The sequence below is a fragment of the Pezoporus occidentalis genome, unplaced genomic scaffold, assembly GCF_034315485.1.
Source record: "Pezoporus occidentalis ecotype Australia unplaced genomic scaffold, CSIRO_AGI_Poc_V1 ctg5, whole genome shotgun sequence".
NCBI lineage: Eukaryota > Metazoa > Chordata > Aves > Psittaciformes > Psittacidae > Pezoporus > Pezoporus occidentalis.
In genome coordinates, this window is record NW_026915835.1 from 4,936,170 (window position 1) to 5,080,348 (window position 144,179).

General features: G+C 39.0%; 1 protein-coding gene across 3 annotated transcripts; it reads left to right on the forward strand.

Annotated features, from left to right (window-relative positions):
• Positions 1-11,288: 11,288 nt before the first annotated feature.
• On the forward strand, positions 11,289-114,050 carry TDRD3 (tudor domain containing 3). Of its 3 annotated transcripts, XM_062636863.1 has the most exons (14): positions 11,294-11,574; positions 58,105-58,189; positions 60,879-60,944; positions 69,235-69,395; positions 71,508-71,649; positions 77,006-77,077; positions 77,613-77,762; positions 78,481-78,621; positions 80,926-81,082; positions 81,435-81,560; positions 91,181-92,019; positions 94,007-94,132; positions 108,692-108,828; positions 113,805-114,050. In XM_062636863.1, the coding sequence occupies exons 1-13, from the start codon at positions 11,534-11,536 to the stop codon at positions 108,809-108,811; spliced, it is 2,226 nt and encodes a 741-aa protein (XP_062492847.1). In that variant the 5' UTR covers positions 11,294-11,533; the 3' UTR covers positions 108,812-108,828; positions 113,805-114,050. The 3 variants fall into 3 exon arrangements, with proteins under 3 accessions (XP_062492849.1, XP_062492847.1, XP_062492848.1); XM_062636864.1 differs by lacking the exon at positions 11,294-11,574 and having other exon boundaries at positions 60,883-60,944; XM_062636865.1 differs by lacking the exons at positions 69,235-69,395; positions 71,508-71,649 and having other exon boundaries at positions 11,289-11,574.
• The last annotated feature ends 30,129 nt before the right edge of the window (positions 114,051-144,179 follow it).

Consider the following 144,179-nt stretch of genomic DNA (forward strand, 5'->3'; position numbering starts at 1 on the left):
CCTCACAAGCGTGTTGAGGTCCCTCCAGCCTATCAACCGAACCACACAGCTTGGTGTCATCGGCAAACTTGCTGAGGGTGCACTCAATCCCACTGTCCATGTCAGCGATGAAGATGTTAAACAAGACCGGTCCCAACACCAATCCCTTAGGGGCACCACTCATTACTGGTCTCCAGCCGGACATGGAGCCATTGACCACAACCCTTTGTGTGCGGCCATCCAGCCAGTTCTTTATCCACCGAGTAGTCCATCCATCAAATTGATGGCGCTCCAATTTAGAGACAAGGATGTCGTGTGGGACAGGGTCGAACGCTTTGCAGAGGTCCAGGTAGATGCCATCAACTGCTTACAGAACTGTTTGTCAGTTCTGTAGCCCCATCATAGAAGGCCACCAAATTGGTCAGGCAGGATTTCCCCTTAGTGAATCCATGCTGGCTGTCACCAAGCACCTTGTTGATTTTCATGTGCCTTAGCATGCCTTCCAGGAGAATCTGCTCCAAGATTTTGCCAGGCACAGAGGTGAGACTGACTGGTCTGTAATTCCCTGGGTCATCCATTTTCCCCTTCTTGAAAATGGGGGTTATATTTCCCTTTTTCCAGTCTTTGGGAACTTCACCTGACTGCCATGATTTCTCAAATATGATGGCCAGCGGCTTCGTAACTTCATTTGCCAGCTCCTTCAGGACCCACGGATGGATCTCATCAGGACCCATGGACTTGTGCAAGTTCAGATTTTTAAGACGATCTCAAACCAGTTCTTCTCCTACAGTGGGCCCGAGGTCTTCATTCTCACGGTCCCTGCATCTGCCTTCCAAGACTTGGGTGGTTTGGTCAGAGCCTTTGCCAGTGTAGACCGAGGCAAAGAATTCGTTCAGATCCTCAGCCTTCTCCAAATCCTGTGTAGCCAGTTCTTCCAAGGGCTTCCTGAGGGGGCCTACATTCTTCCTAGTCTGTTTTTTATTTGCTATGTACTTGTAGAATCCCTTCCTGTTATCTTTAATACCTCTAGCTAAGTTTAATTCTAACTGGGCCTTAGCTTTCCTAACCTGGTACCTAGCTTCCTGGACAACATCCCTGTACTCTTCCCAGGCCACCTGTCCTTGCTTCCACTTATTGTAAGCCTCTTTTTTCATTTGAATTTTCCTCAGGAGCTCCTTATCCATCCAAGGAGGTCTCCTGGCCCTCCTGCTGCACTTCCTTTTGGTTGGGATGCAACACTCCTGAGCTTGTAGCAGGTGATCCTTGAATATCAACAGTCTTCGGCCCCCCTGCCCTCTAGGGCTATATCCCATGGAACCTTCCGAAGCAGGTTCCTGAAGAGGCCAAAGTCTGCTCTTTTGAAGTCCAGGGCAGTGAGCTTGCTGCACACTCTTCTCACTGTCCTGAGGATCTCAAATTCGAGAATCTCATGATCGCTGCATCCAAGGCTGCCCTGGAGCATCACATTTCCAACCACCCCTTCCCTGTTGGTGAGCACGAGGTCAAGCACGGCACCTCTCCTTGTCGGCTCCTCTATTACCTGCAGAAGGAAGTTGTCTTCTACACAATCGAGGAACATCCTGGATTGCTTGTGCCAGGCCGTACCGTCCTTCCAACAGATGTCAGGGTGGTTGAAGTCACCCATGAGAACAAGGGCCTGCGAGCGTGAGGCTTTTCCTATCTGTCTATGGAGTGCTTCATCCGCAGGTTCTCCTTGATCAGGTGGTCTGTAACAGATCCCCACAGTAATGTCTCCCATAGCTATATTCCCTTTAACCCTGACCCACAAACTCTCTGTGGACTGCTCACCTCTCCCCAGACAGAGTTCCATACTCTCCAGCCTATCCCTAACATAAAGGGCAACTCCCCCTCCCTGCCTGCCAGGCCTGTCTTTTCTAAAGAGCCTGTAACCTTCCATTCCAACACTCCAGTCATAGGAGACATCCCACCATGTTTCTGTGATGCCTATTATATCATATCCCTGTAAATGGTTCAATGGTTCATTGTCAATGGTTCTGTAATTTGCCAGACTGCACTGTGTTTTCTGGAGATTATTCATGTCCCCCAGGCTGTCAGCTGCTGGATTCTGCATGGAGTACTTGCTGAATTACCATGTATATTTGCTTCTGAACTGAATCAGGAATGTTTTTCTTTCTGTTGGCTGTGGAAAAGTGAACCTGTGCTTCCATGCTCTATAAATAAATTGCAGCTTTTAAAACAACTGTGGAAACAGAAGCCAGCTTGAGGATTTAGGGCTATGCAGCTTTTTTGGTCTCTGGAGGTCTTCCCTTTGCTTTTACGGCCCACTGCTGTATGGACTCCATTTGAAATATTTTAGGCACTCAGAATAAATATCCAAGCCAAGGAAGTTCAAAGTGTATACTTGTGAACAATGAGAAATTGCTCAGGGCTCTAGCATTTCTGCTTCTTTTCATTCTTCATCTTTGAGAACATCAGAATTTAAACTAAAAGTTAGCTGAATCATAGAGTTGGAAAGAGAATATTTTGCTTTTAATAACTTAAAATATGTAAGGCTGCTTTAAGGATGATTCTCCAATTTTGTAATTCCCTTCATAATTCTGTAGTTAACTTGGTATATAGGGCCCAATTCTCTATTGAAACATTAAAAACCTACTATGAAGATCAAGATGATTCTTTCACGTTCTTTTGGTTTCTTGTGTTTTGATAGCAGGCAGGAAACAAGGAGCACTGAGGACAGAATAATAACGTAAATCAACAGTCAGAAAAAATACATAAATAAAAGCAGAATCAGAAAAGAAACAAACTGAATCATTCATAAGTGAAGGTCAGCAAGTAGCATGGCCAGTTATTGCACTTGATTGTCAGAAGTGTTGATTTTGATGCTTATTGAAAGTTCTTAAAGAATTAATTTATTTTTCCCAGCTGCACTGGTTTGGGCCTGCAGACTATGGGGGAAAAGCAGTAGCAGGCAAAAGCTGCCACGTCTGAATAGGGAAGATGCATGACAGAGTTTATTTTCACTGCCAGGAAATAACACAGAAACATTCCTGCCTGTTTAGTGTGTATTCAATCATGGATAGCAAGTCAACTGCTTAGCTGGAGCCTGGCATAGATTTCCAATAACTTGCTTTTCCTCAAGCACAGACATACGACAGCACTTGAGGAAAACCACAGAGTGAATCTTCTGTAATTCAAAAATAATCTTTTTAGATTTCCATGAGAAAACAATATTTATTTATTCGATTTATTTTTCTCACACCTTGCAATTAAGTGCTGACACAGATTGCTGAATCATTTATGCCTGAAATTGTTCATATGGGGATGATGTCTTCTGGTATTGTGGATATACAAAATTAAAACTTTATGGCTTTTAACAGTAATAATAGCAAACTCAATATACAGAGTTACTACACAGCCATGCATATTGCTACATAATAGGTAGTCCCTGGTTTTGTGCACAGCTGTGCTCTCCAATCTAATCCATGTTTATAGTTAAGGTCATATTCTGTTTGCGTATTATGCAGGTGTCTATGCTGTATTGTTCTGATGGGTTGATCTAAAAGCTTCCATCATTTGCAGTGTTTTGGGTGTTGCTGCTCTACCCCAGAGGAAAGGGCTTAGCTTTAACATGGACATCTGTGGGGTGGGACAGGCAACTCTGAGGTGTTCCATCCGTGCCCACACTGCAGGTACTTTTTGTCAGCCTCAGAGCTACGTGACACTGTGTGAGGCACTCTCTTGCACAACACCTACTCCAAAAGGTCTTCAGCACACCTGGGAAGGCACTACCAGTGCTTTCCCTAACTCATCTCTCATCTTCTTATGCATATGTCATGATTTCACCATGCAGCCCTTCATGAGCAGTTCAGCCCAGCAATGTTCATTAGTATCATGGAGACAAACTAGTGACAAATTCAACTTGAAAGGCAGGGGAAGAATGAGGGAAGCAGAAGTCTGCAGAGAGGATCAGGCATTCCCTACCTGTTCTTCTATATAAGGGCACTGTTGCTGTCTTGTACATTAAGTGATTGTATGTATAGCAGATGGCCTTCAGCAGTGTCTCCACTGTTACCAAGTTTTGTTCATTTACATCATGTATATTGATTTCAGACATGAATTGACTGCCAATGGGACACTAATTTCTTGTTGTAACAGACCACACTCATAGCTCTGGGGCAGGAGCTGTCAGCGGCAAGCCCTGACTGCCCTAAAACAGAAGGAAGCCAGGAGGTCAGGGCAACAGCAAGGCAGGTAGGGCAATGATCCCCCCAGGCAGGCACAATCCCACAATACCTGAGTGGGTACCATGCTGGTGAGCCAATATTCAAGATTACTAGACATATCTGCAGCAATGAAGCAGGTGCAAGGTCAAGCCTGCAAGTCACATCAGTGGTTCAAGCACAGGCAAGACACATAGCCAGGCACAGGCACACCTCAGGCAAGTCTCAAGGGTGGAGGCCTGAGCTTCAACACACCTCCCAAGCAAAGGACTGGAAATCTCCATGAAGCTTCCTGCAGCTGCTTCTCATACAGCTCTTTTCCCAGCAGCCTGATCCAAGACTGCAGCTGCACGATATCAGAGCTGGAATGGAGCATGGGCAGCCAAACCCCAAGGAGGGAGGAAGAGACTGCAGAGCCTCTTAGTGCACTCAGAGCCCTGACAACAGCATGCTTATTTCCATCCAGTCCAGAAGGTATCAGTCTCTTAAAAGTAATCTTGCTAGAGACAAGACACAGCTGTTCAGGGCTGGGATGTTTACTGCAGCCCAGTGGAAGTCTGCAAAGCCATATGCTGCTTGATCCTCTGCTCCCTGGCTATTTACCAATTCAGTGTCCAGAGGACCAGTAGGTTGAGCTGTGCCAGTATGACTGACAAACACAAGCCCTTCTGCTGGCCCTGGAGGGGCCCCCTCCAGCATCATAATTAAAAGGCATTACGTTCTCCTGTACTTAGTGATCCCTCGTACATTAGTGATCATTGCAGTGGTTCATTCATGCTTTCAGAGATGAACTGTTCACATTTTGATAAGCTGTCATGCACCCACATGGCAATAGCATCATGCCATATATAAATGCCCCCATCCTGACAACCATAGTGCCTTTGTAATTGTCTTGATAGCAGTGATGCCATCTCTGTGACTGACACAATGCCAGCATGGATACCTTCAAGATTACCATGGCCTGCTATACACTTAGTTATTTGCAGGAGAAAGTGGAGAGTGTGGTCAAACTGAAGGGTTCTAGAAGTGGACAAGCAGGTGAAAAAAATCAATCAGAGCAGCCTGCCAAAAATGTTAGCCTTGGCCAGATTGGTACTAATATGGTGGTATTATGTGTAAGACTTCATTATTCTTAACAATTTCCAAGCTTCAAAATGTGCCTCTTCTTTGTGTTTTCCATTCATCCTGCTCTTTTCCAAGCCTCTCTCCTTCCTCTCCCCAAGTAAAAAATCACTACTTCTGTAATTTTCACTTCTTCACCCTAGGAAAAGTCAATTCCTTCTCCAGTGGCTATAATGGATGAGAGCCACTTGATTACATCAAGTCAGAACAGGTCAGGCTTCATCCTGCACCCCCAGTAAACACCTTCCCAGTGTGAAATAACCAGCCATCTTTGCTCTTTGTCTACAATTAGGGAAGTCCATAATAGAAGAAGAATAAGGAGGAAGAGTACTGACTACTGTCCTTCCCCGTCTGATAAAACAGAGAAAACATTCACAATATTTGGTTGAAGTGAGACAATACATGCAGTAAAGCTGATCTTTCTGACTGCAGCCAGATCAGATCAGAACCTGGTCCATTACAGGGTGCAAAGAGATAGACACTTCTGTTGAAACCACAGCACACTCCTACACATGCAGTGACCAGAAGGCAAGGTGCAGTTTCTTTCTGCTACAGATCCAGAGTAAAGATCACCTACTTTTGCATTCAGTAAGAGGACCTGATATCTGTATTCAGTTAATGCAATGAAGAAAGCATATTCTACTGAAATTAAAAAAAAATGGAGACCCAAGCAGTATTCTTGTCCCTGTGGGACCTCCCATTGAATCAATGGGAATTTCTGCTCTTGCCCATTTCTGGTAGGTGCCATGAAGTTTCAGCTCTCCAGTTCTGTGAGCCCACTGCTGAACTAAGATGATTGAGGTTGGAGTTGGCAGGAGGCCAAGGCGACAAGGATGAATCAAACCACAGGTGGAACCTGTAGGGCCGCTACTAAAAACTGGCTTTTGCTGTCTTGCCCTGAGAGCTAGTTCTGTCTGTTCACTGCCTCACCAGTGCCCTAACAAAGGTGCTCAGCAGATCAAATATTTTAGGTACTTACAGAGCATTGTGGAAATAAACTTTCTGCCATAGATTGAGTTGTCCCAGGTCGCACTGGCTACAATCAAGGGGAACTGCTTTTCAGGCACAACTTTACAGGCCTACCATTACCTGGCACTCCAGAGGAGGGGCTGCCTCCCTCAGTCTCTGGACAACGTGGTGTTGTGGATTTTGTGAAGAAGTCTAGTTCTTCTTTGCTAAAATAAACAACAGGAGCTAGTTGCTGCCTAAATTTGATTTCTTGGCCTCTTGCATTTCTAACAAATAAAGCAGAAAATACAGGATATGCAAGCAAAATGGTTAACTAGTAATACTTTAAACTTTTTTTGGTTAATAATCTGAATGTAACAGAAAAACAAGTTGTACTACATAATTAAATACATCTTAGAAGCAGAGCACAGCACGGGAGTCCTTACTACTTACCTTGGTCTGAACTTACATTATTGCATATTACTGTTGCATACTTGCACTTAGCATGCATAGGATGACATATTAAGCAATTTTTCCCATTTACCCCCTCTACTTTTTTAAATAGCCATGTCATACATTGAACATATATATGATGTCTAAACAGTAAATTTAATAGATCTAAAACTTAATTAAACAATCATATTGATTTAAGAAGATCTTATTAAAACGCAAATAGCTCCATGCATAGCACTTTGAGGATATAAAGTACTAGATACATGTTATTTCTTTGAAGAAGAACATCAATACAGATAATTCTCCAGTTTTCCTTGAAAGCTGAAATCCTTTGTAAAAGATCTTTCAGAGTAAGCTGTTAAGTCTCATGCCCTGGTTTTGGATGATTCAGATTACCATTAAGCCCCTTTCTGCTTAAAACACTCAGAAACCTATTTTCAGGGACAAATTGTTGATAAACGATTGTGTTGCTCATCAGACCTGCTCACACATTAATACAGCAGCAGAACCGTCTTGTTTCCAGGGCTGGAACACATCCTCCTTCTAGCAGATTAGTTAGCTGCTTCAGTGAGTTTAGCTGGCCAAGTTCATGGTCAATTTTCTTGCCAGTGAGACCTATTGTGAAGAAGCTAAAAGTGAGATCCTGCCTCTCTGTCGTGGTTTAAACCCAGTCAGGTAACTCGTTCGCTCACTTCCCCCCCTTTCTTGCCCTCCCCCTGCTCCCGGAGGGACGGAGAGGAGAATCGAAAAGAATGCAACTCCCACGGGTTGAGATAAGAACAGTTTAGTAACTAAGGTATAACACAGATCACTACTGCTACCACCAACGACAATAATGATAAAGGAAATAACAAGGGAAGAGAATACAACACCTCAGCACCAGCCGACCGATAACTTGCCCCCCCTCAGCCCGACCAAGCATCGACCCATATCTCCTCCAACCCAGCAGTCTCCCAGCCCTTCCGGCTCACTCCCAGTTACATCCTGGGCATGACGTGCTGTGGTATGGAATACCTCTTTGGTCAGTTTGGGTCAGGTGTCCTGTCTCTGCTTCCTCCTGGCTTCCCCTCCTCCCTGGCAGAGCATGAGGCTCACAAAGTCCTTGGCCAAACCAAAACATCCTTGTTATCAGCTCTGTTCCCGAGCTGAAAGTCAAAACACTGCACTGCACCAGCTACCAAGAAGGGGAAAAATGACTGCTACTGCTGAACCCAGGACACTCTCCCATGGGAGCTACATTTAATCAGTGGCTGTAACACCAGCCCTCACCTGAGTTATAACATAGCCATGTCACAGCTATGTCTGTGCTTGGGCTTGTACCTTCTCCATTCTCACCTGGACTCAGACATGGCTTTCCAGCTCAGGTTGGACTTGTTCTGTCCCACTGGCTGTGCTGGGTCATCACTGGGCTGTGTCTGACTCTAGCCACTATCTCTGGCCCTGATCTTGACCTAGACATGCCACCCCATATCCTGGCTCCTTATGGTGAGGTTACTGCTCCTGCCTGGCAGGTTGCTGTGCCTCACTCCTAGCTTGCCTTCGCCTGAGATGCAGCTGGCCCTCGCTGCTCCACAACACTTCTCTGTGCCATTTGTAGAATAACTGGGTGAGGCATTTCTTAAAACTTAACATAGCTTATTCACATAAGTAGCATTTTTAAACAGGACTGTCAACAAGTCATGCATGGAGATGCCTTTGTGCAAACTAAATAACTAAAACGTTTATTTTTTTAAATTATTATTTTTTAAGTTTTTTGTACCAGTATTGACATCTCACAAAGGTACTACAAAAAGTGATTTTGTATCACAAGTTATCCTGAAGCTATATACGAAACTTAGGAGTGCTAGTTCCTCACAGACCCTTTTTTTTTAACTTCATACTTCCTGTGGCTTACACTTTGAAACAGATGCATGGAAAGAGAAATAGGAATGAGCCTTTCAACTTCAGTGAAGTATATTAAATTAGACTATGATTAGTCCACATGAATTTTGTGAACAGGGATGCACTGTTTTATCCTGACTAACATGTTTTTTTTTCAGAGAAAGCTATGGAGGCACAGAGCCCCTTCAAAGCATGCTGGTGTATAGGCTCAGCCCCTGCCTAAACTCAGGTACTCTGATGCTCATTAGCATCAGCCATGTTGTTCATTCTAAAGGCAATGAAGATATACTCTAAGAATGTTTTATCATTACAGAGGTACAGAAGGTCTTATCTGTCCAATCTGTGGGTTTCTGACTGCCTTGTAGGCATTGTATCATGTCCTGGTTTGCAATGGAACTATTTATTTAACTCACTGCAGCACAGCTAACAGCAGCTAGAAACAGCAAAAATTGGGCTGTGCCCTCTGTGAGCAGAGAAACATGTACTAATGGGAACTTCTCACGTACAGAAGGATGTGGTGTGTGTATAAATACATATATCAGCTTGCATATATTGAATTTGTTACAACAGATGCCCGCAGACCTTTAAAAAGGACAGCACTGAGTACTACATTTTCTTTATAGATGGTGCTTTGTGCCATGAGGTGCAACAGCTAGCCATATGCTGGTGTAAATTGCTGGTATAATTGCCTGGTGATTTTGATGAAGATTTAAGTAAGCAAAAGCTTCCATGTCTTAAATTAATACGATGTACTGCATAAAGTCCATCATTTGCATTATCTTCTCCTAGGTCACACTTCATCCCTTGCTAATTGGTTCTATGGGCAGCCCCTTTCAAGTTACAATAATGTTTACAACCTTTTCTCGATCAGCTAAAGTGCAGCCAGGTCAGACTCCAAATGCAAAGTGTTTTTATTCCCATTTATTTTGCATAGTAAGTGTCTGAACTGGCACTACACTTCTACCTATCTGCTGGTGCTTCTCCATGTCAGCAACTGCTACTGTTGTTAAATGTGCAACAAGAGGTGGGACTTGGCAACATTTCAGTGCGGCTGTTTTGCTTAACTTTATGGCATTCCTCAGCACTAATTTAAGAGTTTCTTTGGTACAAGACATTCAGTAGGTCTATTTCAGGGCTCTTATGTTAGTTAGTTCTCCTTGATGTTATTTCTTTGGTAGTTCATATTCATAGGGAGCCTTGTCATGATATGGGACTCCACAACCTTTGAAAATCCAAACAAGTGATATGGTCATTCAGTCCATAAACTATATGGCTAGCAGGGTTGGCTCAGTTTACTGATAGTTCTTGCAATTGCAAGATTATAGATAGTTCTTGCAATTGCTTTTCATGAGCTTGCATTAAAAAAATGCACTGTTGCACTTTCCCTATTAATAATGCTGCCTCTGCTATTTTTTATTTTTTAATAACCAGCACAAGGATTAAATTCCCCTGAGTGGTAACTCATTGTGCATGTGTCTGTCTTCTACTTTAAGTGGAAATTCATTATTTTAGGACTAGAGTACACTCTTTCTGTTAAGACTCTATATCAGAAAATCTTCAAGGGTATGTGTAATGTTAGACACTGCTCAGATTAACCTGAACAATACGGGATTTGTTTCCTTCTTCTCTCTTAAGCTTTTTATAATTATTGCTTTAAAAAAAAGATACATAAATTCTTGAAAAGCAGCAGCTACACAGGACACCATATGCACTGGTGACAAAGCCTTCCTTCTAGAGTATACAATCTATAGATACAAAAGAGAATAGTGTTGACCACCACAGCTTGTCGTGTGCAAGGCTCCCAAGTGATTTCTACTTGGTATAGCAAAGAGCAGTTTTTCAAGGAGGGGTCAAAAGAAACCCACCCCCAAACCTGCACACTGTGACTTGACTATGCTGCACAGAACCTGATCCATGAAAAGTGTGTCTTTAATAGACAAATGTAGCACGTAGCTGGGTTTTGAAACCTCTGTGTAGTAAAAGAGTCAACATTAGTGGGTTAAAGAAATAGCCAGATGTGACTCACTAATGCTAATAGTGTCTTCTGGAAGGCAGCTGCCCTCACCTGCAGAGCCTTGCACACCAAGTCTCAGGAAGGCATTTTCTTAACTCCTGACCTGCTTACAGTCACCTCCTGGCAGTTTTCCCAAACGCAGGAAGAAAGAGAAAAGAGAAAGGAAAGCACTCTCACCCTACCATACCTGAACCTGAGGTAACTATACACTTAAAGAACCAGTAACAAACAGTGCTATTCTGAACTGTATTAAAAAGGTAGATCACAAATATTCACATCAGTGACTTGCATTTGGGGGGCAAAGCATTAAACAGAGAAAAGACTTTGAAGAGATAGAGGAAAAGTTTTTTTACATCTCATCACCCTAAAGGCTATAAACACATCCCCCCCCCCCCCCCCCCCCAGCCCATTTTGAGAGCACGGAGAAGACTCTTCCTACAGGACATCATCAACAGTAATATTATATATAGATGAAACGCCTTTAAAACAAACTTCCTGCTGCTACATGGAGAAAAGCCGCCAGAGGCTTTTCCGAGGTCGGTATGAGGCGCTCCGCAGCCGGACTGAGCAGCCCCAGCCTGAGGGAACATAGCCCAGGCTGCATCTCCTCTGCCCTCACCCCTTCCCTTTCTCGCCATGGCGCTACCACCTTCCCCGACCGCCTCCACTGTTCTCGTAATAGCCGGTCGCGGGCTTTGTTCGTCTCTGCCTGCGCCGCCTCCGCCCCTTCCTCCCTTCTCTCCCTCCTTCCCCCCCCCCTCCTCCCCGGATCTCTAGTCGGGCCGAGTGCCTAGAGAGGGCCTGAGGGGCGGGGGAACCAGCGAGCCCCGCTTCCCTCCTCCGAGCGCCGGGGCTCCCCGCAGCGCCCGGCGGCCCCGCGTTCGCCTGACCCCGCGTCCCTGAGCTGTGCGGGTGAGCGGCAGCGGGAGGCGCCATGGCTGACAAGGCGAGGGCGGCGCTCTGCGAGGCGGGCTGGTAAGTGCTGGCGTCCTCGGCTGCACCGCGGCCTGCCTTGCTCCGGGGCCGCGCCGCCAGGTCCCGGGGAGCGGGCCACGGCCGGCCGCAAGCGCATCTCTGCGGGCAACTCTCAGTAGCGGTTCGGGGTTTGTGGGTTCTCTAGTTTCTGAAGTGTGCAGCGGTAAGGGAACATCCTCGTCCGAGTCCCGGCGTGCAGCCGGTCGAGGCGCTTACGGGAAGGGGGTGCCGCCCCGCTGCGCGCTTGAAGCGAAAACGGCTTGTGCTCGTCGCTGGAGTTAGCTCTCGACCTCTCTTGACTGCCCTGTGGAGGGGGTGACCCCGGCTCCTCACCCGGGGCAGGCTGTCCACCGGCAGAGCTATGGGCCTCCCCAGGAGCTGCGGGGTTGGTGGTCCTGAGGGGACTGGCGGAGGCTGCGCTGCGGCCTGCCTGGTTGCCTTCTCTTCTTTCTGCTTCCCTCCGTTCCTGGCTGCCTTCCTCCGGGGCCTGCCTCGGCTAAGTGCCGGTGATAGCAGATGCCAGGAGGCCTGGTATGTGCTGATACTGTTATTACTTTTAATTGCGCCGTAACTCCCTTTCAGAAAGTGAGATAAGATGGAGAAAGTGGAGTTAAAGCAAGGGGAAACACACATGTGAGGCTTGAACCCAGGTATATGTGTTTTCGGTACGGTACCAATCATTGGGCGCAGCCTGTCTGTTTTGGAACGATGTGTTTCAGTAAGTTGTGCTGTTCAGGTATGTAGGGCAACCTCTCATTTGTTAGCCTAGAGGTGTTTTGGCACTGTTGGAGGTTGACTTCTTTTTCTGTTATTGGCGCTTGGGTAGTCATGCGTTATTTCTTTAACTGCTTAGAAATTTTTCACCAAAACAATAGGTCAGTGCTAACTATTAAAACCCAAAATGACTTACTTTGACTGTACTTGAGGAACAACTGCTCAAGTGCCGAGAAGCTTCATTACTTCCAGTGGCATTTTGGGGATATTTCTGTTCTGCTGTTTAACTGAGTGGTTCTCCCGGACTGTGATTTGATGTATGCCTGAGTTGGAAAAGATTAGAACTGAAGTCACATGGTTTAGAGTAGGATGGTTCAGTTGGAAGGGACCTACACTCATCATCAGTCCATCTGCCTGATCACTCCAGGGCTGACCAAAAAAGCTAAAAAAGAAAAAAACACCCCCAGAGCAGTTAGTGCATGTTACTAAGGGCATTTTCCAAATTACTCTTAAACACTGGCATGACACATTGGCCACCTCTCTAGGAAGCCTATTCCAGTGTTTGACCACCCTCTTGGTAAAGAAATGCTTCCTAAAGTCCAGTCTGAACCTCCCCTGATGCAGCTCTGAACCATTCCCATGTGTCCTGTCCCTGGATCCCAGAGAGAAGGAAGAGGTCTGCACTTCCCTCTCCGTTCTTCTTCCTCAGAAAGTTGCAGAGAGCAATGAAATCACCCCTTAGCCTTTTCTCTAAGCTAGACAAACCTGAAGGCTTTAGCTGCTCCTCCATAGGATATGCCTTCCAGCCCTTTCATCAGCTTTGTTGCCCTCCTCTGAACGCTTTTGAGTACCTTCATCCTATGATTTCTGGCTGTTGCTGAATTGAAAGGATTATAATTTTATGCTAATTTTCATAGCATCAGCTTATTTAAAGGGAACTTCTGCCTGTAACTTGAAATTCATCCCCTTCCTCTTCCATACTTAAGCCTTTCTGAAAAAGAGAAACCTTTCCATAAAAGTGATTTTTATTTTCATAGTTTTCTTCTCTCGCTTTCTATTGCATATCCAAAGTTTTATCACATGGTTTTCAATTCTTAGTTGCTGTACTTCTTTTTCAGTTGAATTTGTGCCATTGGTAAACAGCTTTCAGGTTTTGGTAGTAGAAATATGAGGCACCTATGAAATGATCTGTTATTCTGCAGTGTTTGCCTCTCTCCTTGGGGGCATATACTCTTAAATAGCTATAAACTCGTTAGGCTTGCAGTACTGCAGGGTGTGAGCCAAAGACAAAGACTGAAAGATGATCGGCCAAGTAATGGGCTGATTATCAGGTCAACTGGAATTTATGCCTTGACCTAGTTGTGTTGGGAAGGGTAGTGTGAAAGAGGGGGAAATGAATGGGTATATGTTTGAGGACTGTGAGGTGGAGAGGAAAGAGATTTGTTTCAGAAATCTTGTTTAAGTGTTCATGCACTTAAAAAAGGATAACGACCTAGACATCGATGCTTTTAACTTTTGCTGTTGGTCTTATGACTTTTCTCATATTATTATTAGATCTTAAAGTTATTTAATACATGTATGAGTAAGCCTTCAGTGGTATTTAATGTAGTATATTTCTCACTATACTTGACTACACTGGTGGTTAAATAATGTTCTGTACCAACTTGGTTGTCACTGTTGCTGTCACCTCATGTCAAAATGGTAGGTTTTCTAGTACAAAGATGAAGCTGAGTTTATATGTTAAAATCTGATCCCACTTAAACTGCAGAAACACTGTTTGGCCTTTCAAACCAAGTAAGAAACCATTTTTCTTCCGTAGTAGTAAATCTACAAGCTTATAAGGTACTGCCTCTACTGACTGAATTTTACTATAGCTTTCCTAAATCTTTAAAGATAAGAGAGTTAGTATATACACTCATTTCTGCAATTGTTGTTTTTTTTTTATGATTCTGAATTCAAAACAAAGTTATTTTTCAAGTAAAGCAGTAACACGGTGTAGTTAATGTAGAATGGTAGCTAGATTTTGCGAGAGAGTCATCAGTTGTAAAATTGCCTAGAAGTTTATAATGTTTGCCTTTTAAACTAATTTCCGTATATCAATTATGTTTTTACCAGCTTTTGAAAGATGAAGTGGCTCTACTTAGTAAATGTAACAGTGGTAGCTAAAGCTGAGAATGTGGGTTTTTCTGAGTGGTGTTTCATGATACAAGGAAGAAATTCTTTACTGTAGAGGTTGTGAGACACTGGAACAGTTTGCCCAGAGAAGCTGTGGTCACCCCATCCCTGGCAGCATTCAAGGGCAGGTTGGACAGAACCTTGGGCAACATGGTCTAGTGGAAGATGTCCCTGCCTGTGGCAGAGGGGCTGAAACTAGATGAGATTTAAGGTCCACTCCAACCCAAATAATTCTATGCTTCTGTGTAAATGAGTAAAAGACTCGTGTAGTTTGTGTGCAGAACTGAAGTTTTTCTGAAGAAATGTCCTTGCACCTCTCTTTAAAAGTGTGCATTTTTTGGGTTTAGTTCTTTTTATTAAGCACTGCACAGTAATTTGGAATGAGAGATTGACTTGAGATAAAGTGTCTTTGTATTATACTGCAGTGAAAAAGATATTCTGTCTTGGAGCAGAAGTTCTGTGTTAATTTCTTATTTAATTACCAGATGCTCATGAGGAGGGAGGCTAAGGGGCAGAGAGAGTTACCTTTTAGTGTTGTTATAATTACTTTCATTAATTTTGGAACCATTGTTCCCATTAAAATATAGACCTTAATAGAGGCTGAGTTGTTGATTTGAGTTTTCTAACTAGAAGTGAAGTCCAGAAGGACTGCAGAATATATCTTCCTTGTGTAAACAGTGAGAATGGCACAATGCTTCTCACTCATTTGCAGCAGAATTATTTGTTTAGTGTTTTGGAAGTCAAGTCGCATTTCACAAGAGAATATGACAAGCATGACCTCTTCAGTGTTATAGTTCTTTGCTGAACTTGGGAATTACCTGGAAATGTCTATGTATTGTCAGAAGTTAACAACATAGTGTGTCCTACAGCAGGTTTAGCCTGTGGTCCTGCAGATCTTGGGTCTGGTTGATTTCTGAATGTGGGAAAGGAAGATGTGCAAACTGGATAACTAAAAAATCTATTAGTACAACTAAATGTGCATGCGAGTTCCTTGCAAGTAGTGCAGATTTATTTTTTTTTTTAATGCAGTGTATAATGCCATAAAACATCTATAGAAAAAAAATACATAATCTTGTAAAACTTCACATATTTGGCAAATCATGTAAACGATGTTCCAAGTATGAGAACTTATTCCCAGAGATGAAGAGGAATTGAAATTTGGCTTGTTGCTTGGAAACAGAAGAATATTGCTAGTAATCCATGAGAAAACCCTTAAATCTGTGCAATTTTGTTTTTATATACTTTGTAAGTGAAAAATAGATGGCTGGTACATACCAAACTTTTAAACTGAATTTTGGGTGTTTCAGCAAGTAATGTGCTACATACTGGGTAACTTTAGTTTGAAGATTGGTCTTTTCAGACTTGCTTTCTTGTAGGACTAAACATGTGATGTGATCCAAGCAAGAGCAGGTGCCTGCCTGGGAACACAAGGAAGTGCCCACAGGGGTGAATCTATCACCTCTAAGAGTGCATCAAGCACTACTTTGGCAAAGTAGTCAGCTCCAGGATCCTGCAAGATGATCTGCATGTTCTTTTGATGTTCCCCTGAAGTGTCTTTGGAAAACTCAGCTGAAATTGGTTCCTGCATAGGGAGGAAGCCCAGGCTGGATACAAGATGTTCCTTAGACACAGGGAAAACACAGTGATTCACAGGAGGGATGCATCTGTTTTGAGATTCTTGACGCTCCTTTTGTGGTGGTTGTCATTTCGTGAAGTTCGGTTGGTACCCTGAAATCTCAAAGTGCCAGTGCAAACCAAAATGTTGCATCATTACATTCCTTGTTTATTAAGGTGTATCCCGTACTGGCTGCTCTGATTGGTTTGCACTCTTGCTGGATCATCAATAACTGGTAGTTAGAATCTTGAGTTCTTTATGTCATTTTTCACTCTGGAGAGGTAGAAAAGTTTCAGCATTTTACCTTTTGTTAAGAAAAACTGTTCCAAAAACCTAATACAGACACCATTTTATCTATTTATTTTTTATGTTTAAGAAGGTGAAAGGTGTTAAAAATGACTGGTATCAGATGGAATTGTCTCAGCCTTTGCAAGAAATAGATATAGGGCTACAATTTATAATTAAAAAGGTGCAAGGAAGGATAGCTAAAACAGGGTGATGGAAGGAGGTAGGGGGCTAACATGTTTGCAGAACAGAAAGCTGAGGAGGGAGAACTTAGTGAGGTTTATGTAATCTTCAGGCAGTATATAAGATGAAAGTAGAACTCTTATTACTCACCAAATCCTGCAAGATTATTGCTCACTGAATGCTACAACACTAAAATTATACAGCACTTACCAAAGCTAGTAGCAGACTGGTTTGAAAATGGGTGAAATATTTGACCAACGACCAAACCCAAAGCTTATTTGCCAAGGACAAAAGATTATCCTGTGGACTGGTACAGTTGATTAAAAGATGAGAAACTAGACAAATAAATGATTTTTTTTCATGATGGAAAAATATTACCAGTAGATTTCTGCTGGGATCCAGGAGTTCATTGTGTTAAATAATAGTCTTAAGGAATGATAATGTTGTGGCACCATAGCGGTTTGTTGATACGGACTTGTTGTAGAGAGTCCAGAAGGGAGCCACAAAAATGGATCAGAGGGATGGAACATCTCTCCTATAAGGAAAGGCTGAGAGAGTTGTGGTTATTCAGCCTTGAGAAGAGAAGACACCAGGTAAACCTTATTGCAGCCTGTCAGTACTTAAAAGGGGCCTGTAAGAAAGATGGAGAAAGACTTTTTATTTTTACCATGGTTTGCTGTGATAGTAAAACGGGTGGTGGTTTTAAACTAAAAGTGGGGAGATTCAGGCTGTGAATTCTTCACATTCAGGATGTGAAGAAGACGTTTCTTACAATGAGGGTTGTAAAACACTGCCACAGGTTGCTCACAGAGGTGGTGGATGCACATCCCTGGAGACATTCAAGGCCAGGCTGGATGTGGTTCTGGGCAAGTTGGTCTCGTTGAAGATGTCCCTGTTCCTTGCAGGGGGTAGGACCAGATGACCTTTTGTTGTGGTTTAAACCCAGTCAGGCAACTCATTCACTCACTCCCCCCCTTGTTTCCCTCCCCCTACTCCCGGAGGGACGGAGAGGAGAATCGAAAAGAATGCAACTCCCACCGGTTGAGATAAGAACAGTTTAGTAACTAAGGTATAACATAAATCACTGCTGCTACCACCAATAATAATAATGATAAAGGAAATAACAAGGGAAGAGAGTACAACACCTCACCACCAGCCGACCGATAACTCGCCCCACCCCACCAGACCAAGCACCCACCGATACCTCCTCCAGCCCTGCCATCCTAGGCCTTCTGGGTAACTCCCAGTTACATCCTGGGCATGACGTGCTGTGGTATGGAATACCTCTTTGGTCAGTTTGGGTCAGGTGTCCTGTCTCTGCTTCCTCCTGGCTTCCCCTCCTCCCTGGCAGAGCATGAGGCTCACAAAGTCCTTGGCCAGACCAAAACATCATTGTTATCAGCTCTGTTCCCAGGCCGAAAGTCAAAACACAGCACTGCACCAGCTACCAAGGAGAAAAATGACTATTGCTGAACCCAGGACATCTTTGAAGGTCCTTTCCAACCCAAACTGTTCTATGCTTCTGTTATACAGGGATGGGTAGAATCCAAACTGATTCGGTAGTTGCAGTAAAATCTTAGGATAGTGTTGCCCAGTGCTTTCACATGCAAATGTAATTCAGTTTTGGTGAATGTCAAGTGATGGTCATGCAGGGGAAAATAATGCTAACCTGTCTACACAGTGATGAGGTCTAAATTTGCTAATGTTACTTACTCGGAGAAGGGGTCGGAAAGTTGGGAAATATTCACAAAGAATAAAATAATTGCTAGGGAATTATGTGTATCAGTGGTGTGTCCAAATCATTAACAGTGTGCATTAATGTAATCACCCCAGCACAGCAAGGGTTTCATAATGAAAAAGTAGATGAGCGATGTGGAAGATTCTCTGTGTTGGGAAGATGACGATCTTTAGTCTGGAAGACAGAACAATAGGAAGAGAGGTGACAGAGGTCTATAAAATCTGTAGATCATACAGAAATGATGAATAGAAAGCAAGAGTAGCTATTTTTCTTAACACAAGAATTCGGCCACCCAGTGAAATAAACCTGCTACCTGATGAAAACTGAAGTAGCTTTACAAGCAATGTGTAATTAAATTGTGGAACTTAATTGTTGCATGGTACTGTGGAGCAGAATAATATAAGTGGGTTAAAACTGCAATTAGGTGAAGTCGGGTAGGGATGGATGCACTGAATACTGAACTTTATAGTCGAGTTGGACTACCAGCTCTGAAATGGCTGAAGGCTAGGTAGTATTCCAGACACTTCTGGATATATGCTGTTTTACCTGAATACGTTGTTGGCCTGAATCATCTGCTTCTGGCCACCTTAAAAGAAGGACATTGTGTTAAATAGACCCAGATAGCATAAGTAAAAGCACCATTTATGTTCTTATTTATACATTAAGTATCTTCACACTGCAGTTCTGCCAAAGAAAGGATTTCTTCTCTTGATTACAGATGGGGGAAGAGGGAGTGGGAATTTGGAGAGAAATGCACAGGTCTATTGGAAACAGGTCAGAGAAAAGACAAGTGTGACAGTGCCCTATGCACTCAGCCTCAGTTGTGATTTCCACTGCTTTACTGCAACTCAGCCTTCAGGTTTCCATTAGTAGCTGGGAGAGACTCTCCTCTTGTTATGCCTATCTCAGATTGATTTATGCATTATCTTTGAGGAGACAGACTTCACCTGCTGGTTTCTCAGAATAATATGGTAGGAAGCTGAAGTACTAGTACTGGTTGTCCTTGATTTATAGAATTGTTGTAACTTAAGATGATGCTACTGTGAACCCTTTACTCAACATCAGAAAGAAAAGAGGGAAGGAAAAAGGCTTAGTTTACTTGTAACAAACCTAAAGGTGAAAGTCCTTTAAATTGTTACAGATCTTTTTTTAACACCCACCTTTTCAGTGGCCTTACTTTTATTGATATAATATGTCTTGTGTTGATTTTCTCCAATCAGTGAGTTCTGTAGGAGTGTGTAGGCTTTCCATAGCTACTCTCATTTTTTGAGTCCTTAGAAATTTGGAATGTGTTGAGTCTTGTTTCAGAAGTTACTTACTTTTTGAGATGCAAATACTGATTAGGACAAGTGTCACTTAATGGGTTTGACTCAATGATGTAGTAGTTTTCCTCTTTTTTCCTCTTGTTTGCATGCTCTTTGACTCTCCTGCTCTTTGAGACTGTGCACATTATCTTTGAGATGGAGATGTCTGCTGAGTTTCAGAATATTTTCTATCAATTTGCTATTGGAAAACTAACAGATATCATCGCCTAAAGAAAGTGATTGGGTAGAGTTTTGAACACTATTGTGACTGACTGTTTTGTGCTGATTTACTTCTTCCCTCCCACAAATTTTGCTTCTGAGTATAGGTAAGCGTATCATGTAAGAAATTGATTTTGGTAGAGAATTGAGAGGACTTGGGCAGGATCGAATAGCAACATGCTTGATTATTATTTGCCTTTTCCAACAAACCCATATGAACTTCACAATGAAACAGTTGGTTAATAAAAGCAATAGTGTGTTCAAGAAATCTACGATTTCCTGATGGTCAGTATCTCTTACAATTTGAGCAAAAGTTAAAGGGGATGTCTTCTAAACTTGTGTGTTCTTTGAGATCTAAATTAGTAATCAGAAAGACTGTACATTCTAGACAGTGGAAATCTGAGGCATTTGGAGTAGATGTTGGATATAGATGAATCGGCTTGCAGGAGAAAGCCCTTTGCAAATATTTTGCATTCTGGAATCATGTTATGAGACTCTGAGACAGATGGGTTTTTTATTCTCTCTTCAAGTCCCTGTGTGCTCATACTCCCCAGACCCTCAATACCTGGGCAGCAAGCTGGTGGGAGGGTAGCTGGTGATTTTGGAGTGAGGTTTGTTTGTCATTCATACCTGTAACTGATACTCAGTAGGTTTTTACCTGTGCATAATTTACAGAAGTGTTACTGTTGGATAAAATACAGCTTAATGTAAACAATACATGTAGAAGCTGTCCTGAAGCTTCACTTCAGCGGAAATACACTTAGAAATGTTGAATTTTAAATATCTTATTCACTGGCTAATTTTTTATAGTTTGCTTATTCTGTGATAGTCATAACAACATAATTAAAAGAAATTTAAGACTGATTCTCCAAGATGTGCATATTGTTCTTGTTTTCAGGAGAACATTTTCTACTTCTAGAGCAAAAAAGAGGATATTTAATTCCAATAACAGTGAGTCTAATACAGCTGACAGAAAGAAGGAAAGGCTCTCTGGGGGATGAATGGATATGTGAATGTTTTTAATCACATTTTATGTACTTAATATAATGCATAGTTGTGAGGTGCCAGAATTTAAGAAGACTGGACAACTCTAGGACTCATACAGCCTTTGAGCTGTTTCACCCATTTAAGGAACTGGTTTAAGTAATTGAAGAACAATGGGTGAAGAACAATGTTGAGCCCTTCACTTTGAGAAATATAGAATAGGTATTAGAAGTGGGTGCATTGACATTAACTGACAGCAAGCAGAGACTTACTCTTTAGTTAGGAAACAGACTGCCGAAGTTGCTGCTTTGTGACAGAGCACTGCCTAGGGAGACTGTTCAAGACAGGCTTTTTCTTTCCTGTTGCTTGTCTCATAATGCTCCAGGAATAGCTAGGAGCTTCTTGTGCTGTGTCATGTATGAAAAGGAGCCGTTGAGTAAAGCCAGAGGAGAAAAAGCCATGGTATGTTCAGACAGCTACAAGATACTCTCAGTGGCATGTAGCTGTGTCTTTGGCATGGCCCTAGCCTTACAATATTCGTTTTCGCTTTAACGCTTTAGGGTGCCTGCCAGTGTTTTCCTGGAGAAATGTGAGTGAGAAACAGTACTCACAGCCTGTATCTGAGTAAGAATAATAATGAATTTCATTGGATGAAGAAAGAAAACTCTCAAAATACTTTTGTATTTCGAATTGCTGTGGCCTCTTATATGTCATGGAGTAACAAATCTTCTCAAGGAGCAAAGCACGCAAGAGCTCTTGTCAGGTGTTTCCTGACTGCAGGGGCTGTTTCTAGCATCTGCTGTATTAGAGCAGTGCTGCTTGCTGAAAGCTTATCTTATCAAAGCTTAGACTTAGTGAGGTTATCTTGGGCACATCTCTGTGTTACCTTGAAAAGTTTGACATTTTTGCATCACTGCTGTAACTGCTAGATAACACTGTGTATTTATCACTAGATCTCTTCTGTTAAGTAGTTGTAAAGACTGATGTTAACATTTTACAATCTGTTAAAGTTTCACTCTGTTTTGGTGTTTTTTTTTTTTTTTGTATAATATAGTATATTACCTCAACATTTAAATACCCGTATAGATGAGGAAGGATTGCAGGAGCTGGGCTTGTTTAGTCTAGAGAAGACTGATAGTGGATCTCATTAATGCATATAAATATCTCAAAGGCGGGTGCCAGACTCTTTTTGGTGGTGCCCAGTGACAGGACAAGGAGCAATATCCATAAACTAAAACACAAGAAGTTTCACCTCAACCTGAGGAAGAACTTCTTTACATTGAGGGTGACAGAGCACTGGATCAGGCTGCTCAGGGGGCTTGTGGAGTCTCCCACTCTGGAAACATTCAACTAACTTTGAAAAAGTGTATGTTCTAGTAAGACATTGCTGCTATGGCTACAAGCAGTATAACAAAAAATACAACCGGTTAGGAAGAGTATGCCCCTGGTTCCATGTTCAAACTGTACTTATGGATACCTAGCTTGGTTTTGTGGTGGTTTGGCTGATCACCTTCATGTGTTTTTTTTACAGACCTATGCTTGTATGTAGGTCAGTGGTTGAATCAGACTTCCGTAGCTCATGTGCAGCTGATTGTCCTGATTTCAGCTGGAATAGAGTTAGTTTTCTTACCTAGTAGCTGGTATAGTGCTGTGGTTTGGATTTAGGATGAGAATAATGGTGGTAACCTGGATGTTTTAGTAGTTGCTAATCAGTGTTTACACCAAGGCAAGGACTTGTCAGCTTCTCGCACCACCCCACCAGTGAGTAGGCAGTGAGGTGCAAGAAGCTCAGAGAACACAGGCAGGCAGCTGACCTCAACTGACCAAAGGTTTATTCCATGCCATATGGCATCATGCTCAGCATATAAACTACGGGGAAGGCTGCCCTTGGACTGTTCTTCGGGAATTGGGTGGGCATTGATCTATGGGTGATGAGCAATTGCATTCTGCATCACTTGGTTTGTATGTTCAAATTCTTTTATTATTACCATGTGGTTACCTTCACTTCCTTTTCTGTTTTATTAAACTATCTTCTGTGGCTTATCTTAAGCTACAATTTTTACTCTCTTCTCTCCCATCACACTGGGAAGGAAGGTTGGGGGGGAGCAAGTGAGTGGCTGTTGTGTTACCTGCTGGGTTAAACCATGATGGGCCTTTTTGGCACCCATCATGGGGCATGAAGGGTTGACATATCAAATGCGACCAGAGTGAGTTAAACCAAATTTATTATAAACATTCATTGTATTAATTTAATAGTTGCTAGTCACAATGTTGATTTATTTGCTCTCAGAGTTGTTGTGCTTGTACTTAGGGTTGTAGCACCTACCTTGCTGTTTATGTTCTCTGTTGTGTTGTTTGTCGCCTCTGACGGCTGGGTTAAGGTTATAATTTTGTCGTACTTTGTAACACTGGCGTATGGTAAAGTTGCTTGTCGTGAGACTAGTCTGGTATTTGTGCTCGCCGTTGCAGTCATCTCCGTACTTCGGGAGCCATCTATCGGGAACTAGTAATAATTACACCTTTTACGTTTTTTCCTACGAGAGGCAATTAGAGACGTCTTCCTACATCTTCCCCCTCTCCTCCAGGCTAATTACTATTGCTCTTGTTTATTTTGAATATCCTTGGGAAGTTGAAACCAACATGTTCCTATTGCTATGTCTCCTGAATGCATTTCAAGTCTTGCTTAGGGTTAAGCAATTATTTAAGAATACTATCCAGAAATCTGCCCTTAAGCTGGATAGTTATAAGTGCCAGGATGTGTGGGATAGTATGGGCAAATGCCTAGGACAACTGGCACCTCCAGTGATTTGTAACAAATGCAGAATCTGGAAAAACTAGTTAAATATTTGGAAAAAGCATGCTGTTGTCCTGGCAGTTTGAGAGACACAAGTCACTGCAATGTGCTGGGGCCTGGCTCATGCTCAACATTACTCAGTACCCTCAAGAAGAGAAGGTCTCTGGATCCGATGACAAAACTACTGCTATTCCCACCCCAGCAACAGGCATTGCATCTGAACCAAAGAACTCAGTCAAGCCATTATCAGTCGCCCCTATGCACAAGAAGATATGTTGGAAACTTGTTTAGTAAGGGATGAAGGAGCATCTAAGAGAGAGCAGGAGGAAGAAGAGGAAGAGGCAGACTACTACTAGGAACAGAGGCAGCTGCTGACTGGGGAGGAGGCAGAATTCCTAAATGAGGTGGTAACCACGTGATCCCTATCCCTGACTGAGCTGCAAGATGTGCAAAAAGATTTTGCCATCATCCAGGTGAGCACATTGTCACTTCTCTGTGCCAGTGTTGGGATAATGGAGCCAGTAGCCTGAAATTAGATGGTAGGGAAGCCAAATCAATGGGACCCCTTTTTAGGGAAGGGGTCACTGACAAAGGTGATTGGAAAAGGGGTACAAGCCCTCAGCCACTAGAGGCAACTCCTGTCGGGCATGAAGGGGAAAGTATCCCTTTCAAGGAAGATGTTGTATGTCATCTGGGCAGGTGGACCACCTACCTCCAGCCAGGTGGAGAAGAGGGACAACTTGCATTACTGAGCTGTATGGATTAGATGGCCTGGCATGTCACAGCCACAGGAGTGTAAGGCTCTAGTAGACACCAGTGTACAGTGTACCCTGATGCCATTAAGCTATCAAGGGGCAGAACCCTTTTTTATTTCTGGAGTGACAGGAGGATCCCACAGCTGTAGAGCTTTTCAAATTAATTGTGAATGTCTTAGTTTACTGTGTGTTCTTTTACGTGGCAAGGGTGTGCATGCTTTAATGCTGCTTGTTTTGAGTGCTTTTTTGTAAATATGCTGTAAATCTAGTTTTAAAGGTTTGTAGAAATGGCTGTGTCTTAGCATAAGATAGAATAAAAAGAAGCCTGCCACTTCTGCAGGGTTGAAAATAACTTTTCTAAATGGAAAAATATGCTGTGCGATGTTAAAATTATGCAATAATAGTAATAGGGACATGTGTATTAAGCACAGTTTAGTATTTTGATCACAGCTATTAAAAAATATTTTTTGCTTGTCATTTTCAGTTATGCATTTTTTTGTTTCAATAGCAAGTACTCATCTTTCATCCTTGTCTTCTGAGCAGGTTGTAACTTATTTTTTTTTGTTTGTTTTTGTCAGTTTTGGTATGTAGGAGGGAAGTATGTTCATGGGGTGTCTTCAAAAGTTGGCATTATTTTAGCTGAAAGACTCAAACCAATTCTGTAAGAACAGTGCTCACCAGCTATTCTTGGCAACTTTGTGTTGGTGATAAAATCCTGTTTTAAATATTTCAACTAAAGCTGAAGGCATTTACTTAACATCGTGCTTTGTGAGTCAGCAAGCACTGGGGATGTTAAGCTTATTTCTGAAATTAATTCGAAGTGTCTTGAAGCAGTACTGGTGCAGCTCTTTGACACTGATATGGAAGACATGCTTTAATAACAGAAGACCAGTTAATAATGTTTCCAAGTTTCATTTTGTAGTTTTATGGTTCATTGCTGTTTCTGTGTGGTAAGACAGATTTTACAGTTTGAGTTGAGAAATACTGAGAAATAGTTCCCTTCATGAGTACAGCTGATAAGCTAAATAAGGTGATTAAAAATTGTCTGATTATACTTGATCTACTAAAGATACCATCTTTTGTTACTTATATATGTGAATACTACATATTACATTTTCCAGTCTCAATAAACTGACCTTTAAGTATCTGTACAGGAAAAAAAAATGCACATAATGTTCCTTTGAGTACACGTTTTGGGGAGTTAATTCTTACAAAGATGCCAGGTTTTGCTTTGGTTTTGAGATACTCAAGATATAATTAAAGAAAAAAGTTTTCCTGGACAACTTCTAGAGGGGCCATCCTAGTCCCAGCCCTTGCTGAAAGAAGGCCTGACTTTGAAGTTAGGAGGCCTTGCCTAGTTGAACTTTGAATATCACCAAGGTGGCCTGCTCTGGTGCTTAGCCATTCTTTAACTTTTAATCTCCCTTACGTGCAGTTGAGATTTCCCACGTTTCAGCCTGTGCCTCTTGCCCTTTATTGTTTTAGTCCATGCCTCTCTGAATTGGCTTTGTCTTCTTAAACCACCTTCAGATAGTGGAGACAAGTGGAGGGGAATGAGTTCCCCCTTTGGCCTTCTCTTCAGGCTGAACAAACTTGACAAAATGATGCTCTCAGTGTCTCCTGTGACATGGGCTCCTGCTGCCGAAGCATCTTAGTAGCCTGTCTTCAGTTTCTGGGTCTTTTTTCATAAAACAGACCCCTGAAACTGGACATGATATTTTAGACATGTTTTTGAGCTGGGAGGAGGGGAAGAACTACATCTCCTGATTTGCTGGCTACAGTCTTGCTGATGCAGCCTAGTGTGTTCTACACCTTTGCCATGAGCCCTCGAAGCTGCTTTTTCTGTCCAGCTGCTTCCCAACCTCAGTGGTTACAAGGGGTATGAATCAGTGCTTATCTTTGAGCTTTGTGATGGTCCTTTTGGCCAAGGAACTGCTATGGTGGTGCTTCTTACCCAGTTCAGTACTTATTAGCATGTCATCTCCTGCACTCACCTTCCCCAAAAGAAAAATTGAAAATAGGTTCTATTTTCCATCATGAAAAGTTGTGCATCTGTTTTAAACTGTAAAATGGTTATGTTAATACAGTTTTGATGTGCTTATGCTAGCACAAGCTATGCTGATGTGTGGTGAAAAAATTGTAATGTACTAATGTACTACTTGGTTATAGAAAATGTGATATATAGGAAGTACTTAATAAGAACCATTATTAGAATGCCTTTTTTAGTCTGGCAGCTACTTAAACTTCTGATTTCTCAAATTTATGAACTGGAGACTAACATGAATGATGAAAGATCTTTTCATTTTATGTGGAAGTGGTATTTTGAGTTAACTTTCTATACATCCAAGAAACTTAAATTGTTCTGTTCCCCAGCCACATCTTTCCTTGTTCATTCTCTACAGTGAATGATCTTGTGCTTTCTTTGCTGTGTTGATCAAAGTTTCTGTCCCAGTACTGTGCCTTTAATCAAGTCCAATAACTGATGTCTGTGGAGAAGACAGAGAGTGTGACAATATGCAGAGGTGATGTTTCGGAGTGTTTCCCCAGTTTTTAAATATTGAGTTATTGGGGGGGTGTGTGTGTGTGTGTGTGGTTTTGTCTGTTTGTTTTGTTTTTTTTTTTTTCCCCAGCAATTTTTTCATCTGGACATTTTCTTTTAGTTTCTGGATCTATGCAGTATTTTTTTTGAACCTATGTAAAATTTTAGCAGCCACAGAGCACTGAATAACAACTTTATATGCTGTGTGAAGCACCCTTTTCCTAAGTTTGCTGAGATTCCCACTTGCTAATTTTCAGACAGCGAGTAATCAGTCCCTTCTTATGTCTTTAATGTCACTTGCAACCATATCCCTTCTTCAGTCTTTGTCACGGTGAATAAGCCTATTCTTTATAGTTAATCTTAATGCTTGCTCAGCTTTGTTACTGTCAAAAAAAAGAGAGGCAGACAGAAGGCCCAGGGAGGGACAGTTTAAGAAAAGAATTGATCTGATGAGGACAAGCAAAAAAGAGAAAAATGAAGAGAGATACCTTGTAGGTATGTATCATTCCGTCTCTGTCATTACTCAGTACCGAATGACTGAGAAAAGGTGATGTAATGGCGATACGATATTATTCAACTTTCCCCCTGCAAGTTAACAGATTATTAAGCTAAATATAATGCATGATAAATTACATGTGAGTGTAACAGTGTGAACAGTCTTTTGCAGTTACAGGAGGTACAGCTTGGCTTGCATAGGCTTATGTGAGACTTAGTGACTGGGTGTGGGTATGTTCCTATGTTGTTAAGCATGCAGAATAAAAAAGTTTAGCTTGGTGATGTACCTGGTCTGCTACTTCTAACTGATGACACTCTTCATCTCACTGCTCAGCTGAGAGGTGGCTATTTCTTGAGATGTCTTACTTCAGGGGGTTCTTGTCCACCTGCATCCATTGGAGTCCTGACTCTATCACATACTGTGAATTCTTTGTTTCTGCATAATGAAGATGTCTATTTCAGTGTGTATTTTTCTAGCTTAATATTAAATGTTGTGGTACGCATTTGAGCCCACTGTTACTTAATGGGAATATCAGGACATAAACTTGCATTAAAGTAGCTTGCGTTAAAGAAAGTCTGCTTTTCAGTCATAGCATTGAATGATTACGTGACTCTGATGAAATGAAAAACAACCCAAAAGTAAGCTTTTGGTAGCTATGGAAATATGAAAATGTGGCTGTCTTCAAGCTTGTGCCCTCAGCTCCTAAAGTGAACTCATCCTAAACTTTCTGCTTTGACTCCTGTGACTACCTGTTGCAGTGCCTGTGGTGCTCTCTAATGCCTGTGTACTACCATGCCTTCATTCCCTTCTTGTGGTCTGTCCTACCGCAGAACACATTTGGCTTCTTCTCACATCTCTCTCCATTTGGCAAGTACCAGCATGTGTTATGGCTGGTTTGGAGCTAGGCGAGTGCCTCAATTGACCAGTTGATTGCTGCTGCTCAAAATGGATGAAAGCCAAGTTCTGTTTCCCTTTTCCACAATGCAACTGCTAATTTGTATGTCTTGCTTCTAGCCAGCAGCCCATTTCTGTGAAACTTGTATAACTCAGTGTCTTTGAGACCTCTGTTTCTCTGTCAAATTTGGCTGAAATTGGCCTGCATGATTAGAATTCATTGGTGTGACAGGGCTGCCAGACAGACTGCATAATGTATAATCATTGCTTTCTAAGGGTAATTGAATTCAACTGCATTTAAGAAACTTCTGGTTTTGTCTGCTGAAACAAAAATGAAGAAATCTGACTTTGTATGAAATGATTTATTTAACCTGTGAAGTGTTTGCGTTTTCCAAGTACTGAATACAAAAAAGAGGCAGGAGAAAGATGGCAAAAGTGCCTGTCTTCTCACGCTTACTTAGCTCAGCAATGAGATTGTTTCAGCATAGGTGTCCTGGGTTCAGCAGTAGCAGTCATTTTTCTCCTCCTTGGTAGCTGGTGCAGTGCAGTGTTTTGACTTTCATCTCGGGAACAGAGCTGATAACAATGATGTTTTGGTTTGGCCAAGGATGTTGTGAGCCTCATGCTCGGCCAGGGAGGAGGGGCAGCCGGGAGGAAGCAGAGACAGGACACCTGACCCAAACTGACCAAAGAGTTATTCCATACCACAGTATGTCATGCCCAGGATGTAACTGGGAGTTAGCTGGAAGGGCTGGTAGACTGCGGGGTTGGAGGAAGTATCAGTCGGTGCTTGGTCGGGCTGGGGGTGTGAGTTATCGGTTGGCTGGTGGTGAGATGTTGTATTCTCTTCCCTTGTTATTTCCTTTATCATTGTTATTATTGGTGGTAGCAGTAGTGATCTGTGTTATACCTTAGTTACTAAACTGTTCTTATCTCAACCTGTGGGAGTTGCATTCTTTTCGATTCTCTTCTCAGTCCCTCTGGGAGTAGGGGGAGGGCAAGAAGAGGTGGGGGAGTGAGTGGGGGAGTGAGTGAAGGAGCTCTGCCTGGTTTTGAACCACGACAGTAAGTGAAATGGATACCAGCTTGGGCCCTGGGGACTTGAACCATGCATTCTGCCTCCTCCGTGAGAGCGCTTTGTCTGTAAATCCCTAATATACACATGGTGAAAGTCTCTTCTTTGATGTCATTCCATGTTTTATAAATAACCAAACTTCCTTTAGAGTTGCCTCAGCATCTTGAGCAAATTGCTTCTTAGGCTCAGTGAGTCAGTCAGTCTAGTTTGGTGTTTTTTTTTTTTCTTTCCTTTGTGTGTATTTTAACATTTGGAAAATACTTCAATGGAGGAGTTGACAAAGGCTCAGATACCTAGCACTGAAACTGCAGAGAGATGCTAATGTTCATGCAGTGCTGTGATTTGAATTCTTACTTTTGTACACGATGTTATTTGTTGTCCAATTTCCCACTGCAGTTATTCTTTGCTAGTAAAATGTGCAGCTGCAGTAAAGTGCTTTTAATCCCTTCATGTCTTTAGAAGCAGAAACTAAGCTCATAATTCCACTTCAGGTTGGAAGTGACCATTTCTTGAAAGGCTTGTGAGGTAGATACAATTTCAGCAGGTTCAGAAAAGATTTCATCAGAAGTTGTCCAAAACAAAAAGGGCTGAGGAGGATGTTCTTCTCTTATAATTTAGTTTATAGGGTTTATATTAGTTACGGATGGATGATTATCCTACAAAGCATAAGCGAATAATTTTTGAAGGACATTGACTTCATAGAAAATTGAAGTTTCAGCACATCTTATCTTGATTTGAGGCAGTGTCTTCAAAATAAGGAAGATGATGGTCCTAGGCATTGCTTTGCAGATTTTACTTTTTCATCACATTATGAGGCACCATGACTTGTCCTAACTTGAGTTAGTAATGTGGTTCTCTTCTCCCTGGGAATCGGAATGCAGAACTTAACTTCTCTGTTTATCCTGATGCATTAGTTTTGTTCACTACCATCTCCTCCTTTAACCTGTCAGAGATCAAGAACAAGTGCGCACTGAGGTGTTTAGCTTTTAATACTTCAGGCAGAAGTAGGCTGGAATTTCCCTGTCTGAAAATTGTAAGGACAAAGAACCTGAAGAATCAAGATGAGGAGCAGGTATTAATGACAGAATTCTGATGACAGAATTGCAGGACAGTCAAATTTCAAATGACATACGGATATATGATTACATATGTGAAGCTTGGCAAAACACATATTAAAGGGTTTGTACTGGTTGTGGAAGAATAAGATGATGCCTAGCTCAGAAAGAATCTGTGAGGAAAAAGGGAGTTCTCTGATGAAATTTGTATGGACAAAGCAACTTTATGGGTTCAGCACTGTGAGTCATGGCTGTTTGACCAGTCTTCCCAAACCCCAAATTTTCTGCTGTCAAATCACTAACCTCTCAGTAGTAAATAGTGTAATAGTCTTGCCAAGTGCAGGCAGTGACTCTTGATCTTTCAAAGAGTTGTCAGTAATGTCAAAGAGGTGGGGGCAGTCATGTTTGTGGAGAGGGATATGAAAATGGTCTCCCGAGGAGTATATATATTTTTTATTTTTGACTAGACATTGGCTGGATTCTTAAATATGTAGAGACAAAATAAATAGTTGATTGTAAGGGGTAAGCATAGTCTGAGTATATGGCAAGACAGAAGCCTTTACTGAGTTGTTTAGGTAGGCATTTACAGCTTGTCAGTGGAATACAGAGAGGGGAAAAGGGTATGCCTTCTATTTAATCTCTTGGTTGACTATATAAAAAAAAAATCCTGTATTCAGTGTGAATTAAAGATGTATCAAATATTTCTATATCTTTAAGGTTGTGAGGAAATTTTGTAGCATGTATATATCCGGCATCATGACATAAGTAAAAACATGGAATTTTAGGATAATTTATGCTGGAAGGGACCTTTAAAGTTCACATAGTCCAGCCCCCCTGCAATAAGCTGGGCCATTTTCACCTAGATGTGGTTGTGCAGAGCCCCATCCAACCTTATCTTGAACATTTCCAGGGATGGGGCTCCCACCACCTCTCTGGGCAACTTGTGCCAGTACTGTACCATCCTCATAGTAGAAAATGTCTTCCTTCTTTCTAGTTTTGAGTCTACCCGCTTTTAGTTTTAAAGCATTCCCCTTTGCTCTGTTGCAACAGGCCCTGCTAAAAAGGCTGTCCCCGTCTTTCTTGAAAGCTCTTTTTAACTACTGAAAGGCTGCTGTAAGGTCTCCCTGGAGCCTTCTCTTCTCCAGGCTGAACAAACCCAACTCAGCCTGTCACCTTCTAGGCCATTTCTGTGCCCCTCCTCTGGACCTGCTCCAGCTGGTCTAGCCGGTCTATGTTTTTCCTGTACTGAGGACTCCAGAGCTGAATGCAGTACTGCAGGTACTTACCAGAGCAGAGGGGCAGAATCGCTCACCTCAACCTGCTGGTCACGCTTTTTTTGATGCAGCCCAGTGTACAGTTGGCTTTCTGGGCTGTGAGCGCACACTGCTGGGTCATGTCCAGTTTTTCATTCACCAGTAGCACCAAGTCCTTCTCCATGGGGCTGCCTTCAATCGCTTCTGTCCCTCACCTGTACTGACAAGGAGGTTGCCCTGACCCATGTGCGGGACCTTGCATACGGTTCACACTGGCCCACTCGTCCAGGCCTTTCCCAACGGCATCCCTTCCCTTAGGTGTGTCAACCACACCACTTAGCTTTGTATTGCCAGAATAGAAAAATGGCAAGCCAAATGTCAGTTGCTTTGTCTGAGCATACTTAGAGCAGTACTCTTTACCTGCCTCCCCATAGATGTTATTGAGTCTCTATGTAACACTTTGACGATGATCTGCTTATTTCTGGACAGTGATTGAGAGAAGACTGCTTTGCATCATATGCAGAAGGCTGAGAAGTGAAAGGGTAGGAGGAAAAGCTGTATGAGGAGAGCTGGAGTTGGGATTTTTCAGAAGTGTGGAGCTTATGACTATTGCACGTTCACTGCTTACTTCTAAATTTGTATGAAAATGCTAATTACTCAGCCAAAAAAAAAAAGTGTGATTGCTTCAAGGAGGGCATTCAGAGGTAATGCTTGTCCATGTGATGTTTTTAACTAAAATCTAGCTGCACTTAATTCATACTGTAAAAGGAAGGTAATGTCATCTCACCAGTAAAGCCTTTGAAAGCAGTCTGAGTTATTTCATATTGTTCCCTTGGATTCTCTGGTGACAATATCCTACCAATAACAACAACCACCAAAAAATCTTAAGGGTAGCATAATTTTGTATTTATTGTGGACTGCAAATAGTAGTTATTGAAAATGAATGTGCATGTTACGGTGTTGCCTGTGCCTGGAGTGTATAAATACACATAAAAAGACTGTTTATGAAACCTCAGTCTGACTTCTAATGTTTATGTTTTCTCTCTCTTCTGGTATTGTTTTTGAAACCTTCATGTGTCTTTAATATAATTTTTGTGTAGTAATATCTAGGTTTTGAAAGAAACTTGTAGATTTTCAGTATAGCCCATTGGATAAGTTATTTTTCTATTCCTGAATTATATGAAAGTACAGTTGTAAAATCAACTGGAGAAAGAGGAATTTTCTTGTGCACATACGATGAAACAGAGTAGCGATTGTAAGAATTTGCATTATCACTGTTGTTAGCTGGCTGCATAGTGCTTATGGCAAATCTCAGTTACACAAAGTAGAAATTTAGGTTGGTGTCTCTTAGTGAAAAAATAGCGCTTTTTTTTTTCTGACAAGACGCATTAGTGGACATTCAGAGATATTACAGTTACGTGCATTATTTGCTTGTCATAGGTTTTCTTTAATGTTGGGCCAGTCATTTACGACTGGAGTATGCAAGCAGTTTATGTCTGTAGCTGTGCTGCTGGCAAAGAGTTGCAGAGCTCTGTGTGCTTGGAGATGGTGATTTCCAGAAAGGATGTCATTCAGTCATCTCGACTTTCACTGTCTGCCTTCTGCATGCTTCTGGAATCTATTGCAGCCATCAGTGCTGTAGGTGTAAAAGTAACATAGGGTTTGAAATAGCAGTTTCCCTGAAATCATCCAGATCAGTCTGGATTATTTTTGGTGAGCCAGCAAGTTCAGTCATTGGTGGAGGATGGTAAAATGATTTGTTAGCTTCTTGGGCAAGTCTTCTACAAGTCTGACTGTGTAGTAGCTGCTTCTGTCTTTTTATTGGAGAACAGAGTAGGAAGCACATATATAGTTGCTTCTAAGATGGACTTGTATAGTCAGGAAATGGGAAAATTTCTTGGGATTCTCAGAAGACTTTGATTTTATGTGTATATAGATACACATTTTTATATATATATATACACACACACACACTTCTAATTGTTATTTCTCAGGAAAGAATTTTCCCTAGCATTATGATTCTGCATATTTTGCAGAGACTTTATCTCTTCTGGGATACTTAAAGCCTATTTTAGAGTTGCATTCGATATTGGGTGTATCTTAACCTGTGCTTCAGAAAGTACAGCTCTTGTCTTGATGCCTGTTGTCAAGAATTTGTAATCCAGTAGTTATGCTCCAGCAGTAGCAACAAGTTTAATTCTCTGTCCAAATTTAGTTGTCTGAAATGTAGATGCTTCTGTTGAGCTGATTGCTGTTAAGTCTCCATTAAATTTACAGAAATAATCACTTCCAGAAGGCCGTTCATCTCTTTCTAAGCTAGGAGCCCAAGATAAGAAAGACAGATCACTGTGGTGAATACAAATGGAGCAGTCACTTGTTCAGATTTAAATACCTAGCTTAAACTGTGCAGTGAGGGTCACTGAATCTCATCAGAACTGTTCAGTTGGCACCTGTTCAGTTGTAGATTGCTTTTACCTGTGTCTAGCTGTGTAGATTTTGCATATCTATGTATATAAAAATACACACACACACACACACACACACACATATGCTGGGCCATGTCCAAAGAAGAACAGTGAAACTGATGAAGGGTCCAGAGCACAAGTCGTATGAGGAGCAGCTGAGGAACTGGGGTTGTTGAGTCTGTTGAAAAGGAGGCTCAGGGGAGACCTTACCACTCTCTACAACTACCCGAAAGGAGGCTGTAGTGAGGTGGGTGTTGGTCTCTTTTCCCAGCTAACAAACAATAGGACAGCAGATAATGGTCTCAAGTTGTTCTAGGAGAGGTTTAGATTGGATACTAGGAAAAATTTCTTCATCAAAAGGGTTGACAAGCACTGGAACAGGCTGCCCAGGACAGTGCTGTAGTGACCATCCTTGGAGGTATTTAAAAGAATATGTGTAGATATGTCACTTAGGAGCATGGTTTAGTGGTGGACTTGGCAGTGTTAAGTTAATGGCTGGGCTTGGTCTTAAAGGTCTTTTCCAACCTAAATGTTTGCATATAAATGTTACCGTCTTAATTTTAAGTAGGCCCTTATTATGTGCCTTTGAGGCTCTGGAGGTTTGAATGAGTGGTGTGTGCTTCATCTTTTGGTTCTGGAGGCCCAGTTCAGGGGATCTGTGATGATTCATAAAATGTCCCTCTACAACTGAGTTTTTTTTAAAGGAGTATTTGTTTTCTGGGTTATTTAGCCATAGTTATGATGGATGTGTAATACAGTCCAGTGGTTTTTATGTTTTTACTTTTTTTTTTTCCATGGTAGACAATATTAATTGGTTTTGCTTTTTAATTATGTTTCTAATTATAGCAACAGATGTAATAAATCACTTTATATAAAATAAATGTGCTTTTTCGTGTGCTTTTTTTTCATGCGCTTTTTCCTTGGACATAAGAGGAAGATAACAGAGGAAGGAGTGTGGTTTTGTGTGTGTGATCTTTGCAGTATTTCTGAACATGAGGTATAACAACTGTGTTGCATCAAATGTTGAATTGTTGATTGAAAGACTCCAAATTTGCTCATGAAAATATCCACTTTTTGTCTCTGAATGCATCCTACCACAAATTCAATTTTCCTGTCAGTGCTTTTGTGAGGTAGAGGAATGTTGCTATCGCTCTTCTATGGATGGCAGCTGTGGCAGAGGCTTTGCTTTCTGATTGTAAGTGGAGAGGGCAGTGTGCCCATGTGAGCTGAGTGCCAAGTCCTGTAGGCACAAGAGCTCAGTTATGTTACCTGACAGGCAGGTGTCTAATGCTGGCTGAGCCTAAGGGCTGGCAGGTAGGACGCACAATGTACAGGAATCCGGCCTGCATCTGAGCTGGAATCTGATGGTGTCTCAGTGCTACTAGGTATCTTAATAGAGAGCTCTTTAAATTGACCACATGGAGATTTCAAGATCTATGTTACTGCAATACCTCAACTTTTGGCATATTCTTGTAATGTTTTGATGCTACAGTTGCCTGGGGAATATAAAATCTTCAGTCTGAGCTGAAATATTTCACATGAATTCTTCATACCATTAGCTGGTAAATAAATTTATTTTCAGCATAGGCTTTTTAATTTGGTAAAAACCATGCAGCATGCCCTGTTGAAGTTCTTGTTTGTTTGACTTAAAGTATGATAACTTGTGTATTGGTTTTCCATGCCAAGGTTTTGGTAGCTGGCAGGCCCCAGGGGTGGCTTCTGTGAGAAGGTGCCAGAAGCTTCCCCTATGTCTGAATAGAGCCAATGCCAGATGGCTCCAAGGAGGGCCTGCTTCTGGCCAAGGCTGAGCCCATCAGTGATGGTTGTAACACCTCTGGGATAACATAGTTAAGAAGAGGGGAGAAAATCCTACACAATAGCAACTCAACTGCAGCTTGAGAGAGGAGTGAGAACATGAGATAGAAACAACTCTACAGGCATCAAGGGGAAGGAGAAGATGTGCCAGGCACCAGAGCAGAGATTCCCCTGCAGCCTGCAGTGCAGACCATGCTGAGGCAGGCTGTGCCCTGCAGCCCATGGAGGTCCATGGTGGAGCAGGTCTCCACCTGCAGCCCATGGAGAGCCCCATGCCAGTGCAGGGCGATGCCTGGAAAAGGCTGTGACCCCGTGGGAAGCTGTCCTGGGTTCAGCAGTAGCAGTCATTTTTCTCCTTCTTGGTGGCTGGTGTAGTGCAGTGTTTTGACTTTCAGCTCGGGAACAGAGCTGATAACAAGGATGTTTTGGTTTGGCCAAGGACTTTGTGAGCCTCATGCTCTGCCAGGGAGGAGGGGAAGCCGGGAGGAAGCAGAGACAGGACACCTGACCCAAACTGACCAAAGAGGTATTCCATACCACAGCACGTCATGCCCAGGAGGTAACTGGGAGTTAGCCGGAAGGGCTGGGAGACTGCAGGGTTGGAGGAGGTATCGGTGGGTGCTTGGTCGGGCTGGGGGGGGGCGAGTTATCGGTCGGCTGGTGGTGAGATGGTGTATTCTCTTCCCTTGTTATTTCCTTTATCATTATTATCATTGGTGGTAGCAGTAGTGATTTGTGTTATACCTTAGGTACTAAACTGTTCTTATCTCAACCCGTGGGAGTTGCATTCTTTTCGATTCTCCTCTCTGTCCCTCCAAGAGCAGAGGGAGGGCAAGAAAGGGGGGGAGTGAGTGAACGAGTTGCCTGACTGGGTTTAAACCACGACAGAAGCCTGTGCTGGATCAGGCTCCTGACAGGACCTGTGGCCCTGTGGAGAAAGGAGCCCATGCTGGAGCAGGTTTGCTGCAGAACTTGTGACCCCATGGGGGACTCAAGCTGGAGCAGGCTGTTCCTGGAGGACTGCAGCCATGGAAGGGACAAACACTGGAGCAGTCTGTTCCTGAAGGACTGCACCCCGTGGAAGGGGACACAGGCTGGCACAGTCTGTGAAGAACTGGGGCCTGCGGCCAAGATTTGCACTGAAAAAGTTCATGGAGGACTGTATCCCATGGGAGGGACCCCACACGGGAACAGGGGAAGAGTGTGAGGGGTCCTCCCCCTGAGGAGGAAGGAGAGACAAAGACAGTGTGTGATGAGCTGACCACAGCTTTCATTCCCTGTCTTCCTGCACTGTTGGGGTGGAGTGGAGGTAAAGAATTTGGGAGTAAAACTAATCCCAGGAAGAAGGGAGAGGTGGGGGAAGGCATTTTAGAATTTCATTTATATTTTCTCATTATCCTACTCTTATTTGATTGGTAATAAGTTAAACTGATTTCTCTCAAGTCCGAGTCTGGTTTGCCCATGATGGTAACCAGTGAGTGATCTCTCCTTGTCTTCATCTCAGCCCACAAGCATTCTGTTATATTTTGTTTCCCTTGTCCAGCTGAGGAGGGCAGTGATAAAGCAGCTTTGGTGACACCCACCACAGCTTAGTGCCAAATTTTTCTGTAGCTCACTGAGTTGTCTTCATTGTGCTCACTATGCTGTGAGTTGTCATGAGTGATGTTACACTGTAAATGTAATAGCAGATATGTAGGAATATTTAATGGGAAATTAAATATATACTTTATGTATTGCAGTTCATTCTTACTGCTTAGATTCTGATATTTTTTTTGTTTCTCTCTGGTAGTTGTAGAAAATAATATAAGACTAAACTAAATATGAAAGTTTCAGTCCTAGTTAAGCAGGCATAATTGTAGTTCTAAACCTTCTGGATGTTTACACTGTCAAAGTTCATAGAGGAAAAGGTGTGCTGTGTTTGTGACTACCTAAGACTATACTAATGATGCTAGGAATAATGCTACAAATCTTTAAATTCACAATTCCTGAGAAATGGCAAGCTGTCTAAATTATATTGTGGCAGATACTTTGAAGGTGTAGTTACTATTTTGACCTCTATATAGGGAAATCTAAAACTCAGGGTTTTGTACCTGGATTAGGGTTGTGACAGGTGGAAGCAGGGTCACAACAGTGAGCAAAAATCTCTTTTTGTTAATTCTGTAATAGCTTTCAACGAGTGCTCTGAATTATCTCAGCTGTAAATATGTAAAATTAACTGGATTTCATACTGAATGCTGGATGTGATGCTGAAAGTTAGTTAGCAGTAGCAAAATGTCAGAGGAGAATTAAAGCTGAGAAACATAGTTGTTCTGAGCTTCTGAAAGCTGCTCTGGTGCTGGGACACCCATTTGTGTCTCTTCCTCATACCACAGAATATTTGCAGGGGAGCTCAGGTGAAGATAAATGTTGACTTAAAATTAAAATTTTTTGTTTCTCGCTAAAAGGTATTTAACATTTTATAGTCTCTGTTTTGAGGCATCAAATTTGGTGTACACTGTACATCCCTTCCTACAGAGGGGATTGTTTCTTACACACTGTCACTGAAAACTCTTTCTTCCTGGCTGGCAATAACAGTAAGGGCCTTTTGCTTTCTGGTAGTTTCTCCTGGTTTTGGATCCATCCCAGTATAAGTTCTGAGTAGAAAGGAGCTATGTTTATTTTTGTTCATCCCATATGAATTTTACTTAATGCTCTGAAACCTTATTTCGTTACCATGCAGATATATATATGTGCGTGTATATATAGAATTAATTTTTTTTTAACCTGTATTAATTTTAGTCATCACAGATGTTTTTGCATCAGGAGAGGTAAGTGTCTTCAACAATACTTACAGTAACCTGTAAGTGATTGGAGGGGATAATGGAATATAGGAATTAAAGGAAGAGGTAATGAATTTGGAAAAAGTCAAAAAACTTTTGGGCTCAGAATCTGTTCAGTTTTTAACAGTAAGCAAAATGTAAGGTAAACCCAGACCAATACAGTTTTTCTGGTTCAGCAGGTAAGCTTATGTACTTCGTATCTCTTTGGTGGAGGGAAAGGGAATTTAGCACCAAGTACACAAGGAGAGGAAAAGGTGGCAGCAGGGGCACTCTTCCCTTGAAGATTGTGCCTGAGACTTAAGGGTGTGTTACTTGAGTCATGAAAAAGGATTTTTTTTTCTTGGTGAATGGGAGTTTTGTTTATTGATTTTTTGAATTGCTTCTGTGGTAGAGGAGCTTATTTTTGTCTGGGGAGTTTTTCTCTGTATGTTGAGCCTCTCAAATGTGAATACTCCTATGCTTAGCGTGTCCTGGTCTTAGGAATCTGATAAATCTTCATGAATGCTACATCTCTGTTTAAAATTGAGAAATTATGATCTGACATGTTTTGCCATGGCGTGATATTATCTTGTACTTAGCAGAGGGAGGTAAACATCATTATACAGGTGCATATCCAGCAATGCAAAGCTGTTGCAATATGCTGAAAATTAACTTGCTTTTAGTTTATTGAATTCTAGTTTTAGTAGGATGAGAATAGGAATAGCCCTTTGCTCTTATTTAACTTGGGCTAACAAGTCAGCATTTTTCTTTGTAGGCTGTAAGAGGGCAGGTTAAAACCAGCATATTTCATACATCTTGATTAAAAAGCTTGATAAATGTGCCTTAAGAAGGTTGTCAAACCCCTATACTTAGAGTGAAAGCCAGTCACTTCCTGGGAACTTGTAGGAACTGGGATTGGGGAAATGCGCTGAGTTGCTGAATAAGTTTGAAGAGTGTTTTTATAAGCTAACGTATTTTATAGTGCAAATATAGCACTTTGTTAAATGCAGGAAGGGAGTGGATTTACCCTTTGTAGTTAAAGGTGGTTGTAGCTGCTTGAACTACCTGCAAGCTGCTCTTTTGATGGCAAAGCCTGCTGCATCTCCATATAAAGGATTTGGACTGCCACTGAGAGGTTTCAGATAATCCGTGTCCTGAATTTCACTACTATGGATAAGCATCATTTCCTTTGCCCCCTCCTCCTGCCCCCTGGGAAAGGTATATTTGTTCTTTCTTATTGTACTGGTGCAGCCACCTGCATTCGTCATAGCAACAATTTTGCTGTAAGGTGCTGCCAGCAACCACTTGGCTGACATCCTACAACGAGAATAGCCTGCATGCAAGTTCTGATGCCAAATCATGCATAGGTTAACCTTTGTAACCCATCTCAAATCAGTGTATGTTGTCTGGGGAACAAATCTGGCCTATATACAGGAATACTCTGCCTGTATTAGGTGGCGTGCATCAAAAGTATGCAATTAATGCCTCCAGCAGTTGTTGCTGAGAAGCTTCCCTGCTGTGAGGCAATGCCTGTGAGAAACTACCCTTGTAGAAAGTAAATCCTTTTTCCACCTTAAGATTCCGTGTGACTGAGTCATTGAATATGGAAGTACCAGTAAGATGTCTATCAGTGAAATAGTGTCATGTGCAAGAACAAGTTACAGTTCATGTTCACTTTCATCTGACATACAACATGAGTGGTACTAGCAACATTTAAATGAAAGATGTTGTGGCCTGTGACTCAGGATGTCATGTGAGGACTGTAAATACTGCAAGACATTCTGTAAGCTGATGTCAGTTACATTTCAGATGCCATACTTGAAGGCTAGCACTTAACATAGTAGTGGTCCAGCCACTGGCAATTAGCACAGAGGAAAGTTTAGATGACCAGGTGTTCCCCAAAATTTGAACAGTGGGACAAATCTTTAGAGACAAAATATGGTAAATGTTTTGTGGTTGTTTTTTCTTTTTTGTTCTCTTCCTTTCCCTCCCCTCCAAGTCTCTTTAATTATGTGAAAATAGGCTTTTCTTCCCAGAAGAAGAAAATTCTTTGTCTCCCCTTATAATAACTAAGTGTACAAGGAACAGGTTAAGGTATTACTGAATGAATTGCTCTTCCTTTCTCACTTTGTCTTTCATCTATTCATCTGGATTGTCTTCATCTACGATTAGGTAAAAATTGTTGGTCTGTAGTTGGGTAATGAGATGACCTTCAAAATGCCTACTTTTACCTATATGTAAAATTGCATGATTCACGCTTCTGTAATGGGGCAGTGGAAGAGCAGTGGTCGAAAGGATTCATGAGGTTTAGCCGTTGTTACTGTTCCTTAGATACTTTCTTTCCTGCAAAAATGAGAATCTTTAAAACACTCAGGCTAGCATTGTGCTCTGTAAACAGTTTAATAGTTTTCCAGTGTTTTTTTTTTAAACAAATGTAATAGGATGGCAAGGTACCACAAGCAAACTTAAGAAACTAGGCATGACAAGTTTAGACAAGGAAAGAGCAGTACTGTCTCGTATCTTTAATGAAGCTTTTCAGGTTTTTAGGTACTTAAGAGAAAATGTGATTTATATACAGCAGACACAGTTGCTTGTAAAATGGGGGATTACTTAAAGTATGAGACAATATCTAACTTAAAGGGTTGCAAGTGCTTCAGCAAGTTTTCAGAATTTAAAATGAACTTGGAAAAAAGGTGTGGAATGCAAGGAAACAAAAGCAATGTATTTCAGTAGGTTTAACACAGATTATTTTGCGAGTGTAGGTAGGACTAGTGACCTGCATATCACAGGGTTCAGAAGAAGCAGTTCTGCAGAAAAGTACTTTCAGCTTTTTCCTCTGTTTTGTTATACGCCACTCAGAATATGATGCAGTATCATGCTGTTAATTGGGGTATAGAAAGCAACTGTTCAGTCGTTAATTAAGCATAGTATTTGTAAGATACCTGATCTTTCACTTTGGCCAGCATCTCAAGGCATTAGCTGGAGTCAGTGTGAAGTCTGGGTGCAGCAGGATGTAAAGGTGTGTGGGTGGGGACGTTGGAAGAGACGAAGACCCGAGTAGAGAACTAGAACACAACATGACCTTTTAGGGAAGGGCTAAAAGAGTTGAGGTAGTTTAGTTTAAAATGAGAAGCCTGGCAAAGTCAAACCTTTAAAGATTTAAAAACCATGCTTCTTCTTCTCATAGCTGTCTATAGTACTTTAAGGACAGTAATGGTCAAGGTGTGGTCAAGGAACGTACACATGACTGCTACAGCTACTTCTGGACCTGCCTCTACAAAGTATGTTTGAGTAAATTTATTTTGCTTGTAGGATTAATGTGTGACCAGTACTGAAAAGAAAAAGGGTGTTCAGTAGATAAATTACTATAGGATTTATAGTCTAGTACATAAATCCTGTATATGAGAGTGTAATAATACTGCAGTAACATGGAGAATGGTGTGTACTTTCAGGGAAGTGTTTTTGTATCGTGGATTTTTTTCTTTTCTCTGAGAATATTGTGAACTGCCCATCTGAAAGGTGTCTTGTCATATCTCAGCCATAAAGCCCTGGTATCTTATATGCCTTCTTGTATATCATTGCATGAAATCAGCTTACATATTTTATGCAGTCCTTCAGTTCGAGAGTAAGAGCAGTTTAGATCCATGGGGAGAAGGAAGATAGGGAAGGGCAAGAAGTAGAAGTGAACCCTTTTGCTGTTAAAAGTGCTATGCATGCTTAACTTATGGCTTTAGTTATTTTAGATAAATGAGGAAACATATCGCCTCCGTGGGTTAATTAATGTTGACAAATAGTGGCTATACCTACAATGTCACTACTAGAAGACAAAATGAACAAAAAGCAGGCAGGATAGAAAGGAGACTATCTACAGAGATCCTTCCCTTTGTAGCTGTCATTGGTAAGGTGAAATCCCAAAGCATATAGTAAGGTTTTGCAGAATTTTTTAGCCGGTGCTAGTGATAAACTGAGTTACTTTCCCAGTATTAGTTTTGAGGTTCAGAAGACTGAAAGAAAAAGGTTGATTTTGGTGATTAGGAAGTATATCTAAAAACAGGTTATGGACTTCAGCAAGAACAAATACTTCAGTGATTATTTTATGAGGTTAAAAATTGGTGATTAACTCATGTTTGTGTTGTTGTTGGAGCCGTTTTTTCTTTGTCTGAATTTTGGTGTGGTTAATGCAGTATACTTTTTGCTGCCATGCTTAGTGCTTCAAGCTTTTAAATATTTCCTTTTGTTTTGGCAGAGAACTAGTTGTTTGATGGTAGACTTGGCTTTTCTCTGCACTGGAATGCCAGAGGCATCACAGCCTCACTTTGTACCTTGCAATAATAATTTAACATAAACACTATAATTGCTATATTTACCTTCATTTCACAAGCTGGAAAAACATAGTTATAAATTACATGAATTTAGAAGGCAGTAATACCAGCTTTAGTGCAGGAGGAATAGAGAAACAGTACTAAATTGATTTAAAAATGAAATAACCAAGGTGGTTCTGGAACTACATATTGAAAAATATATGCTTATGAAATTGCACCCCCAAATTTGTCAGCAAGATAATGACTTAAAATTCATGCTGTTTTACACCCAATCAAGGTGTTGGTTGGTTTTTTTTTGTCATTTTTATGTCATCAGGTTACTGCTGGTAATTCTTAATTACTCAGTAACCTTATTGCCGTTTTTCTCCACATCCTAATTTTAATCCTTTCTTTTGTGCCTCTCTTGAATAAGAGAATAGTTTCTGTGGCTGAAGGGCTTGTGTTTGGTCAAATTTTCCAGTGCTGAAGTCCAATTAGAGCCGTCAAAGATGATGGTTTTAGGGGTGCTGTTTGTTATCAAACTGCAGACTTACATCATTTAGTCAACTAAGTCTTGGTGGTATCTTAACTTTGGGGTGATTGGTGGCGTGGGTAGATTGGAATGAATTGCTGTATTCCCGCCAGGTATTGAGCAAAGCATCCTTAAAAAAAAATCCAGCCAAAGAAAATCTCTAAATACCAATTGCAAAACTGCATTCACATGCTTAAAAGTGGCTATATAACACTTAAAACTTGTAGTTGTGACTGTTTGGGGGGAACAACAAATCAATAAGTAACATGAAGATTCAATTGCTTGCATTTACGTATGTGATAGTTTCTCACAGATCTGTTTCAGCATAGGGGGCATTATTGATTCTCAACTCCTTCTCAAGTCATCAGCTGATGAAAATATGTCCTGAGTTCCTGTACAGTAAATTACTACTTCATTAGTTGTGTTGTATATGCTCAGAGCTGGTCTCGGTTAATTCTTGTCTGGCTTTTTATAAAGCTGAGCTCTGTAATCTGTGATGTAGTCAGCTTGGTTACACAGAGGCCACATATGCATCAACTGTTTAGTGCATGTCTTACAAATTTTAGTAGATTATGGTATTAAATTATAAAAGAATTTTAACATTTGAAGGCATATATCTTGAACCTATGCTGATGCAGCAGTGCAAACTGCAGCAGGTCATACTCAAAAAGGTGGAAAACCTACCACATACAGTATTAGATGTATTCTGAACTGGGATTTGGTTAACTTTCTCTCTTTTCACCAGTATTAGCAACTGACCTGAAATTTCTCTTGTACCTAAGTGTGAAATGTATGTGTTAAGTATTTACTAAAGGATAACAAAATCAATTTATAGAAGCGAAATAGCTTTTGCTCCATGGTATGAAAGGAAGCAAATAGAACACTCGCCTGAAGGGCCAACAGCAACATCTGAATTTGTGCTGTAGTTCCAGTTAAGAATTTAAATCCATGGAAGTAAAAGTAAATATGTATGTATATAAATCCAACATGGAAATATAAGTAAAATACATTACCTGAAGGAAGCATAACTTTAGGTCATTTAAAAGTAAGTCTGTATGTTTACATTTTAAAATGTAATGTTCAGGTACAGTTGCAAATTGTACTGAGTTCTTGAAATAACAGAAAGGTTGATTGGAAGACATCTTAATTAAAGCTTTTGCTCCAAAAAGGACTCTAGATCAAGTCACAGCCAGGCAAAGCTACAGCTATCTTGAAGCAGTCCAAGGACTTCTCCAACCCCTCTGGGGAACCTGTCTCTGTGCTTCACTGCATGACCTGTGGGAGAAGTCTACATTAAAAATCAAACAACTCATAATTTTCTGTTTTTTTTTAACCGAAACTTATGTACAGCAGCACTATTGCTTAGTAAGTCTGATTTAATTTGCATTGTTCTATAATATTGTGTCTTATATTGTTTAGAAAATGGATCTTGGTATTCTTTGTGTATTTTGGACTACTACTGAGCCATGAGTTAGTGTCCAGAAAATAACCATGTGACTGCATACTTTTCACAAAAGTATGAGATAAAGCTCAGTTGTTTTCCTTGAGCAGTAGTTTGTGTTTTTTAATGCTGAAATTCACTTGATGTCTTATCCTGTGGTCACAGAGGGCAGTGATTTTTGGTGTCATCTAGAACCATGGGTAATCATCACCAGTTGCCTTGCTATCCAGGCTTTTGTCTTAATGTTTGGTGTATGGAATGCAAACCAGTGGGATAATCACTGTTAACTAATCTTCTAGAAGAGGAACCACTGTATTGATATTCCTTCTTACTGTGTCTTAATATGTGAGGAAAAAAGATTCTTCTTTCTTTTTGTGCCTTAACAATTCTGTTTCTTTAAGAACCTTTGGTGAAGGATTTTACCAGAACTATTTCAACACCATTATTTCTACCCTCTACTCCCCGCCTCCTTTCCTCTTTCACACACTTTTCTTTATCTTTCAGAGAACTATAATAGCTGTGGGTGGGACATTTTCTATCTGCCAAAAGTATCATCTTCACCTGCAAGCTCACAAGTTTCTCAAAAGCCTACAGATTCTAGTCTCTCTTATAATCTCTATCATACGATTCTTTTTTCATATGGGTCTAGGGAGTTCTTAGGATTTCATGTAATTGTTCCTTTTAAAAATACTGTGTGTTGTTTTACTGTTTTCCATTCTTCTGGAGGAAATGTTTATTTAAAGCATGTCAGCAGTTTTGTATTTTGGCTTTTCTAGAACTCTTGGGTAAATACTCGCTATTCCCAGTGGGTTTTGTTGTTATTGTTGTATTTATTCTAAGACCTTTTATATTGTACAGTCAGCTCGAGAACCTTGCTTAGATGTGGGGAATAACTTCAACAATAACTGAAGTTTGGAAACTTTCCAGTCTCTGTAGAGATTTAATTTTTTAGAAATAAATGTAAAAAAAAAAAGCTTGTGTATTACAGCTTTTTCTTTATCAATCCTTTTGAATCTTGGTCCTTTATCAGCCTTGTCATCCGTGAGGTTTCTTGCATATGCTTTGAAATGTCTTCATTATTAGCTTTTATCAAATTAATCCTTCAGAATACTTTTGCTCAGTCTTTTAATTTTTTTGTTGTTGTTTGGTCAGCATAATTAACCTAATTTTTCATTTGAAGCATGTCCATAAATTTTTGGCTTTTAAATATAAAGTTTGGCACCCCTTTACTGTTTTGTCTAAGTCATCAGTAATAATGGCTTTATGACTTCCCAGGAACTTTATTCCAAAGTCAAGAAACATAGGGTTTTTTAATCATTAAATAATAATTCCTCACAGTTAAAAAAAAAGAATAAATTTATAGTATCTTAAGTGTCTATTTTTTCCTGAGCTTTGGGCTGTCTTCTTGGACTTGGTAGCAACCCATTCTTCTCGCTAAGATTCTCTGTGTGTAACTATCTAAACGGTGAATGAGAGCTATATAGAATTTTAATCTCCACAATAAAAAGATGGTATGTGGCCACAGCTATTCTCTGCTTGACTCCAACACTCCTGGTCTCACACACATGGTGGTGAAATAAGTGATCCCTGTGTCTGCATTTTAATGGGATTGATGATTACCTCTGGGTCATAGAATCACAGAATCATAGGATAGTTAGGGTTGGAAAGTACCTTAAGATCATCAAGTTCCAAACCCCCTGCCATGGGCAGGGACACCTCACACTAAACCGTATCACCCAAGGCCTCGTCCAGCCTGGTCTTGAACACTGCCAGGGATGGAGCATTCACAACCTCCCTGGGCAACCTATTCCAGTGCCTCACCACCCTAACAGTAAAGAATTTCCTCCTTATATCGAATCTAAACTTCCCCTGTTTACGTTTTAACCCCTTACCCCTTGTCCTGTCACTACAGTCCCTAATGAAGAGTCCCTTCCCAGCATCCCTATAGGCCCCCTTCAGATACTGGAAGGCTGCTCTGAGGTCTCCACGCAGTCTTCTCTTCTCCAGGCTGAACAGCCCCAACTTTCTCAGCCTGTCTTCATACGGGAGGTGCTCCAGTCCCCTGATCATCCTCGTGGCCCTCCTCTGGAGTTGTTCCAAAAGTTCCATGTCCTTTTTATGTTGAGGACACCACAGCTGCACACAATACTCCAGGTGAGGTCTCACAAGAGCAGAGTAGAGGGGCAGGATCACCTCCTTTGACCTGCTGGTCATGCTCCTTTTGATGCAGCCCAGGATATGGTTGGCTTTCTGGGCTGGAAGCACACACTGCCTAGTCATGTTCATTTTCTCATCGACCAGCACCCCCAAGTCCTTTTCCACAGGGCTGCTCTGAATCTCTTCTTTGCCCAACCTGTTGCTGTGCCTGGGACTGCTGGGTCATGGAACTTGGTTGGATACTTCCAGTAGAGAAAGTTACCCTCTCTGTCTGCTGTGTTCATGCAGGACTAGAAAATACACTCATAGCTGAGATGGGCAGAACTTCCTTATAGATGGATGTTAAGCAGCTGGTGATGATGGTCTTTTATTTGTTGAAAATTCTGTTTTCTTTCATCCTTTCAATCCATTTCCTTCTGTACTTCTCAAGAAGTACTTCAGATTCTGACATCTTTCGTGTTAAAAATTTATACTTTGTAAGATAATTTTTGAATGTAAGCCACCTTGTCAAAGTATTTATCGTTAGCTTTTGGAATTATTTTAAAGTGAAGGTATATAAGCCTTGCGGGTACTTATATTTGCATATGGCTGCTAATGCAGTTTAAAAGAACATCACAAACAATACCCTGAAAGTGCAGCTATATAATTTATTAAAGCCTGCCACATGTACATCTGACAACTTAATTTGCAGTTTTTATCCTGTCCTTCAGTGATTTCTTACCTTGTTTACAGATGCCAGTGAAGAGAGATGAGCATTACAACATTCAGCGAAGGCCATCTAATTTGAGCGTTTTGAAAGCATAAGGAAGTAAATTCAACAGATACACAGCCCTTTCAGAGAGTACCCTGCTTAGCAGGTTCTTGTCTATTCAAGTGAGGCTTTTCCACATGCATTTTTGCCTTTCGCAGTCTCTTGCTTGGAGAAGAGCAGTGGGTGTCCTGAAACCAGCCTCTTGGAGACCTGCGTGATAAGACAGTCTCTGATTTATAGGATTTCTGACTCTGGGCCTGGGTTTTACAAGTGATTATTTTCTTCTGTTGAGAACTTAGATTAACAAATGAGGTTTGTTCTGGTTTTTAGTACTATTTACATATTTTAGGTAAAGTACTTGGTGAGTGAAATATATTACATTTAGGAAAGAGCATAGAGTCTGAGATTTTTGATGGTTGCATTATTGGAGAAGGATAACGTGGCTGTAAAGGTGTTACAAGTTTTATGTTTGGTTCAAGCACAAAGTTTATCTTAATTTTTCTGTCGTGATACGCTTGTGAAAGATATGCTGCCAGTCTCATGATACAGTTTCAAACCTTTTTGTGTTAAAAGAAGCCCCAAGAATTGCATTTCCAGCAATAGGAATTTTTTAGAAGAAAGCAGACTTGCAAAAAACTATGTCACACTACATATCGCACTATGGGAGGTACTACTATAAACACCTCCCTAAAAAAAGTGTTAAAATATCTAAAAATGCATATTCTCTTTGTAAGAACTTGATGAAGAATATGCTGAAAACTTGCTTTTGATGCTTAATTTTTGGAACAGAGTAATTTCAGGGAGGCTGGAGGGGGGGGGGGGAAGAAAAAAGCAATACATTGTGCCAGTAATGAAAAAAGAGTGGTGTGTGGGTCTAGGGAGGTGTAAAAGAGAATGATGGACTGTCAGGCTCACCTAATAATAGAGTTATACTTCTGTTTGCATGTCAAACGTGTTAAAGAATAATTCTAAAACTATCACTGGTTACTCAAGCTCTTGTATAAAAGTAGTTCTTGTCTTGTGAAAAGGGATAAGAAGCTGCGTTAGCAAAGGCGACTGGAGAATCATGACAGTAATACAGACTTTGAAACACTTGGAGTACTACAGGGAGTGCTGTGGTGCCCTCTCCCTCTAACCCCTAGCAGAAGCCTTCTCACCACCAAATCCTGACTCAGGACCCTACTGACACAGCTATGAGGCAGGTCTCCTTCCCTGTATTATTTCAGGAGAGGGGAAAACTACTGCTTATTGGGGAAAGCAGTTATTTCCAGACCCTTCACCTCTCCAGTGTTGGAAGAAGGGGGAAGGACTTGGCTCTGCAGCGAGGTGGGGTGGGCTGAGTGCAGAGTAGGAGGTCCTGAAGGAGAAGCACAGTGGGTGTTTATGTTCGGCCTCACTATCAGATGCTGAAATAGTATTAATTACACAATAAAATAATTTTTGTAGTGTTTAGTGTTGCATATGCTTAGGACTGAAATTTTGCTAAGTTACTGGTCTTTATCCCATTCCTACTGAAAGTTTCAGGTAGAAGTAACCTAGGAAGAAGGTAAAGTTTTGTTGAAAGCACCACATTTATATTTTTCTTTTCTTCCCCTTGACTGTTTACTGTGCTTTCTTTCCTTAGGTCATGATTTCACTGACAAAATAAATTTTACTGCTAGATAATTAACTTCCCTGCATTTAAAAAAGGAAGGAGGGGCACTAATGACAGCCATTCTGTTTTTACCGTGTAATGTACAGCCCTGCTGTTTCTGTTTGTTCTAAAATACATTGGCTTTCTTAGCTGGTGTTTCTAATGAAAGTCAAGTGTCATAGGCCTCTCAGAGAGTCTTAGGCCTTAGATTTTATCAGCTAAACCTGTGAGAATATGAGCTTGGGAATGCACAGCTTATGAATCCCTTTCTGGGGTTTCAGCTTGACCTGGGTTGGAGGTTGCTTTTAAGGAAGTGGTGTATCCCCAGCAGTGAAAGTGTAGGTAGCTGGGATGCAAGTTTAGCTGCACAGGTAACTGAGGTGCTGTAGTGGCTGTGCACCAGTTGTAGGAATGTCAGTAACGCTTTAAAGGTAAAGTACCTTCATGTCCATCTAGATGCGTAACTAGTTACAGCCAAAATTCTGTAATTCTCAGTGTGTTTTCTGAATGGTGCAAATAGGTTTTTGCTAGCATAACATCCCAATATTTAAAGGATAGCTACAAAGAAGATGGAGACTTCCTTTTACAAGGAGACATGGAAAAGAAAGGTGGGGGGGAGTGGTAATGGTTGCAAGTTACTCCTGGTAAGATTCCAATTGGACACTAGAGGCTAATTTTTTGCAATGAGAAGAGTCAGCCCTAAAGGGGGTCTGCAAGAAAGCTTAAGAAGCATTTGTTACAAGGGCATGTAGTGATAGGGCAAGGGGGAATGGCTTTAATCTGAAAGAGGGGGGATTTAGACTAGATATTAGGAAGAAGTTCTTTACTGTGGGGGTGGTGAGACAATGGCAGAGGTTGCCCACAGAAGTTATGGCTGCCCCATCCCTGGTGGTGTTCAATGCCGGGTTGGAAGGGGCTTTGAGCAACCTGGTCTAGTGGAAGGTGTCCCTGCCCATAACAGAGGTGTTGGAACTGGATGATCATAAGATCCTTTCCAACCCAAACCATTCTATGATTTATTGGAATAATCTTCTCAGGGAAGTGGTGGACTCCCCAGTTTTGGACACAAGATTCAGCTGGACATGGTGCTGGGACAGCTAGTCTAGGTCATGCCTTGCCGAGAAAAGTTGGACCAGATGATACTTAAGGTCCCTTCTAATCTGGTGTTCTATGATAATTCCACATAAAACATAGTGAGTTTTGGATAGCGATACAATACAGTGCATTTTCTTAATTTAACATTTTGGGTTTGCATATTTAGGGGTTGAAATACTGAAAAAGTTTAGGTTAAGTTCATATGAGCAATTATGAAACTGGTTTGACTGCACTAGAAAGAATGAATATGGATGGTTCACTGTCAAAATCTGAGGCTGTGTGAGGCATCTTCTAGGTCAAATTTTATTTGATGCTGTCATTAAACACCTGGGTGATGGAGCGTGAAGTACCCAGGGGAAACACAAGACAAAACTCCTTGGAAATGCAAAGTTGTGAGTGCTCAGGGTCAGAGTTCAAAGTGTTCTTAGAAAGATGGAAAAGTGATAGGAGAGCAAGAATACATTTGGATAGCAATAATCATTGGTATTAAGTACAAGGTAGAGAGGAAGATACGCCATATGAACAAGATACAGAGCAAGACATTCAAGATGTAGGAATTAAGTCTTTAAATGTGATTTCAAAAAGGAAAGGCATGGTCTCTTCTCCATGGATGTGCAGAAAACATGAGGCAAGAGGAGGCAATGCAGTGAGGTTGGATGTTAAGAAAAAAATCACTTTTCTGGGTGTGAGAATATTAATAGTAAAACTGCCAAGAATGTCACTGAATCTACATTTATCATTCCTTACAGACAGTTGCATTGTGGATAAAGGAACAGTTGGCCCTAATTTTGGCAGGGCTCTTGAATCTATCTAAAATCTTCTCTATTCTTTTTCACCCTTAAGATCCATCCATATTTTATTTTGTCTGGTAGTCTGTATAATATTACATTATTCTTTAATCTTAGAATTTATTGTTAGGATGAACAATGTCAGTTGCCTTCCCAGTATTGTTATGCAGTTTATAGGATGTGAAGAAACCTTCTTAAAAATCTGATTTTCATGTTTATCACAATAATGTTTTAAAATGTGAGGGCTTTCTTGGTTGGTTTGTTTTGTTTTTTTTTTTTTTTAACAGTTTTAATGATAGCCCTTCAATAACGTTTGTAACATTGCAGTGCAAATCCTTTATACAGCTGAAAATCAGCGGAACATTTTGAAACCCTAGTAAGAGAACTTGAGTTTTTAAAATAGCTAACATAGAAGATAGAGTGGTTCTGCTGTGGAACAATACTGACATCCAGTGGTGGTCTCGTACTAGTGCTTTCTTTGAAGTTGCACATTGCTTTATTGCTAAAATTGTTCTCTCTTCTTTTGTGGAGTTACCAAGTATGAGAAATTTTAAAGCTCTCTGCGATTTCCTCCCCCCCTTCCATTTTGTGTGGCATGATTGCATAAATGTGCTTTCTTAGCCAAGTAATAGAAGGAGCATTCTGATTTCTACATACACACATTGAAAAATACCTATATAAAGTCTACTGTAAGATGTAGGCTGGCACTGAATTACAAGAAGTACTGTTAGCGCAGTTTGTGTTCTCTGCTAATATCACTGATTCTGTGAAGAGCTGTGAATCTGAAATCTGTAAATTTTACAGAGCATGCTTATTAATATTAATTTCTTTTATTCTTTCCTTAAAGAAAGCTTCTCCTTAATAAAATGTGAGTTGTAGAGATGATAGGAGAAAATTACAGAGGACTGCTAAAAAAATGTAAGATGAGATAATAAAAGCCTAGAAAATTGAACATTTCTGTTTGTGGATGAACTGTTAATTACAACTAGAGGAAAACATGCTTGTGACAAATAAACATTATTAAGAAAGTTTTTTAGTGGATTTAATTCTAGTGTAAAGCTCTTATTTTAAACCTATTAAAGTGTATGTGTGTGTGTACATGTGCATGTTTGCAGGTCAAGTATTTGATCCAGTAGTATAGAGTAGACAAGAAAATAATGTATGTACTCTTGATATCACTGATTTTCTTCAATGTTTCAGACATAGGTGGTAATGGTGTAGTACTACAGAAATCTGTCTGTACAGATTTAGGCCATATCAGGTATAGTCTCTTCTTGATGAAGTAAAACAAGATAAAATGAGGTAAGTAGAGGCGCAGCTGAGATTGGTAGTATAGAATTACAACCCTTAGCAATGGGAAATACAGAAAAGGAGAATGTGCACACCTGTAATGTGCAAAAGTGGGTTATTAAATTGATGTCATACTTTATCTGAAGGAGCAGTGGGAAAACACCTCTGCCTGTCACTGATGCAGTATGTGTATTACAAAGGAAAAATTACTGAAATCTGTTTCTCACAGAAGCTTATTGAGAACATTTTGACAGAAAAATTGCAGATTTGGATTTTTATGTGAATGGTTCACATAGAAAATGCTGATTCATTACTAATGGCTTTGTTTTAATGTTTCATTTGAAGGTAAGGTAAAAATCTAGGTACTTTGTAGGAGATGTTCTTCTGGCAAAAGCTGTTGCTAAGAGGATTGTACTGCTACATGTCTCGGATGAGCAGAGCTTGGGGGTGGGGGAAGAATAGGTGAGATATCCCTCCAGGTTTCAGCAAACATAACGTAGAAGAACTGACGAAGCATTTATTTTTCCTCTCCCTACCAGTCTCTCTCAAGAGGATGTGCCACAAATAACCACCTCAACCATTTGCGGCAGCTTTCTGCCCATTTGATTGTAAACTGATTTTTTTATTTTTTTGTTTTTTAATTTGTAGTAATATGCTAAGGCTACAAATTCCCTATGTGACTCATGCAGCATTACTTGCTGTAATTCCTTAAAAATCAATTGAATTATCTACATTACGTTGATTTATAGCTTTTGAGATTGTTTTAAAACCTGTACAAGAGTCAAATCTAGTGAATACCTTTTTCCTTGGAAACCAAAGGATTGCAATGCATGTTATTCTAGTTAGCAGTCCTCCTGGAAAGAAGTTCTGTATCAGTTTGTGTGTGTGTTGGTGTTTCGTTTTTTTGTGTGTGTTTTGTTGTGTTTTTTAGGTTTGTTTTTTTTTTTTTTTTTGTGGAGTTTTGTTTGTGTGTTTGGTTGGTTGGTTTTGGTTGGTTTTATTTTTGTGACCTAAGTGGCCAGTTGGAACACAGCTGCCTCCTTTTAAGTCTTTCAGGTTCCTGTTCCAGGTAGTAGTATCTGCATTGTATGTTAAGGAAATAATTTCTCATCAATGTCAGTGTAAGATGTCAGTGGTCACCTACTGGCTAGCCTTTGTCTTCTTAGCTTTGCGGAGCTTTGCTGCTTCTCACTCTGTACTTCTCACCCATTTATTTTACCATTTCTTTATTGGCTACTTCACCTTAAGTAGAAGTGTGTCATTCTGAAGTGATTGTTTATGGGAAGAGCAAAGGGAAATTTGAGGGTTTTGGCCTCAGCATTTTTATTCCAGGTTATTCCCTATCGCCCTGGCTTTTAGAGAGAAGGTGTAGACAGCTTGGTATGGAGGTCTGGAGAGCAAGAATTGACGAGGACACTGCTTGTACAGCACTGCCTGGTAGCTTGTGGCAGTGAGGAGCTTGTGAGCTGCTTCCGGCAGTGTGGTCTGGTTCATGCGTGGTTTAGGATTGCTTCCTGCCTCTTGGCAGTAGGAAGTATATTGGATTAACGTACCAGAATTGTATCGTAGTTCACCTTTCATTTTCTGAGGTTGTGATATTTTGCAAAATGGGCAGAATGGGGAATGTAGATGCTGTTAGGCACTCGCATGAATAGAACAGACATCGCTGTTTGGCTGTTCTCTTTGACTCCAAAAGAGGTTTTTGCTGTCCTCTGTTTTTTTTCAGGGACAGATTTTTTTCTTCCCTTCATCTAATATAGAGAACATAAAGATTGAGTGGCTTTATGCTGTAAAGTTCCTATCTTCAGCACACCATATACTGTAATTAAAAGTGGATGAATAAGGGGCCTCTGTTACCTTCAGCCTGGAAAAAGAATTTCAGGCTTAATCTGTGTGGTGTGGGGGAAAGGATTATGTCACCTGAAGAGTTAATTTTGCCTGTTGCAACTCCCTTTTCATACTTGAGAGATACCGATGTTTGGGTCTGTTTTGTTTGTTTTTTTTTTCCTATGTAAATGCATCTATTAAAAAAGAAATACTGTTATGTTTTGGTTGTTTGGTTTGTGGGTTGGTTTGGGGTTTTTTTATGTGTTTGGGTTTTCCTCTTCAAATATGTGAGCCTGTAGCAAGAAATACATAAAACTAAAGCTTAGGTTGTTCTAATAAGAGACTGTACAGACAATGGGAGGGGAAAAAAGAACTTTCTGTAATGTTGTAAAGAAAATCTAAACATGTATTTGGAGTACTTGTTGCTGTATAAAATAGTCTAAGACAGCTATTAGGGCAAAATGGAAAGAGGGACTGAATATACATTACTTCCAAGCTTCTTTTAAAGAAGGAGAAATCTGTGCTTTGGCTAATTCTGGTGTAAAGTGTTTCTTGGTTGCGGTTTGTTCTATGATCAATTTCTGACCATTTCTGATGAAATCTGTATTTCTACATCCTGTTGCACCAAAAGTAACACCTGATGTGTTGCTGAAAAGCTCTGCTAGTTTTGCTTTTTTTCCTCTGTTGAAGTTGTTTAGCATAGGTTTGCTAACACAGTTGTTGATCTTTTTTCTTGAAAGTAATTTTGATCCTGCTCTTATGCATGGAAGTAATTTATGCTTTCATGTAATAAATATCTATAAAAACCAAACCAACCAACCCCAAGCTATAAAATATCCCTCCCACTTTGTTCACTTTTTTTGAAGACTGTTTTAACAACCATGTTAATTAGTCTTCTGCTGAAAAGCTTTAGTGTTTGCTTAAATCAAAGTAATAGATGTCCCCAGTGGCATTTCGTGATTGGTGCCTCTGTTACATTGGCAGAGATCTCAGTCAGCAATGTTTCTGCTAAGTGCTGTTGCTTATATTAGCACAAGTCAAAAATGAATAGTCTTTTCCAGTGGGTTTCTCTTTACCCTTCTGTCTCAAAGAAAAATCCAAAGTAAATTTATGTATAAATTTATACATACAAAGTTATAAACTGTTTGTTTTGTTGTTTGTTTGTTTTTTTTTTTTACTAAAACAGAGTGGAATTTTGACAGCTGTGACTGCATCTTTACTTTGCAGTGATAAAGTAAAACATGACTGGTCTAGTGGAAGGTGTCCCTGCCAATGGCAGAGGGTTTGGAACTAGGTGATCTTTATGTCCATTCCAGCCCAAACCATTCTGATTCTGTGACTCAACAGCGAATTTTGTGGTAGCAGAAGTAGTCTTATCCTGTATAAGAGGAATTTAATTCTGGGGCAGATTGTTGATTTTGTTCAGTCTTTTAAAACATTTTTTTTCTTGCTGTAAAATGGTAGTGCTTATATCTAAATCCTAGGCCGAGTAACTGTAGGAGAGCTGCAGTCCTGTTAGCTTCAGCAGAGTTGAAGAATGACTTCATTTACATTAGGAACAGAAGAGGAGGAATCTTCCCATGACTTTCCTGACAGTCTAAAACTCAGCTTATGAATTTCTGTAGTCCCCCTAACCCCTGCTGTTGAACTGACGTTCAGTTTTACGCTGAAGATGGCAGAGGGGAAACCTGTAGAGTTTATGGTATTGCTCTTTCTAGGAAGTCTTCTGGCATAATTCAACCACAGTTGAAGCCTTGAGAACAGGATAGTACCTGTGGGATGTATCTGTTCTAGTGTCCTCTGGTACAGAGTGGGAATGCTGTCCTACTTTACCTTCTGACTCCAGCTAAGCCGGTCTGCTAATTTACAGTAGTTACCTGAATTGTCGTAGTACTTGAGCTCAGAGCCACTCAGCTGGGAAATCCTGCACTCCCATGCAAGCTGCCAAATCTTACCGCTTTATTCTTCTCAAGAATCTGCCTTTTATATAAAAAATAACATTGTTTCTTCTTATGTATGCATTTTTTCCCATTCAGTGCATCGGGGGTTTGGGTTGTTTTGGGTTTGGTTTTCTGTTGTTTCGTTGGGGGGTTTTTTGGTTTGTTTGTGGGGTTTTTTTGGTGATGGTGGTCTGTTCCCTCAGGATTTGGTAGATGTCAGTGTTTGACTTGAACACTTATATCCCATCAAGTACCAGGTTATAGCACAACTGGGATTGTTCATTAGTCTGAGAACACTGGCAGGGCTGGAGAGGATGATGTTCAGCATCAAAAAGGCCTATTAAGTGTGCTTTCCTTCAAATTGATTGCCTTGCTTGCATGTTATATTGTGGATGTTACTTTCTTTAATAAAATATTTCTTGATGCACTCAGGAATACTTGGTTTTAATATTCATTAATGTATATTAAGCTTTCTTAAATCATTCTATTTGTTGAGGAATGGTGATTTCTTGGTAGGTAGTCATTTAAATGTTATTTGGGCAAGTACTATGTTTTGGACTGAATATTTAGCAAACATCAATTATTTAACGATTGCTGTCATGTATTTAAATAAAATGAAGAGCTGTGCAGAGAAGGCAGATTGCCAGCTACGTAAAAATTAAAACTTGGGCTTCAAATAGAAAATATTAGTCAAAATGAATAACAAGTACCACAAATTCTGAGCACTTAAGTTAAAATTCTGATTATTTTTTAAAACTGTTTTGGAGGTTAGAATACATCTGCCCTCTTGAATTGATTAGCTGAATCCATTTAAAGCTAGCACTGTTTAGAGGAACAAATTTATTTTATTCTCCGATCTAATGTCTGAACAGAATTTTTGCAAGAAGAAACTGGTTCCAGGCTACCACCATGAGGGTCATAAATGCCATTTCCAAATGTAGTTGTGGAGGAGATTTTTCTATTCTTGTTTAAACTTTTCCACCATATTTGAAGGTTGATGCTTTGTAGTATGCTTCCATTTTTATCATGTTCTTTGTAGCCCAGGCAAGCAAGAATACATTCTATAGGATGCATTCTTTTTAAGGAATACATTATACAGGGTGACAGTGTTATATGTTACGTGCCCCAGCCCTTTAAAGCTTAACAATACATCCTTGCTCTTTAGAAACAGATGTTTTCCGTGTTGTGTGTGGGATGGGTGTTTTTTAGTTTAGTTTAGTTGGTTTGATTTGTTTTCTTGCTTGCAAGTGAAATGAATGAAAGTATGCTACTTAAATCAAGTAAATGCCAAATGGTTGATTTTGAAAACAGGTTCCCTTAATTCCAGGATGTGGGCATGAGGAGTGTAGTTCAAAATAATTGGTATGATGGGGGATTGTTACTTTTTAGGTAGGGATTTGGTTTGGCTTTCTTTGTTTAGAAATTATGGAAGAAGAAATCTTAATCTTACCTCATTGTAAGGAAACTGATTACATGAAGCCGTTTCCCATGTGTTTTTAAGTCTATGCTCCACCAGCAGAAAAGATACAAACTAAAGACAATAATCATATATACCGGAAAAACGTTTGCCTAATAGATACATCATGTGATATTCTAATACTACGTTTTGTTTTTAACAGGTATCTTTCAGATGAAGGAATTGAAGCTTGCATAAGTTCCTCTGAAAAAGTTAATACAAATGACATTATCCTGGTTGCCCTTAATGTAAGTTATGATTGTGAAAACTTTTTTCCTCACAAATCATGCTAAAAATGTTATATTTAATGGCTGAAGTGTAGGTTTGTGTGGCTAATTAAGTGTACAGTTATCTGTGTGACTAACATATAGGACAGTACTCGTCACTCGCCTTGCATATATGGTTGTGAATTTTACTTGGAAATAACACCTGTTCCGAACTGTGAAACCTGGAGGAGGAAAAAACATAATTTGCTGTAGGAAAATATTTTTATGCTTATGAAATGTAAATGTAAAGTCAAAATAAAATCAGAACTGTTGTGTACTAACATCACTGGTAAACATTAGTAAGCCTGCTCCCTTTCAGTAACAATGAAACAAGGGCAGCGACTTAATCTGTGTATTTGTTCTTTTAAAAAAATTATTCTATCATGAGGGAGAGTTTTGAGAATTTTACATTTTCTTTGTTTCAAACCTCTCAGTCATCCATACTCAGAAGTTTTGAAGCTTATGCACTGTATATAGATTTATGTGAACTTCATCCTTTCTACTAGCGATATGTAGTTCCAATGGGAAAAACAATGTATAGATTACTTAAGAGAAAAGTATTCTTTCTTAATGAAATTGTGAATAAGAATTCTTAAGGGACTATTTTGTCCATTTTTAAGAGTCAACCATTTTGGTTGACTCCTCCTTTCATTTATTCTTTAAAGCATGTGTATGTTCACTCATATGTATGCATGCACCAGTTCATGTAATGAATTTGAAAAGAAGAAAAGCAAAATTATGATGCAGAAATGCAAAGAATGTAATACAAGACATGCCGAGGGTAAACATTTGTTTCTGGACTGTAGTAGCATGTTTGTATGTATCTGAGAATATATTACTGTTTTAGAAAAATAACCCCAAACAAAACCAGATACTTCTGACTTATTGGGTATTACCCTGCGTGTAATTAAATGCTGGAACAAATACTAACATAGTCATTTGTGCACGTATGTGCTTGCTTGGTAGATAATAAAAACTCCAAAGCCAATTTTAATTGCTTATCAGTGTTTTTGTCATTAAGTCAGTTGTTTTGATGCCCAGAAGGTTAAGTTGCCTGTTGGGTAAGTAGAGAATAGCAGTGTGGCTTGAACAGCAGGATAACAGAGAATTTGGATTCACTTCTTCTAAACTCACAAATTCTTTCCTTGACTGCTAGAGACACGTTTTAGGGAGAAGAAACCAAGAAGTCAATTGACCTTTTTTCTGTGTGTGTGAATTGCATAAATAAGTATGAAATAGACATAAATGTACCTTCAGTGCTTCAAATGTTTTTATTTGGGTAAGATTTTGCAAGGAGTTTGTAAAAGTTGTGTCTTCTTGTTGCTGCTATGATTGCAAACCACTTTGCTGGAGACTCATCAATTTTATGGATATCGAATATGCGGGAACAGTTTATAGGAGCTTGTGTGCTATTCAGAGATAAATAACTGACCGATCAGTTCCCTCAGGTGGGCTTAGATTGAAAACTGAATGTGCTTTCTTGTCACTATCTATGGCTATTTTGAAAGTGGGTTGAGTGTTTATTCATTATATATAGTTGGGGTAAATACACTGAAAGAGCATCCCTACAATTAGTTTTCTGTTTGTAGGATACTGTTGTTTCTTGCTAAAAACAGAACAAACTACTTGTTTACAATGTTTTGCATGCTAAAATATAGAGCTGCTCAGTTCTGGATTACGGTGCCAGAACAATAGTCCATTGGCATGTATTAATGGCGAGTTAGTGTACAAGTTCCAGTAGTAATTATGTTTAGCCCTTCTATTGGAAGTGTTTATGATCATAATAAATAAGGAGGGTTTTTCAGCTTCAATACTGTAATCCACACCAGCATGTTCTATTTAAAACCAATAGGCTTATTTCAAACAGTGGAGTTTAGAAAGCATAGCTGTTTTAGGCTGCACTGCTGTTCTGTGTTTATTTTGTTCACATGTGTAAATGCACTAAAAGCCTAATATGAAAAGTTTAATTAGTTTTAATTCCACTTCCTATGTTCACATGCTGCACTTCTAGCCATCCAGTGCATCCTGTTGTCACACATCACCCTGATTGATGTGCTTGTCCAAACAGTGTTAGGTGAGGAAAATGCTTTTGTGGACACTTGTTCCTTTGATCATACAAATTCTTTAGTTTAATGTTGTCAGGGGCCATGTTGCACAGTTGCTGAATAATATCATGCAGCTGTCTACCTCACTTCCAAAAGCAGTAATCGGGTATTTATGTTAAAAAAGCATTTAGTAAAAATAAAAGGTAAGCTTTTATTCTAGGTATAATTGCAAAAATCATCTCAACCTTTCATGAAGGATTTGTGCATGTAAGAACAGACAAACTAAAAACTCTTTTCTCTGAAGTGCCAGATGGAGAGTGAAGAAAGATGTTTACCTCTGTTAAGTCTCAGAGTTAGTAATTTTGTTTCATCTGTTTAAAGCATTTTAATCATCTTTGAAAATGTGCTTAAAACAAGAATATAATTTAAAAACCAAAAGGATTTCTTCTATGAACACTTAGTTGTTAATTTTTTTTCATCATATGCAGTTAGTGGGTTGTTTTTCTTAGTCTGTATATAGTGGAAGAAACATTATTGAAGAAACACCCTTCTTTTTCCTACTCTAAAATGATTATTTTTTTAAACAGGATGTTTTAGGTTAATATTCTCTTTTGTATTAATTTCAGACAGATTTAAGAACGATTGGCAAGAAATTCCTTCCCAATGACATCAATGGTGGAAAGGTGGAAAAGGTAGACAGTATTTTTATTTCATTATTTCTGTGTGATGACAGCCTTTGTTGTGCATTATTCTGATTGTGTCATTACTTCACATACAAAAGAACCCAATATTTGAGCATATTACAGGATAAATATATGGACATCTCAGTTTGCCCACTAGGCTTCATAAAGAGGACTCTTTATTTCTCAACTTTGAAATGCTTAAGTAAATGTGGACAATCCTAGCAACTTAACTTCTCACTCAAAAGTCATTTACCCTGTTTGGTCTTGACACAGGATCTGAAGTTATTTTTTTTCCCCACCTTTATTCTTGTGAGAACAACAAAGCAGCTGTATGATTATGATATATAGTGATACATGTTGATGCTGTATTACTCACTAATATCACAGTATCACAGTATGCTAGAGATTGGAAGGGACCTCAAAAGATCATCTAGTCCAATCCCCCTGCTGGAGCAGGAACACCTAGATAAGGTTACACAGGAATGTGTCCAGGCGGGTTTTGAATGTCTCCAGGGAAGGAGACTCCACAACCTCCCTGGGCAGCCTGTTCCAGTGTTCCGTCACCCTCACTGAGAAGAAGTTTCTTCTCAAGTTTAAGTAGGACCTCTTGTGTTCCAGTTTGTACCCATTACCCCTTCTCCTATCATTGTTTGCCACTGAGTAGAGCCTGGCTCTATTCTTGTGACACTCCCCCTTTATATATTTATATACACTAATAAGGTCACCCCTCAGTCTCCTCCAAACTATAGAGACCCAGCTCCCTCAGTCTTTCCTCATAAGGGAGATGCTCCACTCCCTTAATATGCATCATTATAGCTAGCCACTCTGTGTAATTTTCCTGTGACTGTGTATCCTACAGATTATGTGGATAAAACTATGTTAGATAGCACTTTATATGCTGCAGAATAGTATTATACTCAAAACTTGGATGTGCTAGAATTTTAACGTCTGTTGTATGTTCAGATAAAAATTCAGCCTGCCCCCTTCAGTGCACCCTTCCTGCTTTCTTCCTTACATTCAGTTAAGAGAGGGGATAAATGAAGGAATTTTATTTTAAACTTAGTAGTAGTTCTCAATTCAAACCATTATCCTTAACTTTCAAATATTGACTGTCACTGATGTGAAACTTCTGGGGAAGCAGACTTCATTACTCTAGAAATTCAAACAGTGATAAATCAAGATGGGTTTGGCTTCTTCTAAAAAAGCAAGATTGATGAGAGAGGCTGTTAAGAACTGTTGGGACTTGTTTTTTTCTGCTGATATTGTCTAAATGGAATTGTGACTGCTGTAAGCATTGGCTTCTCCAGGAACAACAGCCTGAACATTATTGTCAGGTATGAAAAGGACACTTGAGAGATAGTGTATTGCAAGATCATAGTTTTTAGCCAGACAGCAGTCTGTGCATGCAGCATATTACTGATTAACTTTCTGGGTAAAATTTTATTAACTTCATTTCTTATTATGTGGGCCTATGTTTTTTTGCAGATACCACCTTTTTTATTTAAGTTATATTTTATGACACGGATTGTTTGCCTCTTTAGGTTTCTGGATACAATGCTGTTCAAGATTCTACAGTGCTTAAATAATTTTTTACCACAGAAAAAAAATTGATTTAACTGTTTCTATTATCTGCGATTTTAATATTTTTCTTCCTCTTCAGTATGCTGTTTTTGAAATACGGAAAACAAGCAAAATAATTCCTTTTAATGACATCTGGATTTGAACTGGTCATTTCTTAGTTGCTTAATTGGAGTATTACTGAATTTTGCGTTTCAGATCACGTAATATTAACAAGGTCCAAATGTATTTGGTTAAATGTAATTCTCCAGAGTATTGAGATTTTATGTATGGCCTTATTTTGTTTTGCCTTTAGAACATGAATTCAGTTCAAAGTGATTTGAATAGTACTATTTTTTTTCAGTTTTCATAGTAGGATTTCTTTAGGGGTAGATGTTCAGTTTTCAGTCATAACTTGAGAATATACGTAGAAACATCTCCATTTCCTTTAGAGGTAATGTTTCCTGTATTATAGTTGTTATTGTGTAGTTCAAGTGGTGAAAGTGTCATTAATTTCCTGGAAGCTTTGATGGACATTATATATGAGAATCTACTTACATGCTTTAAAATGTTTACTTCTAGTTTAGCTGTTTGAGTCATGTTTTTCATGTTTCTCAGCTCAAACTTAGAGAAGGTGCAATTGGGCCATTTGTTTCCACAAAGTATAAAACCTCTGCCCAAAACCAAGGGATGTGTGCTTAAGAGCTGTGGTGGTTAGTGCTTTGAAATACCTGGGAGATAACAGCTACCTTTTCATGGGAAAAGCCTTCTGCACCTGTTCACACACAAATACTACATCTATATTTTGTAAAACTGAACATCTCAGAAGATGAAAAGCTGAGAAAAATGTAGTTCTAGTTTAATTTTCAAGGATCCCATTTAACCTGTTGCTCTTCCCTCAGTGTCTGTTCTGCTTTGTGTTACTGTGTGTCCTTCCGAGTATTCTCAGTTTTGTTACTGGCAGTACAAAACAGTATATATCTAGGGTCCTAGATAAAGGAACTGGAGCTTGGTAAATTTCTGCATGGGACTGACTTACAGTCAGAGGTGGGGGACTAGATAACAGAATCAAATGCTGCAGGAATCCAGTCCAATCCAAATTTCCTTTCTGAAAGTTTGTTTGATTCAAGCTGTTTCTGTTTCCGAGATTGTCACATAGCAGAGAGAGTTCAGTCATTACAGAATTCTACTGGTTTTAATGAGGAAAGAGTGAAAATAGAGAGGAACGGGGTAATTTTTTTTTCTCTTGGGTAATGACTGCTGACAACACCAGAAGGAATTTTGAGAAGCTGGAGGAAACAGACTGGACAGAGAAAAATATAGCCCCTAATGGCCTGTGATAAAGGCAGATGTTTGTTTAACAAATGGTACTTGTTAAATCCTAGGGACTTAGTTCTGTCAGCATTGTTAAGGAGCCAGGATTTTTTACATGTGAACTTTTAATGACATTTAATTTGGTCTTACTTTAATTAGCTGTCTTTATTTGGATCATAGACCTTGGAAAATTATTCTAAAAAAAAAAACCGAAAAAACAACCAACCAAACCCCAAACAAACCAAAACCAAACACGTACTGATCATTTCCTGAGAGATGATAATCTTTTGGGTTTTGAGAGGAAGTAGTGCTTATGCAGAAAAAGTCTGTTTGGGAATGATCTCTAACTATAGTTTTTAGCCCAGACTATTAGTGTACTGAATCTTTGCTTAACTGTAATATTTACTTTTTTTTTTGAGTAACATAAAGCAAATTTGACTACTTAGTAAATGCTTCTACTTAGCTTGCAATGTATAAAAATATTTTATGATACAGAAGTATGTGTTTACAAAGAAGCATATTTGCTTTAGGCAAGTAAAGAATACAGTTGGGGCAGGAGAGACTTCTTAACAATCTGTTAGTAGAAAGTAGTCGTTTGTGGTTCAGAAATGCTTCAGGAAACAGAGATTATATACTACTATTGTTCCTCTTATCCAAGACTAGGATCAGTATTATTTATGTGTATCTTGAGAACATACGATATATTTCCATCTTGCATAAAAATAACTTTATTTTGTAGTGTAAGTGTAATAGGCAAGTGTTTGCATAAAATTTGCATGTGCATTCTCCAGACGGACCTTGACACGCTTGTGAGGTGGGCTGATGCCAGCCTGATGAAGTTTAACCATGCCAAGTGCAAGGTCCTAACACCTGGGTCGGAGCAAACCCAGGCACAGCTACAGGTCGGGCAGGGAAGAGATTCAGAGCAGCCCTGCAGAGAAGGACTTGGGGGTTTTGGTTGATGAGAAAATGAACATGAGCCGGCTTCAGTGTGCGCTTGCAGCCCAGAAAGCCAACCGTATCCTGCGCTGCATCAAAAGGAGTGTGACCAGCAGGTTGAAGGAGGTGATCCTGCCCCTCTACTCTGCTTTCGTGAGACCTCACTTGGAGTATTGTGTGCAGTTCTGGTGTCCTCAATCTAAAAAGGACATGGAACTGTTGGAACAAGTCCAGAGGAGGGCTACGAGAATGGGAGGTACTCCAGTTCCCTGATCATATGAAGACAGGCTGAGAAAGTTGGGGCTGTTTAGCCTGGAGAAGGGAAGGCTGTGTGGAGACCTCAGGGCAGCCTTCCAGTATCTGAAGGGGGCCTATAGGGATGCTGGGGAGGGACTCTTCATTAGGGGCTGTAGTGATAGGACAAAGGGTAATGGGTTAAAACTTAAATAGGGGAAGTTTAGATTGGATATAAGGAATAAGTTCTTTCCTGTTAGGGTGGTGAGGCCCTGGAATGGGTTGCCAACCCTAACTATTTTAAAGCTGGCATAGTGACCTAGTCTGACACAATATGGGTATTTAACCATTATAGGTGGCTATCAGCTTCAGTCATTAATACACAGAAATGTTTAATTAACTCGTTTATAGATGTGTTTTCTGCTGATTTAAAAAAAAAACACAACTACTACCAGCGTTAACCACAAGATGGCCACATTTGCATAGAAATTGAAAAAGCTCCACTTTCCCATTTTCATCTAGATTACTATACACCAGAAATATATGTTAAGTATTAATAGAATAAAAATGAAATGAATATAAAGTTACAAGATGTAATTTACTAGTGTTGTGAATGCAGAAACATTCGTTCCCAAAGAAGCATTAAGAAAGGATTTAATTTCTGAGCTCAGAGAGAAGCTTTCTGAGTACTGTCAGATTGATGGCAAGCTGTTAAAATATAACTTGCCAGCGATTCCAGTTCATGTTTAAGGTTACTCATATGTTTCCCCCTTTCTGTTTCATTACGTTAGTGTAACTAACTGTGCTTTGTTGTCTTTATTGTCTCTTTGTGGATTTTGATGTCCTACAGTTTTTTTGGTGGTAGGGTTTTTGTTTGTAAAAGAACAAAGTGTATGAAAAAGTATATGTTAGATATAATAAACTAAACCTTCATACTGAAGTAGCGTATAAACTTAACTAGACATGAGTGAATGATATTTTAATTACTTTAAGCTATGTCCAGAAACAAGCTACAGCTGTACTATTTAGAACTTAAGAATGAAGCCGTTACTTAAATAATAATATGGGATTGTATGCAAGGAAGCAGTTGCAAGGTCACAGAGTGGTTGATGTTGAAGGGACCTGATAAGGTTATTTGGTCCAATACCCCTGCTCAAGGGCCACCTGCAGACATTTGCCCAGAGTAACATCCAGACAGCTGGAACCTCCCCTCTGGTGTTTCACTTTGTGCTCATTGTCATTCTGCAGTTCTCTCACAGCAGAGAACTTTCATCTCTGTGGCTTTTCTGTGTCCAGCCTTTGTGTCCATGCTGTAGTAAGCCACCAGATGCACAGAAATGTTAGACTTGATGTGCCGTTGAGTTACACTACAATGGCCCATCAGTCAGTGTTTAAAGAAGTCTGGTGTCCATGACAGGCCGTTAAGGTTTCTGTATCTGTGTATTTAATTTATTACTTTTTCACTGTTGTCTGTTTGGTATGCTGAATAGCCATTAACCTTTACAAAACACTGTAAAATGTACAAACCTTTACAAAGCCATTTATCTTTACAAATCACATTTCCTTCATTCCAGGTATTATTACAGTGCTGTCAAATTGCAGTCCCTTTTTTTAAAGGCTGCATGTTCTAGAAATGTTGAAAGAGCAAACTTATTTTAATCACAAGCCAAACATTGTCCATTTTTTAGAAATAATTAAATTTATGTCTGATGTCTTGAAATGTTTTCTTTCTTCCTTTTCCTAGGTGATGTAGGTATTATCTGATACATTATTCAACATTATTCTTGGAAATCTTCAAAGTGTTAGTAAGGGAACTCAAAGCTGCATTTTTATATTGGAAGGCGACATTATAGTCAAGATATAACCAGCCTTGCTACTTAGGGTATTTGATAATTTACTAGAAAGTTCTGTTGGATAAACAAAACTTGTCTCTCCTTTTGTATGTAGCATTCAGCACCTGAGTGCTGAAGGGGTTTCAACTTGGCTGACTCTTGGATTAAATGTGCAAGTGTACCTGTTGACCGTAACTGATCTTGGTTTGTTTATGTACAGTAATGATTTTTTTTTCCTGTCTTTGTTCTCACAATGACACTTTAAAATAGTCCACACAGAAAGTACTGGCCATAGGTCTTCTGGATTCACCTGGAACCTAGGGATGGTTGTCCTTGTTCCGTGGGAAGACTGGCTTTTTTTCCTCCTGTCACCATGTGCTCATTTTATGTGATGAGAGGGAAAATGAGCTGAGCTGGGGGTGGGAGGTATGGATACTTAAGGTCCTGATTAAGTCCATTAAAATAATTGTGTTTTTAATGTGTGTATTTAAGGAAAGTACACACTTCATTCTTGTTCTGTGCCGGTTTTTGAAGAGACATGTAATTTCCTTTGTTAAAGAAGCAGACACCGTTGTCCAACAAGGGTGCAGCTCTGTTTTATTGTAGTGTATGCTTGACACTGTAGACACAAACCCCTCAACATATTGGCATGTATATTCAGTTACCCTAGCCCTTGTTTCTTTGTACTCCTGATTTTATAAGGGATCTACCAAACAGTTGTTTAAAACCAAAAGTACTTAGAATTACAATTTACTTGATATTTGCGATGAAAAATGCCATTGTAGGAAAGTTACTATTCTGCCAAGTGACAAACCTAGTTTATGTTAACTAGACATGCTTCTCAGTTGCTTAGTGCTTCCTCATCTTTGAAAACATTGTATAATGTTAAAACTCTTAGCATTAATTTATGACAGGGGTAGGCTTCTATTGAAGCAACCCATAAGTGTGGCACTGTGGTTAATTTAGTACTGTAGAAAGCATCATTCTTAAAGAATCTAGAAGAGAATTACTGAGGGTCTGTTCTACAAGGAGAACTTGTGTTCATGCTATACATTAGATCATCTAGGTTTGCTTCTGTTGAAATAAAGGAGGGAGGAATTTCCATTCATATGATAGAGTAGGTCTTTTATTAATTATCACTGAAAGAAATAAGGTTCACTCAGTATTTGCTAATTGTTCTTATGCTCTTTTCTTCAAACATTCAATATTGAAGGAAGAAGACAAGAAAGCTTCAAGTTTCACTAGATTCCAAATAAACAAATCTTTAGCTTTTGAGAAGTTCTCCATCCAGAATACTGTATCTTCCATGGTTTGTTTTGAAGTCATAAACAATGAAGGTGCCGTCCAATTTTAGATTTATTTGAAAGTGTCAAGAATAGGAAAATCTTGTAGAAATTTAATTTATATTATTGCTTATCGTCTCAAGATCACAAAACTGTTTAAGAAGTGAACTCTGTAGAGTGCTGCTTTTGCTCCTTTTAGTGACTGTTTTCTTCGTCCTATTAGTACAATTACATGCTTTGTTAGTGTTCTGAAATACTTTGGAATTTCTTCCTCACAACTTTCTGTACTCTTTTGTTCTCATCCTAAAGTTCGTTCCCGTTTCTGCATCCTCTAATTTGTCTGATTTCACCTGCCTGTTGTCTGCTCTTATTTTGTGTTCTTCTGGGCTACTTACTCTGTTTCTCAAAGGGAAGAAGCAGGTGAAACGTGCACTTCTTCTTTATTGTTGTTTCTTAGGTACTAGAGATCAGTTTTACTTCTTGGGGGAAAGGAATGACTCTGTACTAAGCTGTATCTGAAATGTGATGAACTGGTTTGTGGGGTTTGGGGTTTGTTTGGCTTTTTTTTTTTTTTTGTAGCATAAACTGTGGTGTTTGTAGGAGTATGTGCTGCATTTTTAGGTAACCAACAGATAGCAAGGTCTCTTGAGATTGTTACATTCTGATTGTACTGCTGTTTTGAAGAAGTGGTGTTTCTAGTTAGTGTTTACAGAGGGTTTGTACTTGAAATGTACTTTGATACAACCATATAGTCCTCAAAGATGTTTTTTTATTTCTTTGAACACTTTGTCAATGAGACTCTGCACTACAGCGTGTGAAGTCTTATCTGGACTCCATAGAATGTTGGAAGTGACAGTATCTGTGGTTTTGTTTGCTTGTGTGCTCTCCCAGCTCTTTTCATTCCCTTCTTTTCCATATTCAGTATTACAGAGATGTATGAAACATCACAGCTGTTTCTCTGAAAAAGCCATTTTTATGAAGCTTTAGAACATACAGTACATGAGTGACAGAAATTGAATATGACTGCCTGATCAAGTTACACTTTCCTTTGCCTGGGGGCATCTGTTAGTGTGTCTAGCTGTTACAGTTAGTTTGTTTAATGGTGTTAACAGTTCTGTCTTTTCTGTTTTACATATATAGCTGGAAGGGCCATGTGTTCTGCAAATACAGAAAATACGTAATGTTGCTTCACCAAAGGATAATGAAGAATCTCAGGCTGCTCCCAGAATGTTACGCTTACAGATGACCGATGGACACACAAGCTGCACAGCTGTAGAATACAGTAGCATGTCAAAAATAAGGTGAACAGCTTTGAAAAGAAAGTTTTACTTTGGTGCTTGAATGTTCTTAAAATAACAAAAGTGTCCTTAGTAATATATGGAAAAATTGCTTGACATAACAAGCTTTCTTCTCAATTCCTTATATAAAGGAGAAACCTAAATTCAGCGTGTGAAGGTGTCTATGAATGTACTTCACTGTTTATGCTGACATAAAGGAACAAAGTACTTAAAGAAAGAGGATTTTTGCAGCCATCTGCTGAGTCCAAGTTGACATGGCATACAGCATTTTGGATGTGTGCAAACTTGAGCTAAATTCCCAATTTTTAGTAGTAGCAGATTTTGCCTGACTTTGGTAGTAGGAGTGTCACAGGCATGACACAGCTAAGTTAATGAAACTAGTGCTGGCTTACCATGGGCAAGTCATCAACTTGGGTTGAATTAGTAAATACTTGTTCAGTTAAAAATGAAGGGTAAGAGAGCTAATTCCTGTTGAACTTGGATTTTTTCTTTTGTTTGGTTATGAAGATGCTGAAAATTATCTCCAGTATCTAGTCTCTGGAGTCATGGTGTTCTTTGCTTTTCACTTCAGTTCAGTTTACAGTTCAGTTTACTTTGATTTAAAGAAAAATCTTCTTCCTCTCTATCTGCAGCTGCAGCAGTTAGATATAAATACATATTTCATTTCTGAATATCATCTTTTACTGTTAAACTGCCCCTTCTAAGCAGGAGCCAGCTTGCAGCTTAGAGTGGTGCTGCCTTAAAAGCACTTGATATTTTAATTTTAGCTTGAGCAAGCAGAACTCTCTGTGAAGAGAGCAGAAAAGGAAGGCAAACAGGCTCCTGTGTAAGTAGATTTCTAGATCACAAAATGCTTAAAATGCCAAGCAGAAGATACAATTTGAAAGCGTTTAGATAAAAGCTTAAAAATGCCAGAGAGCTCATCACTGTAGTAATGTCATGAGCTCTTCTTTTCAAGTAACATGGTATAAAAATTCAATTTGTGTTGCATGTGGTTGTTTCAGGTTTGAAGACGAGCTCTTAACCTGGAATAATATGCTGTTTCAGTACATAATACTGAATTCAGTACATAAAAATCACAGTTTTCCTTAAAATTAAGTTCTTAATTACTAGTGTTTCCCCCTCCCACTCTTTGCATAATGTTAAATTTTTTCCTCTGTTTTTCTTTCTTGTCTGTTCTTTCTGATCTCATTTTCTTTTATCAGAATAATTCCAAAAAGCCAGTAATATTGATAGGGTTAATGCCACTAGTGCTGAAATCAACTGACTCCCCTGTGAATGTTCCTCACCATGTGGCATGGTCCTGTGATTGCAGCAATAACTTTCGCGTATTATAAAGAGGTTATTGTGTCTCAGTTGAAAGGTTATAACTGACTGTGTCCTGCTTCTCACAAGAAAAATCAGTTTTCAGATTGTACTGCTTGTCACATATTTAAATTACGTCTTGGAGATGTGAGGTTCTTTTATGCATCTGTTGCTGTTGTTTTTCAGAGTAGATTCACGTAAAAAAAAGGTAAGGTACCTCCTCATGGGAGCTGACCGCAGAAAGCATCCATATGTTTTCAGATGATAGAGTAATGACAGAATTAGCACTTTAAAATGCATGGGTTTTATATTTATTCTGGTACAGTCCTGTCTGTTAGTAATGTATAGGAAGCTGCTTTTTGAACAGCTTTTTGTTTTCTCTTAAGTAAAATGCCTTAAAATCAGATGATTAACCATCTGGAGATTCTCCATTAACTATAAATACATCCTAGGATGAGGAACTTAGACAACTGAGATGCTTTCTGTTAGTCTAAACAAATCACATCCTTAGTTGGGTATTGTAAAACTGGATTTTAACCAGACAATTTGCAAACATTCATCTCTGTTACATGAATTTGCAGTGTGGCATTTTCATCTAATGGATGGGAAGTGTTCTAATAAAACTATTGGAAAGTATTATGCATATTGAAGGAAATATTGCAAAGGTTTTTGAGGCTGTTTTTTTTTATTATAAAATGTGACAATGTTAGAAGTATAGTAGAATTAGAGTTTTATATGGTTTTGGTAGCATAATATCAATAAATGTATTTATGAAATAGGTGAAGTATTTGGCTCTGTTTCTTTTTTTAGCCTGAACACTCCACCTGGAACAAAAATTAAGCTTTCAGGAATTGTAGAAGTGAGAAATGGATTCTTGCTGTTGGATGACAGTAACACAGCAGTTCTTGGAGGTGAAGTGGAGCATCTTATAGAAAAGTGGGAATTACAAAGGGTGAGGTAACACCACTGGAATTGCCTGTCTTGCAGCATGTGTATTACATTTAATGACATCAAGCCTAATGCGTTGACTGTGAACTTTTATATGATAAGATTTTAGGTCTGTACTGCCCTAATATTTTTTAGGAATGCAGCCAAATATATGTGAACAGGTCTTATGTGTAATGTTGCAAATGCAGAAATTGTAAGTTGATCTTTATACAGGAACTGATTCCTTTCATATTCTGCAGGGATTGAAAACGTTAATCAAATATACTAAATTTATTTTAGTGCAGTCATGGGTTGTTGCTTTCCTAAACAGTGTGCTTGGTACCAAAATATTATAAAACTATGCCTTTTCCAGTTGCCATCTGCAAACCGTATATTTTGACAAAAAAAATATTGTAAGTATATGGAAAACATTGAAGTTGGTAATCTTAAGTGTGAATTCTGCATTGCAGATATCATCGGTTCTTTGGGTAAAGATCAGAAAGACAAAATTGGAGATTTTTAAATCTTTCAATAAGCCATAAATACTTGTAAGACCCTTTACTCCATTTTACCCTGGTTCCTGTCCCAATAGAAGAGAAGTTGCTGCAGGAAGACTTCTTCATATGCTTTCTCCAAAATGAGTGGAAATTCCTACGGCAGGAAGGTTACCCTGCTACCCCTTCAGTCCCAATATTTGTCAGATAAGCTATCACTGCTAATACCGTACACCTCTCTATACAGTTTTACATCCCTGTCTTTATAACAGAGCTGTTGCTTATGAGCAGCCATCCAGAGGGACCTTGACACGCTTGTGAGGTGGGCTCATGTAGTTTAACCATGCCAAGTGCAAGGTCCTACACCTGGGTGGGAGCAATCCCAGGCACAGCTACAGGTTGGGCAGAGAAGAGATTCAGAGCAGCCCTGCGGAGAAGGACTTGGGGGTGTCAGTCGATGAGAAAATGAACATGAGCCGGCTACAGTGTGCGCTCACAGCCCAGTAAGCCAACCGTATCCTGGGCTGCATCAAAAGGAGCATGACCAGTAGGTCGAAGGAGGTGATCCTGCCCGTCTGCTCTGCTCTTGTGAGATCTCACCTGGAGTATTTGCATGCATTTCTGGTGTCCTCAACATAAAAAGGACAGAGAACTGTTGGAACAAGTCCACAGAAGGGCCACGAGAATGATCAGGACACTGGAGCACCTCCTGTATGAAGATAGGCTGAGAAATTTGGGTGTGTTTTGCCTGGAGAAGAGAAGGCTGCGTGGAGACCTCAGAGCAGCCTTCCAGTATCTGAAGAGGGCCTATAAGGATGCTGGGGAGGGACTCTTCATTAGGGACTGAAGTGATAGGACAAGGGGTAATTGGTTAAAACTTAAACAGGGGAAGTTTAGGTTGGATATAAGGAAGAAATTCTTTACTGTGAGAGTGGTGAGGCACTGGAATGGATTTCCCAGAGTGGTTGTGAATGCTCCCATCCCTGGTGGTGTTCAAGGGTCTGTTGCACAGAGCCTGGGGTGACATGATTTAGTGTGAGGTTTCTCTGCCTATGGCAGGGGGGTTGGAACTAGATGATCTTAAGGTCCTTTCCAACCCTAACTGTTCTATGATTCTGTGAATACAGTGGTCATTTGTGTGTAAAGTACTGCTTTTATTGATGCTAATGCTAATTTTGGAGCAGTCATTTGGTTGCATTTTATAGATTTGAACAAATTGAGCCACAACTTGCTTGGACTTGAGTTTCACAGTGTCCATTCTAGTAGATTCTATTTGGCATCTTTTTTGTGCTGTTACATTTGAAAATATTTTGTAAAAAAAACAGAACAAAACCGAAAAGAAACAAACAAAAAATACAACTCCAAACCAAGCATTCCTGGTTTTAAATGTTTCATTAAAAAGAAGGTTCTGGGGCTGACAGCAGAAACATCCCCTTTTATTGTTTTAATTCATATTTAGTATAAAGTCTTGTGAGTTCTAACTCCAGTTAAAAGGCACTAAGTTTTAAGATTTATGGGATGGGAGACATATGGAAATAATGCATTCTGAAGAATGCCATCTAATTTGTAAGGGAAGGGTCAGTAGAGTTTGTTAGCTTTCTTGGTGATATTCTTGACAGTCTGTTTTCATGTTTCTTCTATCTGGGCTTTGACAAATACATGTGGCTTTAAAAATATTAATTTGTTTTCGAGGTCAGTATCAAGCAATAACTCATACATGTTCTGTTTACAAGAAAGAAGCCATTTAATAATCGTTGGCATGCTGCTGAGTGCAACAACTTTCAGCACTTTTGGCAAGTTCTGTTGGCTTTATGCGATATGGTTAAAAGAGAGGTAACTGAATTATCACTGATTCACTCTGGTAAGGTAAAATACAGAAAGTTAACTATTGTCTATTGCTGTTCCCTCAATTCTTTAGTTCCATGTTACAGTTTGCCAGAGTAGTTTTCTTTCTCTCATTGACCGTCTCACAGAGCATGATTAGGTTCCCGGCATGAATGTGGTCATGTCAGAAAAGCTGTGAGTGACGAGAGATCAGTTTGGACAAGTGAAGCATGATCACTGGAAATTGTACTTTCAGTTCTAGATCTGGATTGACAGCTAGACAGATAGGGCTCAAACAGGTATATAGAAGCCAGATGCTACTCTCATAGCAGCTTCTTCATGAATTTGATGTTTCTGTCGTGTTCAGAAAGCTTTACAGAAGAGAATGGTTGACAAATAAGATGATTGTCAACTCTCAGAGATACTTTAGTGAGGACATGTTTTGGTCACTACTGGTGTTTCAATCAGTGAGGATCAGTCTCTGTGAGACATTGCTGGTACCCTTCCTATTAAGGAGCACTTTGTATTGCTATTGGTGAAAATATCAGACAATATGTGAAGTGAAAGCTGAAGCAAATGTTGCTGAGATGATTGGTAAGCCTGTTTGGTAGGCCCTTACATTTTAAAACATAGAGTCTGTCAAGTTACAGATTAATTAAAAGTGAAGTTCTCAGTATACTTATTGAATCTTCTGTTTTGTGAAGGTGAGTCTAAATATTGTGGGTACCTGATGGGTGGAAGGGAGTAGTTTTATGTGTATTTCACATTAGAAATGTGAAGGTATAATAGTATATAATATTTAGGAATTCGGTTTCAGCTTGTAAACCTTTGTTTCTTAAGAAATCCCAGTGGAAATGTTTGTTTTTTTTTTTTTTTACCATCACAATCCAAATACAACAGAAAGGGCAAGAGAAGCATCCTAAATGTATTTACAACAAAGTTCATTATAAATGATAGTTTCTGCTGTGCTATAAGCAAGTTTAATTGTAAGTTTAAAAAACATTGTTCTTGTTGCCAGTTTGCCTTTATTTTGTAGAAAGTGAAATTTAATTTCCAGAGCACTTGTTCTCACTTCTCAGAACACTGTACTACCTGAGCAGACAGTGCCACAGCTGTTATTAACTGTGAGGCAGAGGTCTTCCATTCTGGATAAGAATTTCATGCAATAAATAGTTAATGATTCAAAATCCATGCAGGTAAATGCTAGTAAATACGCAGTTTTGAAGTGTTTTTTTGCTATTTGCCAAAATACGTGTTTGATCAGTAGCTTTTCTTGTATGTGTTCCCTTGATTCTGATTTGGGAAAGAAAAAACAAAAGATGACCTTAAACATAACCATGTTCTTCCTGATTACAGAATATGAGGGATTAACTATGATCAAATGCTTAAGTTCTTAGGCTATGGTATAAATATTTTTATTATAATTTGATTCAGTGCTGAAGTTCATTCCAGAATTGCCTACATTTCCCTAGATTCAAAAAAAAGGTGTAGGGTTTATTAGATCTAGAGCATGTATACACCCTGGGGAAGCAAAGCAGCTGGGACAAGAGATTACTGTTGCACTCTGCTGCTTCCCTTAATAGATACTGGCAGGTATGATGAGCATGCTGCCGCGATCAGCCCTTGATTAGGTCATAATTCTAAGGCAACATTTTTAAGTGATCTGATTGAAACTAAAGCTGAAAATTTTTATGACTCCTGCACTTCTAAGTGCTTTGTTTTTAATAATTTATTGAATTACTTTATTAATGTTTTTTTTTCCTCCATGGCATGAGGAAAAGGAATTTCAATTTTTAAAATCACTCTTGAAAGGAATTAATAACCATAAGTTATTTAGCAAATGGTCTCTGATTCCTGAATAAAAGTAGCTAACTTGAAAAAAGTGGACCAAAAGTTTTTGATTTGGTATTCAAATGAATCTCTGGCTACTTTTAAGAAATTCTCTGACAGTCTAATGGCTTAAAGCATATTAACATTTATACTGTATCTCACATGATGGAATTAAATCAATTTTACATCAGGTTAATAAATATATAACTGAATGTCATATATAGCATTAAGTAATTAAAACGTTCTCTGCCAGTGAAGAGCAGTAAATGATGTATGTAATCATACATGACTCTCCAGTAGGAGAAAAAAGGACAATAAGAAATGAAAATGATAAAACATATTCACTTTAGGAAATGCAGTTTTTAACAGCATTAAGGACTGGTTCTTTTTTTCCACTTCTGAAACCAAATACTGCTGTGTAATACAAAATAATTGACATATAACTGAATGTCAATTTTTTCAGTGAATTTCATTTTCTTGCAGGTTGCTACTATTGTCCCAATTCGTAAAGAAAGAGAAAAACTGTATCAACTATGACCAGATATTTTAATGCAGTGTTTTACAAATTCATCTTTTTACTGTTGTTGGTGACTAGTAACGTGTATTATTTGAGGATGCTTTGTTTTCAGACCTAGGTCACTGATTGACTGACTGTGGCTGAGAGTTTAGAGCACTTCTGTTCTATAGATACTATGTATCAGTAATCATTAATCTCACCATTATGGTCTTTGCAGTCCAAAGATCTTAGCACATGTACCATGCTTTTCATGAGGCCATACGGAAAATTTCCTACTGACACAGTATTTTGTTTTCAGGAGTGGCAAAAAGAGATGTTTTTTAGAGAAAGCCTTCACACAGCCTTCACATCCAGAATTGCTGTGTTCTGTTTTATCCTTTCAATATTTGTATATTCATGGGTTCATGAATATCACAGAATGGCTGAGGTTGGAAGGGACCTCTGGAAGTCATCTGGCCCAGCATCTCACCCTAAGCAAGGCCACCTCCCCGGGCAACCTATGCCAGTGCTTAATTTTGCAAATTTTCACTTTTTTTTGTCTTCCTGCTCCTCATCCAACCTTTTTCTTAAGTGCCTCAGGATTTTAAGTATTATCATTGGGTTGTGATGCTTAAAATGTTCATCTCACAAGTTTCATATGCATCCTGAAATAGAGACATTTGTCATACAGTCTGTTTTCTGCTTACAATTTATTAATCATTAATTTTCTTTTACAGAGTTTAGCAAAACACGATAGGAGTAACATTGGAACAGAAGGTGGCCCTCCACCTTTTGTACCTTTTGGGCAGGTACAGTATGCTTCTCTTTGTTATTTCATAAAAACACCCTGTATTATGACATTTAGGGGGCCTGGTTCAGTTAGATAAAGGCTATCAAAGCACTTTAGATCACAGTGGCTTGGATCTAAGAAAAGTCCCTTTGCTATGCTAACTTATATTCAGTGTTTTTCCTCACAATTTCAAACTAAAATTAGTATATATGTGGAGCCTTTAATTCTTCCTGTCAGGCCTTCTAGGTGCTAACACAGTCCTTTCTTAAATGCCAGAGGTACTTACAAGAATCATAATAGCTTCATCTTGAAATAATCTTAAAAATGTAAAAGTCATTCTTTTCAGCCTTTTTAGTGGGCCAGAGGAGTGTGTTTTCAGCAAAGACATCTAGATGTAAGACATACCGATGTATGTCATATATACAATATAAGACAAAAATGTCTTACATTTTTTCAGTGATATTCTGTATGTAAAATTGTGCTACTCCAACAGAATAATACTTTTTTCAAAGGAGACTAGGCAGAAGAATTAAAACTTTCTTTTGCATTTTCAGAAATGTGCATCTCATGCACAAGTGGACAGCAGAGACCTCGATCGCAGAAAGACTCTGCAAATGACAAATACAGTGAAAACTATTGCAGACAATGATGAATTTGAAAAGCAGAGAACAGCTGCTATTGCAGAAGTAGCAAAGAGCAAGGAGGTTAGAATGCATGTGTGTGTCATTTTACTTACTGTGAATTATGATAATTCCATGATGATAATTCCACTTGTCTTTTGTGTTATTTTAAGTATTTCTCTCTTAAATGGCAAATGCTTTCTGATGTTTGCCTGCTTATCGTTCTAATGATATATCTTTAAAAAAAGAAATCAGAAATTTGTCCTTTTGGCTTGATGGGTATATTCTTTCTAAAGCAAATAATTTAAAAACATATTGTAACGTTTTATTGTAGATACGATTTTGATTTGATAGCACTATTTAAAATGTTTTTACAATTTAGTAAAATTTAAGTAATAAATAAATATTATCAATTTTTATCTGCTCTTTGCAGTTCTCAAACCCCCATAATTCCCTTTATGCAATCTGAAAGAATAGCCGGGAAGTTTAGTTCTATTGTGTCAGAGTTCTTATATCCTCCCTCAGTTTCATCTTAGTTTATTTTTCAGATTTGCTTTTCAAGTTATAAAAATCTAGAATTATGTCCTCTTTTAACAGCCTAATTTGGGCATAGAGGAAAAAATGCTTACGTAGTAAATGAATGTGTGTAAATTAATGCTTTATTTGTTGATGCAAAGCGTAATCATGAAAAATACTGCTGCATCAAATTTACTGTGCTTTTTCTACTAAGTAAACATTAAGCCTTATTTTCCTAAGTTCTGTTTACTGAAATGTTTTTTTTTTTTTTTGTGCTTACCTAAAGACCAAGACATTTGGAGGAGGTGGTGGTAGTAGCAGAAGTAATCTCAGTGTGAGTGCTGGAGGGAATCGTAACAGGGAACTGTTCCAGAAAGAGAAGATAACAAAACCTGAGGGAAAGAATGAAGGTGTTTACCGAGAACTGGTAAGGTAGAAGACTTAAAAGGGACTTTAAACATGTAATATTAAAAACCAAATTAACAAAAATAAAGCCAAAAGACCCTGAGGAATAATGGCTTTCCTTTCAATTTGTTTTGAAGTCTGTTTAGAATACTTAAAGTGCTTTTGTACATTACTGAGATAGTTATGAGTATTGGTGTTAATTTTTTGATTTTACAAACCCCACGTTATCCTACCCAGTAAAATTTAAAACTAAGTCCTCACAAAAGAAAAGTAGTGGTATATGTGGTATAGGACATTACAATGCCGTTTTATTTTTTTTTTAAATAAGCTTAATAGTTTTTGCATGTTAACATTAATTCATTTTGGGCAGCATGACTTTCATCCTTCAATTTCAACACATCAAATAATATTTTAATAACTTTTATTCTGAATTAATATTTAAGAGTCCGTTTTAAACCATTTCTTTAATATTGAGAAAACTAAGTGTACTCTGACATTTAAAATAACAAAATAAAATACTTTTGTCATGACAAGGGAATGTCATGCTCATGTTGCCACAAGTAATGTTTCCTTTTGAGTAAGATGGGTTACCACTGGACAGTCTGAACTGTGACCCTTAATACATCACCTTCCAATGTATTTCATTACTTTATCCTTAATAAGAAGTGTTCTTTAGGATTGCTGCATTGGATTAAGTAGGTATAAAATGAGCAGTCATTGATGTTTCAATTTTGATTACTTCAGCAATCTAGAAGTTTATGATGAAGGAAGTATTTGCTATAAAGAACAATTCAGGAGAAGAATTTTCAAGTATGCAAAAACAATGATTCTGATTTGAGGGATAAAAGCAGACTGAAAGAGGCATTGTAACAGTGTAGTAACTCAATGAACCAGTATTAAAATATTGATCATAACTTCTATTTGAATATTTTCTGCCTACCTTTTACCAAAAGTTTAACAATGAGAAGAAAGGAGATTTAGGAATAGTAACTGCCTGGTACTATTTTGTTTGTGTAGTATGTATCATAATCTCACAGCAAGGAGAGCTTCCAGCAGCACAATCTTCAACACTGTACTCAGAAATGTCAATACAGAATTGTAGAAGCACAGGCTGAAAGGACCTCAAGAGGTCATTTAGTTATCCCTCTGCCCAGTGTACAACCAGTGGTACACCTTGTCATTCTTTGCAAGTGTGCTTTTACCTAAATAGACTTAACCCCCCACAAACCAGACGTATAGCACCATTTCCTCCCATCCCCCCCAAAAGAACCCCAAAACCTACAGTTGTTTGAAGTATATTGTTTTCTGATTTTTTTATGAACTGCAAGAAATTTGTCTTCACTGCACTGTAAAATGGCAGTACTTCCAACTTACCAGAAATCAGTATTATATCATTTACCACATGTAGGTGCTGTTCAGAAGAAGGAAATATGAACCCACTAAGTATATATAAAAATCCTTCTTAAGTTATAAGTAAAGATTTTAAGATCCTAAAGCAATGAATAACGAACGTCCATGGGACTCCAGTGAAGCCTGTATTTGGTTACAGCTGTTGCAGTACATGATTAACTGGCATCATTTGTTTGGGTGTGGGATGAGAAAGGACAGAGGGCCTAGTCCCATTTCATGTTTAGTGCATGTAGGACTATCTGCGCTAGAAGAGGCAGTTCTCAGTTGAGTGCTTTAACGCACATGTAGATGTAAGGTTATTTTCTGTAATTAATGCTCTGTGATTCCTGCTTTAGCTTTTTGCCATCACGCTCTATGATATTTAGAATAAGAAAGCCGGTATTTCTGTGGAAGTAGATTGTATTTCTTCACTTACTTCTATAGAACCACTAGTGATTGTATTTTCTCCATGTTTAAAGAAGTGTATAACTGGGTGTGTATACCTGGGTTTTGTATTGTCTGTAAAATTTGTAAAAGGGTTCAAGCAGGAACAAATTACTAGTTTTTATATTAGTATTACTTTGAGAGTTTCCTTTTGGTTTTCATCTAGAGAATGTGTATTACAACCTGTCATCCTATTCCAGTGTGCAGTGAAGGAAAAGGTAGGCTAGGGGAATTTGTGCTTGAAACCTGCATAATACGGGAACTGAAAACTGTTGAATTAAAAATCATTATAAGAATAGTGTTACCCCCCCCCCCCCCCACTAGCCTAAGAGAGATTGTATGCGAAGATCTTACATGAAACTGAAATAGTTACCATCAGTGAAATATGAAGTAGAGTTTCAATTAAAAATTAATGAAAATTAGTCAAATCTGATGGTTTTATAGAGGCTTTGTTGTATCTTATGATTAGTTCTGTGTGTACTGTTTATTTCAGGTTGACGAAAAGGCTCTAAAACACATAACAGAGATGGGTTTCAGCAAAGAAGCAGCAAGACAGGCACTTATGGATAACAGTAATAACCTAGAGGCGGCATTAAATTTTCTTCTGAACAACAATAAGCAGAAACCCATTCAGGGACCACCACCTAGAGGTAAAACATTCAAAGAGAGCTTTAAAACAGTGTTTAAAAGCAAAGGAATTGTATATGGTGGATTACTAATGTACTTACAGGAGGGCGTATCTGTGTGTTTTTTTTCCTGCAAGTTAGAGTGCATCACAAATGTAAAGCGAATACTTAGAAAAGGCCTCCAGGTATTGTATTTTATCAAAATTTTTGAATTTAGAGTCACAGATTTGAATCTCCTTAAATGGAAAATGTCAGTATCTATTTTGTCCATGCATTTTTTTCTTTAATAGAAAATAAAAGCATTTTCTAAATCAAAAGCTGTGTACATTTCTTGTTAATTTATTTCCCACTCACAAATAACTTCTGATGTTTACAGGTAAAGGGAAGGGCCGAGGTCGAATAAGACCTGAAGATGAGGAGGAGCTAGGAAATGCCAGACCGTCTGCACCAAGCACACTGTTTGATTTCTTGGAATCCAAAATGGGTACTCTAACAGTAGAGGGTAAGTATTTAAATTAATGTATCTAGAACCAGTTCGAATGTGTTAGCAGAATTCTCTTTCCTAACTTTGTCATCTAAAAGATGGTTCCTAGAACTTCCTCCACAGTCAGCCATATAAAATGGAGAGTGCTAGAGAGCAGTTCCTCTCCTTGAAGACAGCTCAAATAAATCAGACTGGTGGTTTGTTCATCCGTCTCGTATATGGAAGAACTTAGGGTGTTTGTTTCAGGCTTAGATGTCTAAAAGTCAGTAATTTTGACATAAATCCTAGTGTCTTAATCAAATTCGATAAAGGCTTTCACAACTTTTATTTATGAACAACTTGAAAGTCCATTAAAAAAAAAAAGGTGATAACCTCAGTCCTCTTTCCTCAGTTTGTGATAAGTTTAATTGGTTTTGTATTGCCTCTCTTGGGTGGGAGAGGAAGAAGGGGAAGTGGGAACCAAAATCAAACCACAACTTTTTGACTGCTCTAAAATACTACATAGCTATTTTCAGCTGGTTTTCCTGTTTAATAACTGTAAGGACAGAAGGAAAGGTAGGATTTTAGAAAGAGGGAAGCCATATAGTCCCTTGGGTCTAATCCAGAAGACCTGGGATTTTTGTCCTTTTTTACTTTTCTTTCTTAAGAAGCCATACAAGAATGTAGTCTATACACCAGGATGTCTGGTTTCAGTCTAAATCAGGCAGTACTTAAGAAACTGTAACAGGTGCATTAAAAGAAAAAAGAAGAAAATCCATACAACCTGAGGTCTGTAGAGGCTGCTGTAATATTAAAGTAGAACTCATGGTAAACTGAGTAATAAATGAAGTGTTTGTTTTTTTTTCTTCTTCTGGGTATGGCCTTGGAGGTGTCTCAGTGGCCAACATGAAATGAAAACACCTGCTTCCATTATTTAACACGAAAGTTTTGTGATAGAGTTGTAATTTTTTTCTCCCTACAAAAGGAGACTTTTCATAGAGAATGAAGGAAAGGTCATAATAGTTTATACAAACTGCATGATATTTTTGAGCTTTCTAAGGAGAGAATGCATTTAAGGAATGACTGCATTTATATGTAATTATTTTTTTAACTTAAGTTCCAAACCAGTGATCATTTACTGTTAATAATGAGTTCTTGCTTTGTGTGTTTTCGCTGGATTTGGGATTTAAAAAAAAAGAGGTAATATGGAAAAAGTGGACAACAGGCTTGTAGTAAATGAAAATGAATGGGCTGCCCTGTTTGGAAAGGTATGAATGGCTGTAATGTCAATAGGCACCTGCATCTGAAATACAGGTAGAAAGAACATCCCCATCTCTCTGGTTAGTCTAATGAGAGATTTTTTGTTAAATGTATGATTTTTGCTTGTACTTTATATGTTTAAAAGAGGTATAAATATTTGCCCTGTTTTGCTGTAGCAGTGAATTTAAGCTTGGTTGTATTTAAGAGTCATTATTGAATTAGAAATGAAGACATGAAGCTATGTAGACTCTGTCAGTGCATTAGACCTTGGTTTTCTGTGACAATTATTAGGACTGTCCTCTCTCCATTGAATACATCGCATATTTCTTTACTTATTATCTTTTTTTTTATCTTTTGAAGCTTTGAAGCTGCACACTTAGAGTTGCTACTCACATAAGCATTTTGCATTAGTGTGAATATTTTTTTTGCAGCCTGTAGCAACTAAAAGGTCAACATATCCAGGTGGAAGGAGACGTAACAGTCTAGAAATTCAGTTCTTGGACCTGTACTGAGTATGTTTTTGTCCAAACATGAGGAAAGAACAGCAAAGAAAAAGGACACAAGCTTTGTCAGAAAACTTGCCTCAACAGATGGGCTCAGGAGTTAATGAACATCCTGGTGAACCCCAGTGTCTCTTGATGTTGCTAGTAGAATTAGATGCACTGTGAGCCATTTTAGAGTTCACTAAACATTTTTATGATGAGATAAGGTTTAAGTATGAACAGAACGGCATTTGCATACAAATCTGATAGCTTACAATTATTTGATAGCAAGTACTATGTTGTTGCTGTACCTAGGCTGAGTTTCATTACAACAGTTTCCTTATTTTTGCCTGCAAAATAAGTTATTTTATAGTTAAATGTTGTTTTATATTTGAGTTGCATTTAGGTCTTACTAAAACACTTTGTAGAAAGTGAACAAAAAACATGCAAGAGAGTGAGTTCCTTTTCTTATATGTGTTATAGAATCATAGAACAGTTAAGGTTGGAAAGGAACTTAAGATCATCTAGTTCCAGCCCCACTGCCGTGGGCAGGGACACCTCACACTAAACCATGCCACCCAAGGCTCTGTCCAACCTGGCCTTGAACACCACCAGGGATGGAGCATTCACAACTTCCCTGGGCAACCCATTCCAGTGCCTCACCACCCTAACAGGAAAGAACTTCTTACTTACATCCAATCTAATTTCCCCTGTTTAAGTTTTAACCCATTACCCCTTGTCCTGTCACTACACTCCCTAGTGAACAGTCCCTCCGCAGCATCCTTATAGCCCCCTTCAGATACTGGAAGGCTGCTCTGAGGTCTCCACGCAGCCTTCTCTTCTCCAGGCTAAACAGACCCAAATTTCTCAGCCTGTCTTCATATGGGAGGTGCTCCAGTCCCCTGATCATCCTCGTGGCCCTCCTCTGGACTTGTTCCAACAATTCCATGTCCCTTTTATGTTGAGGACACCAGAACTGCACACAATACTCCAAGTGAGGTCTCACGAGAGCAGAGTAGAGGGGCAGGATCACCTCCTTCGACCTACTGGTCATACTTCTTTTGATGCAGCCCAGGATACGGTTGGCTTTCTGGTCTGCGAGTGCACACTGAAGCCGGCTCATGTTCATTTTCTCATCAACCAGCACCCCCAAGTCCTTTTCCACAGGGCTGCTCTGAATCTCTTCTCTGCCCAACCTGTAGCTGTGTCTGGGATTTTTCTGACCCAGTTATAGGACCTTGCACTTGTCATGGTTAAACTTCATAAGCTTCATAATTTCATAAACTTCAGAAACTTCCTTCAGCCCACCTCACAAGCGTGTTGAGGTCCCTCTGGATGGCATTCCTTCCCTCCAGCGTATCAACCAAACCACACAGCTTGGTGTCATTGGCAAACTTGCTGAGGACGCACTCAATCCCACTGTCCATGTCACCGACAAAGATGGTGAACAAGACCGGTCCCAACACTGATCCCTGAGGGACACCACTCGTTACTGGTCTCCAGCTGGACATTGAGCCATTGACCACAACTCTTTGCATGCAGCCAGCCAGCCAGTTCTTTATCCACCGAGTGGTCCATCCATCAAATTTATGTCTCTCCAATTTAGAGACAAGGATGTTGTGTGGGACAGTGTCTAACGCTTTGCAGAAGTCCAGGTAGATGCCATCAACTGCTCTACCTCTGTTCGTCAGTTCCGTAGCCCCATCATAGAAGGCCACCAAATTGGTCAGGCAGGATTTCCCCTTAGTGAAGCCATGCTGGCTGTCACCAAGCACCTTGTTGATTTTTCATGTGCCTTAGTATGCCTCCCAGGAGAATCTGCTCCAAGATTTTGCCAGGCACAGAGGTGAGACTGACTGGTCTGTAGTTCCCTGGGTCATCCATTTTCCCCTTCTTGAAAATGGGGGTTATATTTCCCTTTTTCCAGTCATCGGGAACTTCACCTGACTGCTATGATTTTTCAAGTATGATGGCCAGTGGCTTAGCAACTTCATTTGCCAGCTCCTTCAGGACCCGTGGATGGATTTCATCAGGTCCCATGGACTTGTGCACATTCAGGTTCTTAAGATGGTCTCGAACCAGATCTTCTCCTACAGTGGCCCTAAGGTCTTTGTTCTCACAGTCCCTGTGTCTGCTTTCCAAGACTTGGGTGGTGTGTTCAAAGCCTTTGCCAGTGATGACTGAAGCAAAGAAGTCATTCAGAACCTCAGCCTTCTCCAGATCCTGTGTAGCCAGTTTTCCTGATAGCTTCCAGAGAAGGCCTGCGTTGTCCCTAGTCTGTCTTATATTCGCTACATACCTGTAGAATCCCTTCCTGTTATCCTTAACCTCCCTAGCCAAGTTGAATTCTAACTGGACCTTGGCTTTCCTACCTGGTCCGTATTTTCCCGGACAACATCCCTGTATTCTTCCCAGGCCACCTGTCCTTATCATTTGTTTATAGTGCGTAGCCACAGGTTTATATCTTTCTGTATGAAATGTAGTTGGTTGTAGATCAGACATTTATAACGTGAATCTTCACTGTATTTCTCAGAAATTTTAACTTTTTAGTGAAAATAACTTTCAAATAACAGACATGCTGCATTTTCAGATACAATTTTGTAAGCAGTTTAGGTAATAAATGCAATCTCATTTTCAAAAGCATATGTAGGGAATTATGTTTGAGAGATATCTTTTGGCAACTCTTTTTGCTTACCAAAGGTGAGTTAAGGCTTTTACAGTGAACAGAAATGAAAACAGTGGTAGTGTGTTTCTCTTGCTTTAGAAACATTCATTTTTCTTTGGTTAAGATTTGTGCTTATATCGTCAGATTAGAGAACGCTTCTATGTGTGACTGAAAGACATTTAAAAGAAAATAATAGAAATAGTCCCCATGGGATATGTTTTTCATGTTGTCAGTAATTTTATAGTAAATAAGTAATAGAAATTTACCAAGAACTGTGAAATCGGTGACTTGTGTCTTTTAAAATGGTATTACTGGTTGATAATGTTTGCTTAGGCAGACTTTTATCATCCTTTGGGTTTAGTACCTGTATGCAGCTAACATTCTGTAGTGCAATAAAGCATAGTATTATGTGAGTAAAAAAAAAAAAAAAAGGGTATATTAGCATACAGTGTTTGAAAGATAAATATACTTTGCTTTTGTGTTTTCCCTCTTAAATAAAAATAAAAATATCCATAAATGCCATAAGAAGAAAAATGTAATCTGTGACAACTTTGCAAAGGGTTTGTACTGCTTCAGTTGCCAACAGTTCTGGCATATTTCCTAGTGTGATACACAGGGTTCTTGGGTTTGTGGGTTTTTTAACAGTATGTTGGGTTTTTAGCATTATGTGCAATCTGGTGTACTATTCCTGAGTCATGCTTCTCTGGAAAAATCAGTTGTTAGCATTTTTTAAGATTTCACAAAGTGATCCAATTATTTTTTAAAAACCTTGAAGTATTTCTGTGTTTTTTCCTTCTGAAGAAATAATAATACATGCGCTCTTACTGTCTGGTTTTGGGAAATCAATTGGCTTTAAAGTGCTTGCCCAGTTTAATTTTTTTAGTTTGTTTTCTTATTGAATGTGTCCAGCCTCTCTTTCTATGCCAGGTTTTGGTTTTAACTTGCAGAGTCTTCTTCAGATGGATTTTTCAAGAAGTGCAAAGGCGTTTGCTGAATTGCAGGCTTCTGGTCTCTTTTTAGAAATGCTTTTTTTCTTTGCCAAATTTGAGAAAACCTCTGCAGTCTGATGAATGCAAACACATCTTAAAAATAATTTAACGCAAGTGCTATTTTTCTGCCATTTTTATGCCTGTGGTTGAAAATAATCTCATTTAAATTCTTAATTAATAGTTGCCTGAAGTTCCATGGGAACTGAGATGACTCAAGTGTTAACAGTGCTTGAGGAGTGCTTATGTATCTGCAGTGATTATACTTACAACTGTGAACTCTTAAGTCGTGAAGCCTGCATCCAGGTGTTTGCAGAAGACAAGATGTATATTACTAGCTGCTTTTTTTTTATTTCATTTGATCCTACTGTCAGTTGTTAGCAGTAGAGACATGTAGTTTTCTCTTAGTATTAGAAAAGCAGTGGTCAAGAAATGAAAGGCAACTCAGGGAAACTGCAAGTAACAACTCAGAAACGTAATGTTACATAGCCAAGTATAAGGTGTCTTCATTGATTTTTTTTTTTTTTTTTTTTTTTTCTGCACAGTAACTGTAGTAAGAGGGCCCAGGCAGGCAGGTTTTTCTGCATTTATATGTAGAATAGTAGAGCCTCCACTCAATATAAGCCGAGATTGATTGTTCTGCAGTATTTCTGACCCATATTCCTCTCCCATATCATCTCTAAAATTCCAGTTCTTTTCTAGCTATTCAGAGAGCTGACCTTTGTGTAGGGATAGTGGTTTTAAATAAATGAGCACACCCCTACTATTAGGATGGTGGATATCATTACCTGGAATGGCTGTATTTATCATTATTGTAAGCGTTAGGCTTCTATACACTTCAGGCAGACTACAGTTTCTTCTAAAGGGCTGAGAGTCTCTGCAGAAGCAAAAAACAAGAGGCAGTTTTGCTGAACCTGAGATAAATATCTTTTTAGTTCTGTGTCATGCCCCATTTTCTTCAAGATTTACTGATGTGGTCTGGGGAGAAAGGGTCAGAAAAGAACAGGTTTTTTCTTCTCAAGTACACAGAGGATTGATTTGGTTTTCTCTGTGTCTCACTCCCTGGTGTTCTCATCTAGTGTTTCTAATTACACCCGAAGCCTCAGTGCTTTTGAGAATTTTTAAATTCACTTCTGGTTTTGCAGTAACCAGGGCAGATGGTTCTGTTTGTGAACAGGAACCCAGAACAGTTGTTTAACTTGTTAGCTCTGATTTGGTACCTTTTTGTGGTTGGATTTAGACCAAGTAGAAAAACATGGATGAATTTAAATACCTTTTTGTTTTGTTCAGGAGGTACGTCTGTTCCTTTTTAGAGATAAGACAGCATGCTAAACTTTTGGGGATTTTTTAAATGTTTATTTATTTGTTTATTAGTTTTAAGAATATGAATCAGTTATTAGAAAACAGGTTGTTTCATCTCCTTTTTCACAGTTAATGAAATATTAAGTAATTCTAGCTCTCAAAAGCGTTAAAATACCCATCTCCCGTAATCTGCTAGTTGTTTAATTGTAAACCATAGCATATACTCACTGTACTCGATTTAAATTAAATGCAAAGAACTAACACAAACTCATAGTTTTATACTTATTTCTAACTGTGAGTGGCTGGTGACACATCTGAAAATATTTCTGTGTTGAAATTAAGTAGTTTGAGTTTTGGTTGGTAAGAAAAACCTGCTGACAGTGAGAGATAACAGACCTACTAAGCAGAATTGCTGTCAACTATCTGCCTTTGCTTGCACTTGGATTATTCCTCCTACTGAACACAAAAGATTTTTCCATTCATCTTCTTATTTTTCTTTTGTTATGAGGAACAGTTCATCCATTCTTGCCAGCTTGAATAAGTAGACACAAGGATTATCAGGGAGAAGAAAACAGTGCCAAGAGCTCTGACGATAGAATTAAGAAATAATGGACAAAATGCTGAGAACCAGGCATGTTTCAGACACTTCCTCTCTTCAGTTTTTTGGGACTGAGAACAGGCTGGTGTTTCCATCTGCTCAGGATCCAAAGCCACAAAAGCTCTTGTCAGGCATCTACACCTTTGAAAGATTGAAGCAAAGATCAAATTGTTAATCATTACTTATTTGTTATTACATGGAGTAGGCTGTGAGAAACAAAACCATGTTTTTGGTTGGAGCATTGACCCAGAGCTTTTCAAGCTGCTTATCAAAGACTTTTCCCAGGCTGCTTTTTCTCTTTTCTCAGCAAACTTGTTTGTCAGTTTTCTCCTTCAAATATGCGACCTATAACTACAGTCCATACTCTTGTGGTGGTTTGAGTGATGCTGTATGATGTCAGTATCACATGGACTTTTGGCCTCCGCACACTCTTTATCTGAGCATATCTCACCTAATCGTTATATTCTCTATTGCCAGTGTTATCTGCAGGAGATAAATGACAGCCAGACGTACTGACTGTGTAGGAGGGTTTCCAAAGAATTGCCTTTGGCAGAGGTTTTCATACTATCCATTAAATCTTCATGCAGATGTCCTGCAGAAGAACAGGACTTCAGTGGAAAGCGAGCATTTATTGCAAGTAGAAGGATACACCCCCAAACTCTTAGGGACCCAGCCCCAGAGATCCCCAAAGGGACAGGATATTTCTGTGCTTTCAGATTTGAATTTCTGTCCTCAACAGTTAATGCTTGTGGTAAACCAGTCGTATCACCAGTGTGATGTGTGGGCTTTGTTTTCTATTTTGTTTTGGTTTTGCACAGTACATCATAGAATCAGAGCATTTTGGGTTGGAAAGGACCTTAAAGATCAGTGGTGAGGCACTGGAACAGGATGCCCCAAGCAGTTGTGGAAGTGTTCAAGGAAAGGTTGGATGGGGCTTTGAGAAGCCTGGTCCAATGGAGTGTGTCCCTGCCAATGCAGGGGGTTGGAACTAGATGAGCTTTAAGGTTCTTTCCAGCCCAAACCATTCTATGATATAAACATGAATCCCTCTAATAGGTTTATGCTTTCCTTTTCAATCAGGTTGTAAGTCTGCTAGCAGATACCGAGCCACCCATATAAACATACATGGGTCTCTCATGGCCCCTGTTTACCTCTGGTACCCACCTCAAACACCTTTTGTTCAGCACACTGGCTAACCTGAAAATTTGCAGCAGGTTTACATGAGCCTGTTTACATAGGTCTGTCCAGTATCTGAGCCCACACCTGTGGTCTCTCAGGTAGTTGGCCTTCAGACCCATGATCTTTCCAGTATTCAACTGCCAGGTCTTTTTTGGACCACTTAGCAGCTATCGTGTCTCAAGTTCACCAGCCAGTTTAAAACATGTCCCCTCACACACAATAGAGAACTTAATCACAGAGAAGATATTTAGAAAGAGAATTTAATAAGGAGAGGAGACAGGGTACAGTGATCACATGCAGGTGTTGGCCTGGCAAGTGTATTGATGAGGGGTTTGCTTACTTGCAACTGTCCTGTTTAATCCTCCTTTATTTCCTCATGCTTATTCCTCTTGGATTCATCTTGCTCTTTCCTCTCCTTTGGCTCTTCAGCTAAACATTGCATTAAAAATTCCATGTTTGCCTAAAAAACCCCAAAGAATTCCATAAAAAGTGTCACAGACTCCCACAATTCCCCTCCTCCCAGCATCCCTTAGCAAGTTTGCTTTCCTATGAAATCCGTGATAATCTTGTTTGTCTTCTCATCAGCTAGAGTTCTGGTTGAATATCTTGAAGGTAATGCTTGAATAGTTTATGTTACAGCTCATTCATCTGCGTCTCTTGAGTTCTGGTCTTACTATTCCTGTTATCTATGTTTTATCAGCTGTGTTTATTTTATCACTTTTATTTCTTGCCTTTGTCTTTTATGCTGAATAAGTAACTTTAACAAGTTATGTTTACAGAAAGTTTCAGTTCGGATATTCCTTTTTTCTCCACATTTACCTCCCTCTTCCTTCCACCATGTTGCAATTATATTTTTCTGTCTTAAAAGGCTTTAATGCAAGTGAGTTATTGATGTCCTTAGGGAGAAATAAGTAACCTCCTGGAAATGTATGCACAGCTTTTCTCATACAGGTAAGTGGTTTGGTTCTAAGTACAGCCCAGAGTAGTGTATGTTTTCCAGTAGCTAGGAATTACAGTTCAAATGTCTCTGCTAAATTTTCCATGTACCATTCCATTTCTGTGTCACAAAGGTAAATATTGCATACTTTTTCTAAATAATACTGTTGCTTTATCACTTAGGATCTGAAACACTATTTCAAAAATATGTTTGTGTCAAAGATGTTAATAATTAATTTTTTTCTTTGTAGAACCAAAATTGCCGTTTCAGCCACCACATCAAGTTCAGCACAAAGTTACAAACATGGAACAGAATGGCATCAAAGAGAATCATTCAAGACACGTTTCTCGCAATGACATGAGGCAGCAAAGGAATGAGAAACCCCCTCGTTTTCAAAGGGATATTCAAAATTCAAGGCAGGCTTTGGAAAGTGGTGGGTTACCAAGAAACAGAGGTCCTGAAAGACACACCTCTTTAGAACATTGGACAGATGAAAAAAACAAAAGTGACAGACATTATCCTAGAAATGATAGGCCAAAGGATTTGAGTTATCCCATAGTCACTCACCAGAGTGATATTACATTCAAAAAAAGGGATAACAATATGCAAAACAGAGTAGGAAAAGGGGTGTCTTTCACAGAATTCAAGGAGAACTCTGCTGCTCAAGATACTACAGACAACAATAACCAGAAACGGGGCAAAAGGGAAAACCAAATACACAATTCAGAAAATTTTTGTGATAGGAAGGCACGAACAATAAGTAGCGAAGCCTTCATGGTAAGAAGTGAGCAACATTTTGGTGTTAATAACGATTACCAAAATCCTGGTAGAACTGATAATTTTAATGCTGTGCCAAATGGAGATACTGAGCATCATCAGAAAGGTAGACGAGTAGGACCTATCAAGTCATCAGGACCCACTACAATCCCATCTTTTGATGATAAAATGTTGTATTACAACACTGGTCCCAAAAGGAGATCTGGGCCCATCAAACCAGAGAAAATATTAGAACCATCGATTCATGTGGAGTATGGGAAAAGCTGGAGACCAGGGGATGAATGTTTGGCTCTTTATTGGGAAGACAACAAGGTATGCCTTTGCAAAATGAGAAGTACCTCAAATTGCGCTCTTACATACATGCGGATATTTAGGATGCTAGCAGAAAGACATGGGCTTTGTTGTGTGTAGTGTGCTTTTTTGCTAATTTCTTGTTCTATTTTTAAATTCTATTTAGGAGATTTGTCACGTTCATTGCATGAAACTTTAAGTGCATAGATTAAGTCATCTTGAAGGTAATTGTTTCTCTCATTCAGGTGGAATTTAGGGTGACTAAGTTTCTAACGGAAGCATTTGACTTAAAGAATGAAAATCTGAGGGGATGAGTATGGATCTAGGTGCCCATATTCATTCCCAGGGAACAATGAACAAGTTTCTGTGCCATCTAGAGTAGTCTGTAATAGTAGGTCTAATGCCGTTTTCTAGAATAAGGTAGTGTGCAACCTGTACTAGTGCAAGGCAAGACCAGAGTCTGCAGCAATGGGCTTATTAAAAAAGCAAACAAAAAAAACCCCCCCTTATTTCAGTCATTACACAAACAGCAAAAGGGTTAATTTTCATTATCACTAGTGTGATAATAAATGTGATAAATAGCTGAAGGATTTGTGGAACAAATGAGTTATGCTGCATGGTAGTTTTGTTTTCTTGATTTTTAGAAGTTTAAATACTTCCTCTTTAGCTGTTTTTCCTGTTAATGTCTTTTGCAGCAAGACCCTTTTTCTTTCATCTTTTCCTTTGCTAAAAAAGTTTGATGTTATTTTTCCTTTGGTTTGTTATTATCTGTTCAGGAGTTCTCTGTCACTCTTCTTGGGTAGTTTCTGCAGTTTTTGACCCTTTCTGATAACCTGAGAACTGTCTTAAATTCTGTTGTTCTTTGAATAGGTTTTATTCACACCATTTTCTGTCTTTTTGGTTATTTATTTAATGTTGGGGGGGGGGAGGTTGTCCATTTTATAGGGGGTAGACAGTGTTAGCTCAGGAGCATGACCTTATTTACATGTCTTTTGTCTGTGTGAGTAAAGGAGATGATAAGGCATACAGAATTTTTGATAGTGGCAATATACAGTGTATTGGCTCTCCAAAATAGGAATATGTAGCTTGGGTGGATGGATTACTGTGAAATATAATGGCATATTGCAGAATTGTTTCCTATTTTCAGAAGAACATTTGCATTACTATGAGATGAGGTTTGGAAATTCTGGAAAACATGAATATATAAGTAGATATAGTGTAATGCCGGACTGTTACCTAAAAAGTATTCATCACATTTGAAGAGGGGTTTTTTGAGGGTTATTGTTTTTTTGGTAGTTATAATAAATGCTGCTGCTCCTATCTAGGACAACTTTGAAATATGATGATGAAGTACAGTACTGAGCTTAACCTTATTAGGAGACAGTGATTTCTTTGTGTCCAGTAGCATAAAAGTGATTGAATTTCTTCAAGAAAGCTGATCTGTGTCTGTATAAATATCAAAAAAAAATCAAGTTTTGTGTTTATAAAAAGGACTCTGAAGGGGCAGTTTTATATTTTTACCCTATTTCATTATGTGTTAAAATAGGTATATGTTAACATGCACAGTCTATATGGCTGTTAGACGCTTGGTGATAAGTGTATTTTTAAGAAAAAGTCTCACAGTAACACTTCCCTGTGTACAGTAGCATTTGTTAGTGATGAATTTGTTCTGCTTTCAGAGAAATGAAAGCAAGTCTTTTAACTGTTCAGTCTACTTTGATAAACTGCATATTTTCTCAATAAATACATTCTAAATACATTCTATGATGTCCCTGCAGTCTGCCATGTCGAAGTTTAATAACTAGCACTAGTTTAATAACTAGTGCAAATATTACTCAAAATATAATACTAAGACTAAATATATGTACATATTTTATGCATATGTATATATATATGTGTGTGTATATACACACACACACGCACACACATATGTATTAAAAGGCAGTTGTTAAGCTGTTTGTGGTATTTCAGGTAGCATTTTATGACCTTTGAAAATTTCTCTTTTAAGTTCTACCGAGCAGAAATTGAAGCTCTCCATTCCTCTGGGACAACTGCAGTTGTTAAATTCTGTGATTATGGAAATTATGAAGAGGTGCTTCTCAGCAACATCAGGCCTGTTCATGCAGATACATGGGTATGTGATAACAAATTGTATTAAAAGATAAACTGCGCAGTCTGTACAAAATATGTAACCCTGCAGAAACTAATGCCTACTCATTCAAAGAGTGCCAATTGCATGTGTGGAAAACAGTTAAGCAAATAGACAGAATCTAAAGTTTTAGTTGTCTATATGGAACTTCACAAAGTGTACTATCATGTGGTATTCTTTTTGTGTAATACATTTCAAGTGTTATTGTTTGAGTAATTGACCTCTCAGCCAAACAGTTCTATACATATTTGCTCTCTAAAAGGTGTTACTTTTAACGCAGTTTTCTGTTTTATTTCATGTACATTGTATGTTCTGTAAGTGTAAGGAAACAGTGTTTTAAAATATATTCTGTGACAGTTTTTGCTACATGTGTACGTATGGCTAAAAACAGACGCCTGTATCACTTTATTTTGTACCATGATTTTATTTTTATTTCAGTGATTTCTTTGTTGCCAGATGCTGTGTTGGAGGTGTGTGCCTCAGTCTATTTTATGAGGTTCAGAATGTATTAGCCTTATGGAAATTGGAAATTTCAGAAGGCTTTATTTGTGAATGTCATGGAAATAGAGGTGCATTTTAATTAAAAAAAAAAAAAAATACCAGGAATGCACAATTGTTTGCTGTTCATTCTTGCTATAAACAGCTTCACAAAAAGTATTTGTATAATATTGATCCCTTAATGGTGGGTTTACTGTGCTTATTTTAATTTCTCACCTCTGGGTCATATGGCCATGTTACTACTGTTGCAGAGGCTCAGCAGTCAACTACTGCCAGTGGTCTTTTAACCTGCCTTGTTGCCTGTAGCTGTCAGATGTCCTTATGGCCTCTGAGATGTCCTTTTTGTACTTAAAAAAATATTTGAAAGCTCTTCCCAGCTGGTGCATTGCTGTGTCTATCAAAATTTACATTTTATTTTTTTTGAGCTGTAGGGTGGTAGTTTCTTGCTGTATGATTGTACTTATTTTGATCCTTTTTCTGCGTTAATAATCAGCCTTTTTTCATGCTTTGGATTACAATCTTGAGGAGTGGCTTTTATTTTACTTCAGCCCTCTGAAACTTGGTTCTCAAGGTATTAAGAACTTGGCTGGGTGTTACTAAGAAGTTGATCTAGTAGCGAGGTGCTAGCCTGAAGCAGTGGCCATTCTTCCTGTCTCTTTGGTCTGTCTCTGACCACATGGTCTTCCTCTTCCCTCTCATCCCATGCTGGATCATCAGTCATGTAGACACAGCATGAGTCAAATGAGAGGGACCAGTTTTTATTTCCCCCAGGCTGATTTGGTTTCTTTTCAGAGCTTGTTTGTTAAAGATGACGTAACATGGTGGAACAATGTATGGATAGGGGATTCTGCTGCTGAAGTAGCGTAGTCCTAACATTGTGCTGCATCCTGATCTAGTCACTGAGGCTTCCTCAGTTGTTACTGGGCAGGCATAAGGACCTTTCAGTCCATTCAGAAATAAAGCATACCTTTCTCAAGGGAGCCTAGGTGAATAGTGTAAACCCAAACATCTGAATTTAGATCACTATATAGGAAAAACCAACATCTTCATAGTACACAGCATTTTTATGTTTTCTTTCCAAGGTTTTACTGTTTTGTTGCTAAAAGATTCTTGCAGCTGTAGGAATTTTGCAGGAGAAAGTTGATTAGGACCTTACTCTTCACTTCTTTGTATTTGGATGCTAGCCCTCATCCTCATTATGCATTTGCAGTTCTTAATTGCCCACTGGAGTCATGCTCTGATACTTGGGTTTGTCTTTTAAGCTGAGCACTGCTGGTCACTTTTCTTTGTCTCAGTGTTCAAATTAGTATGTAAATCTAGATAGCACACACAAATGCAAAATGAAGTTCTCATGCTGCTTAATACTTAATCCTTTGTTGTAAGATTTAAGTAACTTAGAGATATTTCTTCTTCAAGAGAACAAAACAGATTTTAAACTGACTGCAATAATTACTTTTCTTTCACTGTTCAGTGTTGTCAGCACCAATTCCCTCGTTTTACTAGAAATGTTATATTAAGTTTTATATCAGACCTTCCGGGTAACTTCCAGATAGTCTTTCTTACCTGTCTGTACTGAGGATTTGTTACTAATGTAGATATATACTGTATATGAGTTCTGATGTCCAAGTACTGCCAGTTTCTCAGACTCCTTTTTGAAAGAGCTGTTGATATTAAGGAAAGATTTAGTGAATTGACTTAAAGGCATATATTTAATATATGTGTTATAATTGATGATTCTTTACTGTTTTCTCCAACACACTTTTCAGTACTCATGTGGAATTATTTTTTTAATTTTTCCTACCAACAAATATAAACTGGTGAAAATCTACACTGGGAGGAAGAAAAGTGCTTACCTAGTCACTTGGAAAAGAAGACAAAATATCAGTGACCTTATTTTGATGACACGACCAATTGTTTAAGCACCTGAGCTTCTGGTCTACTTTTGGCAACCTTTATCATTCTCAAAAATACTTATCATCAATTTACTATTTACGTTGTTAGTAGGTTTATTATAATTTACTTTTTTCTTCACCCCCTGCTAGTTAACATTCTCTTCTCTATTCCTTCTGTCTCTCTAATAATAAACTGCACTACATTGGTACAAGTTTTGTGGGTTTGGTTGTGGTTTTGTTGGTTTCATTTTGTTTTGGTTTGTTTTCATAGAATCATAGAATGGATAGGGTTGAAAAGGACCTTAAGATCATCCAGTTCCCACCCTTACCATGGACAGGGACACCACACACCAGACCATGTTGCCCAGGGCTCTGTCCAACCTGGCCTTGAACACTGCCAGGGCTGAAGCATTTACCACTTATTTGGGCGACCTGTTCCAGGACCCCACCACCCTCACAGTAAAGAACTTTGTACCTAACATAAACTTCCTCTGTTTAAGTTTAAACTCATTCCCCCTTGTCCTGTCCCTACCGTCTCTAATGAAGGTCACTCTCCAGCATCCTTGTAGCCTCCCTTCAGACACTGGAAGGCTACAATGAGGTCTTCATGCAGCCTTCTCTTCTCCAGGCTGAACAGCCCCAACTTTCTCAGCCTATCTTCATACTGGAGGTGCTCCAGTCCCCTGATCATCCTCGTGGCCCTCCTCTGGACTTTTGACCGTAGATTGAATTTGCCTGATGTTCTCAGGATACATTGTGCTTTCCACTTTAATGGAAAAATTGTTACTAGGTGATCTTAAGACTCCTTGATAATTGACTGTATACTGTCCATCAGTATACAGTCAATACACAGTAACTCAAATGCCCGAATCAGTCCTTGTAAGTTATCAGTTACTCTGATACCTAGGATGCTGCTATTTATTTTTTTGATGACTACAAGTATAGCAGATAAGATTGTGTTTTACATAAGGTAGATCAAAAAGCTAGTGGGGAGGGCTTTTTTCAATAATCACATACAATACCCATATAAATATATGTAATAACACTAAAATTTTTGTTTGGGCTTTTTTTTTCTTCGTGCTTGCAAACTGTGTTTTAGGTACGCAGTTGATAAATATTTTTAGTAATAAAATTACATTTGGTTTCCACTGCTTTAAAGGTCTTCTAAGAATCTTGTATGTGACACTACAATACTGTATCTTTCTGTTTTCCTATACGTAGCAGGGGACGCTTAATGAAAACATTTTAATCCCAGTGGAAGATCACTGAAAAGTCATTGTAGATATAAAAACTGCTTAGTTTTTCTTGTAAAATATGTAAGATTACACTAGTGTAATGTAAGGAATGGTGCAGCTTTTCCACCTATGTATGTTATGGCCTTATTCTGCTTGCTTTCAAAACAAGCTAGATCTTTAATTCATTTAAAAATACTAATATGAAGTTTTTATTTCAGGTTAGTTTCTTCTTCCTACGTCTTGTACTGTTTTTTCTGCCTAAACAGGCAAGAAGGCAAAAATTATTTTTAAGGTGTAAATATTATACATAACCATAGTGTTTCTATAATTTATTCTGTGGAGACTGAATATCCACTCTGCAGCTTTCCTCAGCTCATTCCTCCATTCGGGAATGAGCTGACACAAGAAAATAGCAAAGGGTTTTGGATTACAGTTAATTCACAGCAGCAGACAGTTGAGAGATCAAATTTGGTAATGTTTTGTCTTGTACCTCACAGAGCTCTAAGAGCTTTTACAGGTGTTGAGTTATCTTAAATTGAACTATAATTCAGGGTTTTCTTAATGCCTGTCCCCTGTTTCAGGTACGTGAAAAAGTAAACTCCCATGAGTTTTCCGAAGGTGTTTGAAATTCTCTCCAGCGGTGTAAAAGAGCACTAATGAAAACCAGTAAATGTAAAGGATTATAGCTGTCTCTTTAAGCTGGAGAAGTCTTCTGCCTGTCTGTTTTATGGAGGTTTTGAACCCATTTCAGTATCTTGATTTACCACAGGCAAATACTTACTTGAAGAATTGGGTGCCATTTCTTTATGGCTTTTTGACCTGGATGGCCTTAACATCATACTGTGATCTTTCATATCAAGCAAGAAGTCTTTCCCATTGAATAAGTAGGTGCAGTAGATCAGTGTGTCTTGGTTGGATCTCTTAAGTAGCTTCTGTCTTCATTGACTATACTGAAAACAAGAGTGTTAAGAGAACTGTATGGTGTGCTTGAGCAGTTCTGAGATTGCTGTAGAAAGCAAGTCTCTAAATAGTTGCATCAGACAAGGATTTGATATCTTCAGTTCTGTTGCTTCTGTACTGTTAGGAAAATTTATAGAACAATTTTACAGTTCATAATTACTCATGGATTAAATGACTTAAATGAAGGCTCAGCATTTTGGACTAATCTCCTTCCTGAGTGGTGGTGCATATTTATTAATTAATTTTAACCTCAGAAGTTACTAGTGTAGATCAAGTTTCCACAAAAAGCTATCTTCCTGCTTTAGTAAAACACTGTAGATTTTGTGCCTCATTTTTCATCTCGCCAGTATGTGGTGATTTCAGTTGCCTCTGTCCTGCCAGGCTGAAAAATTACTTTTCATAGTCTATCCTAAACTTTTTAATTTTCTCACTAAAGACAACCATTTACCTGCTGGAAACATTCCCTTAAATTCCATCACATCTTTCGCAGAGCACTGTCATATATGTGCCTTTATGCAGAATTAATATTCAGGTTCTGTAAGGGTAATCCTTTATATGATTTATTTATTTTCCCAGCCTTTTTTGTTAGAGGCAGGATTTAGAGACAAGCATTCTGGAAAGCATTTATCCTGGTAAACTACTACTAGTTATTTTTCTTTAGCAACTCTGTCCTCTGAGAAACTACATAGTTTTTCAGACCTTAGCTTGGGGTACCCATGTTGGAATATAGACAGATGATGACAACTTAAATATTCCTATGAAAGTTACTGGCCCTTAGCTGAAATGCAATAAGTGGCACTTAAATGTGATTAAGGAACTGCATTTTACTTTTTAATAAACTGAAAGCAGGCAAATCTCAGTTGAGAGAAGGTAATTTATACTAAGTGGGCATAAAACAATGTTTTTCAATTATTTGTCTGTATCATTAAGCATCACAGAATATGTTTCAATCTTCCACTTGAGCATTTCCTCAGACTATGAAATACCATTGCAAATGATTGCCAGCTGTACCAATCAGATTAAGGACACATTGTTCCTGGAGCTTGTGGTTACTGGAACAAGTTGTGACAGTTAAAGCCGGCTGCTTAGAGCATTGCACTGTTCTCCTTCTTCCCAACCCCTTGTTATTAAATGTAATTGCATATAATGGTAATCCATTATTTGGAGACTGCATATGGGCTCCTTAGGTTGTTTATTTTGAGTGAGACTTATTCGAGGTGCAGCCTCACCAGTGCTGAGTACAGGGACGCAATCACTTTCCTGGCCTTGCTGGCCACACTATTTCTGATACAGGCAAGGCTGCCTAGGCACAAGCTGGCTCATTTTCAGTGGCTATCAATCAGCACCCCCAGGTCCTTTTCCACTGAGCAGCTTTCCAGCCACTCTTCCCTAAGCCTGTAGCATTGCATGGGGTTATTGAGACCCAAGTGCAGGACCCAGCACTTTGTCTTGCGGAACCTCATACCATTGACCTTGGCTGATTGACCTTTTGCCATGTTTTTTACTTTCTAGTTCTACTTTGTGCAGTTGGTCATTCACAAGTGAAATCGCACAGGCATTTATTTCCTGGATCTACACTTGTGACTCTGGGGATTTGTATGGCAAATTTTGTCTTGAGTGTGTGCACAGTGCATGCTGTGCATGACCTAATGTCACTCAGTGCTTCCCTGTTTACGTTTTAGTAGTGGTTTCATGCCTTAACAGCAAGCATTAGATTATTTCTCATAATATCACTTAGTGTTTTATTTCTGAAAGTTTTATTGGCAGAATTTTCTGATTACATCCAAGAAGTCCAGCAATACAGCAAACACTTCCCTGTGGCTCCCCGCATGGGACTGTATGGTTTTGCTTATGAGTGCATTAAGTGCACAGAAACTAAATACTGATTTATTTTTTATTTCCCAAGTCTGTGGATGTCTTCATTCAACCTGAGGTTCTGAAAAACTGGGTGAATATTTTATCAATTAAAAAACAACAAAAAAAATGTTTGGGAGAGGAAAGGGTTGACAGTTGTATGTGGGGAAGGGCGATGGAGATGCACCCTTAGCTTTGTGGCTTTTTCTGAAAACTGGCACAATTACTCCTCATAGTAATATTATTCCTTATGGTACGTAACTCCTTACAGTGGTTACTGTTAACTGATTTCTTGTTGTTAAATTTTCTTTGTTGAAGACATTTCCACTTTTAGTTTGTGGCTTTCTTCTTGCTGAATAGAGAAAGCTTGATCTGTTCTGTGGCTGCATGTTATTTATATAGCAGATCTCACATCTTTTAGAAACTATTGAAAAGAAACCTTGAAATATTTGTAGTTTGATACTGATACTACTCGGTTTGAATAAGCTTTTACTGACAGAAGGAATGTGGTGTGAATGGCTTAACTATTTCTAAGGAACTTTTGAAATTCAGTATTTTTTCTGTGTTGACAATATTGCGGCAACTTGCAAGAGAGTGTGATTGTTTCAAGCACAAACCTCACAACAAGAGTTGCATATTTATATTAATATGTGCCACAGGGAATGAGTGTAAGTATTAATAACCTGTGCAATACCCTTAAGGGGAATAGATAAGCTAGCAAAATGTCTGTGGGATAATCATGCCCCACAGGCTTACATTATCCCAGTTTTATGGAAATGTAATTGTGAATGTGGTCTATTTAGAAAACAAAAGAATGGTTTGTTTTCAGAGCTGAAGAATAGCAATGAAGTACAAAAATGTCTGATTCCAAGTTAACTGTTGTGCTGGTTTTAATGGTCTCAGATTTAAGTATGTAATTCTTTTCCTTGTCCATCTGTCTAGTTTCATTTCATGATTTTTTTTTCCTGAAGAACCTATAAGTTTTCTGTCACTTGGTATCTAATGTTTATTGCTTCACTCAAAACTCAGGATGTATATTGTCTTAACATAATGTTTTAAAAATTGGCCGTTTCTGAAGCTCATCAGCTGTTGTCATAACGTATATTTTTAGCAGAGGAAGAAGTGAGCTAACTCTAATTCATAGAAACACAGAACGGTCTGGGTTGGAAGGAACATTTAAGATGTTCTAGTTCTAACCCCTCTGCCATGAACAGGGACACCTTCCGCTAGATCAAGTTGCTCAAGGCCCTGTCCAACCTGGCCTTAAGCACTTCCAGAGATGGGGCATGCACAGCTTCTCTGGGCACCCTGTTCCAGTGCCTTATCACCCTCACAGTGAAGAATTTTTTCCTGATATCTAATCTAAATCTGCCCTTTCTCAGTTTAAAGCCATTCCCTTGTAAAGAGTCCTTCTCCATATTTCTTGCAGGTCCCCTTCAGGGGCTGGGAGGCTGCTCTAAGGTGCTCCCTGAGCCTTCTTTTCTTAAGGCTGAACAAGCTCAACTCTCTCAGCCTGACTCAATAGGAGGGGTTCTTCAGCCCATCATCTCTGTGGCCCTCGTCTGGACTTGCTCCAACAGGTCCATGTCCTGGCTAAGAAAATGTAAAATTATTTGACCTCTGATGTTTGGCTATTGAAAGTCAACATAAAAGAGATAATTATTTTATTTCTGATGCTAAAGAAAACTGCCTAGGGAAGGCTTATCTTGACACTCTTATTTTGAGAATGAAAAAACAACGGATATTATGGTGTAGCTCCATGCCACCTAGTTTTACGTACTGTAGTTAAGTATATACTTATTTGTGGCCAGTGTGTGCTCAGTAGAGACAGACATACCCTCATAAGGATCAGTTCCTTTTTCTAAGTATAAATAAAGGAAAAATATTGTTCATGTATGTTTGTTTGGGGGAGGGGGGTATTGTTTGCGATGGTTTTTTAGGGGGGTTATGGTATAGCAAGTTTGGTTTAATGAATTGTCAGAAATAGCTTGTAAATTTAATTTGTCATATAGCTGATTCCTTAGTTACAAAAGATATAATTGTAGGGTGCAGATACACTGCAAAAGATCTAGGCAAGAGTTAAGTAACAGTAATAATTATATATCTAAATATACCATTCTAAATGGTATGTTAAAAGATTAATTAAAAACCCCTCACCTTTATCATATGATTACTATCTTACAGCATTTATTTAAAGGAACATTTTTGATTGATATATTTGCAATTAGTTATGTGTATTTTTAGTCAGCAGTGATAACTACTGCAGTGTCTTACATGACACGTGTGAGCATCCTTAAAGTATGTTCTCCTAAAAATGTAACGCTACCCTCACTCCCTTATCAGACTGTTGATATTAAGTGTCTGAGAGCAGTGAGGGGTCAGCTCTCTGCAGGTCTAGCAGTATAACCTTGGATCCCACTCTTGTACTTCTCACCCATAATTTAACTTGGAAATTGGTATGGCCATAGGCTCAGTTTAATACACATGTGTTGTGTGCTGTGACAAAAACCTGTGAGCATCCTCAGGCTCACAAAGACTACACTCTGAGAAGATTACTCTGTGAGTGGAACTGACATTTTAAGTAACAAGCATAAATTTGCGAAGGAAATTGATCAAGAGCAAATATGCTGAATGATTCTATAACAGGCACTTCAAAAATGCTTTTGTCACTAAGTCAGTACTTGGTTAAGTTCCTTAAAAAAATCTACATTAGTGGTAATTTCTATTTTACTTGGAATTTTCACACCTTATTTGATAGCAGTTTTTGAAAATATGCCCTAAAGCCACTCCAGGAACGTATAACTTAAAAATTTGTTCTTTTATTAAATGAAAACACTGCTATTCACAAAATACTGTGTTCACTGTTATAGTGTTCTAGGAGTCTATTTAGGTATTCAGATAAAGTAAAAAATTAAGGGAATATTGTAGGCAATTCATCCAGTGATTTTTTTTTTTTTCCATATAAATATGGATATGTGATAAATTGCAATTTAAATATTTAAGTTTAGCTTTTCATAGGAAACATGAATTTTTCAGTATGTTCGTAGTACAGTTGGGCCTTCTGTTTGGTTTCTTGTTTTCTGATACTTCTGGAAAATCTTACAGTCTATTTTTTTTTTTTTTTTTGACACGAGCACAGGTAAGTAGAAACTGCAAAAAACTCCCCCAAATTAAAGTACTCCAGGAGATCAACACTGGGTGATTAGGCAAAAGAAGTAAATTTTGAGAAGGAAATTTAACCGAGAAAACAAGAGGTCGCTTGGTTTGTGAACAACAGGAGACAGCTGTTGCCAGCATACTGGGCAACACAAAAGAGGCATTAAATCTAGACTGGGAAATGAGAGTTGAAATGCACATGAAAGAAAAGTTCATTTTGCAAGGAAGCAAGTGCTCTTTGTACTGAGTCCAGCAATTTTTCCATGCATTGAGTATGTGGCTGAAGTTAAAACTGCAACTTATAACAGTGGTTTGACGCTACTAAAATGGAAAATGCCTTCTTTGTCTTCTGTCTCTTCTTTGTCCCATGGTCCCTGGCCCCACGCTACTCTTTTATGCCTTCTTGTGCAGACTCTGGTGCTCATCCCCTAATGGTTTACAGAGAGCCGTAACTGAAAAGCCTTAGCAGAAGGGCCCGGTGAATAGTGCAGGATTTTCTGTTCACAAGTAGGAATAGACAGATGTAACTAGTTTGTAGGTGGCAAACGTGGAGCTGCTCAGCTGTGACTTGCAGCTGCGTCCTAAATATGAGCAGAACATTGAGTAAAACATTTGTGTAACGTGTAACTTCTGTCCTGCTTTTTACTGTCATCCACCTATTCAGTATTCTCAGAAGTGATACAAAAAATACTCAGTTCAAGGACTGCATTTAAAAAAATCCAACTATTTTCTAAATGGTTATTTTGAATGCACTGAAAGAAGTCTTGCAATTGACTTTCCATCAGAAAGCTTTTAATGAAATTTACTCTGCTCTAATATTGTTAATTTTAAGAGTAAATTGGTTGTTAAAGTATTTTAACAGAGCTTTATTCTGCAGCTATGAAGTCCATTGTTTTTTTGGTTTTTAATGTAAAAGTATATTGGTAGTCCCTGGGCTGGACTGAAGTTCACTAAGCTCAGCTGGTAAAGTATGGTGGTGGTACAGGCTGTTTGGAATATATGAGTCCAAAATAAAAGCACTGAGTGTGAGTACATTCCCATTTTCCATTTGTTCAGTTCTTGTCTGTCTTATGTAATGGAATGAAAATACCAAAAGTCACAGCAGCTTTTTGTGGCAAAATTTTGAAGAGAAGCTGAAATTCCCAGTGACTTCTGCTTCCCTGTTCACAATCTATTTTTAAATACCCAAAGAAGGCTGACATCCTCCACCCTCTCTCTTGTGTCATTCCAACCTGTTACTGCAATAGTTTCTTTGTACTTTTCATTGTTTGCTTTGTAAACCTTCCCTATGGATCTGCCAGTTTTTGTTACCTTTTGTAGTTGTGCTTAGTGGCATAATTTCATCTCAGGGTACACAGCCCTAGAGTAGGCATTGTGCAAGTACTAGAAAACTTAGTCCTGGATCCTGGAATATTAGATAAATAATGAATAATAAGCTCTGAAGGATGGAGATAATAAAATATATACATTTTTGGAGTAGTGTACTGGTATAAAACCTCTGCTAGTAATAGAAGGAGAATAAAAATGCACTGAGAGATTTGTGGCCACGTTTGCTTTATAAAATGTAATGTAGATCTTACATGGATAAGGAAGTAGGAAATGGAATAATTTACAATGAGTCACAAGCAAGTGATAAATTGAAAGCAAACAGCAAGGAAGAATGGAAAACTAGAGTTGGTGGCAAGATGCATGACCTAATTGACTACAGAGTTAAAATAAAGGAAATAGGGACAGCTTAAGTTTTTACATTGAAGAAGTGGAAGAAAAAGGAAGTGAACGTTTTAAGTTTTGTCTATGAAGGGTGGATGCTATTCCAGAAGAGGGATATAGCAGCTTTGAGCATGGGATGGAGAGATTTTAATGTAAATTGGAATAAAGATGAACACAGGAAAAAAATCAGCAAAAAACACCCGAAACAGGATGAAAGATGAGCAGTGGTGAATGGATTGAGGATCAGTAGCCAAGAACTGGTGGAGGAAAAGAAATGCATTTACTTGAAAACAAGAAACAATGTTTAATAAAGACACAGCTTGGCAAATTGTTATTTTGCAGAATGTTAGATCCAATTAGGATGAAATGTGAATAGGTAAGGCCCAAGAAACGACGATCTGTCATCTGATGTAAAGATGGCAGCCCTCAACAAGACGATCAGTAACTGGGAGGGGTGTTGCTGTGCAGAGGGAGCAATGAGGGAACAGTTGAAAGGTGTCCGTTGCTCATTCATTCTTATTTTTATTTACTGCATTGCTTGCCTTCATTTCATTCCAAACCTCAAGAAATGCGATTTCACATTTCACTCTTGCTTATTGTAATAAAAATACTTGAATTGGAAAGGCATGCATCTGAAGCTTTTCAATTCTATGCGTAAAGGCAACTGCACCAAAATAGGTATGTGTAAGACAAATTCTAGTTTTAATTTGATTTTACTGAATTCAAAGGATCAACATTAACATTGAGATTTAATGAAGATTTGCTGCTCTAGAAACTTACTGTGATATACTTATCCTCAGAGCTATTATGGATGAGATGGGATGCACTAAACTAGTTAATTTGTGTTTTCTTTTTTGAGACTACCAAGTTTACAAAGAGAAGATTCATGTCTAATTTGCTATAGTCTCTGTATGCATTGCTGTATTTTCAGTCATGCATATATGCCATGAAAGTTCATCAGTTTATTCTTGAAGAGTGAGCTCTTTTATGTTAGAGTGAAGCTTTGGCAAAGAATTTTAAGAACACTTTCAATTGCATCTTTACTTTTTTGGCAAATAATACGGAACTGTTTTCAGTTATTCATGTTTCCTGCAGTATACTGAAAGAGCTGGAGATATTTAGATCACTTCAGGCACCTAGCTTACTTTTTAATATTTTGTTGCCAGTACAGCTTGTGTTGTCAGTGATGGGATATTACTTCATATACTAAGTTGAGGCTTTGTACTAAGGCTAGTGGTATTGAAAACAGTGTGGGGTTTTTTTTTTAGTTAGACATAGAATCAGAATCAATTAGGTTGGAAAATCATCCAGTCCAGCTGTTACCCCAGGACTGCCAAGACCACCACTAAACCATGTCACTGAAGGCCTCAACTACATGGGTTTTGTACACTTCCAGTGATGGTGATTCCACCACTTCCCTGGGAAGCCTGTTGCAGTGCCTTTTGGTAAAGAATTTTTTTCCTAATATCCAATGTAAACCTCCCTTGGCACAGCTTGAGGCTGTTGCCTCTTGTCCTATCACTTGTTACCTGGGAGAAGGGATCAGCCTTTTCTATTTCTTTCTTTTTTTTCTCCTTTTGGGTAATCAGTGTCTCTGAACCTTTTTATATGAGGGAGTTGATAGTGCCGCAAGCAGTAAAAGAGATACAGTGAGAAAATAAGTTTCATGGCAGGGCTCCATGGTTCTCAGCCTTTGGCAGTGAAACTAGAAGATATAAGTCAATTAGGCTGTATTAAATTGTGTTGAAAATACATTTTCTTCTACAGCTATTGCAGACGTTCTGTAGTAGGGCTTAATCTGTTGTTCTGGAAATGCAGCTATGACCACAGACATGCCCTGTAAATAGAAGACCTTACTATGAGGAATGTGGTTGTCTTTAACCGTTATTTTTAAAACTGCATGTTTATTGATACTCAAGCTGATTCAGAAAGATATGTTTCTTGAGTGAGAGCTTACTTTTTACAACAGAAAGTTAGGCTGTAGATTTTCTTTCGTGTCTCTCACAATGATACATTTTATTGCTGTGACTTGCTTACTCTTTTTTTTATATATGCTGTGCCCTAAAACAGTTCCTGAGTATTGAAATTGCTGATGAAATTTTAATGAATCATTCAACATTCTTGGTTTGTGTCCCTGTATGTTCCCGTGTTGTGAATGAAAGGAAATTAAGAATTATATACTCAGTACTTTTTCCTAAAGAGGATTTCTCAGAGCATGTTCCCTCCAGACCTGGTGTCTGCTGCAGTGCAGTATTAGAATATTAGAGACAAATGAAATTATAACTGTTTCCCTGAGACACCATTTGACAGTCATACTGAGGTTCACAAACTTCTTTACTTTTTTTAGCCTATAATTTTATCTTCTATTTCTGTTCATTATCAACTCCAATGCTCTTCAAGTTGTTCTTCTTTAATGTGTACCACACTCGAATGTTCCATCAGATGCATGTTTTTCCTTTCAGTATTTCTTGACCAATGTAAATATGTAGCTATTTTAATCTCTTGGTGATTTTTGTTCTTGTTTTTTTTTCTCTGAATTCCGTGTAATTTGTCAATACCTTTCTGGTATTGAAATGCCTAGGAGTGAATGCACTATTGCAAATACGTAATTACGTCTCTCCTCACCATTCAGAGGTTATATTTATTATTGCTTCACATAGCAAATTCATATTTAAATTCCTGTCCACTATACTTGGAGGCTTTTTTCATTATTACTGCATCACAGGTTTTTATCCAGTGTTTCAGATCTGTGTTTTTAGTCTGCATATTTTCTGATGTTGTTCCTTGCATTTCCATTTCCAAATTCATATATTTCATTCCACACACATTCCTAAGCTCCCAAAAGCTGATGTTTTTCTTGCTCTGGCAGGTTATCAAGGTTATCTCTCTTCTTGAGTTTGTTGCCTGTATGACTTTGGAAAATAATTTTGCTTTAATATATAGGCTTTTGATTTTTTTCTGCCAATACTTAATAACTTCTGCTGCTGCCCTGGGGATTGAGTTTTGAGATTCTCTATCTTGTTTTTGTTAGCTTTCCTGTGTTAGAAAAAAAACATTCCCATTATTGCTGTTATTTTATTAAGTGGTCATCTGCATAGAAGCAGCAGTTGCTATGCATGCATGAATTTATTGATACATGTATATGTGTGTGTCTGTGTTGTGTGTATGTATGTATATGCCTACTCATGTATAATGTGTTTCCCTACTCATCCATTTAAAAGAATGCTGTATACCTGCAGGAGGATGAAGAAGAAACGTATGAGCAAACTCTAGAATTCCGCAGAGGAGGTGACGGTCAGCCAAGACGATCCACACGACCTACTCAACAATTTTATCAACCTCCAAGAGCTAGAAACTGAATAATCAGAAATAAATGGTAAATATGATGTTGCTATTTTATTTATGAGTTTGGATTTCAAGAAAAGTAGATCTGGATTGTTCTGTACTAAAGTGTCCTTCAGTCTTTGTGAAGTTTGTGAGAGAACTTTCTACAACTTTGCCAGTAGTTGGGTCTGTAAGAACCATTAGTATTGGGTTGCAAGTGATGAGTATTTTGAAGAAATAAATTACTATAATCACCGTTTTACAAGCAAATAGACAACTTAAAATTCTTAGAAACACCTTGTTTATCACTTTAAAAAATATTAAGCAACAGCATGACCTATTTTATTTTAGTAGTGGCAATCTGTTTATATGGAGCTACACCTACAAAGAACTATTGATGTTAAGTCAGTGCCTTACCATTTAAGTGAAAGTTTTATGGTTCTGTCTTTTTAGTTTAAAAAAGCACTTACTGCAGTCACCTACATGAAAGATATGTTTGGCATATTGCTTCTAAATTTTTTTAGGGATATTGGTTTACTTACAATAGAAGTTGGATATCTGTATTTCTCTAGATGTTGTAGTTGTAGCAAGAGGCATGATAAAGCTGTGGGGTGAGGGAAGGCAATAGAAACACTTCATTCAATAGCTTTTAAATTTTGCTTTGTGTAAGGACTGAAGTCATCTGAGCAAGCTTTTTACTTGATACTTTTTCACCTGAGAGCAGTAGCGTCTTACTCACTTACATTGGATCAGCTTCTCTGAAATAAGTGCCTGCAGTCCCTACTGAACTTAGTACTGTCTGTCTCTGTTCAAGGTCCCATATTCTGCTTTTTATGAGCCATTTATGTGAGGAAATATTCTTTCTATTTTTTTTCACTTAGTGAGGGAAGGAGAATGAGCAACACTAAAAACCTATTATCTGTGAGCTCGTCACTGAATGGGGAGGTACAAGGCCTAAAAATATTTGCTGTGCTCTGAATCTTGAGGGTATACCTGCACCTGTGCTCTTTTAATTAGCAGAAATTAAGGGATTATATATCATCCTCAAAAAATACACCACACATGCACATGCAGGAATGTAAAAAGACCAGCCAGATAAAACAGTTGTCGTTCTTTTACTGAAGAAATCAAGTATGCTGTCCTGCTTTTATTTTACTTGGGGATCTTCTAAATCCTTAATTTTCAATCCTGAATTAAGCAAGCTTTGTAAAGCCACATGCTATTTGATGTACATTGACAGTGTGGCTTTGTCTTGAATCTGACTTTTTTCTACTAGCCAGTTTATTTTTTATGGAGCTCTTTTTAGTTCCTTTCCTTGCTCCAGTTCTCCATGATCAGTAGGTTTAATAGGTGCTGCTGATCTCTGCAGCTTTGGTATTTCTGAGGTACAATAATGTATGATTTTGCTTTCTGATCATGTATGATTTTGCTTTCTGATCATGTGCTAGAATACCTTTTTCATTTGGGAGAGTACTGGCAATCTATGAGCAAAATGTATTCTTGGTTGTAGCCAAGGTGATAATTATGCTATTTTTGCCTGTATCATTCAATTTTCTATTTTAAGTATGTGTATCAATCACTATCAATAAACATGTCATCGGGTAGTTTACACAGAAATAATTCTGGCATATGACCTGAGCCGAGTTCTAAACCAGCTCAGCTGGCTCAGGGGAGTGTCAGTGTGATCAGCCAAATGAAACATGCTCAGTAACACACAGCACCGAGAGAGGGTATTTTTTGTCTTTAGATAATATTTTTGGCATTTCTCTTAATTTTACAGCATAAATCTGGAAAATCATATTTAGCATTGGTCAGATGGGGGGAGAGGGAAGCAGACATCCAGAGAGAGTGATGGTAACTCCTGTATCTCAAGAAGAGTGAATAAATTGTTGGCAGGTAAGGATCAACCTTTCTAAGGCATAGGTGGTTGTTCCTTGCAGGTGTTCTTATACCTTGCTATGAAGATTCTAATGGCATCCTTGGTATCAAAACTGTAAAAAAAGACATAGTTACAGACCTTCCCTTGCCCCAGTTCAAATACTTTTGTGTTCTCCAAGTAAAGGGGTGGGGAAAGAAGATATGTGTTGGAAAATGTGTCACGCAGCTAAATATATTTTTCAGCAACTACTTTGCTTTAAAAAGTACATCTTTTACGGAAAGTACTTACAGATATATCCTTTTTTTTTTCCATCATAATTTAAAACTCTTTGCTTCAGTTGATGAAATTAGGTATTTTCTCTGTCCTCTTTTGGCCCAGGACTGTTTGATTTAACATCTGCTCAATTTAGATAGTGCCAATTTGTCATCCAGATCTGAATTTATTAACCCAGGTCACTGTGCAATCAGTGGCTGCTTAACCCTACTAAATTTTGGTTACTTGTGTAAGGCTAACTGTTAGAATATTATGTACATAATTTCTACAATACAAATAGCAAATATCGTAAGAGTTATGCATACCTTAAATAGATGTCACTGTAAACAGCAATTCATTATAAGAAGATACAAGTTACTGCTTGTCAGGAAGATCCATCCCTCTAGATCAAAACATTCACTGCCATCTTCTTTGGCTGCCATAACTGATTAGTCTTGAACTTTAATTAAGTGGAGTTAGTATCTCTAACTGGCTAAAATGTAGTAGAACATTTGTGTATTTTATATTAACATGATTTGCTAAATCTAGCTGTTTTGATTAGCTGCTGTATCAGGTTTAGGTTTGTGTTTGGAAAATTTCCAATATTAAACTTGGGTACATTTCACCATAAAAAAATGTAACAGCTATTGGGTGTAAACACCAAAAAGAAGTTGTCAGGATACTCAGTTGGTCTTAGATTCTTGAAACACTAGGATAACTCGGGTAGAAAAAGAAAATAAAGAGGCAAGATGTATCTTCTGCATAGAGGTTGGATGATGCTACTTAAGCTGTATTAGTTCAGTCGAAACAACCCTTTATTTTGTCTAGAATTCATAATAGGGATTTTTTTTCCTCTGCCACTGTGTTCTAGTGAACATTAGGAAAACTGAACAGCTTGTTCTTTTCTACTCAGGAGTATGGCATCTGCAGTTATCTCTGAACAGTGTCAAAAATTCTTCCTCAGTTTGAGAACACTCTCTTGGAAGTCTTCTTGAAGATAAAAATACTGTAGAGAACAACACAGAAGCTTTTTCTGTGTTGTACAGACAGGCTTTCACCTGCTAGATTTACTTCTTGAAGCTCATGTAGAGTCCAGTGTAGCTGCTGTTATTTAATTTGTTTGATAGGTAAAGTGATGTGAGGAGGTGGCAATTGTGATACTGTGGTGGACATACGTACCACGTATGGCTTATAGCTCCCCATAGTATATCTCATGCTACCATGCATCTTATACTTCAGTTGCATTTTGAAATGCATTACACTTGACCTAATGAGGTACTGGATGAAGACAGTGGAATTAGAGAGAAACCAGTAATAAAAATGTATTAAGCTTTTCCAAAAATAAGTGGTGAATGTAATTGATTCTTCTCTGATTTTAACCATAGGCAGAAAATCAATCATATTCCTTTTCTAAATTGCTTTCAGCTTACCCAGACTTGTACAACAGTGTAGCTTTAATGTCTTGACTTATAGAAGTTCAGGAATAATGAATGTCAGTTCCTAGAAGTGGATTTCTGTGTTTTTTTCCTCCTTTTTATTCCTTTGAGCTCTTGAGAGCATGGTATATTCTTCTTATTTGAAGTTTTTGATATGTTAGAAAAAGACATGATTTATTAGGGGTACCATTAGGAGATCCACTGACACAAAATTTTGCCACAGAAGAATGCTTTACCTCTTTACCAGATGATTAATTACACTGTTTATTCCTGAGGGGGAGTACCTCTGTATTATGGAAAATAACTTTTTTTTTGTTCCCTAAAGAGACAGAGAGCCCTTGATGATTATTTTATATTATAAATTGATACATTCTGGAGAACTTTAATATTGTGGTAGATGCCTTATCCCTGGAAACATTTGAAGTCAGATTGGACGAGGCGCTGAGAAACCTGATATAGTTGAAGATGTCCTTGTGCATTGCTACCAGAAAGAAAATTCACTCTATCCCAGATAAAACCAGGACAAAGAGGTTGGAGTAGAGGACCTTTAAAGGTCCCTTCCAAACCAAACCATTCTGTGATTATGTCCTTCTGAAGACGTTCTTGCTGCACTGTTCTATGTTTCTGGTATTAAGAACAATTGCTACAGACTTGCAGGAAGTCTTGCATTGGTATTTTGAAGACAGAGCAATAGAGTAGTCATGTTAAGGTGAAGTAACAGAAGTATGGGGTAATTAGTACCTCACTGTGGTTGCAGTTGATCTAGAAATGATTTTTTATGAATATCTAGCAGTGTGAGATAGAAAACACTAACACAGAATTTTATCAGAGCACTGCATTCAGAGCCCTTGAACCCACTGTCGGTTGTTTAGGGTATGAGTCAAGTACTAGCTTTAACAGGTCTGTAAAATAAGATACTTCTAGAGGATGAGGAGACAAGAATTTAGAATCTAACAATAATAAAAATATATCCTGAGCTTACACTTCCTGTATAGAGTATCATGATTGTATGAAAAAGAAGGGGAACAAGTAATCAGAAATGAGTGTTTTGAAGGATCATAGCTTTTGGAAGATCCTGAAAGAACCTGAGAGTGTGAACTTATGAGTACTTGGTTATTATCTGTTTCTTGGGTTTTCCTTTGTTCCATGACAGAATTAATGTACACCTTCTCACACTTGCTATAAATCTGTATTAAAGTCCTTCCTTAGCAATGGAGAAACTGCATTTCTGTGAGAAGTCATTGTCAGAAAGTGTTCTTTCCTTGTATAAAACCAATCATACTTATTGTATTGAAGTGCAGCCTTCTGATTTATTCTTTGCAAGACTTCTATCTCTGTAAGTGCTGAAAAGGAGATACCTGCTCTTTTGGAGGAAGAAAATGAAATAACAGTAAAGTGTATGTTGCACAAAAAGCAGAGAGGTTTTATGCTTATCTACTGTATTTTATTTTTCTCATTTAGAAACCTTCTTGGGGTGAGGGGAAATTCACTGGCAGCTCCAACTTGCTGAAGACCTCTAGAAGAAAGTCTGGCTTTTTCCAAGCAACAGGACACAACAAAGAAAGTTCATGTGAGCAGAAGGAATTTGGACCTGACAACAGAAGAGACTTTTTTAAAGTTCTTAGTTATATAAAGCTGAATACTTTTTACATATGAAAGAGGCAAATTGTCATTGCTGCCATCAATAAAACCACAGTGCACTATTCTGTTCTTTGCCTTGTATTCTTTTTACTGAGCCTTTATTGTTAGTTAACATAATACTAACGTATCATGATTTTTATTAGTTTTTAATTGATTTTGGTTCTAATATTGTTTCTAGTTAAGTAAAATTTAAACATATTTTCTCAAAAGTAGACAGCATTGGGCCTTTATATTTCAGGCTAGCATTAGTGAACCATGTTAAAAATTAACAGCTAATTATTGTACAGAGAAATTCTGAATAGGTTTTGACTGTTTTCTGTGCTTATTGTCCAAAGTTGCTGAAGGCCAAATTACAGATTTGCCTATTATGCTTTTCATAATCTGTGACTAAAAGGTTGAAGGGGAGGAGAAAAAAAATCATGAATTTCAATAGTAATTTTCTAAATGATTTTAGGTAAATATGTTCTTTTTAGGAATATTTATATTACAGAGGTAGAAACATTTCTAGAAAGTACAGGAAAGTAGTTTAAACAAGAAATACCAAAAGATGCATAGGAGTATTTTAAACGTAAATATGCATATACATGCACACATGTGCAACCTGTTGAATAGTATGTAATTTCTTGTAGCTTGAAACTTTGCTTTTATTGATTATATTATTAGATTTTTTCAATTATCATTGGTGCTTGAAAGAATCTTTATGTCAAACTACTTCTTATTCTAAGCTGTATCTTTGAATCTTATGTGATTATGACAAATATCTGAAATTTCCTTATTTCTTTAACTCAGAAGCACTCAAGATCTTTGTACCATGCAGATCCCTTCTAAGCTTTATTCTGATCATAGAAGTAACATTGAAATAGCATGTGTGTTTCAAGGTAGTTCTGTAAAGACAGAAATTTTGCCTGAGATATGTATTAATGGTATTAAGTTGTACAATTCTACTGAATTTCTCTGAAGGCTCATGCAGTACTCTGTTTGGATAGAACCTGGTTTATCTGGATGAAAAGAAGTTTTATAATGAGGATGTAATTGAATGCAGTACCTAGGATGGATTACTGTATGACTGCAGTCAAAACATTACAAATATTTGCAGAATAGTAAGGAACCAAATGTTTTGCTCCCTTAATGGATCCTAAGCAGCTTGTTAAGAATTATAATGCAACCCACTAATAATTCTAAAATTTGGAAACTTAAAACATGAGCTGTCCAGTTTTGAAGCTCTTCTCTATAAACTGCCACACAACAAATTTTATGAAGTTTGTTAGATTTTGGTTAGAAATCACTTTCCAAATACTATGAATCATCCTGGTCAGATCTGCTAAATTGTACTAGTAAATAAATAAATTGTAGATCTAATACATTGGATGTTGGATGCTTTACTTCCAGAACTATTGCTAAGACCACTGAAAGCAGCTATTTAGCTTCAGAAAGCAGTGCAGCTATGGCATCTTTTTAAGAAGCAGTTTTGATTTTTGTTTACGCATAGACTGCATTAAATTACCCCTATAGTCAGTGTACCAAAGTAATTTCTGAAAGTAACTTTTATGTTCTTTTGAGCTTTCATTCTTGCTGTGAACTAATCTTAAAATTCTGAAAAGTGCCATCTGATTTAGTGAACTGTAAAAAATAATGCCTACTTAGGAAAATTCTAAGCTTATACACCTACAGTGCAACATTACTCTATAATGGTTATGGTATTGTGAAATTACCACATGTCTGGAGGCAAATGAAATATATTTGAGATTATTGGTTTTGTTTGTAAAATCGTAAAGACCATGGCCTGGTCTTTTCACTGATGCTGAGGGACTGGAAAGCCAGAGTAAGCATACAGATAGAGAGTCTTCTTGAAAAGACATGTTGTCTTTGTGTGTTTTATGATTCTTTTCTGTTTTGGTTTTCACTGAAAAAATACTTCTTTTGGAAGCTCTGCCTGCTTAGGATGTGAAGAACCAGTGATTGAGTAGATAAAAACCATTTGTGTCAACCTGTTCTGAAAAGAAAGAATTAATATATTCATGCTCATTGATTCCTATATCTGGAAACAACATGATGATAAACTATATTTAAATTATTTTATTGATTTGCATAATACATCAATACCACAATTCTAATTATTTATGAGTTACAATATAGTAAAGTTTACATACAGAAGAACAACATGACTTACCTTTTATGTTCAGAAAAAGCTACCGTGACTAGGTCGGTCTTTGATAGGAAAGTTAACTTCTAATTTGTCAAAAACAGCAGCAAAAGCAAGCTCCTGAATTTTGTGGGCCAACATCTGTGTAGTTAAACAAAGAAGGTTGATAAGGAGCACTGGATCCTGATCATCCAAGCTATTTATTTGCTAGCTTGATTTTTGACTCTGTTCTGGAGTGTTCTTGACCAGCTGTTTCTAAGACAAACATGTCACAAAGAAACTTTGCACTTTGCAAGCAGGACATGAGCCAGTTGGCCCTGTGAATCAGTAGATCCCTGGTATGTGGCCTTTTAGTAGGGTAATAGATACAGTTTATGAGAATTTCTGTCTTGAATTTAGGAATTCAATTCTAAGGAGATGTTTTCCTTGCCATGGACTTGTATATAACGTTTTTACCTAAAGGAAATAAAAAAAAACAAAACCACAAAAACACAACAAACCCCTGGAATTTCTGATTTAAATTATTCTAAAAGTTATGTGCCAAGGTGGCAATCTTGGCACTGAATATATTCTTCTTCCTTTATATTGAGATATAAAATCATTTTGAAACAAAGGGTGGAAATGTTCTGGTTTAACCTTGCATGTTTCCAGAGTTTTATAAAAAAATTTGATTGACGTTGTCATGGTTTTATTTAAAATTCTTCCTTGGACTAACATAATTTGATAGATATTCATACGTGTTTTATATATATACTAATGTAACTTTTCCTTTTGTCACTAACAGGTGTTAATAAGTCTTTGGTAACAGCTGTACACAGCATTTTGAGGATCACTTGTCAAGGTTGCCTCTACCAAGAAACAGTGCTGGAATTGTCTCTGCAGAATCTCTGTCTAATGACTTGAACCTTATGCAGATAAAACCTGTTGGAAATCTGGCCTTCCAAAGCATTATTAACTCATATTTTCATTGGATGCTGAACAGTTGATATCACAGGAAGGACAAATCTTACCCATGAGATGCATTTGGCATTACATACAGAATGAGTAAAAGGTTAATGGAAGATAAAGATTTAGTTTTAGGTAAATCTGAAGAGAGCTTCTCAAGAGAAGTCCTAAACAGCAAAACTGGCTAATGAAGGTTGTTCTAATGTAAGCCAAGTAGCTGAAAGAATCTGGCAGTGTAGGGTAAGCAGTCCCTTTGTAGCAGTATGGATGGAGGGGACTTCATACAGAAAAATCTCCAGTGTTTTTGTGCATACACAGGAATGTATTGTTCAGAATTATTGTCTGTAGATGCTTTCTTGGAGAAGAATCCTAGTTTGACTGTCCTTTCATCGCATAACTTCATCCAACTCCAGTAAAATCATAACTTTCTTGAGAACTGTATAAGCCTCAAGAATGGCTATTGCGCAATCTGGCTAACTCAGTTTAGCTTTCTACTTACTGTATGACTGTTGAGGTGTTCTCTTGTTTTGTTTTTTTTTTCTTTTTTTTTTTTCCCCTGAAATGCTTTAGAGCAACCTATTGCAGGAGAGCAGTTAAAGTATGGAAGGTACTCCAAACATGTAGCCACTGACCTTCCTATAGCAGGACATGCATATGAAAAGCTTTGTATATTTGTGGTATTCTTCAAAGCAACAGAAGAGACTCATAATTACATTTTTTGTTTTTCTGATATTTACTGCATGTAATTCTTTATGTTGTCCTGTTCTGGCTTTAAATTACTATTTTGTTTTGAGGTTTTGAGAATGGTTCCAAACAATATAAAAAGTAAAGAAATTGCATCAATACTTAATTTTCCCATGAAATTGAGAGACCATAAAAAGTCAGTTTCCATACAAACACATGGGCTGATGATGGACCTAATTATAATCTGGAAATTATGGTGGTATGACTTAAACCGGAATCTAGTATACATTAAAAATAAATCTTACATGTGCTCAAATGATTAATTGTATAATAGCAACAGAGAACTATAGGTGGCTTAAAAAAAAAATTCTGCAGCTGCTTCTAAGGAAAATGTTTGCTGTCATAGTGCCTTGTAATATGTCATGTAACTTGAATAATCTATCTTAAAAAGGATGCATAGGTAAATATTGTACAGAAGATACTCATGTCATTTTCGGGCACTTTAGTATGTCATGGGATCTTGGATGCTTTGCTTTGATTTTATACCATATATTTCTAAACTGCAAAGGCTAAGGAACATAAATAATATTTTATATTTGTTTTATAGTCAAAATAGTCTTAACCCAATTATATTTTGTTATAATGTTATTCCTCTGCTATAACAGTTATACTCTTGCATGTTCGTGCACAAATTTAAGTCTCAACCATCCATTTTGTGCTGATTATTCTGTAGCTATTTAGCAAAAGAACTTGGTTCGTTTAGAATAATAATAAAAGTAAAAAGCAGAATAAATAAGGAATGCTGTATCATTTTGATATGCCACGAATAGTGAGGAGGGTTGTACTGGGAGACTAGAATAGCATATGCAAAGCCAGTGTTCCGTGTGCTATTTGAGTAAGTAAAATAGCTTTCTTCAAAACTGATTTTTTTTAAATGTAAAAATTTTATAATTCACCTTTGCCCCTACTAATTAAAAATGTTTCATCCCAGCTTAATTGATGGAATAAGACAAATTATATACTCCAGCATTTCACTACTCCTGCTGTGTCAGTCTCTTTAGGTATGTTATGATCAAATGCCCCCAGTAACAGATATTCTTGATGGCTAGATACAGTGTGGCTGTTTTACTGCAATTGGTTGGATTAAAAGGTGTATCAGAACTTGATTTAACATTGTACCTGGTGAAGTTGAGACACGTCATGCTGTCATTAATCAGGAATAGGAGATACAGCTGAGTTTCAGTGTAGTACAGCTGCAGAAATGACAACACAATTTAGCATGTGCTACTCCATTTTACTTAATTGCTTTAACTGTTGTCCTGGGTTCAGCAGTAGCAGTCATTTTTCCCCTTCTTGGTAGCTGGTGCAGTGCAATGTTTTGACTTTCAGCTCGGGAACAGAGCTGATAACAAGCGATGTTTTGGTTTGGCCAAGGACTTTGTGAGCCTCATGCTCTGCCAGGGAGGAGGGGGGCCAGGAGGAAGCAGAGACAGGACACCTGACCCAAACTGACCAAAGAGGTATTCCATACCACAGCACGTCATGTCCAGGATGTAACTGGGAGTTAGCCGGAAGGGCTGGGGGACGGCGGGGTTGGAGGAGGTATCGGTCAGAGCTTGGTCGGGCTGGGGGGGGTGAGTTATCGGTCGGCTGGTGGTGAGATGATGTATTCTCTTCCCTTCTTATTTCCTTTATCATTATTATCATTGGTGGTAGCAGTAGTGATTTGTGTTATACCTTAACTAAACTGTTCTTATCTCAACCCGTGGGAAATTCTCCTCTCCGTCCCTCCGAGAGCAGGGGGAGGGCAAGAAAGGGGGGGAAGTGAGTGAACGAGTTACCTGACTGGGTTTAAACCACGACAACTGTGAACTCTCATTTTTAAAAGGAAAATATAAATTCTTGCATCTGTACATAAATCACTGAAAATATGACCAAATTTAAAACGAGAAGCTGATGCCTACCACATCTTTAAAAAGAAAGTTGCAGGAGTTGTGAAATGAGAAAAAATGCCATGTGGATCAGCTGAGAACCTTTGCACTCTGTGTCTGTGGAATCTGACTTTTTTCCCAGATATTAAAGAGCTGAACAATTCCTGATGTAGAATAACTGTATTTGAAAACAACTTAGCCTAGCGCCACATTCAGTCTCTGTACTCTGTGAGAAACTTGGCTGTAGCTGCCACTGGCACTGTTTCTCAGAGTCTCAGAGTTGGGAGGCTTGGATGAAAACTGATAGATAGGTTAAGATACTGATGTTGGTTTCAGAGTTTCTTCTAAATATGAGAAGCTGTATTCTATACTTGGAAAATATGGAAGAAGCTGGAATGTTGTGTGTTTAAATAGTACTTCGGGATAAATATATTATTAATGTGTTGCTAACTGCAGTTGTGCATACTTGAATAAGAACAAGACAGGTGGAAAAGATAACTATTTAAATTATGATATTTAACAATTTTGTGGAATAAAGTATACCATCTGCAAAGAACTTAGCATGCTGAAATGCAGCTGCTAATGGGTAGAATGTACAGTGTTCATAGATAGAATTCCGAAATTAAGATCCTTTGAATGTGATCCCATCTGTGGTAAACTGGTATTTCTACTACATCCTATTAAAGTCACCTTTTGCTAATACCTTGGACAGTGATATTTTAGCCATTACTAATTGATTACATACATAACGCTTTACATGTAAACTGTTGACTAAGTTGGGACTAAGATGGGATTTAGCTGCACTTAAGCTCCATCAGGAGTTTAGAAAGCAAGGGGATCCACTCTGAACTTCTTGACTCAGTGGGTGGCTCTCCCTTTTTGCATTGTCGGTCTCTAAATCATTCTAAATAAATTCGAACTTTATTTTCCTTTGTATGTTTTATCAATGTAGTAAGTAGTACAGTTAACTGTAGCACTGAACTTTGTTAATTTGCACTTTTACAAATTCATATTAAAACTGCTTTTGCTAATACTTTTGATTCTTTGAGTGACCCTAAACCACCGATTCATGACACTTTATAAAATGCTAGGGAGATCCAAAAATAGGCTGTTTTTAAGTAATTTTTTAAAAGCAAATATAAGGATGCAATTGTGATGGAATGACTCGCATTGTACAGTCTCTGAGCGTGGTTTATCTAGTGCTGCTACTGAGAATTTGCTCTAATATGTTTCTAAAATAGTTTGACTCCTTGTATGCTGGATGACTGTCACTCAACAGAACAAAACAGTGCTCTGTTAGCAGATACTGAGTTTAGTGTCAGCCTGCTGATGTTTCTTGACAAGGTGACTGGTTGTTAAACTCAACAGCCTGAATATAGACAGGCAGAGAGTTGAGCACACCTGATGCACACACTCAGACAGTAGTAACTGAGCCTGGGGAAGAAGAGGTTGCTTATCATGTTGTTGATATTACCATTATGAAGCAACTTTTTTATCTTAAAAATGCTATTTGGAATGCTTTGAAATAGGGCAGGAAAACCATTTCCTGACAGCGATACATTGTGTGATATGTTAGGACACAGAAGCAAAACAGGCTAATGCTATCAGAGTGAAATCTCTGTGCTAGCTACTTGTGTTTCCGATGTGGAACAGAAATGCATGTCAGGAGCAGGACTAGCCTTGGGCACAAGATTAATGAAGTCTGATGCTCATGGACTTGGCAACAGCTGAACTCGTGTCTGTTTTCAGCAGCAGGACCTGAGGAACAGGGAGCTCCCAACACAGTCTCCAAACTGCTTCCAAGGAAACTTGGAAATGTACAAATCATAAGGGTAGGCGTATCTTGAAGTGCCCATTTAATGAAAAATAAATGCTTGTTTCCTCCAGGACTTGCTCTCAATGAGTATGTTTTATTGCTAGTAGTTACTAGCATGAGCTGTAACATATATCTGTTTATCCCATAAAACTTGGAATAGACTGTGCTGATAACAGCGTAATTTGAAAGACTGGAATATCTTATTTTCTATTAGATTATCCCATCACTTTAATTATGTCTCTTCCACTATATTTGCCTGTGGACTGCAGAATTAAAGCATCACCTGAGGATTTATGTGAGAATAAATTTTAAGAGTCTGCATTTATTGAGCCTTTTTTTGGTCCAGTTCCTCTAGCTGCGTACTTGAATGTACAAAATATTAAAGTTGTTAGCATATTTAAAACTTTCCTTTGCATGAAGATTTATACTGTGAGCTCATTTATTATAAACTATGATATGCAGTAAAGATAAATAACCCAAAATACAGTATACAAGTCACCATCTATGTGTGATTAATTGAAGGAGTTGTGGAGGAGGAACCTCAGCTGTGCTTGGCAAATTCAGAAAGTACTTCCAATTTATCTAATGCTAAGTAATACGTAATGAACAAGATCAAATTATAATGCTGTGGTCCATTGAGCGTGGCTGATTAAGGTCATTGTTCATTCACCTAAAGGCTGTCATTTAATATTTACATTCTTAGAGAAATGCATAACTTGGAGCCTAGCAGTGCTTACTTTTTTAAAGAAGAAACTATTTATAGAACATAGTTCTTCATAAATATCTTAGTAAAGGTAGACCTGGGCCTAAAATACAGTGAAATGTGTTCTCTGCCTAATAACTAGATCATGTAAGAGTATACTTTTTCCTTCCTGAGCGAATTATACTGGTAGAAATCCTCCTACTGCAAGGTTATTGATCATTTAAACAGTCATTCCCTTTCGCTTTAGGGAAACAGATTATAGTAATATAACACTATGACTGTACCATGATAGTCAAAGTAGAATGATTTTTATTCCTGTCCTTGTATCATATGTCCATGTTCTCTGCCATATGAGCAGTGTAAGGACCTGCTCTTGAGACCTTTTTGGGCAATGGTTGAAACAGGCTGGCTCACCAGCTTCAGTAAGTGTTAGAAGATGCCCTGCTCCAGATGGTGGGTATGACCGCCTCTGCTCACATTTTTAGAATGCAATAAAAAATATATAACTTTTTTCCTAAAACAAACAATCCTTGCACTCCCCTTCGCCCCCCCCCCCCCCCCCCCAAACCAATTTCCTGCATTGTCTTCTTATGGCTCCTCCTTGCCTTTGTGGCTTTAAACTTGTGTTCTAATAAAGCATTTGAAATGAGCTTTCTGTCTGTGTTGCGCTCAAAGCACGGTGAAAATGTGTCACTGATTATCAGTGCTGACAGATTCACTATATCAGCTTATAAAATACAGAAATATTTTATCTCTACTTACAAAATAATATTCAAAATCCGTGTTCATAGGAGAAGCACTGTGAGACAATTTCTTTTTAAAGACTTAATAAAGAAGTGCTTCGTCTAAAACAAAATTCCTTTGCTTTTCTGCCTCAGATATATAGGAAGTTGAGAAACGGTGTTCATTCCAGTTGTCAGTAAACATTCTTTGTCATTATGTATTAAAGACTAGGATAATTATAAATATCTAAGAAGACTAAACATACATATTTCTGTATACATTGCCTACTGCCAAAAAGTATGGTTTCCAGGAACTGGAAAGGAATCTTGCCTGTTCTTGTTAAGATGCCTGAAACGGCTGAGCTAGGATAACGGCAAAGTCTTTTATAGGTTACATAACTTATTTCCTCATGCAGTTAATGTTTAGTTATTTGGAAGCATCTTCAGCAAAGCTACCTTTTAAAATGCTTAATTGATCACTGTTAAATTGGAAACATGAAAAATTATTGTGATCCTGGATCACTTTGAAGGACCCAGACCTAAAATTCCTTGCATGACAGCACTTGAGTGCTGCATAATGAATACCACTGAATCTGCATGTAACGAGAAAAATCCCTTTGTCCTTCATAGCTGAGTCATATTAATGTGAGAGCTTAGGTAGCCCATGTTTCTGCAAGTAATAGAGGAGCCGACAAGGAGAGGTGCCATGCTTGACATCGTGCTCACCAACAGGGAGGGGCTGGTTGGAAATGGGATGCTCCAGGGCAGCCTTGGTTGTAGAGATCATGAGATGTTTGAATTCAAGATCCCTTAGGACAGTGAGAAGAGTGTGCAGCAAGCTCACTGCCCTGGACTTCAAGAGAGCAGACTCTGGCCTCTTCAGGAACCTGCTTAGGAAGGTTCCATGGGATGTAGCCCTTGAGAACGCAGGGGCCCAAGACTATTGGTTGATATTCAAGGATCACCTGCTACAAGCTCAGGAGTGTTGCATCCCAACCAGAAGGAAGTGCAGTGGGAGGGCCAGGAGACCTCCTTGGATGGATAAGGAGCTCCTGAGGAAAATTCAAATGAAAAAAGAGGCTTACAAAAGGTGGAAGCAAGGACAGGTGGCCTGGGAAGAGTACAGGGATGTTGTGCGGGAAGCTAGGGACCAGGTTAGGAAAGCTAAGGCCCAGTTAGAATTCAACTTGGCTAGGGATGTTAAGGATAACAGGAAGGGATTCTATAGGTACATAGCAAATAAAAGACAAACTAGAGACAGCTGGGCCCTTTCTGGAAGTTCTCAGGAGAACTAGCTATACAGGATTTGGAGAAGGCTGAGGTTCTGAATGACTTCTTTGCTTCAGTCTTCACTGGCAAAGGCTCTGACCACACCACCCATGTATTGGAAAGCAGACACAGGGACTGTGAGAATGAAGACCTTAGGGCCACTGTAGGAGAGGATCTGGTTCGAGACCATCTTAAGAACCTGAACATACGCAAGTCCATGGGACCTGATGAAATCCATCCGTGGGTCCTGAAGGAGCTGGCAAATGAAGTTGCTAAGCCACTGGCCATCATACTTGAAAAATCATGGCAGTCAGGTGAAGTTCCCGATGACTGGAAAAAGGGAAATATAGCCCCCATTTTCAAGAAGGGGAAAATGGATGACCCAGGGAATTACAGACCAGTCAGTCTCACCTCTGTGCCTGGCAAAATCTTGGAGCAGATTCTTCTGGAAGGCATGCTAAGGCACATGAAAAATCAACAAGGTGCTTGGTGACAGCCAGCATGGCTTCACTAAGGGGAAATCCTGCCTGACCGATTTGGTGGCCTTCTATGATGGGGCTATGGAACGGATGGATGAGGGTAGAGCAGTTGATGGCATCTACCTGGACTTGTGCAAAGCATTCGACACTGTCCCACACGACATCCTTGTCTCTGAATTGGAGAGACATCAATTTGATAGGTGGACCATTCGGTGGATAAAGAACTGGCTGGATGGCCGCACACAAAGGGTTGTGGTCAATGGCTCCATGTCCAGCTGGAGACCAGTAACGAGTGGCGTCCCTCAGGGATCGGTGTTGGGACCAGTCTTGTTCAACATCTTTGTCGCTGACATGGACAGTGGGATTGAGTGCGCCCTCAGCAAGTTTGCTGATGATACCAAGCTGTGTGGTTCGGTTGATAGGCTGGAGGGAAGGAATGCCATCCAGAGGGACCTTGACACACTTGTGAGGTGGGCTGATGCAAACCTCATGAAGTTTAACCATGCCAAGTGCAAGGTCTCCTACACCTGGGCCAGAGCAATCCCAGGCACAGCTACAGGTTGGGCAGAGAAGAGATTCAGAGCAGCTCTGTGGAGAAGGACTTGGGGGTGTTGGTCAATGAGAAACTTAGCACGAGCCAGCAGTGTGCTCTCACAGCCCAGAAAGCCAACAATATCCTGGGCTTGTGCATCAAAAGAAGCGTGACCAGCAGGTAAAAGGAGGTGATCCTGCCCCTCTACTTTGCTCTCGTGAGACTTCACTTGGAGTATTGTGTGCAGTTCTGGTGTCCTCAACATAAGAAGGACATGGAACTGTTGGAACAAGTCCAAAGGAGGGCCACGAGGATGATCAGGGGACTGGAGCACCTGTATGAAGACAGGCTGAGAAAGTTGAGAAGCCTTCCAGTATCTGAAGGGCGCTTAGCATGATGCTGGGGAGGGGCTCTTCATTAGGGACTGTAGTGATAGGACAAGGGGTAACATGTTCAAACTTCAACTGGGGAAGTTTAGATTCGATATAAGGAAGAAGTTCTTTACTGTAAGGGTGGTGAGGCACTGGAATGGGTTGCCCAAGGAAGCTGTAAATGCTCCATCCCTGGTGGTGTTCAAGGCCAGGCTGGACGAAGCCTTGGGTGGCATGGTTTAGTGTGAGGTGTCCCTGCCCACGGCAGTGGGGTTAGAACTAGATGATCTTAAGGTCCTTTCCAACCCTCACTCTTCTATCATTCTGTTTTCAGGCATATAAGAAAGGGGCAATCATGTTTATTTGGTCAGAAAGCACTTTTATTCAAGGAAATACATACTTTCTGCCTGAAATGCCTCAACACAGTGTTCTGCAGTTTTCCACCTTTGAAGGAAGGGGAATTAATGGACTTTCTGGAGTCAGTAAAAATGGGATCTTAATTCTTCAGTGATATTCATGTTAAGAATACCTAAGTTGCTGTCTCGAATGGATGTTCTTCAAAGTGCTTATGTTGATTACTTGGATTTTTATCACCTCTTGACAGAGTTTTGTGATTCTCTGATAATTACCTTGAGAAATATCCAGGCAATCTTTCAAACTGAATCCTTCCAGCTCTGAATGAAAAAATGTCTAAAACAAATTTTTTTCAGATTGTGCAGAAATTTAAGAATGCAGCTTGTTCATTAGGGGTAATTTCAAGCAGATGCTACTTATAAAGATGGAGATGAACGTGTCTGGCAACAGCAATTTCCTTTTTACCTCATTTTTTTAATGGCTTTCTGTAAAAGCATCTGACTTCTAGAGCAAACTTCCTTGAAATGGAAGGTACAAAAAAATAAGAAAAATCCAACTGGATTTACTTCTGATATCAGTTATGTTTGTCTTCATTAATAAATGTAATGTGTCATACCTCTGTCCATGCTGGCTAAAATTGTACCATGTTTATTTTAACCAGTGATGCTCATGGTTCAATCTATGACCTTAGCAGGCTTGTATCTGTTGCTGTGTAAGAAAGCTTCTCCCAAACCCTTGTGGTCCATGCTTACGGTTTACGTAAAACATACAGTAGTTGTCTGTCTTAATTGGTTTTGATTTCCACCTTTTATTTTCAAGGAAATGTATATCCTTTTTTGTCAGTAATAAGCAGATACCTGTTAACTGAACTGCATTTAGTAAGCAAAATTTAACAGTTTGTTTGCAAACGTGAGTTTTAATCACTTACTTAGTTACAGAGCATGGTTGCATGGCTACCTTGAGGGCTGTCCCTTCTTCCTCCCTGCCTCCCATCCCAGGGAAGTAAAACTAAGAGTGCGAGCCAGCATTTTATATCTTCCAGGGAACAAAGAAACAATCCTTAAAGCATTCACGTGGAGGTGATTGGTTGTAGGGTTCTAAGTTCAGGGAGGAGAGCTTGGATTTTCTCACATAAATTTATCATAACCTGATACTGACTGAGTGAAATGCTCAGATTTTTAAGAGAGTTCTATGAATTTCCACGTAGAGGAAGATTTAGGAGTGTGGTTTCCATTGACTGTCCAGCCAGGGACACTGGAAGTGTATGATGGTTCATGATTTCTGCTGTTGGTACAGACTATACTCACAGTTGGTTTGCACCTGGAGGCTGAGCATTCCCTGGCTATTTCCGGTTTGGGGCAGAATGTTCTGGAGAGTGTTCACAATGCGGGTCTTAAAAGAGATTTTGGTGAATTTTCTGCTTCCCACTCCCCATGTTCATGTCACTGAGCCAGTTGTGAGCCTAAAAGTTGACATGAAGCAGTGGAGACTAACTGGCTTTCCATCATGGTTTAACCTCTTATTTATGATGTACCTTACTATGAAAGGCAAGGCTGTAGTTGCAGGCAATCATGGAAAAAGTGGTGAATAAGTACCTGCAATGGAATGTCTTTATGTCATCCAGCTGAGGTGTTTAATACTGCTTTTGGGTCTCAGTTTGAGTGGTCACTATGGTTTCATAAAACATTTTATTTTCCATTAAGAAAACAAGCAAACAAAACCAAACCCACTCACTCTGTGAAGTGATGTAGAGGAAGTGTAGTCCAATGTATTTGCTAGTTGTTTTATCTACCCGGTATTTAAGATCTCTGTCTTTTCTAGCAATAGAGAACTATTACTCCAAGGCTGTTTTCCTTTCTTTGGTATTATTAGTTCCAGGAGCGATATACAGTTTGGATAATTTGCCTTTCTCTACACCCCTTCTCTTTCTGTCCTTAGAGAAAAGGTACTTCTAGCAAAACAGTGCAGAAGTTTCTGGTTAAATGGGTTGCAAGGAAGAAATAAAGCTGTACTATTTTCATTTTTATTGCACAAGGAATCTATTAATCTGTATTTTTATTGCCTTATAAAATACAGTGAAGTTCTACATCGAAGGACTGCTTTTCTGATTGTCTCTCTTGTTTTCATCTCTGCTTAAGTTTTCTTTTATATTGCAGGGAAAGCCTTACCTTGTATTTAACTTACATTTTCTTTCTGCATTCAAAGGGAGCAAATTTAATAAATTTTGAAGTCAGAACCAAGTCATGTAAATGGAACTGAGTAATCCAGAGAAAAGACTGGCTAAGGTGATTGTATTAATATGACCATAAAAAATTGCTATGAATTTCCACGTTTAATTAGTACCTCTGGCAACATACCCTCTTCAGCTGTAGGCATAGTCTTCTGCTCTATGAGGTGGCCATAGCAGCCACGTGATGGAGCTCAACTTCAGCTACTCTGTTTCTTACCAGGGCTCTCCCCTACACAGTCATCTCAGGATCAAGGCAATGAACAGGTGTATAAATCTGCACATGGCAGTAGTTGCTAGCCTGGGGAACACGCTATATAGCGTTCTTTGGTTCAAACAGAAAGTTGGGAGTTCAGATGCACTTTGATCACCCTGCTGCTTAACATACCAAAAGCATACATGATTTTTTTTCTTTTGCCCAGGGAGCATGATGCTTATCACCACTAATGCTTACTTTCTCTCTTTGGGTCAAAATCTTAGCAAGTCCAGGGGAATAACTTCAGTGCTCCCTTCTCAAGAACAGGAGAGGACATGCAGGAAGGTGTTTTTTTAGCTCAGTAGTACTCCTACATATTAATGGTTCAGTTGCTGCTCTGTATCACATCCTCTAAAGCAGCACCTTGCACGCGTTGTCTTTTCTTGATAGAGGCAACCACAGAGAGGACTAGACCACATACCTCACATCAAAGCTGTTCACCCCTGCTGCTGTGCTAGGTAATAATGCAAATACAGAAAGGAAAAGTCAAACAATGTACAGGTTCCATGAAAACAGGGCAGTCATCTTGCATTTTCTTCATGCAGCTATATTAGTTTCAAACTACCTAGGTTTAATGCAGTACCGGTGGCTTCAGTAGTGCAATGTTTTATTATGTGTAGGGCTTTTCTGTGTGACTAAGGGTCATATGTACACGGAGTGGGGGAAAGAAGAAACTGATTGGAAGTTAGTTCAAATAGTGCTTAGACATTTGGGATCTCTAAGGTTGAGAATGGCAAGTGAATGGACTAAGATCCAAATTCCCAATGTGATGTGCACACAGATCACAGTACTTGTAAGTTCCTAGTCTAATTTGAAGGAAAATAAAATACAGGAACACAAATATACAAAGAATTTCATCAAATAGGAGCCATATCCCTGGAATTCCTGAGGCAAAGGAGCCCCCCAGAACTGGGAGATGATGCAATAACAATTTGAAGAGACTTACAGTAAGGGTGATTGAGTAAAGGGAGAAGTTTCTGAGAGCATTATGAAAAAAGAAACAGTGTGAAAGACAGTGTGTGTGTGAGACAGTCTCACTTTCTTGTATGAATAAAGTGAGGATTATGACCTTAACTTCTGAGGTGAGAGGAGTCAAGGTCCCCAGTGCTGGCATTGGACCTGCTTGCTTGCCGTCCTTTATTCTTTTCTTCTGCCTTGTTCAGTCTCTACCCTGGCCCCTTTTGCTATGTGCAAACTCCATATTCATCTGAAGAGGAAGGTGCACTCCTGTTGAACTGCACAGAAAATACAGCCCTTTGCTAAGAATGGGGTGATGCTGGGGAGGAGATTGTTACGGGTCTGTTCCTCACATATACGATGGAAGGGAATTAGGGTTATGAACCTATTGTATGAGCCTTGGAAAGCTGCATGGCTCTTTTGACTGTCATTAATAGGTACAGCTGGTTGCAGTAAGCCCAGAGGTGCTTATTTCAATTTAAAAGTCCCAGAGTTCTCCATGTTAGGTGAGGAACGTTCTGAATAAAGTAATCTTTGAGAAAAAGGAGGCTGACAGTCGAGAAGGGAGATACGGAGTGCATTGTTATGTGATCTGAGGCAAAGCAATGTGCCCTTGCTGCAGAGAAGGCTGATGGTATCCTGGACTGCATTAGGCAAAACCTTGCCACCAGGTCAATAGAGGTGGTCTTTCTGCTGTGTTCAGGCCTGATGAGGCCACGCTTGGAGTGCTGGGTCCAGCTGTGGGCTCACCAGTACAAGACAAACATGGACATACTGGAGAGAGTCCAGCTAAAGGCAAAGAAACTGATGCACTGGAGCATCTCTCACATATGAGGAAAGGCTGAAAAAGCTGGGACTGTTGAGCCTGGAGAAGTATCATGGGTGATCTTATCAATATATATAAATACCTGAGTGAAAGGTACAAAGAGGTTAGAGCCAGGCTTTTTTCAGTGGGACCTAGTGTCAGAGCCAGAGTGAATCGGCACAGACTGAAACACAGGATGCTCCCTCTGAATGTCACAGAACACTTTTTCTGTAAGGGTGACTGAAAACTGGCACAGTTGCAGAGTTGTGGCTCTCCATCCTTGGAGATACTCAAAACTGTCTGGACATTGTCCTGAGCAGCCAGCTCTAGAAATCCTGGAGGGTTTTTTATTCTCTCCTCCCCCCATACCTCTCTTTGAGTAGAAAAAACAGCATCTTGGAACTCTTCTTACTGAAGTGCTTAACAGGAAATGGAATCAATTCATGCAGAGGAAAATGCAATCAAAATGGCTGGGGTAGTGAATAAGAAGTGTCTGGTGACAGGAATAGTAGCCGCTCTTGAACTCTGTAACAACTATAGCAGCAGTTCTTGTTCTGCCTTACAGCTCTTGGGAAAGAGAGACCTGAAGTAGGTGCAAGGGCATAGGAACCTGATACAGATGGGGGAGTGTTCAAGCAGTGGATAATTTAAAATCTTCCTGCTGTGATATCTATAAACTAGCCCTGGAATAGATTACTCATCTGGGGATACATCATTAACTAATGAGAAGCATGAGATGCTTAAGATTACATAACTATTAAAATTTGGTTTAAATTAAGAAGCCTTTGTGAAGGCTGGAGTTGATTAAGGAGGAGATAGTGTCAGATTTTAGCCCTATGGGTGCGGCTAAGGAGACAGAGTTCTTGAACCCCATAGCTGAAACCAGAGATGACTTTTCTCTGAAGAAATAACAAAGCAACTGACCCTAGAGCAATTCTCCTGGGTGCTCCCAAGGGGAGCCTGGAAATGGGATTGTTAAAACTGCATGCCAGTCCTTGAGATGGCAGCAATTGAGTTGCAACTGTACCTTGGCAGCAGACTACCCGAAGTAGAGTCCAGACCCTAAAGCATTTTACTTATAGAAAAGGGAATCTACGCATTGAGACCTTCTCATCTATTTCTCCAGCCCCAGCTAAGCATTTTTTCCCCATATGTTTGTTGGAAGCAAGTTCAGAGATACTTCCTTCTTTGGCAAGGAGAGCCAGCAGTTCAGAAGCTATTCCTGCCATAGGCTGGTCATGCTTTTGTTCCTACCTCAGAAACCAGGGAAGGAGTGGTGAGCCTGCAAGGTGACACGACCCAGCATAGCAGGAGGAGTTTAAGCTCTGCAATAGTCAATGAAGTCCAGGCAGATGCTTCTTCAAGAACAGCTCAGGCTTGGGGCTTTATGAGAGCAACAACTTGTAGCCGTGGACAGACACCTGGCAGATAAAATCCTGAGGCAGGCTGAGAGGCATTGAGGTAAGTGAGTTGTGCATGGGCATCTGTAAGCAAAACTTGAGAGAGCAGCCTTTTTTTTTTTGACGTACAGGATTATACCGGCTCTGTCAAATGTGACAGTGGATGAACTCTGAATGCACTTGTGGGTGATGTTTCTTTTCCACTGCTAAATATGCTTTTTGAATTAGTCAAAATGGAGAAAAGATCACATTCATTTTGAAGCGTCTGTGGCCAGGTGGTGCCAGCACATCAGCACATTAGTGCTTCCGATGCGGTGATGGCCAGGAGACCCTCTTCATGCGTCTCACAACTCAAAGGAGAGAAGGAGCTGAGGGAGGCTGAGCGCCTGTCAGTGGTGAGCAGAGTGTTGTTGGTCAGGGGCAGAGCAGGATCAGCTGCACGAAGGTGGCGGATGGTCTTCCTGTGGTGTCTGCCCTGAGGCCACGAAGATCAACGGGCTCAGCAGCAATGAGCCTGGAGACAGCGGCACAGACCCCTCGGCTGCTGGCACCCTGCCGCGGCTCACCACAGGCCCTGACCCGCCTGGAACGTTCCAGAGCAGCTCACGGCGCGTGTGCAGGCATGGGAAAAAGTCTGCTCCTGCGGGAGGGCTCCGAGAGATCCCGGGCCGATGGAAAACATAACGGCCGCGCTCTAGCTGGGAGGTGTTAGCCCGGCATGACGGGAGCATGGACTTGATACAGGATTAACCAATGTACAGGGGGGTTGTACAGGGGGGTTAGAGGAATCTGCTTGCTTAAACAAAAGTATTGTCTGTACCTATCACGCCTACTAAGCAAAACAAAGGCACTAACCATTGATAAGGAAAAGCAGACACCTGGTTCTATTGACAAGGAAAAGCAGAGGCCTGATTCTACTGATAAGCAGCTATTGATAAGGAAAAGCAGATGCCTGAAGGGGGAGATGCAGACAGTTTATGGCTGGGACACTGACCAAACCCTAAGGCCATACGTGAAGACTAAAAGGTGAAAAGTTCAAGAAGAGGAAGACTCATTTACTTCATCTTGAAGACCCCTACCCATAGGAGGAAGACTCAGTTACTTCATCTTCAGACCCCTGCCCATGACCAGAGGGGGCACTGCGCAGGCTCAAAGGACTTTCTAACTCATTATAATCCGAAGCGGGGATAGGACATGAATATGTATAGGCGTGTTGTGCAACCTTATGAATATATATAACTTTAGAGAATAAATGTAGAGGGAAACAACACTGAGGCACACATGACTTTGAGGAGTTATCCCCGTGCGTCTCAGCGCTGAATAAAAAGCATACCTACTTTACAACTTTAACGAGTTGTGGAGTCAATCCGTGCATCAGACTGAAACAAAAAGGGTTTCAAGTCCTGACTGAGAAGATGTCGCTGGATCCACAGAGTGGTGAGCCTGCTTATCTTTGTTTTCTTTCCTTTTCTCCCTCTACTTCAGGTCTCTTATAAGAACTTGCCAAGACTTTTGTTCCTGACACAGTTTTATGGAAGTTTGCAATCAAATTAATTATTGCTTAGTGTTTCAACCTCTGGAGGGCCTGTGGTGTCTCTAGTGAACTGTGCAGTGCGGTAAAATATCAGCTCTCCCCTCACCCACCAGGCAAGATGGGACATGTTATTGATCGAAGTGAACCTGAAAGTGTATAATTGTTTTTGTCAGGTTTTAATCAATACTGTGAGGAAAAATGTGTGGTCTTACAAAGCTGCATGTCCTACTTGGATGTTGCAGTATAGCTTTAAGTACTTCTACGATGCTTCCTGTTAAGCAACATGGTGTGTCCAAACACAGAAAGAAGGTAGTGTAGGCTTCAGTTCTCTTTTAGGTGAGGGAAGAAACCTCTGGACTACATATAATAGAGTACACGATGCTTTAAAAATCCAGGGAAGTACCTGGAATTTCTGGATAACAAATAGACACAACTGATAATAGGCAGTGGGGAGAATATAGGTGGGTAAATACTTTACAATTTTAAATTAACAGTTTAGGAAACAAAAAGTTTGTCAGCAAGGAGTCAGCCTCATGGGCAGACTCTGGTTCGATCTCATGTTTAGGTAAAGACTGGTGTAGTTACCTTCCAGCTCTTCTTTATTCTGTTTCTCAGAAAGCAGCTTAATTAACTGTCCCAGAAGCTGTTCTTGGCAGGTGCTCATCACTTGCTTTTTTCTATTTGGAATTCAGAAGAACTGTAGAAACACTTTTTGGGGTTATGTTTTTTGTTGGGTGGTTTTTTTTTTTGCTTGTTTGTTTGTTTTTAAGAAAGACCTACTTAGCTGAATGATGCCAAAGGGATTGACTTCTGGGCTAAGAGAAGGCTCAGATTCAGTAACTGTTGAACTTTCCACTTTTCAGCATGCTTTGCCTTGCTCTACAAAGGAAGGTCCTTTTATGTCCCTGCTTTGTTACATATGGGATGAGGTCCATCAGAGAAAGGGCAGAAACTGTGCTGCTGGATATGAGCCCTTGCCTGCAGCCTTTGACAATGACCAGTGTGCGGTATCCTTGTGCAGGGCTGTCTGGCTCAGCTAGAAAATAACCTTCCCAAACTGTAAGACCCATACAGACCTTCCATCTGGTTTAAAGAGTTCAATGAGGTTATTTGAGTGAGAAGCTGATTTTAATTGCATAATAATTTGAACATGGGTATAGTGACTTCTGTATCACTGGATCATTAACTGAATGCAGCAATAAATTAATATAAATTGGCCATGAATATATGTAGGCTGGAAATCGGCAGTTAGCTAGATTAGGTTTGAAACAGCCCATACACTGCTCTCAGGTTCATTCTGACCCATGTGAAATTTGTTGAGAGCTACCACAAACCGCCAAATGGCTTGGAGGTTAAATATACACATAATTTTGACTCCAGGGCTTAACACTAGGGTCTGTTGTGCCTTTCCTGCTTCAGGAGTCATTTCAGCCATTCTCTCTCCCTGGCAGCAGCTTCAAGGTCTTCACAGGTCAGTAAAACACAGCTGTTTAGTCCCTATCCCTCATCTTCATTCAGATTAACCCCTGGACTGATTATACTTGAAATACCTGCCACCCTGTAGATGAGGACATCAATAATCCTAGCCTTGTTTCTGCCAGCACCTTCTTTCATCCTAGTGATGTTGGTCTTGGAGGATCTAATCTTTTTTTTTCGCTCCCAGTAGCCCAATTTCTAATCTCAGTTTTACTTGATTGTGGCTGGATTTCTGACTAGAACACCTCTCTTGTTACACAGACTCCTGACTGCTCCCTGGCCCAAATAAATGATATGCAGGAAGTTTAGCTTTCCCTTTGCTCGTGCAAACACAAATCCTAGCCACATCTGAATATCCTAATTTTGTAATCTTATATTCTAATTCTGCAATTCTCTGAAGAACCTTGCAGCAAGTTGCTAACTGTTCCTTATGTACAACTGCTATGATCAGAAAACTGGTGTGTCCCAGAGTTAATTGTTCCTCTTGGCTGTGTAAGTAATTTTAGGTCTGTGTACTGTGCATGATTCACTAGGTAATTTAACTCTTCCATTCCAGTCTTATAAAAAGCCTAACCTCAAAGGCTGTAACAGTCTTATATTTTCTTGGCTAGGATTAAGGCAGAAACTATCAATATGCCATTCACATGTTCTCTATTCTCTGATGTGTATATCCCACAAATAACGGATCTCCAGTTCCACCTCTTTGAAACCATTACTGAGTTTCTGCTTGACATAAGAGTTAAAGCCATAGTTCAGCAAACATGGTCTGTCTCATAAATAACCAAAAATCATTTTTTGCCACCTCTGCCCCTTATACTACTGCTGTGGATAACAGAGGACTACAACAGTCAACATTAAAGCCTGTTTTCCAGACTCTTCTGTCTCAAGACCTGGATAGCCATACCCCTGTATACTTAACCTGGGCACCCCTACCTGCCCCAGTGTCAACCGGAAGTCAACATCTGTATGGCAGCAGGTCTTGCATTATTCACTGTTATTCACTGTTATTCATTGTTAGTCTTCAAAAACTTTGTCAATAAATCTCTTTTCACGCTCTTTCTTCCACTTGTCATCATTCTTTTCCCCAGCCTTAACCTCCCTCTACAAAACCTAAACTGGTTCTTCTCTGTTATGTTCATGAATCATGTTTTCTAAATCTGTAACTTTGAAAAAAATCAACAAATGCATAAATAAAGATCATCCTGTTACACCATATGCATGGAGTTCAGGCAAACTTTTTACCTGATTGCTAACTGAAAGCTGCTTCAAAAACCTAAGCTGCTGTTAGATAAAATGAAGTTATTTTTGTGAGAGGTTAAAAGATTATGCAATGAAAAACAGAAATAATCAGTTTTCCAAAATGTGAAATGTCACTGATGAAGTCTTATCAAATAGATCCATACTGTTTAACGTAGCCGTACATAATCTGGAAAAAAGGAGTGACTAGTGGGATAATTGAGTCTGCTGAAAAATTACATGATTCTATAAGGTAGTTACAGCCATGAAGGTTTAGGGAGAAGGAAAATGGGTACTGGCTCCTCTGGCTGTACTGAAGGAGGAATGATGGGATAAGGATAACTAATGAGCTAATGAGATAATGAGTAAGGATCAACAAGAAAGGAAACAAGGGATGTATCAATCATTAGAGTTGATAAATCAACAGATTGGTTCTGATTAGGATAGGTAAAGGGAAACCGTTTGAAAAACAACAGAGAAGAGAGGAAAGTGGGTAGCAAAACTAAATCTACAGAATAAAGAAGAAGGAAAAGTGATTAGGATTTGGTAGGCTGAAAAACCTAGTCACTAGGTTTCTAGGAGGAACCCTAACCCTAACCTACCAAGTGACTTAGAATACGGTTTTGTGGTGGGAATGATAACAGGAGGGATGGGTGTAAGAAAGGGAAGCGTGGGACCCTCTCCTCCACAAGCCCCTGTGTAGCATAGTGGTCAGGCAGTCAGTGCCATTTGGCTTCAGTCCTATGAATCACTACCCAGATATGCAGCTTCATCTTTGTGTACATGCTTACATGTGCACACAGCTGTCAGCTTCTGCAAAAGATGGATGTATATATACACTTTTTTTTGTTTTAAGTAGGGGCAGGAGAGAGGCTTCTCTGTAGGATAGAGGAAGGGGGAAGTGCAGCTATTACATGAAGAGTAGGAAAGGACCAGTCCAACTGAGGCACTCACTCCCTCCTGGGATCATGGTGTCCTGAAGTTTTGTCTACTCAGAATGCTAAAATAGGATACACATGACCTCTGACTAGACCTGGGCTGGGCGGGAGCCAGTGTGATAGTTTAGTAGTCAGGGTTGGGGTTAAGTTTAGGGGTACTAGAATCTGAAGAGCTTGATGTATTGGTGGATTCTGTGAGCTTTGCAGGGTTAAGATGGAGTCATGTTATGGTAAGGCAGAGTTAGCTCTGGGATGTTGCTTTAAAATTAGGGTTAAATTTGAGATGGGGACAACTGTTAACACTTGTGGCATGTTAACACTTGCGGCGTGTTAACACTTGGTATTTTGAAGTACTGAGGTATCCAGAGGGAGAGGAGGACATTAGACAGGTGAGCTGAAACCAAATAGGAAAATGAAGTGAAATTCCTGTAGATTTTCTTATGTCACTTCAGCTCAATTTGCCTATTTCCTTAAAGCCTAATTACCACCGTAATTTAAGGGTACTTTCCAATTAACAGTTTCTTTGAAATTAACCAACCATCTGTAAGTTTAGACAGAGAGGTGCTATTCAAGCCACCCACGCACAGCACACTGAATCTTGTTACTCTTTGTACAGCGTAAGCTTTAGAATAATGCTTGTTTGAAAGGAATAAAACAATATTTTTTCCCTGTATCATCTGAGCAAGAGAAAAATAAAGACAAGTTTGAAAGAATGAAATAGGAGGCTTAATAAAATCCATCTGGAGAATGAGAAAGGGCTGAGGTAGCTCACTCCAGGGATGGATTTTGCCTGTTCTGCAATGCCTGATGACTTTTCTACCTGTACTTTGCTTCCTCTGAGCTAAAAAGTATTGTGCAATTGGCTTTTTCTTCCCATGCTGAGTAGTGTTTATAGGATGGTTACATTTCATCATACAATGAGATTCCACATTGTTGTAATCTAATTCTGTTGTAGTTTGTTTTTCAATAGTAACCCTTTACTTTTTCTAAATCAATATCCAATCACTGTTCTTTCAGGGGAAAAATTTTCAATTTATTAAAGCTTGCCTGAAACAAGAGTATGAGTTTTATCTCAATAGGGTGCATGCCAAAGTTCACTGAATCACTTAAATCTTTTTCATTGTTTCCCACTTCTCATGTGATGGGAATATCATTTTGGAGTTGACAGATAGCAAGGTAGCAGGACTAAACTAGAAAACTCATTTATAAAGCACATTTTACAGGGCCTCGTATCTCAACAGAGTATTTCCCATTCCTGAGAAGGTTAATGTTACTGATGTTAACTTAGCAGTCACCAGCACATGTTTTCATTCATGGGTTGAACATGTCTTTCTCAGTTCTTCTGTAACAGAATCCTTCAATATTCTGAAGTGTCACAACTGTTAAAATAGTGATGCTTACCTTTCTCACCATCTGTTTCTGGGCATAAAGTGATGTCTTCAGCTGTCTAATTGGAGAAGGATTTTTTTTTTTTCCTTCTGTGGAAGAAACAGAGCCAGCCTCTTAATTGGAATGCAGGTAAAGTAAGCGGGACAATGGCAGAAAGCTGCCTCAAGGAAAATCCTAATTAGATGCTAGGAGAAAAGAAAATATCAGAGTAAGGCGATCAGACGGTGGAACAGGTTGCCTCAAAAACTTGTGGAAGATGCCTAAAGATACTCTGAATTGATAGGACAAGGGGTAATGTGTTAAAACTTAAACAGGGGAAGTTTAGATTGGATATAAGGAGGAAGTTCTTTACTGTAAGGGTGGTGAGGCACTGGAATGGGTTGCCCAGGGTGGTTGTGAATGTTCCATCCCTGGCAGTGTTCAGAGCCGGGTTGGACATAGACTTGGGTAACATGGTTTGGTGAGAGGTGTCCGTGCCCGTGGCAGGGGGGTTGGAACTAGATGATCTTAAGTTCCTTTCCAACCCTAACTATTCTATGATTCTATGATTCTGTAAGGCCCTGAGCTACCTACCTTACCTGATGGCAAAGCTTTTTCTGTTGCATAGTCAGACCAGATGACCTCCTGAGGTCCCTGACAATTTACATTAATATAATGATTCTGAAATACTCACTAAGAAGAAATGAAGAAGCCTCTGCTGACTGAGAGCTGTCCTTCTCAGGCTGTACTGCCACTGTTTAAGTTAGCAGGTTTCTTCAACTGGGAAAAAAAAGTGCAGCATTTTTCTAAATCCAGGGCTGTTATCTGTTGCATAGTGAGGCTGTTTAAGTCAATGTAAGTAGCTCCTTTCTCCTCAGTCATTGCAGCTAATGTGCCAATTAATATTTTTGTCTTACCACATCTTTTATTTGCAACTGTGTGGTGAGGGAACTGAAAAAATATTTTTATTTCTTAGCTGGATGAATGTAGGCTGTACAGTCACTCACTGGTAGGAGCAGATAAGAAAGATTCAGCCCGAGACTAGTTAAAATCTGAGTCCTTCAGTCTGTGAAAATACAAAAAAATTCAGTAAAATCTTCTTGCCATGTTTTGCCTCTGGTGTTGAAATTGACTTTTTTACATGGTAAATTTTGATCTAGCAGTGGAATCCAAGTTAGCAATAAAGCTGATTCAGGTCTTTCGGGTGTTTCCTAGAAAATTTAGTTCAGTCTTCTAAAAGACAAGAAAAATAAGGAGACTTGAGACTTGACTGTGGCATTTGAGGCTATTTCACGTGTGTTTCCACATATATCTCTGCCAATGGCAGTCGGTTTGGAATGACATGATTTTAAGGTCCTTTCCAACCTTAGCTGTTCTATGATTCAGTATAAAAGTGTAAGTCAGGATCAGTCCAATGAAATATAAAAATACATTTATTGGTATGCATTTCCATTTAAATCTTAAGAATAATTGGAAAAATTAAGAAACTAGGCAAAAATAATGTAATAATGAGTTTATCACTCTACACTATAAATTCTTGAGCATAGCTAACGTATAAGCAATTATAGCCTTTGGGGAGAGGAAATAGAGCACTACAGGTTCTGTTGCCCTTGTCTGGTTGTTGTGGTTTGACAGTGTGGAGAAGCTGTAGAAAGAAAATCTTGTAAGCTGAGTCCATGCATTTGTTTTTAGTTTTATATGAGGCATTTGCTAATGGTAAAATGTCCTTGAGATTAGGGAGAGGTTTTTTTGGCACAGTCGAGTTTCTGCATTTTAATTCTACAATGATTTGCTTTTTGCAAGTAATAATAAAGCAGTTTGAGAGGAAACAAAGGAATGCAATGAGACTAGAGAGGCCAAGTTATTTAACCCAGTGTTATTGCCCCCCCTTATGAGCAGCAAATGTAGTCTAGGGCACACAGGTACCATTAAGTCTATCCCAAAGAGTATCTCCTATTTCTTTCTGCTAGTTTTACTCTCATATAACCTCCTTGACTTCAAGTGATTTAAAAATGCAAAAGCTGTGGGAAAGTAACACTAGGATGATCAGAAAATGGGGAGCCAATCTTTCCATCAGAAGTTAAAAGAAAAAGGCTTGTCAAGTGTAGGAAGAGAAGGTCTGACTACACAGTAAAAACATATCCAGGGTAAATGCCAGGAAACAAGAGTTAAAGGAGAATGGTAGAAGAGGAGCCAGATGTGTTAATTTTTCCATGGGTAAAGTTAAGTGAGAAACTCGAAGACCATTAGTAACCTTCAGAAGGGTGTAGGCTTTGGATACATTTACTAAAGGTGCAATTGCTTGATTCCATTAGGAGACACTGGCCTTGATTCAAGAGGTGTTTCTAGTCCATACCCAGCGGAGTTACAGAAGGGTATGGAGCAGTGTGTGGCATTTCTTACCTCTCTCCAGGATCTTTTGCAGTTTAAATACATTTCATTCTGTATGAGAGATTTTTTCCTGCCTTTGATACGCTGATGATTCTTTGTTTTATGGGGGATCTAATTTAAGCAGTAAAATGCCATTCTTCAACTCAGATGATAAAAATGCAAAATCATATTTTGTTCCAGCAGAAAGCTTTTCAGTATGTTCATTTGCCTAAATCAGTCATCTGTAGGCCTAAGATAATTTCCTATTTTCTTCTGAAAAATTCAAACTACTTGTAAAGTATTTTTATCTCATAAAGAGAATTCTATTTATCAGTCTCACTGAGACTGAGCTTGTATAAGTCTATAAACTTACAATTATTTTGTTATCCTCTTCTTGCCTCCTTTCCCTTCAATAGGAAAATACATTTTCTGGATGCACTAATAGAATGCTTTCTTACTGTTTTTAAGCTGGTTTTGCATATATCATACCAGTGTTTGTCTTATAGTAGTTTTTCTGGTGTGTGGCTTGCTATCTTTTGATTAATTTCTTTGTCCACTGGGACGCAAATGTTTGTCTGTGATCTTTGGGTTGGAAACCTGACATGAGCTTGAGCTTTTATCTGCTTTCTTGTCCTTAATGTTGGACTAGTTGGTAAGGATGATATCTGATTGTTGAATAGCTGGCAACAGCACTGATTCTGCTGTTACATTCATTTATGAGATATCACAGTAGATGGAATCATCACTTTGTTTATATAACTCTTTGTAAATTAGGAAGAATAAATATCTATCCATGCAGAGAAATTGTATTATTCCTGTTCTGGTTCAAAGAGCTCAGAAGTAGGTAGGGATGATCTGAAAATTTTGGGGGAAATTACTAGGTGAGCTTGCTATGTTTTTTAAAGGACTTCAAGTCTAAATGAAACACATCAGGGCAGATTCTCAGCTGGTGTAAATGAGCATCACTCCACTGATGTGAATATAGCAAAAGCAGTTTAACCAACTGACAATCCCTAAGGTTATGCATTCCTTTCTTGTTTTGTTGCTGATTTTGAAATGAGAGGACTCCAAGTGAACTTTTTGACCACATCATTCTGTTGGGGTCAGAGCAGGTCATGAATAAAATAAGAATACAGATCAACTTCAGGCTCTTTCCACATGAGTTACCCCTTAATCATGGCCTCATGCACTCCCAGGACTCGATTCCCTGCAGCCTCTCTCCTGCTCCTGCTTGACCCTGATCTGAATTAAATTGTTATTAGAATCACTGTAGCATATATTGTATTACTGTGTTCAGAAAATAGAAATTGGAAACTTGGCATATTCAAGAGGAGAAAGCGGTTTCAGAGAGCAGTTCATTCACTGAAAGTACCAGCATTTCCAAAATGCTCCTACTAACAGGACTGCAATTTAGTATTAATAAATTGGTGAAATATTAAGACAATATATGATGTAAATGTTCAGACTGCGAGTTAGCTCCCATTAACAGTCCTGATCAGACTTCTGGATGGGGAACTCTCTGCTTTGTCAGATGACTGCCATCTTCAGTTTCCAATCCAGCGTTGTGCTTTTTGCATGTTGTGTTATGTTTAAAACAGAAACATGTTTTAAATATAGAAAAAACAAGCAAAATTATTTTTATCTTTGCTGTCTGGAAAACATTTTAAAAAATGATGCTGCAAACTTTCAGTCAAATTTAACTCTTAATGATGCTAAATCCAGCAAAACTTCTATTTGTCAAAAAGAGTGGTGGGGATTTTTTGATAAGTAAAATTGGCTTCTAAAAACTTTTTTTTTTTCCAAAGCAAGATCATATTTAAATGATTATTTTCACTTAAATAATTTATAAAACTTAAATACTTACCTGAATCAGGACTGTGATTTCCTCCATTTAGTGCAAGGAATGTTTTGGTGTGGATTGTTCCCTATGTTTGCAGCAGGCAGACAGTCTGAACCTGAAGTGTGTGGTGAACTACTTCATTCTGGTAATGATGTTTTGAAGGGGCAGGACATGTCTTTGTACAGAGCCCACAACAGGTATAGCCAAAATACCATTCAGGAACGTGTCACAACATTATTTCACCTGGTGCTGCTGAAGTTTGGAAGGAAAAACATTGGAATGCCAGGTTGGTTCTTAAAGGACCAAAGCAGTCTATGCCACATTTCCCTTCCTTGATCTCAACCCATATGACAGGTGTGTTCAGTAGCTTAATGGAGTTAAAGATTTTTGATGTTTCATCTCCAGTTGAATGATGGGGTTTGCCCCATGGGTACAGAGTCTACAGGTAGGTATGCATGCTTGTTTCCTGCTGAGCTGCCCTAGTTCCATTCTTCCTCAGAGGGGTCACTCTTTAAACCTAATCAGACACTTATTACTGTGAGATTAATTTAAAAATTAGATAGTGTGTTCGTATCTCTCCTTCTTTCCTTCAAATAATGCATATATTTACCTTAATTTCTGTTTCAAGAACTTTTATATTAGAGTATAATATTCTCTTATAATTCTGCTATATTCTAGAGTAGTCCTTTATTAGAATAATAGTGTGAAGCTATGTAGCATACCCATTAATAGCTATTAATTATTCTGTAAATTAAAGCTGTGGGAAGGAGTGTTGTTGCACGCGTGTGGTGAAAATATTATAAGAAGAAGAAAGTTCATGTTGTACAGTGAAATAAGGCTCTTTCCTCCCCCATCCCCATCAATTACATTTTTATATTTCCTTGGGGTTTGGTTTAGCTTGAAATAGATTAATTATATAAATAAGATTATTTATTTATTCTAGTTCAGTATTAGTAAATTGATACAGTGATGATGCAGCCATTCATTTTGCACAAGTTTGATTTTGTTCGGCATCAGTGAAAGGAAATCTTCTTTCTGTAATTATACTGGTTTTACTTTTTTTTTATTTTTCCTATTTTGTGAGCATTTAAAGAGTGAGCAGCTTGTTCCAACCGTTTAAAATTCAAGGCTTAGTGAAATATTTTAACACAATCAAATCTAGTTCTTGCTAAACAGAAGCAAATGAAAGTGCAGAACAAAACCATATTTTTCCTTGACTACTTAGTGATTAGTCTTTCCTTCTTTTTGAAATGCCAGAATTGCTATTGGAATTTAACAACTGTTTCAGTGCTTCACAAAAAATTACGAAAGATTGAGCCAGGCCTAGTTTCTTCATAAATTGTGCATTTTAGAAATGCAGCATTCAGGAATAATTTAATATGCTTTTTAACATTGTAAACTGTTTAATTTAAACTGGGACACTAGAGGTTTATTTTTGTTGCTGCTTGAATGTACTTGTACTTGCACTGATGTCAAGAGGATGTCTGCATGAGGACTGAAAGTTGGGTGATGTACATTAGTGGAAAGGTTTATATTCTGAAGTGACTTTGGGTCATACGCAAATCTGTGGAATAATAGAAGAAATGGAGCACAAAAAAATCTAGCTTGACCCTACTGCATGGACTATTTTATGAAAACAGCGTGCTCCCAAACACATAAAAAGTGAACAATCTCAAATTCTATTTATTTGACAGAGTTTGTCCTTGGATATTTAGACACAGGCTCCCTTCCCAAAGTCATCATGAAGCAGAATCAAAGTTGAGTGGGAAGAGATTGAGCCACCAGAAGTATCAAATTTGCTTTGTGGTGGAATGCCCTCAAAGGAGGCTCTTCCTTTCT

Excerpts from the sequence above, each read along its gene's own strand:
- TDRD3 (XM_062636863.1), top strand. The coding sequence starts at position 11,534 with ATGGCTGACAAGGCGAGGGCGGCGCTCTGCGAGGCGGGCTG. Across the intron at positions 71,650-77,005 it reads AAAAGTGGGAATTACAAAGG|AGTTTAGCAAAACACGATAG; the intron begins GTGAGGTAACAC and ends TTTCTTTTACAG. Across the intron at positions 77,078-77,612 it reads CTTTTGTACCTTTTGGGCAG|AAATGTGCATCTCATGCACA; the intron begins GTACAGTATGCT and ends TTGCATTTTCAG.